Raw genomic sequence first — 144,179 nt, 5'->3', positions numbered from 1 at the left:
TAGCTGACATGGCTTAGTTTAATGCATAATTCTAAGTAGGGTTAATAGGGTGCATCTACTACCCCACAAAAAAGAAAACTATGTAGTAGATGTTAGTTAAATTTTTGAAGGGTGGAAAATTATATATAAAAAAATAAAGTAAAAAAGTTAGCATCCTAGCTGTTACCCAACTAAAGCTAACAGCATTTAAAATTCTGTTTTATCGATGCTTTTGGCAGAGGTCAAACTATAATTATTTTCTAATTTGTTTTCAACTTTACCTTTTTAATAACTTTGAGATTTTATTATAATTTATCTACAAAAAGTTTTAAAATATTTATTCAGAGCTTTGTCTATTTAAAAATGCATTAACCAGAAATATCTATTAAAAGTTGATTTTTTTTATAAAAAACGAAATTAAAACAAACCATTGTAGTTTGTTTCTTGAACTATTCTTCCCAGAGGTTGCACATAACATCTCAGTACTTTTGTAATTTTGATGTGTGTTTATTAAATTCAAGTCGTTGCTAGGAACTGCTGAAGCTACAATACAATTAATCAACAAGGAATGTAGCAGTTTGTGCAATAACCAACAAAAGAGTTCAGTTTCTTTAAACAAGTGGTGTCGAAAACTATTTTTAATGAGTTGTGTTTTGAAAGCAAATATATTTTAAGAGCGTAAATGACTTTGTTTATCCATCTAGCTCTAGAAACAGCTCCAGAACGTTGAGGAATGAAAAAAAATGAATAAGTGTTCTTAAAATGTCGTATACTTTTTTTATTAGAAAAATAAATTTAAATATATTAACAGGTTTTTACCTTTAAAAAAAATATGGTACTCAAAACATAAAAAAGTTCAGATTTTTTTACTATTTCGCAATAATTTAATTTCCAATAGTTTACTGTGCACAGCTTCTTAAAATTTTCAGAACAACTGGTTAAATATACATTCATACCTTAAAGTTAAAAGTTAAAAACTAGTAAGTAAAGACTTAGTCAAACAAAAAAGTTAGTTTTGTTTGTTATAACTACATATAATTATCTACTAAAAATAAAACTGGTCACATAAGTAAATTTAAGCATTGTAATGTTTGGAAACTCTCACACACAATCTAAAAGAAAACATAAGCAAAATTATTTAAAGCCAAAGTCTGGACTTTTACCTGCCGCGACACAAGCTCAAATTTTCTTAACAAAAAGTTTTATAACATTACTTCGATTATCTGACCAAAGCCCTGGGTAGACTAAGACCCTAGTTTCGTTGTCATAAAAACTCGTCAGTGAGCTATAACCAAAAAAGGCTAAAAGTCTTTTGTTCACAAACAGTTCATTTTGATTTAGTATAGTTAGTATCTATTGATCGAAGTGACGTGATTAAAGTTTATTATTAATTCTCACTCAACTGTAAACTAATTACATTTAAAATATTACAAAAAAATTGATTAAATATACTATTTTTTACTTTTTTGTACGTACCAGGGACATAGCTAATGAAGTCAATATTTCTAAATAAATTTATATTTGTTTAAATTGAAACTATAAATTCAAATAAGCTTCACCATATAAAAAAGGCTTTTCAATTTTTCAAGTTTATTTTGACCATTTTCTTAATTATTTGTCAGAAAACAAAATAAATTTAAAGATGCAGATCATACATGGTAAGGGATATACAAACGATGAAAAAAAAGATTTCAAATCAAATATTCGACAGAATATCTTTACGGCAGTAAGATTGTTAAGCTACGCCATGACTAAACTAGGTCAAGTAAATTTTTATTAGAAATTGGTAAAATTATATTAATGGAATATATTTTTTACTTTGATGATCAAAGATACTTCAAGTAAGTAGTAAGCTAGTTTTTTCAAAACAATTAACTTAATTAAAAGCTGTTTAATTTAACTGTTATATCAATTAACGATAAGAAAGTATAAAATTAATAATTGTTTGTAAAGGTTATTTAAAAAAAAAATTGTTATCTTACTATAAAAATAAATAATGAACTTTCCAATATGACCAACACCAATAGTATCGAGATTATTAACGGCGCGAAACATCTAAACTTTGTTGATGATGGCAGAAATAAATACTGGTTAAATCTTTTAAACAATACTAAATAAATACTGATTTAAAAAATTAATGTATTTTTTTAATATTTCCAATTTTATTAAATGTACAACTTCAGTATGTCTGCAAAAATGACAATGCGAATTTTATAAAAGAACGTTGAGCAGTCTTAAAATTTATAAGTATAGAATATAAAAACAAATTATACAGTAATTTCCTTTGTTCTACCAACATATGTTTCTGTGTGTCAACGAATCAACACACTTCAACTGGGTTCTGTAAAAAAATAATTACTGTAATGAGAGAATAGAAGCATAGAATAAAGTATGTGTATAAATGTTTTCATAAGATATTTTCTACAGTTAATAATTATTAATAGGTAAAATACTTAATATTAAATCCGACTGTTATAAAACTATATAATATTTATGATTATTAAGTCTAAAATAAGTAAAGTAAGCTAAATTACACAACAAAACAACAAATTATAATATAAACAAACAACTCACGTTAATGGGAAAGATAACTGATTCAAAATTTTTTGTCGTTAACTAATGAAAAATACATTCATTGCAACTAATAATTACGTCACAATGTAAACGAGGTTATTTAAACTATTTAATTTGTATTGCAAAGATCATTAATTTAGTTTTTATGTAATCTATTTTGAACAAAAATAAAACATTAACCATTTATCTTTCCCATTAACGTGAGTTGTTTGTTTATATTATAATTTGTTGTTTTGTTGTGTAATTTAGCTTACTTTACTTATTTTAGACTTAATAATCATAAATATTATATAGTTTTATAACAGTCGGATTTAATATTAAGTATTTTACCTATTAATAACTATTATCTGTAGAAAATATCTTATGAAAACATGTATACACATAATTTATTCTATGCTTCTATTCTCTCATTACAGTAATTATTTTTTTACAGAACCCAGTTGAAGTGTGTTGATTCGTTGACACACAGAAACATATGTTAGTAGAATAAAGGAAGATTACTGTATAATTTATTTTTATTTATATTCCAGTGAAGTTACTTCACTAGGATCTTTTGTTAGCAAACAATTAAAACTACATTTTGAACAGTTAAGTATAGAAAATAAATTTTATATAGGCCAAAAAAAATTAATTATCTTAAACATCATTAAACATAGGTAAACATTTTACGGTATACTTAAAATGTATAGCCGAGATGAAAACCTAAATACTTATTAAAACTAATTTTAAAGAAATCGAATATGAAAAAGATTCATGCAAGGATTTTGGAAAAAAAATTCTTAATTGTCATAACCATATAAAAAACTTTTCAATGAGCGAATTACTAAACGAAGATATCAATCTACAGTATGCAATAAACGTAAAATTTTTTTGGAAAGATAAAGGTGTACAAAAATGTTACAAGTATGTTTACATTTTTATGATATTTAATTACATTTATAACTTTTGTCGAATTTTTAATGCAAACCTATAGATAGATAAGTATATTTTTTTAGCCACTCATTCACTTTTATATACTCAATTTGTGTATTGTATTTATCCATGTTACGTTTTAACCACTTTTTAGGAAAAAAAGTTTCAAAGATATCAAATAATATCAAGTTTTTACAATATTAAATTGTCTTTGTTTTTATGACGCTCACATTTGCAATAAAACATTTACTTTAAGAAACTTGTATTCTAACAATAAGCTATGTTTATTATCAATTTTTGAAATGTAGAATTTTATAAAAAGTGTTTATTACAATTTAGAAGAAGAAACGAGTTTCATTTATTGGATTCAGCATCTTATTTTTTAAATGATGTAGAGCGAATATTAGAACCTGGATACTTTCCAAATCTTCAAGTAATTTTTTTATCTCAATTAAATATCTTAACTATAATGCAAACAACTAATTTAAAAAATGCTTTGATGTTTAGAAAAACTAATTGTACAATACTTTTCTTTATTGAACTAGCATATGTTTCTCTGTGTTAAACAAGTTAACACAGTTCCACGGAGTTTGTAATTATAAATAGTATTTTAAATTATTTTTTCTGTCTGTATAGTAACTATTTTGCAGCAGAATCATTCAAAATTATCGAATTTACTATAAGTGTGTGGGTAGGTGTCAAATATGTACAAAGGGACACTTTTGAAGGGGTTGAAGTTTTATTTACTTATTTATATTTTTATTAATAATTTATTTTGATTTTTCTTTTACTAAAACTGTTACCCCTAACCCTTACCCTCGGTTCGATAACTGTTTTTTTTTTGTTAACTTATTCTTTCTTGATTTTATTTTATATCTTTTATTACTCTTCGTGCAAAAATGTCCCCGTGCATATATGACCCGTCCCCAAGTAAATAGTATAACAAAGCTAAGTAAATCAAAATTAAATCTATTTATTGATGTAATTTAAATGTTGTTATTTATTTGTGTTTAAGGTTTTTATACAGGTAATAGGTTGCATAAACTTGAGTTTCTATGTATATAAAGACGTAGTTTTACTGTTAAAAGTTTTTTTTAAGTCTATGCACAAGTAGTATATTTTAAATATTGGTTAAAAAAACTTATATAACCTAAACTTAGAACAATTTCGTTCCAAGTGTTCAATTTATTTATGACAATTTTATGAACGGTTTATTTATTTAAAGTAATTACCCGTTAAAATAAGTATTGTGTACTGATGAACAAAACAAAAAACTATCATTACGTAGTTTAATTATTGTACGAATTTAAGTATGAATAAAAAATTAATAAAATTTAATGCATAGTTTTAAAAAATATTTTTTTGTTTATAAAGATCTATTAAAATGCTTTAAAAAAGACTTGTTGTTTTACAAAACAGTATTTAATTCCTTGATAATAGATATTTTAGTTGGTATAGAATTAATGTATTATGAAGCTTTAAAAGATAAAAGTTTTATTTAAATTTTGTGGAATAATATATTCTTAACTGTTTCTGCTTTTCGGTATAAAATCTATAAACTTATTTTATACAGTTTAATTGAAGTTAAACTTAACAAACTAAAATAAAGTTGTGAACAGGACATTTTACATTCTCGCAATCCGACAGCAGGAATTTGTGAATATATTTTTGAAATTGATAAGTTCATATTCGGTATGATTGATGTGGGAGGGCAAAAGTCAGAGAGAAGAAAGTGGATTCATTGCTTTGACAACGTGAACTCTATAATATTCCTTGCTGCTCTATCAGAGTTAGTTAAAAAAAGATTTTTTAAGTTTTAATTGGATAACATTGTTAGATTTATTTACTAATTACAAAAAAAGTTCTACTGAATTAGACTTTTTTATTGCATTAATGCAAAATACGTAGTAAAATTAAGTAATACAAGCAATAAACAAGTAATTATCAGAAAATAATGAGTTTACATTATTTTTGTGCAATTTTAGATTCGAATAATGAAATTATGTTTAGTTTATACTTTTTTTTAAGTATATTATCTATCAATAAAAGTTAATAATTAATAAAAAACTTTACCACACGACCATCAACAACAGTATCCGAGACAACTTACAAACGGTTTCGTCATTATTAATCAGGCAGGCATAGTCGTGAGAAACCGCTGTTGAAATCTAACAAAGTAGACTTAAGTATATATGTTAAAGCTAAAGCGACCGCTTGTTGGTAAAGTCTGAAAAATTGACGTAGCCAAAGTTCACAGCGCAACGTTTAAGGCATTGTCAGCTTATTGTGAGATTTTAGTCTACGCTCGTTTGATCAGTTTTAATCAGTATTTCTTACGGCCGTCATCAACAAAGTTGAGATGTATCGCACCATCGATAATAAATAATAAGAAGAATAATGATAAAAGTTAGTAAGTCGATACTTGTACCTATTATCTTTTTTCTACTTTTGGTTATAGATATGATCAAACAATTCCACAAGACGAAATTGATCAAAATGAAGGTCTTGTAGCTACGAGCAATGGTACTCAACAAAGTAATGTTTCAAACAAAACTTCTAATAAGACGTTATCTTATGACAACATGTCTTCATTACCAAGAAAAAAAGCTATTTCAAAAACAAATTCTCAACAAACAATTAATGTAACAAACCAAAATTCAGGTACGTTATAAATAATTAGCATAAAACGTTATTCAAAATCAAGTAAACTTTTTTTTTCAAATAAAAAAACTCTAACTATGATTGTTAATTTAAAAAATAATAATAACTAGAAAACCTAAGTTTATAAAAAGTTGAGTTTAAATATAGTCTTTATAGCTTTAAATATAGTCCTGGGCATGACGTTAAACTTTTCTGGTGTATGACTCGATAACCGAAAGGTTTTTTGTACACCAGGTCCTCCGACCAAACCTTTTGAGCGTATTTTTTTTAACCGTTCAATAAACAATAAGAAATACAAACAAGTTAAGTGCACAAATTTCCAAGTTTTGTATTGTTTATACTTTAGTTGTCAGATTTTACATCAAAATTATTTTTAATTTCTTTGCTAATAACCCTTTTAGTTCTATAAGAACTTTTGTTAAAAACTATTGTACAGTTTTATGTTCGAAAATTTTTTATAACCATATTTTTGCGTGTTAAATTGAAATATTAAACGTTTTAAGCGCATGAACTTTAAAATAGCGTAAGATAAACTCAAAAAAAGTTTAATACACCATTTAGATTAGGGGTGGGCAACGTAAATAATTGACGGGCCCAATCCAAAAAAAAATTAGTCCTCAGCGGGCCGGAGCATTTTGAGTAATTGATCTACCGGATTCAGTTGGATCCTTTTTTAGATCCGGATCTTTATTCAAAAATATTATCCGGATTCGGCTAAATACTAATTTATAGACAAGGTTTCGTATCCGAATAGCACTAATTTTAAAAAACTTGGATCCGGCTGGATGCTAATTGATCTACTGATGATATAATTTTAAATCAATTTATTAATTACCAAGGTTCTCAAGAATAAAATTTTAAGTTAATTTTTATTAAGTACTCATAATTCTATATTTATTTCAACTCTGGACCGAATTAATACTAGTTAATTTCATAAAAACAATAATTTACTTACTAAAAGTTACTCGAGCCTAAGATTTCAAACTAAAACATTAAATTTTTTTAACTATTCGAAATTATTAATTTTGGTAATCCTTGGCTTGAGGCTACATTAATAATATTATTCAGAAGTTAACTAACATTACAATATTAAACTACTATTTTTTAATTTAAAAACACTTATATAGATTCATTCAAACTTTTGTTAGATTGTAAACTGTTATTACAAACATACACAAATAAATTTCCTAAACAAATCATACTTAAAGTTAACGCGATATTGTTTTGAAATATTGTCATCAGGTGGCCATCATTAAACTTAACCATTTATTTAATCAAAAATTCCTTTATTAAAATATCAATAGCAGAAAAGAGTGCAAACTGTGGCCTCAAGTTGGAATTTCTACTAAAATGTAAAGTTGAGCAGTTTTACTCAAAGTAGGTGACAATGTTATTAAAAACTACTTTTCTTAACATTTATAAGAACAACTTACTATACATCTGGGAAAGACATCAATTTTTTACATGTCATTTTTTATGAAAATCATTATGATAGGTAAGATCATCAAAGTTAGTTCCACAAACAATTTTTTGGATAATTTGAGAAAGAATTAATTCAACTGACTTGAAACAGAACAAGATACTATAACAAAATAGTGTTTTATCACCACAAAATGATAAGCCATTTTAACAAACGTTTTCAGGGTCAAAGTCTTACAGTTTTGTTTAATGAAATAGTTCAAAAACGGTTTTGTACAAGTTTTTTAATAATTAAATTAGCTGGCCGGATTTTATATAAATTTTGAAAATGCTTAGCGGGCCGGATCATTCACTTGCGGGCCGGATCAATGTTGTCCGCGGGCCGGATTCCATTAAAAATAAAAAAAAAGGTTTGGGGGCCGGTCATTTTTACTCTGCGGGCCGGATCCGGCCCGCGGGCCGTACGTTGCCCACCCCTAATTTAGATCATCTTACCACAAGCTTCTTTTAGATCAGGGTTTCCCAAACTCATTTACTAAATCGCCCCCTTTTCAGAAATTTGAAAAATAATCGCCCCCCACGATTTTACAAAGTAGTTTTTCCTTGAGTACAAACTTTTGAGCCAAAAAAGTTGTGTTTGAAATGTAATTTAGTCTGGTATTTCTTATGCAAGAGTTTTTGTGGCTGTTTTCAAAGTAGTTTACAATGCTTGAGAAAATAAGTTACAGTTGTTTTTTTATACGCCCAGTAAAGTGTATTAAAATACTTGATTATTAAAAAGCCTTGTGTAATCTGTAATCAATCCTGTTTAAATATGAATTGTTTTAAAACTAATGAAACTTTTAGGGTAGTGGTGGACAACTTTTGTAACCAGCAATTAATATTTACTAAAAAAATCTTTTCTAGTTTCAACTTGTTAAAAAAATGTAGTTGCGGGCTGCATAATTTAATAAAATAACATTTAAGAAAATCAAACAACTCGATCAAAATTGTAATAAAATAATTTAGTATTATTGTGATCTAGGAAATACTATTGTGAACTGAAAACCAAATTGAAAGTGTATTTTAAAATATTAAGTATCAAAAAAATATTTTTTTTTATTTTGCACAAGTAGTTTTCAAGTTATATAGCGGGTCGAAATTTGAATGTATCTTAACCGTACGTTACCGATCTGAAATCTTAACTGAAACCTGACATTTTAATAATCTCTCATAGAACGAATTTCGGACATTTAGAAATTAATACTAAATAACTTAATTAAGTCGTTAGTTATTAGCTTATAATAATTTACTAGAAGTAGTGAAAAACTAAAAGCTAGTGTTGAACTAATAAAATAAACAACACATTCTAATTGTTAATATATTAAAAATTAAGATAAAACAAAAAACAGTTGTATTAATAGTTTAAAATTCCTTAATATACAGATTTTTTAACAATAATAAATCAAGTTAGAAAATAATATTGAGTTTGAAATCTTTCAAATGAAAAGTTTGAAGTCATTTAAATAAAGACTTCAAATCTATACTCTTTTAAAACCAAAAAAAATTAAATAAAAACTTTAATGGTTATCAAAACTTTTTATTTATACAGATTAAACAAGTAATAACAAAAGTATGTCAAATAAATTTCTTTTAAACAAATACTTTTATTACTACGCTATAAAAACTTTTAGTGTAATATAAAACGACAAATATAAACTACAAAATTAACCAGGTCAAAATAAAACTATTGACAGATTTAAAAAAAAAAACCATTTAATAAATACAGTAGACTTCCGCTCGAAATCGCACTTTGAACAAAATAAAAAAGTGCAAACTCGAAAATTATTACCTTTTTTTTACAAAATGATAAATTTAAATATGTTATATGCAATAACGTTATGAATAAACATAAAATCAACTAAAACATAAAACGAACATTCATTAAAAAAAAATCTATATAAGATATTAAATAATATGTATTTTTGTTTTATTAATACTTAGTTAGTAATAGACTTTATTTAAGTTAAATTTTAGAAAATATAAATTTGCAGTTTTTTTGGGTAAAAAGTGCGAAATCAAGAGGAAGTCTACCGAAATTAATATTAATTAGGAATTATTCAAACATGTTGTAGAATAAATAACTTAATAATTTTTTTATTAAAAAAAGACTTTTTAAACACATTACAAACCAGGTTAAATAAAAATATTTTAAAAGATCAAATAAGATAAATAAAAACTTCAATATAATAATGTCTGCTACTGAAGTCTAATATAATGTTAAGGATGAGGTTCATGACTGCTTGCAATTTTTTTTTCAATCTGATTCTTAATCAGTAAAATAAAGCCTCCTTTACAAATATCTAGATTAGATCTTTTGCTCAAGATGTTGATACTGAACTGAAAGTTTTTTCAACAACATAGCTAGAAGGAAAAACTATAAACAACAATCTAAACTCCTCTCAAATGATTGGATACTTTTGCCTTTTTTTTTTGTTGAGTCCAAAAGATTTCATATCGTTCTTTGGAAATATTTACTTTAAGTTCAAGGTTAGTTTGTAAGTCAGAGAAGGTTTCCTGTAAGTCGTTTACTTCAAAAAGATCTGCCTCGAGAAGATCCATATTTTTATCTATTTGATAGCTTTTTTAATAAAAGGGTTGATCATGCCAATTCGATCATCAGACCACAAGTTTCGGTAGACTGAGACCATTGTACAAGTTTTTCGGTTGTGACTGACTGATGAGTCCTAATAAGGACGAAACCGGTCTCAGTCTACAGAAACTTGTGGTCTGATGATCGAATTGGCATGATCAACCCTTTTGTTAAATTTTAGCTTGTCTCACGGCAAACAAAAGTCCGAACTTCTGTTCTGCAGACTTTCGCCGATGTTTTTTGTTGATAGCTTTTTTGTGTCAAATTAAAATTTTACTATATAATATGTTGAAGTAGTTAAAAATTCCAGAATTTTTAGGTTTTTTTTTGCCTAAATTGTCAAATTCCAGGTTTTCCAGGTTTCTGGGTAAATTGGTAACCCTGTATAGTTTTATTTCTTAGTCTAACTTAGTGACTTTTCAAAAAACAATTGAAAATGTCATGAGGTGATAGTTGATAGTTAATAATAGATAACATAGATTTTTACAAACCATTTATGATCCGAAATAACATATATGTCAGGTTATAAAGTGGTGAGAGGGAATCTGATCGTCTATGATCTATGTAATTGTCAAATAAAAAAACATATAAATGAAAATATGTAATTTACTTAAAAGTAAGAGTCATAAGTACTTGATTTTTTTCTCTATATTTTACATAAAAAAATATTTTTTATTTAAGTGTTATCTCAGGGTCAAATATTTAATAGCAAGCTAAAATTCGTAACATAGCAAGACAAAAAGTAAAAATTTTCTGACAGCCAAAAATTTTTAATCGCCCCCTTTTCGCCCCCTTACTAGTTATCGCCCACCCTTTCGCCCCCTTACTAATTATCGCCCCCCGACTTACTAAAATCGCCCCCAGGGGGGCGATATCGCCCACTTTGGGAAACCCTGTTTTAGATTAAGACTACGATTAGTTTATACTGTCATTGACAAATAAACTACAAAAAAAATTTTACGTTTGTAAATTTGAATTTTATGGTGCGATGATCTAATAGTTAAAGTATAAATTAAGTTTTAGGAAGCTTTTTAAAGTATAAACATTTCGATTTCTTTTTGCTAGTCTAATAACAGATACTAGTTGAATTACAGATCTATGAAATTACTCATAGTTTCTGAAAGCAAAACTATAAAGCATTAAAAATATAGCTGTTATTTAGCAACACGGATAAGAGCGAGTGGTGGAAAATTTCAAAGAAGTGCACGTGGGGATGCGAGAACAAAGTTGCCACCATTTCCAGAAATAGCTCGGCAGACTTCTTCTGACGATTTCTCCGTCAATGTTAATCGGTTTAGTGTTTGTTCTAACTCAATAGCGAATACTTTACAAAACAATTAGTTATATGATTTTTTATTTGTTATAACTACAGTTTTAGTTCTTAAGCTGTTAAACTCAGTTATTAGTCAAAAAAAACTTCAATTTATAGTTGTTAAATATTTCATTTTATTCGAAAATTTATTATTAATATTAGAAATTTTATTCGAAAAAAACTTAAGACAATTTTTTTTGATACAGGATGAAGGAATCATTTTGTTTATTTAAAACATTAGTTCATTCTAAATGGTTTAAAGAAACCTCAGTTATTTTATTTTTGAATAAAACTGACATTCTTAATGAAAAGATTCAATACTCGGATCTTGTGAACTACGATGAAACTTATGAAGGTATTTGAAATGTACTTTGTTGTTTATTATAGTAACAAGCAAACATTTAATTTATTTATCTTGCTTACCTTAATTAGTTTTTGACTATTAAAGGTATTTAAGTATAATATACGTTGCATACTATACATAAGGGTGTGCTTATAAAAAACAAAACTTTCAAACTTTTATTTCAAAAATTTATATGTGAGAAATATTAAAAAATATTAACTGATTTAAAGAAACTTTTACGGAGCCAACAATCAGATTACTGAGATAAAATAAAACAACCGAAAGATGTCCACCTGGCTAACAATTTGTAAACTATGTATCACGAAAAAAAAAATTGAGGCATTATTGAAAGATGAAATGTAAATAGTACATTTAGTGTTTTTTTTTATAATAATGACGTCATAATTGCAGATAACACTTAAAAATATAAAGCAAGTTTAAATCCTTTCAATGTTGTAATGGTTTTAAAACTAAATTCTAACTAAGATCCTTACATTCCAAACACTTAAAAAAAAAAGTGATTTCAGTTATTATTTTAATATTCTTAAAAAAAAAACTTTGAAACAGTTTTTGTAACTAGATTTACATAAAAAAACTCGGAATTTAATACTTAAAAACAAAGAGTTCAAACATAACATTTAGCTTAAAAAGAACTAAAAAATTAAAACACATAAACTTATATAGTAATACTAAAAAAAAAATTGTTGAAATCTATTTATAAAACTAATTAAAACAACTAAAACTGTATAAACTATAACGTAGAATGACTAATTCCTTGTTTTTACTAAGTCTGAGAATACTTTTTTTATGCTTTCAGTTTTTAAAATCTAAAGTGTTGTTTCTATTTGAAAAAATATATTTTTATGGCTATTGTCATTATACATAATGTTTATTGTCAATTTATCGACATATATAGCTTAAATCAGGGGTCGGCAGGTAGTTGGTGTTCGCGGGCCAAATTTCAATTTTCCAAAGTCTTTGCGGCCCACAGTTTTAGTGACATTTGAACAATTTTTTGGTTATAGTCACCACACTAGATGAAGTTTTACTTTTATTCACTTTATTATTTTAAACGACTTTTAACTACACATAGAATGCCTATTCAAACTATAAATATTTATTAGAATATTTACATTGACTAATGTACTTAGTGTTAATAAGCTATGCATTTCTTAAGCACTTAATAAGTTAAATTTAATATTTTTGTTGACTTACTTACAACCTAACTCTTTATAAAAACCTAGCTTAAAAAACACTTATGGGTCACTTTTATACATTTTTTATTTTACTAAGCCTTTTTATATATTTGTAATTTTTTTTGTGCAATCATTGGCAACGGTAAAATAAATTTGAATTAGTTATTCTTTACATTAAAGTAAGTGGTTTTTTATGTTATGATTTATTGTTTTGTTGTATATTTTAGCTTACTTTAATTACATATATTATATAGTTTTATAACAGTCGGATTTAACATTAAGTATTTTACCTATTATTAACTATTAACCTCTAAAAATCTGTAGAAATTATTTTATTCTATTTTAATTTTAGTGAAAACATGTATACACCTATTTTAGCTTCTATTCTTTCATTACAATAGTTATTTTTTTACTGAACCTAGTTGAAGTGTGTTGATTCGTTAACACACAGAAACATATGTTGGTACAATAAAGGAAGTTTACTGTATAAATTGTTTTTGTTTTTAAAAATATTAATTTTTTTAAATAATTTTGTCGTCCTAAATAGTTACACTCATTGAAAAATTCAGTAATTAGTTAATCAAATAAAGTTAATACCTATTTGTAGAAGCTAAAACTAATTCTTTAACATATTTAATTCTCGAATACTTTAATAATTATTATTAGTAATTATTTAGTCTTTAACATGGTTGCCACTTTAAAAGCAAAAATATCTGAGTTATATCAAACCAGCCTAAGTTTATTATAAGTTGAAAAAGCTAAAAAACTTGCTGTTCTAAGCTTAAATACATAATAAAATACCATCATTATAAAACAGTATACAATATGTAAGAAGACAAGAAAAAAATTACATTTAGTAAACTACACTACAATCATAAAAACTATTCTGAGAATTCGAAGATGTGTTCAAAGCGTTTGAAATATAAGTTTCACACACACCGAGATTTTTTAAATGTCTTAAACAGTTTAACCTAGTTTGAGTTTTTCAATTTTTTAAACAAGCCTGTTGTTTGAAAACCCTTTTTTAAATAAAGTTCATAATATAAAAAAATAACGCAGTTTAATATTACTTACTTAATTACTTTCTACTGTTAATACTAAAAGTATAGGTTCGGCACTGTAATTTTATTTTAAAATGTTTTTATAACAAGCGATAAAAAATAACATTCACACACATGCAAGTCAGAGCTCGATAGTTTGTTTGCAAGTAAACTTTTATTCAATATATTAGCGTTTGTTTACAGTCCTCAGCTATTCTCACTGAAGTCTTAGCCAAGCTAGGACTTGAAGAGTATGAAACGTCTAAAAGTCCGCTTTGGTTGAACTACAATAGAAGTTTCTACTTGAGAAACGGTTGTTAAAAAAACAACGAAAGCTGGAAATCAATACCAGACAAATACACACTTGCTTCTGTTTTTTGGCGATTCTTAGAGGAAAATAATTCACTGTAGAAGTGTAAAGCACAAAAACGGTTGTAGCGAACTTCGAAAGCTGGAAAGTGTAATGAATTACATTTGCTTTAGATTTTCGGCGATTCTTACAGGAAAATAATTCACTGTAGAATTGAGCTCGAAAAAACGGCTGTAGCGAACAACGAAAGTAGGAAAGTGCAATGAATTACACTTGCTTTCGTTTCTCATCGGCGTTTATTGAACTCAGAGGACAAACAAATAAGTGCAATGCTGAGCAATAGTCGCTAAAATACAACAAAAGCTGAACGTATATATTCGCTAAAATACAATCTTAAAGACCTTCACAACTAGACCGAAACTAGTTTTGGTAAACGCTTTTCGAGGTTCAGTTTGTTACTAAGTCAAACAATGCGTGATTCCAACAAAAAAAAAGTGAAGTCTGGTTCACAAAGAATCTAAAAAGTGCCTGCTAAAACAAAAGAGCGTTTGCTTTAATTGTAACGAATTGCAACTATGCTTGCCAACATTGTTAGCTAGCCGAAACGAAAGCGATAAAAACGACCCTGCAAATGCAAAGCGCACTCGATTTAAACAAAACGCTGCGACGCTTAACTACGGCGGAAGTTTTAACATTCTACTCAAGAATATTCAAAAACTGCAAAAAAACCGCGCTCGGCTTTATATAGTATTAAGCTAGAGTAAAAAACTCTTTTCTTTTTTTTAAGTCTTTGGGAACAAGCAGGTAATGCTTACAATGTGTCTGTACACACTTATATATTACATGTAGAAACAATTTTGTTAGAGTAATTTGCATAAACTAAACTTATTTAATTTAAGTTTTAAATAAAAAGTAGTTTAAAATATGAGCATCATTTCTAACTTGTGTGCATAGGAAATAATTAAAAGTACAAAAAAAACTTCTAAAATTTCAAAATGAGTCAAAACAAAATTCAAAATAATCTTATTTCTTATTATTATGTTGTTTTAAATGTTTTTGTGCACACTCAAGTATACCATTTAGTAATGAAACATCTCTAAAAGAAACTGAGGTATAAAAAGATTTGAAAATAGTACCTAAGCTGTAAAGAAATAACGTTTTATTTAATTAATGTGCATTACTTCTGTACAAAATGGAAAACATTTGAGCTTAGTTTATTTATTAAATATATAACTTATTTACTACTCCAAGAACTCTTAACACTCTTTTTTCAGATAATTACTTGCTGTTGTAACATAAAAGTTATTATGAAACTGAGAAAAAAACCTGTCAGAATGCTAATCTGTTTTTTTTAATATTTTTAAGATAAAGCAGTAAAGTTTTTTAATTATTTTAAAATGTTATAGAGGGACTTGAAACGAAATTTATCAAATTAAACCAAACTACCGAAAAAAACTTAACTTAAAAAAGATTTTTCCTCAGCGGGCCACATTTAAACGCTCGCGGGCCACAAAATTTTCTTTCGCGGGCCGCATTCCATTCAAAAAAATAACTTGCTCGCGGGCCGCAGATTTATCCTTCGTGGGCCGCAATTGGTCCGCGGGCCGCAGTTTGCCGACCCCTGGCTTAAATGAAGACACACGACAAAAAATAAAACAACTAAAAATAAAAATAAAATACTTAGAGAAGTACAGAAAGTCTGAGAAAAAAATTATTGCTCTCTCTGCACATTACTTAAGCTCAAGTTGTAAGCTAAAGGGTTTCTTTTACAAAAATTGTCCATAAAAAGTGTTATCAATTGCACTAAATTTAAGTTTCATTAAAGCAGAATCTAATTGTATACTTTGAAAGAAATCTTTCCTTTGAACTAACTTTTTTCTACTCTTTACTTGCATTTTTGACAATCGGTTTCTTCAGTTGAAAGTAATGATTACAAAGACATTTGATCTTTTTTGTTTTATTTTAGTAGGCTAGCTATGAGCCGAAATCGGCCATGCATGTTGTACTTAGAAATTTAATTATGAACAGACTACACAACATTTAAAACAAAGACAACGCAGTAATGGAACAAGATAAAAAAAAACAAATAGACAACAAAATAGAAATTTCATTTTGGTTATAATTTATTGTCCGCTTTTGTTTCTTTTAGTGTTGCTTTTTTCTTTCTACCTTTTTTACATGACTTCAGTTCAATGCTTGTACAGAAAAGCAAAGTTTAAGATTGGTCTAATTTTGACATGCTAGAATTCAATAAGACAGATTTATAACCACAAAGGTATATTTCTTTGGAACAAATTCGTACGAACAACTTTAAAAATTCGACGTAAAATGAGAAAGAAAGTGTTTCAATATTGAAAATTAATTAAGTTTGATTATTTTTAGTTCAATAAACTTTGTTTTAGAACAAGGCTGGACAACATATGGTTTACAGGTAAAATCCAGCTTGCTAGTATATTTCTAAAGATAACTATTCGTACAATGTATGAAAAAATGTTAAAACTGAAGTCCGCAGGTACTGTTACTCCAGTGTCTGCATGACCGGTTAACTGATAATACAACAGCAAAAGTTTAATATAAAAAGTTCAATCAAAATTTGTGAGCAAAATACTTATTAAAATTACAAAACTGTATAAAAATTGTGTCAATTAAGCTTTAAAAAGTTATTTTTAGCTCAATACAGGCTCAAAGAGACAATTAGTTTAAAAAGTTATGACTTTTCCGTTAAAATTCAAAATAAATTATATAAATAATAAAAGTCAACTGCTTATCTGATACAAGCTGTAGTTCACTGAGAAGCATATATCTTGAAAAATTAGAAGAAGATTCACAAGTTACACATTGTCATCTGCTCGTTGCTACAGTCAAATTCCAGTATATATACTATTGTTTATTGAACGAAAAAAAAAGGCTCAAATATTTGTTCCTAGGATCTGGTGGACGAAAAAACCTTTCGGTTATCGAGTCATACACCAGTATACTGTTTAATGTTATGTCCAGGACAGGATATACAGAAATTTGGTTGTTATGCAATGCTCATAACAACTCAGTTTTCAAGTTTTAAACAACGTTTTCTCATGCTTTACTTCAAATAAGTGCAAACACTATTTATAAAGCAGGGACAGCCTGCGATTCCCATTACAACCCTTTTTTTTTTGGTTGAACTAAAAACCAATATTCTCAAAAAGTTCTTAGGGGATAGGGGAGGTTAAAAACTTTATTTTTAAGTTAGAAATATTTTTAACATAATTAGATAAGCTACTTGTCACTTTTCACCACTTGTAAAAATTCAAGGTAACTTTTAAGATATAGGCGATCAAAGTTAGAGCGTTCAACAGGTTCTTAATAAGAGGCGGAAACTAAAAACGAAAAAGTAGACTATTTTACTAAACATCCACCTCTTCCTTCAGTTTTTGCTCTAGAACCTTATCAGAGCAGTTTTTGATAAATTTTAAACAACTTGTAGGAAACATGTTTTTTAATTTTTGTGAAAAAAATATTTTAGTAAAAAGTAAATTTTTGTTTTTTTGATCACAATTTTTTTTATGTCTATTTTTTAAAACTTGCTTCCTTCGAATTGTTTGAAATATTAAAAAGAACATTTCCTGAAATTTTGAATTAAATTGCTTTAGAAATGAAAGAGAACATAGATTTTTAGTAAATTTTCAAAAATACGAAGAAAATTGGCCTTGAAAATTTTTAATTTTATACGATTGTAGTGGAATTCTTTTACAAAACTTGTTATATCTCAAAGTAGGCAAAATAAATTGTATTCAAGCTCTTTTACCTATAGAAAATGCTCAATGACACTTTAAGAGTTTCAAACCGAGAATGTTGTGGTGCTTTTTTTTACTCCCAATGCATAAAACTGGAAGTAGCCATGCAATTTAGGAACTGTTTCCGCTATAAAAAAAATAGTTTTTTTTTTAAAGATATACTGTCGTTTTATGAGCTCAGCAATAAAAACTTATAGCTTTTAAAAGAAGAAACCTTATAACTCTACAAAAGTTCTGTTGGTGTGTATTGTGGTATATCTGTTACACTGCTAGATACAGCTAGTCATGCTAAAGAAGCATAGGAAAAACGGCATATAATATTATCAAAGTTTCCTTCAAAAAGGAAGATTGAAAACAAATTTGATTAGTGCTAAAACAAAAATAAAAAGAAAGGAAATGAAAGAGTTTTTTAAGTTTTAGATATTAATGTAACGCTAAATTAAGTAAACATACTCGTTACGATAGGAAAAAATTCATCAGATGTTGATACTATCATTCAAAGTTTTTATAGAAGTATTCTTGAAAAAGTATTCACTAAGTTTTTAGTTTTGATTTAATCTGAAAAATTTAGTCATTAGATTAAAAGTTGTTGTTTGATAGTTTTCAAAACTGAAAAATAATCTGATCAACAGCGTAAAGTGTCTGCCAGACCTAAGATGAAGTCTAAATTACACATATATTTTTTAAGCTCCTACTTCAAAATAAATTTTACGTTTTATTTTATCGTTTTGAGATTCGTATTGAAATATTTATTTATAGACAATTGTTATGTTCATATTTTAACCATAGATGATGCTAACATAAGTTAAAAACATATATTTTTATCTAAAATATTTAAGATATAATAATGTTGTTTTACAGTTTTTTTATTTATAATTCAATTAAACACTTTATAATAGTAAACTGACTAACTTTTATTTTTGTTAAGTTTTCTCGGAATCCACTGCTTTTTTATGAATAATTTTGTACGCTTTAGTAATTTTAAATTTAAGTTCATCTGTTGGTGAAAACTTAAAAAAAAAGAAATGTTTTTCACTTTTATTTTTTACTAATAATTCTTTTAAAGTAAAATTTAAAGATACAAACTTGAGTTTTGAACACAACTTCATTTGGGTAAAAAAGGTGTACACAACAGAAAATGCGTATCTAAAAAGTCAATACTTAAGAGGAAGGTTACTGTACTTAAAAAAGATAATAGAGTAAAAGTCTAAAAATCTTATAAAGTTCTGTGTAGCTCTTACCATCAACTATAAATTTCCAGAAAAAAAAGCAAGGTCTTGAATTTTTAAGAACACACAAGTACTTTCTATTAACAAACAAAAGATCTTAAATAACTTGCACAATCATGGATATATCTTACTTTTAAATCGAAAAACTTATTCTTGCTAAAAGCTGTGACTGAGGGCATCCTAATGCAATAATTTAGTCTCCCGTTAATCTTAACTTAGTGAGGCCGAGCTTCAATGAGCTATTATGGTTTAAAACATTAACCTAAAAAAAATTGTAATGCAAACTTCACTAGTTTTACTATAAATATAATATTTAAAGGAAATAATGTTAAATATTTTTTACACTTTGGGTGTTTTCCACCTTTATGACATCTTAATTTAAAAAAAGTAATAAATACAACAAATGAATTATTGACTTTTACCTTTTAAAAATGGTCTTAAACATAAACCTGCTTAAATAAAAAGTTTTTGTGATGTTTAAAGATATAATTTTCAGTAAGGGATCATTTCAAGTGTTTTCAGAAAACCAAAACCAACACTTGTAAAAATTTCTAACATTTAGCAAATATTCTGCCTAAAACTACTTTAAGATATTACATATATAATAAATTTAATGTGCTAAAAGTTTGAAAGTCACGCTTTTTGTAAGCACCCTTACTATACATGCGACGCTATACATAAATAGCTGTTAAGTATAATGTTATTGTTTTGTGTTAGAAAATTATTCATTTAAAAATAAAAAGATATCACTACTAACTTGAATATAATGATTTGTGTAAGTACATTTTATACATCTTAAAATTGTACACGTTAAAAAAGGAACTTTTGTTTTATGATAAGAATAATATAAGTTTTAGTTAGAATTGTTTAGTTGTTTGTTGATAAAAAGTAAGTATAAATAAAAGTTATAAATATGTTTATATTCAAAAAATATCACACTATTTAAAAAAAGTCTTAACAGTAAGTTTTTAATAAACATTAGGTCCACCAAATGATTCTGAAGCAGCAAAGACCCATATTTTAGAAAAGTATATTAAAGGTTTCAATCAATCTCCTCAGGGTGGTAGGTTGAACAAAAGAACACTGTATAGTCACTTTACTTGTGCAACAGACACAAACAATATTCGCTTTGTTTTTGCTGCTATTAAAGATATTATATTGCAAAACTATCTCGAAAACTACAACTTGATTTGAACAGCACATAAACAAAAAGAGTTGGATTATTAAAATTTTATAGTGCAACTGCATATTTATACTTTTAATACCCTCTCTTACTGAAATTCAATAGTTGTTCGAAAAAAGTAAAGATTCTACAATTTTTTCTTAAAAAAAAAATTAGTATTTTAAATTGATTCAAAAACGAGTGCATGTTATGTTATTAGTTATAATAATTAGGACAATAAATCTTATAGATAATATTTTTTAAAGCTTTTTTATTTTTAGTTGTAGTTAATTTTTATTAAACATTGCATTGTGTATAACGAACTATTCAGCCAAATAAATTCTTTTTTTGTTCAAAAAGACATTTAATATTTTGTATTATAAGTATCAAGTCACAAGTAGTTTACTTTTTATACTATCTTAAAAAGTAAGATGAGTGGTATGCAGGTGGTCTGTCTTTTTTAGATAAGGATTGAACAGCTTGTGATTACTTGACAAATAAAAGTTGGTTGAAAAACTTATAAAAACAACTGTTTCAGTTCTTTGAAAAAAATACACTTAGCAAGAGATTTTTTTTATTCAAACATTTTTAAATCTTCTAAAAAATATTTGTTTATAAAGAAATGTAATAAAATTATGATTTGGAAAACTTAGCAAATAACATAGTTCAGTTATAATAAACAAATACTTTAAAATAAAAAAAAATTAACATTTAGCTCTAATTTAAACTTATTAACATATATTTAAAAAATCTTGTCTTGTGTATTGTTCGTTTTTTTATTCGTTAACATTATTATGTATATTCTTTTTAATAAATGAAAGATCTCTTGCTAAGTGTTTTTGTTTTTAAGAATTTAGACTGTTTTTATTTTCTGCTTTTTAAATTTTTTTATTTGTCCTAAAACGTACATTAATATCATTTTAAAACTTCGTTACTCTAAAGTCTAAAAGATCATTTTAATTAAGTCTATAAAAAATTCTAAATGAAAATGTTTAGTTATAATCAAAATTTTTTATTAATTGTGTTTTAGCATTGTTTTTAAAATAAAAAACACTGTAATTGGATTTTATAATATGAATAAATTATCTACAACCATAAAAAAGTTTAAAAAATGTAGAACAACAAATTTAGTTAAAAATTTATTCTTTTAGCCTATAACTTATCAATACCGATTGAAAACTAATAACCAAAAGTTTCCATTAACAAAATTAAGTCTTAAAATATTATTATTTTTTATCCAATAATTACAAAGTTAAACCTAACCTGTTATTATTTTTGTGGGTATCAACTATATAAGTTGTATAATATATACTTTAAATTAGTTGTAGAAAAAAAATGATTTAAAATATATATCAGCATACTTAAAAATCTAAGCATATTTTGAAAAGCTAAAAACTATTTTAAAGCCTTAATTTTGCATAAAATATGCAGTAGAATTATAAGTAAGTTTTTTCATACTAAGGAAATACAATAATTTAATTTTTTGACTGATGTTAAAATATCAAGATACTTTAATTTACATTGAGATAATTTTAAACTCCTTTAAGTTATTTTGGAAAACTAGGGTTAGTACATAACTTAATAACCTTAATAATACGTACTGAAGAATTGTATAGTTATTATATTGTTTTTTTAAATATTCATCCTCTCATTTTATGAGAATCGTAGTTTATTTCTATCTTAAACTTTTTTTAACTGAATAGAAATTATTATTGTAGTCTTTGAAAGTTACACATTTATGCTAAACTTAGTTTTGAATTAGTATAAATTCTAAATTAACTTTATAAAAACATACTTTAAGTATCTTATGGTAAATCACTTTTTATTTGTACATTAATTATTTTTTAATAAAAAATACACTTAAAGTTTTTTATTAAATAGTAACACAAAACTTATTTAAGTTTCGCTCAAAGAGCTCGTCAGTGCGGTATATAAATTTAGCGTGTTAAATAGTTGAAATGTAACAAAACATAAAGCATATTTGCTATCCTTCAATAACGTAAAGATACTTGGTTCAATAAGTAATATTTTAAAATTCTTTAATAACAATCTAACCTTTAAAGTCTCATTAATTTGCATTGTTAAAAATAAAATTCCTCGCTAGCACATTATAATGCCTTGACATTGTTTTTGGCTTGCGATTGTTTGTATAAGTAGGATTACCAGTACTAAAAAAGTAAGTCTTTTAGTTGTCTGCGCACGCCTTGCGTGCTTAGTTACCGCCTTATATATACTAGAAGCAAATAATCCTTTTCTATAACTAAGGAATAATTAAACAAGAACAAGTCTTAAACACTGGGGTAGAGGGAATTCTTTAGACACGTGTTTCCATCTTACTTGGATATGGAAATTTATAATGAAAAAGCCGTAATTGGAGCCGTGTAGACGGTCTGACACTGTTTTAAGTATCACTCCGTCAGCTACTGCAACAATGATTTCAACTTTATTAGCCTTGCTGTTCCGACGAGCAACTTCTCATTGTGAAATATAAGATAGGCAACAATTAAAATCTTAATTTTATTCCCTTGATTTGTGCTTGGAGAAGTCAATCAAATTTTGTATGATTACTTTTTTACTCAACACAGAGTTGCACAGTTACTGGTTATTAGTCTAATTCTGTTTGGCAAAAGACTGGCGCAAGGGGTCCTATTCTTTAGAATCTTTCATTCCACTGAACGATTATCGTCTGCCTTAAGCAGCCCTCAGCAAGTAAGGTGTTCCACCACAGCTTACCTCCCTCATTGGGTGCATGGGATAGCTGAAAATAATCTGAAATTGACTGACCTGACAAGCTTTGAAAATTCGATTCTGCAACGTCCGTACCATGACTACTAGTACAGACGTTGTAAACATAACTGATGAAAATTTCTTTATCATAGACAACGAATTTCTTCATCCTTAGATTGATACTGCTGCTTTTTAGAAAACACGTCTATTTTTAAAAGCTAAGTTCGATAAAAAAAGTATAGCTATTTTTGTATGGTTGATGAACGTAGAGCGTATGATGGTATGATGTAGGATTTGCTGTCAAGAGTAAAAACGTTTACAGTGTATGGTTGTTGGATCTGATAGTAACAAAGTATCGCGACTCTTTGCTTATACAATTAGAAAGGAACAGAAACTTTTGTTTTTGTATATGCCTATACACTATATTTCGATGAGTAAGAAAACTATACTTTTTATGATAAAATATATCTTACAGCGAGCAGTCTACACGAAAATCACCAGTTTATTAATTTGAGTGATTTTAAGTCATAGGTCAGATCTGATCATAACATATTGGAAAAATACATTCAAACAGTCAATGCCTTCTAGAATTTTGTCATAAGCGAAACCTCTGTGCGACCAGTTGTTTTTTTTAACCAAATCGCAGCATAAAGTGTCCTTGAGACATCCTTATGCTAAAAAATGGTATCAATTAAACCGTATAAAAATAAGATGTTATCGCATAAATGACGTTTTTTTAACTAAGTCTCATCACAGTGCAGAACTTAACAGTGATCACTCGTTGGACTGCTGCGAAATACCTATTCAAAGAAGTTCACGCACAAATAAAATTATTTTGCTCGCAAATTTAAAATAAATATTCTAGCCATGCATGATAGAATAAGGTTTAGAAAATATTCGCTTAGATCAGGGTTTCCCAAACTCATTTACTTAATCGCCCCCTTTTCAGAAATTTGAAAAAAAAATCGCCCCCCACGATTTTACAAAGAAGTTTTTCTCTGGAGTACAAACTTTTTAGCCAAAAAAGTTGTGTTCGAAATGTAATTTAGTGTGGTACTTCTTAAGAACGCACTTTTGGGCTGTGTTCAAAGTAGTTTACAGGGCTTGAGAAATTAATTTACAGTTATTCTCTTTAAAGCAAAGTAAAGTGTATTAAAATACTTAATTATCAAAAAGCCTCGTGTAATCTGTAATCAATCTTGTTTAAATATGAATTGTTTTGAAACTAATGAAACTTTTAGGTCAGTGGTGGACAACTTTTGTAGTCAGCAGTTCATATTTACTAAGAAATATTTTTTAGTTTTAACTCGTTAAAAAAATGTAATTGCGGGCTGCCTAATTTAATAAAATAACATGTAAGAATATTAAAAAACTCGAACAAAATTGTTATAAAATGATTAAGAATTATCGTGGTCTAGAAAAAACTATTGTGAACTGAAAATCAAATTGCAAGCGTATTTCAAAACATTAATTATCAAAAAAATAAATTTATCTGTTTTGCACAGTAGTTTTCAAGATACTTAGCAGTTCGAAATTTGACTGGATCTGAACCGTAAGTTACCCATCTGAAAACTTAACTGAAACCAGGCATTATAATAATCTCTCATATAACGAAATTCGGACATTTAGAAGTTAATACTAAGTAACTTATTTAAGCCGCAAAAAATACTTAAATTATTATATAAAAAGGAATATTCTAAAATTACTATTCCAGAGATTAAAAAACTATAAAAGAATGAACAGTGAATTTACACATAACAAAATAAATATTAAAACATAATTTCTGATCTAGTTTGAGGAAGTTTGACCGACTGGTTGATTATCTCACTTGAAAAGTGGTTTCATCAACATCTTCAGTTAATGCAGTAAAATTATTAATTTTTATGCTAAGATATATTATAATCAAGTTAGTTGTAAAGTTAAAAACTTAATTTTAAACTTTTTAAACTACATGTTTTGTAATAGAATACCATTAAACAGTATTTGACTTGGAATAACCTTTAGGAAACTAAACCTTAGTTTTAACATTTTCTTTTTTTTTAGTTTAAATTCAAAAAAAAATTAAAAGTTTTACAGTTAATTCTGTGAATTTTGTAAAAAAAATAATTCGTTTAAACTGAAGCTATAAATGTTTTCAAGTTTCTTATAAACATACTTGAAAGTACTTTGAAAATACTTAAAAAATGTCTTCTTTATATTTTTTACTTGTAATTAAATTAATTCAAGTAGTTCCTTACACTCTTTTTGAACTTTCGCACGAAAACGGCTCAAAAATCAAAAGCCATCAACAAGTCGGCGAAGGAGACACAGGGATCTGATGTACTATCAGCACGTTGGACGAGGTGGAGAACAGATGAGGAGACCAAGCATGTACGAAGAGCGTGTACGGGAAACAACGGAGTACTATCAGCGAAATTCTAAAAATTCTTTCAGTTTTTTTTTTCATTTTGTAAATTGTTCAAAATTTTTAACTAATTCCGCACGTCATCTACGGATATTAAAGCATTCTAAAAGTAGAGTAATATTTTTTACAAATAACAAGATATAAGTCGACGACAGCCGACGGTCATTTTTCATTTATGCTTCTATATTAGAAGGTTTGAATGTTTTTTACAAATTTAAAACTATTTAAAGACAATATTTTCTTAAAGATAAGTGTAAACTCTAAAATGGCGGGTTTAAGTCGAGAGAATGTAACAGTTTAGCACTGTTTTTCAAATTCAAAAGTGGTGCTCTCTTTTCTGTCTTTTTTCTCAAACTATTCAAACCGCTTAAATTCAGAAAACGCGCTTATTTGAGTTGAGTTAGTTTTTGAGTGTGCTAGCGTTAACATTGCTATAAGTGTTGTGTTCGCATCGTACTTTTTAAGTACGATGTCGACTGTTTTTTGTATGAACTTTTGATATAAAGTAGTTATTTGAACAGTTTTATACTGTATTTGTATCGCAGTTTCTATTCATCGTAATACTGCTTTATATTTCTATAACTCGATTTCTTTATATACAATTAGTTTAAGCACTCTAACCATCTAACTATTTAATTAGGCTAAGCTTAAAAGATAGTCTAAGTTTAATTCGCATTTCATTAAGTCGACTTAGCTAAATAACTTAGCTAAGTCAATTCTATGCAGTTAAATAACATCACCGGTATTATTATAACGCGAGAAGTCAGATAATAACCAGGTTCGCGTAAATAAGTAGTATTAATATAAACATCGGTCGATTGTTAAAAAGCTACTACTAATATGGCTCTTTGAAAAGCACCAGGTAGTGACGGAACACCAGCCAACTTGCTCTGTCATTAAAATTCCTACTTATTACCCCTTCTACATGACGTTTTGACTAGATATTAAAGGGAATTTATGGTGCCACAAGGAATTCGTGTGGTGCTTAGGTCATAATCTTATATAAAAAAACAAGAGTTGTAGGTCGGATTTTAATGGTCAAAGATTAATTTCACTTTTTGGATTGCTGGTAAAGCCTTTGCACATTTAGTTCTCGCTTGAACTCAGAAACTGACTGAAAGCGTATATCCTTAATTGCAATAAATATTAGATTTTAAACGTTCTACAACTAATATAATTTTCTCTGCACGAAAACAGCAAGAAAAATGCAATGAGCAGACTGTGCCTTTGTATACCGCTTGTATTGACTTTAGTAAAGCTTTTTATTTTTTACTAAGGGAAGGACTTTTTGCAATATTTTTAATGATTTTTTGTCCTTAAATTTTTCATATTGGTATTTTCATACAAACATAACAGTAGCTATCTAATATGATAGTAGTGTTTTCTTATTCATTTAAAGTCAAAAGTGAGGTAAAGCAAGACTGCATTTTGCTCCAAAGATTTTTGGAAATTTATTTTTAATGTTGTTAAACCGAGCTTTTTGATCTCCAACTAAATGAGTTTCGGTTTCGATGGTTACTTTTACAACTTTGCACGTCTTAGAGGAAAGGAAAAGATTAAAAAAAATCGTAGTATAATGTTTTTTTTTTGCTGATAATTGACTTCACACTGCCTAAAATCTTAAATAACTACTAAGTAATTTTTTACAGCATATTACCATTATATTACCACATACTTTAGTTCTATCATTAGTCGCGTACTTTATACCTTAAAGGTGGCAATTAAAGTTCTCAATTTAAAAAAAAGGAGAAAGATCAATAATAAATTTTAATAAAAATATTCTATTTGAATAAGATTTTAAACAACTGAAGATCTCGTTTTCAAACGAGTGAAACATTGTTGTGTTATAAAAATTTAAATTTTTTTATCTATCATTAGTCTAATGATTACTTAAGTTTTAAGGCAAGGAACACTTTGTCCTATCACTATTTTATATCAATTTCAGCAACATTTTAAATAAAAAAACTTTGCATACCCTTACTGAAATGTTGTGTCAAATTTTACAAAAAAATCAATAAGTGAGGCGTCAAGCATGTTTGCTCGTTGACTGCAAGAGTTGGAAGAAGCAAAAGCTTAGTACTAGCACAAAGTTTAGTTTTTGTTGTAATCAAAACATCTGTATCCGTGGAGTATGTTTCGATAACCGAAAAGTTTTTTATGTACACCAGGACCTTAGACCTAAGTTTTTGACCGAGTTAAATAAATTAAGCAATAAAGAGTTAGGTGAGAAAAAACCAACACCTTTCACTTACAATGCCTACGTCGTATCCTGAGATATGACTATTATTAAAGCATCATTAACAAAAAAGTGTTAACAATCTAGTTTCACTGCTACGTATTTTACCCTAAACCAAAGTAGGTTTCAATTCGTTGATAATGTAGGTAAGCGACAAGCGAATCCAAAATTTTCTATTGTACAGTGAGCAACTACGACCGTCTAACACTACGTTTTAAGAACGAGTGCAAGCGCGACCTAAAGAGCTGGAATGTCATAAATGGTGAAAAGGAAAAGCTCACTATTAGCCGCGACAAATAGCGAACGTCTATATTAAAAAGACTGGAAAACCCAAAAAAAAAATCATAATGAAAAATAAATTGGTATTAATTGATTTTTTATTTATTATTAATGTGTTTTTTTTTATTCTACACATAATAAAACTTTTGAGCACAACACGAATCGGATAGCTGATTTCGACTAATATCAGACTTCTAATTAATTATTGTTCTATTTATAATATATTTTATTATTAATGTCATAAAGCTTTAAATTAAGGTGTGGTAGTCTTTTATACTTAACATATAATTTTATCTAGAAAAAGTTGTATAGCCGCATTTATTAAAAAAATAGTACTCTCAATAAAAAACTATTTTAAACCAAAAATGTGATAAAACATGCAAAAGTAAAGTGTTAGTAATTAACAAGTGTTATAATGAGAAACTAGCAGGGGTGGTTTGATGCCGTTTTTCTGTAGCCCGTGCTAACCCAGAAAAAAAAAGAGAAAAGGAAGTTTTATTTATCCAATAAAAACATTAATGAAAATAATTTTTCAGATTTAGTTTTACTTCATTGTAAAATTTTAAATGTTAAACATAAAAAAACCAAATGTTAGAAAAATGTGTAAGTAATATAGAAAAGATGTTGTCACTTTTGAGCTGTTAACACCTTAAGATCAATATAACTAAATTTTATTGTTTTTTTTAACAATGGTATTTATCTTGAACAATTTTATGCTGTTTTATCTATTTAAGATACTTTGTTAATATTTATGCTAAAACCAAGAATTTTATCATAAAGCTATTTCAATTTTATTAGTTAGTTTAAAATATCTAAAACCGAATAATTTTAGTCTTAAAGTGTTTTTAAGTTACTATCATAGGAAGGTTTTTGAACGTATTTATATACCATTTGCAACTTAATATTAATAGATTATTCATTTTGTTTTATATTTTATTACACAAAGCTTTTCAAAACTATACGAGTTTCATTCTCAAGTGATAAATTTTAAATGAAGTTAAAAAAATTTTTGGTAAGTGAACAGCTTAAAAAAGTTATTAAGTTATTATTCACTAAATTGTAGTTTTAAAAGGTCTTTATTTTTGGTTTTAATCACATAAGTTATTTTTATTTGAAAATATTAACCTAAACGTAAAAGACGTAAAAACGTAACCGTGGTGTGCGACTTGATAAAAAAATGTTGTTCGTTCACCAAGTCCTAGGACCAAATATTTTGAGCGTTTTTTTTTGTGGTTCAATAAACAATACACAGTTTAAACAATGAGTGATTTAGTAGATAAGGTTGGAAAATTTTAGTTATACGTAAGGGTAGACAAATTTTTGAGTTGGCGGGCAAAATTTACTAGTAGTTTTTTTCACGTGCCGTAGTTAAACATTGTCAAATAAAAATCTTAGTCGACCTTGTATTTAAAAAAAGTTAAACTTAAAAAACTAAATTAGTTGTTTGAAAGCAAAATTATATTTTAATAGTCATTAATAAGCACTGTTCTGTGTAACTTGGTAATCGAAATCAAAGTTAATTTTTTTTTAAATACAGTAACCTCTCTCTTATTTACGCACATTGTGTCCACAGAAAAAGTGCGTAAAGATATGAGAGATCGTAAAGAAACGAGAGGTACCCAAATATACTCACTAAAATGGCTGTTTTTTAATATTGCTTCTAGTTAAAAGCAGACTTGGCACTTTCCTACTTTTAACAATTTGTTTACTTTATTTATAAATATAAAAACAACAGATAAAACTATAGATATATTAAAAAAGGATTTGATTTCTATAAAATAATAATACAAGTAGAAATAATTTTACTATTTTAATAATAAGTAGAAATTATCTTTATCTTTATTTATATGTGACATTTATATTATATTCTACTTAGCAAATTCAATTTATAATTAAGCATTTCTTTACAACTATAAAATGGTGTTTATTAATATATAATGCAAGACTGCTGTATTATTTCTTTGTGTTTTAAACTCTCATTATTTCATTATTAAAAACTGTCAAGTATATTACAGAATTTTGATTTAATCTCTTATTGTTTACAAAATTTTTGATATACTGACTACTGAGGTATAACTAAATGTTTATCAATTAGTCAAGGAACATAAATTTACAAAGTCTAAAGATATAGAGAGTTATTGGTTAGCATTCAAAAACGTATTTTAATTTAAAAATATATATTAAACCTAATTTGTGCAATATTAAAAAAAATAAAAAAAAATATTTTCTGAATTTTATAGAATTCTGAAATGCGTAAATAAACGAGAAAGCGTAACGTCACGACTGCGTAAAGATCCGAGAGGTTACTGTAGATTAATTTTAGTTTCTTCTCACAACATGATTTCAGTTTAAAAAACACCTCGTTTGCTAAAAGGTTTTGTCGATGGGTCGTACTGAGCCTGAAAGCAGTACAAGGTACAATTATAATTAGTAGAGATTTAATTTTGACAATTATTGAAAATATAAAAATGTTCTGGTTGTATTTGTCTATAGAGCTATATTAAAAGGTAAAAACAAGTTGATAATAGGTATTTTATAAGCAGAAAACAAAAGTTAATCTAGAATAAGATGTTTAGTTAAAAAATTAAATATAAAAACTATTATTACAAATTTTAACTTGGAAAAATCAACCTAATACTATGATAAAGAGTTACTTTAAACGTTATCAATATAAGAAGAAAAAACTAAGTTTCAAAGCTCAAAAAATAAAATCTTAAATATATATTCTTATACTGTGAAATTATTATTTGTTTAGATTATAACCGCAAGGTGTCAACAATTTTGTTGCCAGATGCTTTTTTTGTACACTATATTCAATTTTCAATGAAAGCTAATTAAGAATGCACTGCACATTTGAAACTGTTCACCTCAGCATACTAGTATGCACTAGAATGAATTTCTGATCCTCAAAACATTTTTTAATTGGTTATTTTTTTTTAAAAGACATATATATTTTAAGTTGTTTTTATAAGCTGATTTTTGTTAGCTACAATAAATTTTTATAATTCTTGAAAGAATAAATTCATTATTTTTCCTCTAGTAGTTGAGATCTCTTTATTTGTTTTCTTAAAACCAACACATATAGTAAGTTTATATATTTTAAATACTTACAAATTGGTTTGAGACTGATGTTTTTTACAAAATTAAACTATAACAACCAGATTTTGTATAAAAAAGTGTTTATACTTAATAAATTAGTTCACACAACTTTTAAAAATTCTGGTAACCATTTGAATAAACTATCTAATTATTCCCTACCTCACCCCTAGCCTGAGTCAGCTTGAATTAATTTAAAAACCAAAAAAAAAAACAAGTGTGTATTGTGTACAATTATACTAAAAACTTAAAAAGCTAGAAGTACTAACAGTAGTGCTATTGCTATTAACTTATTATCTTTTGATACAATTTGTTTTCTTAAAGAACTAGTTCCCAAGTTATGCAAACTGACAAAAAATTTGCACTGTTAAGTAAAACTTAGCACTCTCAGTTTTATCCTCTTGTAACCAAGATTGGTATTGTTGATTTCCTGGTAATTTTTTCAGAAGTATAAATCCGATTATTTTTTGAATTTTCATTTTAACTTTGTATACTTTAGTATGTTACTAACAATAAAAAATGTATAAACTTTTGTTGTATATAACAATATTTTCTATCTAGTCTAATTATTTATTACAGGGGGTCTACAGCGTTTTTTATTCAAATAGAATAAGATTTTAAACAACTGATGATCTTGTTTTCATACAAATGAAACATTGTAATGTTAATAAAATTAAAAATTTATTATTAATACAAAATGTTAGTAAATTTTACTTTTTAAACAACAAGTATATATTCAAGATTTTAGTATAAAATAACTGTATAAGAATAAATTTAAAATTGCTGCTTCAGTTTATTTTCTATAAAATTTTTTTTTCAATTTCTCAATTTAAAAAATGTTTATGCATTTGATTAAATGTTGTTTAAAAATTTTAATCATTTTTCAAAAATAGTTGTCTTTTAAACTTACAGGAGGTATAAAGTGTTTATATTTTAAAAATGATTTTGATTGTATATTATTTTATAACAAATTAAAAAAAAAAATATTTTAAGTGATGTTAACAGCATAAAGTTTGAAAATAAAAATAAAATAATTGTTTTTTCTAAGAGATTTAATTTAACACTAAATTAAAAAATTAAGATATATTTTTTTTAGTTAATTATTGATATTTTATCTAAGATGTGATAAAGTTTTTTGTAAAAATTAAAGAATTAAATATAACCAAATGTGTTATTTTAAATTATTGTAAAAAAACATTTTTATATTGGTTTCTTACACTAATTTTTCTATTATAATATCATAAAGAATTTTACACAATCCAATTAAATTAATGATGATACAAAATTAAAAATTAACTGTGATATAACAAAAATAAAGCTATAATAAATTTTAAACCTTTATTCAATTTTATTCTGTAAAATACAAGTGATGTTTGCTGGACTTATTTGGACATACAAATTGGATTTGTTACGGCTTCATGAAGAAGAATCTAAAAAAATAAATTAGAAAAAAAATTGCTGCCGAAAAAAACAATTTCAACCCCAAAGATTACATATTCTTTGATTTTTTGACTTAAATTGTTTTAAAGTCACTTAAACACGTCCTAGACTTATAATATACATCTTAAATGAAAGCTTTTAGTTATAGGCATACGTTTTAAGACATTTTAATTGCGTTTGATATATTATAACTTCATATTTACACAAAATATGCAAATTTTGTAAGTAAAATTATACTTTTTTGTATGATATAAAAAGCAATTTTTTCTGCTATTTTTACTTTTAATTTCTTTGATTTTGAATGTAAAATATTTGAAGTCACTTAGCCAGATAGATGTTACTAATGTAATGTCATTTCAATCACATGTTGATATAGATAAATCATTTTCAACTATTAGATGTTATGGTTATTGGTAGCACCTGACTAAAAGTATTTTTTTTTGCAATTTTTTTTTCAGATTCTTCTGAATGAAGCAAAAACACATCCAATCATATGTCATAATATGACTTTACAATATGAAAAAAAATGTGCTGCACTTCCTACCCCTACCTATTTTATAAAATTAGTAGCAATCTTGAATTACAAACACCTTTTATGTCTTTGCTTATATTTTCTATTAAAAAGAATTTTTATAAACTTGTTTATATTTATTACCAAAGTTGATAATTTTATTTTTAATAGTTTTCAATGTAAAAAAAATACTGTTTTATTGTACATAAGAATAACAATTTTTTAATTTGATAATTAAATTATTAAAACTAATGACATTTTTAAGTTCTATGAATGTTTAGGTTTACAATATAAAAGTTTTTTTTTTCAAAATTTTCTTGCTATATTTAACAAACTTGCTTAGTTTGACTCTTTTACTAACAAACATAACTAATATTTTTAAATTTGATCATTTATACAGTTAAAGGTTTCATTTTAATTATCAGGATTGCCTGACATTCATGATAACTCAGGATGTTTTTAATTTTTGGAAAATCTCAGGATGACTGAAGATGTTTTTAGTTTTTTTAAACTTAGGCTATCTTAGGATAGTTTTGTTAAAAGTACAACTTAGGATAATTCTAAAATTTTAAAAATATTTCAGGACTGATTTTTCTAAATTTTGAATTAGATTTAGTTTCAATATTTTTTTTTTATAACCAGTTTTGTTGAAGAAGTTGAATTTCATTAAATTTAAGAAGTTAATTTTTTATTTAAGGTTTTGAAAAAAATAAGGATGAATCAGGTCAGTTTAAGGTCACTTAGGACAGTTTTTTTGAATAAAAGAGTAGCAACTCTAAATTATAATCTACTTTTTTTTAGCTCTTTGAAAATTTGATTACTAAATGATAGATTTTTAAATTTTGTATTGCAGAAAAATGTAGAATGAAAAGATAATTGGCAAGCTCGAAATGAAGTTCAAAATGAATTTAGCGATTTTTTTAATATCTTTGATGAAACTTGGTTTTGGCTTCAGGTTTTTAGTAGAGAAAGTTGATCATGCTTCCAATAAAACTCTTATTAACTTTCCAATTAAAAACACAAGTAGGTACAGTGTTGTTTTGAAGCCCTTAACTAAGAAAAAATCTTTGAATTTAAATGTTTTGTTTCATATTAAAGACGGAAAGTCTGTTGTTTACTCGTTTTATAATGAAACAAAATTGCCAAGAAGAGATTATTTTCTAAGACTTTCAATAACTGATAATCTTGTGGAAGTTACGATAAAAGTTAAACTAAGAGTATCTTTTGTTACCCATTTAGAAAAAGCAAACTACTTGGAAAAGTTTAAAAAAAGTGTGATAACTATTTTTAAAATGAATCAATCAAATATAACATTGTCTGATTTATCTTATAATAGTTTTTTGAATTGGAATGTTCTTGTTTTTCCAAAAAATATTTTCAAGTGTTTAGATGTGAGCAATATAAATAAAGTTTCTTTTTATGAACATCAACTAAGCTTTAGAGGTTGTTTTCTTAATAAAAGTTTATTTCTAAAACCTGAACATGTTAAGTTGATATTAAAGCCTAAAGGAGGTATGAAATATTTTAGTAAAAACATTAAAGTTAACAAAAGGGAGAATTTTACAAGACACAAAAGAAGCACAGAAAAAAATATTTATGGAAAACATAAAAGGTCTCAAGCACAATATTTAAACTTCAAACAGCTAGTTTACAAAACAAGTGTATCTGAAAATAAACCTTCAAAAACATATGTTTTTAGAATTCAAGTTCAATATCAGATAGGAAAGTCTCCATTAAATGTTAGATACACAATGACTGCTTTAAAAAACCGAAAAAGTAATGATATGTTTTCACTCAATCCTAGTACAGGAGTTATAACAACATTAGTTCCATTAGACCGGGAGCTAATGGCTTCTCACACTTTTAATATACTTGCTACATCTAATGATCAGTCTATTGGGCAAGCATCTTCAAAACTTGTTATAAATGTGTTGGATGTAAACGACAATCAGCCTATATTTTCACAGTACCCTTATGTTGAAAGTATTACAGAAAATATACCTATCGGGTCATATGTCCTAAAAGTAAGTTTTAACTAATTATTGTGCTGCACTGAAAAAATAATAAATATTAAATGAAAAACTTAACACTTATTTACTGATTAACTCTTAAAATTAAAAAAAAATCTTCAAAATTTATTTATTAAATTATAGTTTGTAAATTCACACTATTTCAAAAGTTTTTTGTTAACTATGACAAATCTTATTTTTGTTATCTAAAATATTTTTAACTAACCTAAATTTCAAATTAGCAGTTAAAGTTTTAGTTATGTTTTTTACCTTTAAAACTTTTATTAGTATTTTGTACTTCCTTCAGTTTTTATTCTTTAACTTCACTTAAGTTTTTAAGTATTAGTTATTTTTTAATTTATTCATATAATTTTAATCCAAGTTCAATGTCTCACTGACAAAAATGTTAATAAATTAACTGAAAGCATTTTTAATGCATGATAAACTTATGTTCTTGTTTAATGGGTCACTAAGAAATTATAATACTTTTGTTTAGCATTAAATAACTATTTAAATTTTTAAGTTTATGTTTTCATAACACAATGAAAACTATTTCCTGTTATATTTTATTGGTATAAGAATGTTGTATTTCCATAACTTTGGTAGACAAGTATTATAAAGTTAGCTATTTCCTTGCTTAAAACAATGGTTCTTAAAAGTTATTGTATATTTTATGTAGTTACATTAATATTTATTTTGATGCTAGAAATCTTGAAATTTTTTTTTTGTTCAAAGCAAAATTAACGAAGCAAAGTCTTTTTAAAAGATAGTTGACTGTTATTGTTAGCTTAAAAGTTTATGCAATAGTACTATTTTTATAGTATTTTGAATTGTATTCTATTTTCAAAAAATTAAACATTTTACTTGTTTTATATTTTAAATATTTATGTTATACAGGTTCATGCTGATGATCCAGATGAGAATGAAAATGGAGATATTAAGTTTTCTATTTTAAAAGTTCAGCCAAAAAGAAATGTTTTTTCAATAAATGAATTTGGAGAAATTTTCACTAAAGGAAAACTAGATAGAGAAGAGTTTTCCAAATATTTGCTTACTGTTTGTGCTAAAGATGGTGGAAAACCTATTCAATCTAGCACTGTAAATGTTACGATTAAAATAGAAGACCAAAATGATAATACTCCACAATTTACACAAAAGGAATATATTGTAAATGTCAGAGAAAGTGTTCAAAAAAACTTTATAATAGCTAAAGTAATTGCAACTGATCTTGATAAAGGTAAAAACGGACTTGTTGAATACAAAATTACAAGTGGAGATCATAAACATAAGTTTGATATTAATAAAACTACTGGTGAAATTAAGGTTAAGTCACCTTTTGATTTTGAAACAGAGTATAAAGGGTTTGAATTAAGAGTTATGGCTTATGACCAAGGAAAACCTCCAAAGTTTAACACATCAGGAAAAGTTATAGTCCGTATACTTGATGTTAATGACAATGCTCCTAGGTTTGTTGGACCTCCCTATAATGTAACTTTAGCAGAAAATTTTAAATTAAAGACAAAGTTTTTAACAATACAGGCTGTCGATGATGACTTTGGTGAAAGTTCAAAGATTAGGTACACAATTCCAAATGTCAGTGTACATCTTCCCTTTAGAATACCATCTACATCATCTGGTGAAGTCATCCTTGTAAAGAAACTTGACTACGAAAAAGTAAAAAGCTACAAATTTAAAGTTCGTGCTTCTGACAGTGACCCGCGACATAGTAGATATTCTGAAACGTTTGTATATGTAAATGTAAAGGACATTAATGACAATCCCCCAGTTTTTGAAAAACAAGTGTACGAAAAAAGAATTAAAGAAGACTCTTACATTGGTGAAGAAGTTATAAAAGTAAAAGCTATTGACCAAGATTTAAAAGCTTCAAGGAATATTGATTATAAGATTACAGAAGGTAATACAAATGAAGAATTTAATATTTTAAGTATTAGTAATATAGGGACAATTAGACTAGAAAAACTTCTAGATTATAGCCGCCAAAATAGTTACACATTAAAAGTAAGAGCCTCAGATGGAGAGCTATATGGCTTTACAACTATAAAAATAAGTGTTTCAGACACTAATTCTTATCCACCAACTTTTGTTAAGGGATCATTTACAGTTGAAGTTAAAGAAAACATTACAATTGGAAGTGAAATAACTAGAGTTCAAGCAACTGATAATGATAATGGTGAAAATGCAAGAATATCTTACTGCTTTGTAAACAGTAATTGTAAAGTTGAAGATAACTACTGCTGCCCAAATATACAAAAGTGTGTTTTTTAAAGTTTTATATAAAAATAGTATAATTTGACTAAAATAAATAATTTTTTTGTTTGATGCTTATAGCTTGTTTAGGTGTAATACATAACTTTTTTACTCAGTATACTTAGTTTGTGTTTTTATTAGATGTAAAGTTAATAAATTGAAATATTACAGTTCTAAGTTGATAATTAATCTATTTATTTTTAATAAATTATATTATATTAGTTATTAGGAGTACTTATATTTGCTTAATAAATTACTTTTTTTTTCCAGTGAGTTTCAGTTAGATACATTAACCGGAACAATCACAACAAAAGATGCGCTAGATTACGAGTCTTCTACTTTGATAACACTGATTATTAAAGCTCATGACCATGGAGATCCAATTCTTTATGATCTTACTTCAATTGACATATATTTACAAGATGTAAATGATAATGTACCACAATTTGATCACAAAGTCTGGAGAGGTACAGTTCAACTATTAGTTTTTATTCTATTTTAATAAAGTTTTATAGTATGTACAAAAACTACACAAACAAAACAGTATATTGATTTAAAAAAAATTGTTATATGATGTTAAGTTTTTTGTTAGTTTAAGTTGTTTTAGCCGTTTTTGTTTGTAGCTGATTGAATATAGATTATTGTTTTCTATTTTAAAGTATAGATTGTTTGAAAACCATTATATTTTTGTTTTTTTACATGTGGATAGTTGTTAAGAAGCTTGAAAATAACTTACATCTAGTTATTTAATAAGCATTACTAGATATAAACTTTTTTTCTAGTTATTTTATATTACATAAACAAATTGTTTAACTTTATAGATCAATTTTATTCTAAAGATATATTTGAAAAAAATATTATTATCTTTTCATGTGTTCTTATAGATATAACTAGACCTAAAATGAGTTTTTATATCAAGTCTAATGGTATGACAAGTTTGATACTTGAACTTTAAGTTTAAGGCAGAAGAGGGAGAGGTACATCACTTTTTTAAAAATTAGCATAGGTTATTGTTTCACAGCTTAGAGTATTTACTGTAAGATTCTGCTTATAGAAAAAAAATCAATTAACCTTTGAGATATAACAAGTTTTGTGAAAAAAACAACTGTATGGAATAAATATTTTTTTGATAGTCAATTTTCTCAAAAATTTGAAAAATTTATTACAAAACTATCTCCTACTTTATTTTAAAGCAATTTACTTCAAAAATTAAGAAATTGTTGCTTTCAGTGTTACAAAAGATTTTTAGGAAGTCTATTTTGAAAAAATAGGAAAAACACTTTATGACCTAAATATATGATATGCAGCCTGACTTTATGACTAAAATAGAAAACGTTTTGATTTTTTTATACTAGAAAAAATAAAAAACATTAGATAATTTGTTTTCAAAAAGTTCTCCAAAACTTATAAAAGATAATACGAAGAAAGTTTTAAAACTGATGGAGGAGGTATATTTTTAATGAAAGAGTCTATTTTTGTCTTTTTATATAGAGTCTCCCATTAAAAAACTTTTATCTCAAAAGTTACTTTGAATTTTTAAATGGTAAATATTTACTTGTAGATTAGTTTTTGATGTAAAAAATAGGACTGATTTAGTAAAAGTGATTACTCCCCCATGACTTGTAGTATAACATTTTAGATATGAATTTTTTTTATAAAATGTTTTTAGCTGATAAGCAAGTATTTTAATAGTACACATCAAAACACTTTTTATTAAAACATTAATAGTAAAGGTGCTTTTGATCTTGTCTTTTCAACTGCCTTTTCAAAAATTATATAAGTTAAGGCCATGGGGGGTAAGCCATGTCTTATACATGTTGGTCTTATTTTATAGAGTTTTTTCTAAGCTTCAAGATGCTTTTTATCGTTTTAAAACGTTTGAATTATTTTTTGAGATATGACCAGTCAAAGTCGGGCTGCATAGTAGGTTCCTTATGGAAAGGGAAAACTAAAACAGCAAAAAAAGGCTATTTTATTTAAAATCTATCTCCTCCTACATTTTTCAAGCAGTCTTCTTCAAACTTTCACAGTCTAGTCTTTATACAATATCAAAAAAAAAACGTTACTTTGGAACTCAAAAAAAAAAACACTTTTTTTTTTAAATTTTTGTGATAAAATTTTTATTTTTTTAAATTAATGAAATTCATAAGTATCGTTTTTTCCTTTTATCATAAGGAACATTTCCTAAAAATTTGAAGAAGATTGCTTGAAAAATGAAGGAGGAGATAGATTTTTAGTGAACTTTAAAATTTCCGAGAAAGTTGACCCAGAAAAATTTGCAGTCCATACGTTTGTATAAGAAACTTTTTACAAAAAATAAAATATCCCAAAAGTTTAATGATGTTTTTGAATTCTATAAAAACTGGCTTGTAGTTTGTATTTAAAGCTTTCATATAAAAGCCAAAGTTAATTTTTGTAAAAAAAGTGTTTTACCTCCCCCTATCGCCTTAAATTTCAACATAGATAAAATACATGTTTATTAAATACCTATTAGTAAGTTATAAAGTGTTACGTTTCATTTTTTAGTTTTGTAAATTTCTTTAAAAGTTTTGAAACGTTGCTGAAATCAGTACTAAAAAAACCTAACTTAAACTTAACGAACGTTTGTTTCAGATGATTTAAACACTGAAATTAAAAGTTTAACAATAGATATATACCTTTATTTATGGAAGACATATTAAAGCTATTATGTATGACATAGCAAGTACAGTGTTTAATCTATTGTTTTTGCTAATAATAAAATAATAACAGGTAATATATATGAAAATGTGAAAAGATCAAAAGTTATATTACGGGTTCATGCTGATGATGCTGACTCACAACTTAATTCTCAGATAATTTATAAGCTTCAGAATGATATAGAAGGAACTTTTGACATTGATAAAAGAAGTGGCAGCATAAGAGCTATAAAACCGTAAGTTTTCAGACCCAAATGACAATAAAATGGCAATAATAAATCATTCAATTGTTTTGTTATAAGAGTTTTTCTTACCAAATTTAAAATAGTATTTGTTTACTTAATTAGAACACAACTTAATGTTTTAATATTTTATGGCTTAAATTATTTTAATGAAAACAAAGTATTTTATGTTTTATACTAAAATTTATTTAGTTATTCAGATTTATTGGTTATCAGAAGAATATATAATAAATAAAAAAGATAATGAAAATAGTACCTTGTTCTTGGAAACTGCTAGTTAAATATTCATTAAATCTTTCAAATAATTTTTTTATAAATTTATGCTGATTTAAAAAGCTTTTCAACTATATTTATAAATTCAAAAATTAGTAGTGTTTGTTTCTTTGGTTGATCTATAGTTATACTTTTAATTTGAATTTTGATTGATCAGGCTGGACAGAGAAAACATAGACGAGTACAAATTAACAGTGTTGGCTGTTGATAGTGGAACACCAAGATTGACAGCTTCTGCAGTAGTAATTGTAGATGTTTTAGACGTTGATGATAACCCGCCTATCTTTCAAGATGACGATTTGTACTATTCAATAAGAGAAGATGCTGAAATAAACACTTCTATTGCTCTAGTACCTTTTTTTTAAATAATTAACAGTTAAAACTTTAAGCAAACATTTAAGGACATAGGGGGGGGGGGGTCCACCTTGATTTTTATAAGTTGGTCTTATTTTATAGAGTTTTATCTGAGCTATCAGAAGTTTTTAACCGCTTGAAAAAATTCAAAGTATTTTTTGAGATATGAGCGATCAAAGTCGGTGACCTCAATAGGTTCCTAATGGAAGGCGCAAACTAAACATGCAAAAAAAGACCATTTCACTAAAAATCTATCTCCTCCTTCATTTTTTAAGCAATCTTCTTCAAATTTTCACAAAGAGTGTATTATTAAATTTTAAAAAGATTGAATGCAGGAATTTTTTTAGTTTTGAAAATTAAAATTTTTATTAAAAAAATCACCTTTTTTTTTGTTTTTTGATCTAAAATTTTTATTTACTAATATTTTCAAAATTCCAACTTTCAAAGTCTTCTAAATTACAAAAGGAACGTTTCCTGAAATTTTGAGGTCTCTAGCTCAAAAAATGAAGGACAAGATAGATTTTTAGTGATTTTTAAAATTTCCAAGAAAAATGACGTTGAAAAATTTGCGGTTGATACGTTTGTATCGGAAAATTTTTATATAAATTACAATTTATCAAAAGTTAAATAAGATTTTTTAATTCTTTAAAAACTGGCTTGTAGTTTGTACTTTAAACTTTCATATAAGATACAATGTTAATTTTAGTAAAAAAAAAAGTCAAACCCCCCTATGCCCTTAAGGCCACTGGGAATAATCCTTGTTTTTTACAACTTTTTATTGTTTTGTCGAGTATAACCTTAGCTATCAAACTTAATAAACCGCTAAACAAAATTCGAAGTAGTTTTTTAGATTCAAGTCAGTGAGTATTTTATACACAAACTAAAAATGCAAAAAAAATATTCAACTCTAAATATATCTTCTCCTTTCTTTTTAAACTAATCTTCTTTAGTTTTTGTATTAAGTCCATTATTGATATTCAAACCTTTTCAATGCAGGATTTTTTTTAGTTCAATTGTTTTTTACATAACACAACACTTTTTTAAATTTTTATATACAACTTTTATTGTTCAATATTTTTAAAATTATAAAATTCAAAGTGTTTAAAACTTTATAGAAAACAATTTCTGAAATTTTGAGATTTCTATGTCAAAAAATGAAGAAGAAGATATATTTTTAGTGTTTTTTTTTTATTTCTGAAAATATTGACAATGAAAAGTTTGCAGTTCATACGTCTGTATCGGAAACTTTTTGCAAAAATTTCTGTATAGTTAAATAATAATTTTTATACTTAATATACTTAATCTTTCATATAAAAGCCAATGATAATTTTTGTGAATTTATCACTTATCCCACCATGCACTTAGCAATTATAAAAAAACTCTTATGACACATTCTAATCAATATTGAAGGCTTGAGATTATAAACATACTTTTAAATATTTTTCATAAGTTTATTCTAATAAATAAAAGTGAGTTAATAAAAAAGTCATATGTAAATTATCTTTTAAAACTTTTTTGAGTTGTAAGCATAAGTATACGATAATTTAATTATTTACTGTTATATATTTAGAATTTACGTATTTACTATTATTTTTAGATAACCGCCATCGATCCAGACACAACACAGTCAAGCAAAATTTCTTACGAAATAGGCCATGATCCATATGCTCTTTCAAAGTTCGAATTGGGTCGTAGAACTGGTGAACTTGTTCTTAAAGATACACTAGATTACGAAACTCGTAAAAACTATACGTTTACGGTATCAGCTATTTCGGGTGAACTGATTAATCAGGTAAAATACTGTCGTTTTTTATTCAGGTAATATACTAAAATAGCTTACAAAAGTTCAGATTTTTTCAAAATTATCTTAATAGAATTTTTTTAATTTATTTAAATAATAAATTAGTTTACATGAGTCCTGAATTTTGATATATATTACCAAAACTTTAACTTGTTCAAATATTTTATCGCATTTTAGAAAAAATATAATTTTATTTATGTATAAGTTAAGATATTAAAAATCATTTGTAGAGTTGTACAAAGCTTCACTTAAAAACTTTGCCTGAAAATTTATTTTTTGTTATAAAATAAAGTTTTTATTTTTATGTTGTAATAAAAAGGCTTGCCACAAAACCTAGAATCCTGAAAAAATCTGGAATTTGACAATTTAGGCTAAAAAAACCTGGAATTTTGAACAATTTTTACATGTCAAGTAGAGAAATTTTGATTTGACATGAACAATCTATTGTATAGATTAAAACATTTTGTAATCAATTTTGTGAAAATACTGTTTTGTGAAAAAAAAACATTTTAAATAGCTTTACAGTATGTTTTCAATGTTGTTATACTACTTAACACAGTTGTTAACCTTTAACTTAACCTAAACTAAAAATAGACCCAAAAATGTGTACTTTCAAAAACCTGGAAGAAATTCAGAAAACCTGGAACAAATTTTCAAAAATCAGTGGCAACCCTGAATAAAGCTAAGTTTGATTTTTAAACAAAAACTTATGATAAAAGTATGATTTTTTACTTAAGATCTAGTTGTTTCAAGATAAAATTATATTGATTAACTTATAGTTAGAATAGCTAGTTAATTTTATAAATTTTATTTGTAGGTTTTGGTTCATGTTATGGTGCAAGACTGTAACGACAACTTTCCCGTGTTCGAAAACTTTGAAATACATTTTAACAATTATAGGGCTGGAAACGTAAAATCTTTTTATTCTGACATAATAGGAAGGGTGCCAGCTTTTGATCCTGACGAATTTGATGTTTTGACGTATAAGTAAGCTGATATGTATTTTTGTTTTGTATAAAGCTTAACGCTTTAGACAAACATATCTTATACCTATGATAGATTTACTTTAGTTTTTTTAGCTTTATATATAATGTAGTTACTTGTAATTGTTTAAGTAAAATTAAAACTACTTTCGCTATATCTTACTTGAGTCTCCGATTGATTTTGAAAAGGACTGTGTAAAGTTTACTGTTTAGGTTTTTGTCTGGGAACGACGCAAATTTATTGATAATGAACGAGTCGACTGGAGATTTAAAGTTAAACAGCACATTAGATAGTGATCGTCTTTTTGTTGCTGAAATTAAAGTTCTTGTGACAGGTAAGCAAATATTTTATTGATATTGATTTCATATAATTTTATAAAATTTATAAATTTTTTCTTCAAGAACTTCAAACTAGGTCCGTTCTATTGCCTTAAGAGTAAAGCATTTATTGTTGTAACTTTTGCTATTACATTTCTACCATGAAGGACTGACTCATCATTACAATTTTTTAATAAAAAATTATTAAAATCGTTTTGTACATTGCTACTTCACAAAATTTCTTCTGAAATTTTTACTTTATATATAGTTTTTTAATAAATACTTTTTAAATAAAAAATATTGACAAATACATTTTATTGAAGTAGAAAATATTTCAAAACACGGTTTCCAACTACTTCTGTGTTTAACTAAGCTATAGAATATAATATTAACATTTAATTAAAACTTTATAATAGATACGTCATACTAAACTTAAAAATAAAAGTGAAATAAATACTGTTTAGATAAAAATTTGGTAAAATAGTGTAAACAAGACTTTTTAATCATAAGTAAGTTAACAAAAACTAATACTGGTAAAGGACATTACAAAAAAGTTATTACATACAAGTTACAAAATTATATTAACGGAAATAATAATAATAAGAAGGCTATGAAAACGTTCGGAGTAAAATATAATTATCGTAATTTAGTTAGTGTACTTATTTAAAAGATTAAAGATGGTCAATAGAGGTAAATAACCTGCCAAAAGTCCTTCGGCAATTAAATATCACTTACTAAATTACCTGGAATGCTCTAAAAATTATAGTTACAATAAATTTGAAATTTTAACTAAAGGACGTAACATATATCATTCAAGTGTTATAGAATCTGGTTTTATAAAAACCTATAAGCCTAAACATTAAGCCTAAGTATATAAGCCTAAGTATTAAATAATTAAAATTTTAGAACAATTTCACTTAAATTTACTCATGCAATTAAAAAACAGTATTTAAAGTAAACTAAATAAAAAACATAAACAAAATGGTTTATACAAGATAGTATTGTAAACAAACTTTTGATTACGAAGTTTAGGCTTATAGGTTTTTATAAAACCAGATTCTAAAACACTTGAATGATATATGTTACGTCCTTTAGTTAAAATTTTAAATTTATTGTAAATATAATTTTAGGAGCATTCCGGGTAGTTTAGTTAGTGATCTTTAATTGCCGAAGGACTTTTGGTAGGTTAATTACCTCTATTGGCCATCTAGTTTATTAGGAATTTTAATACATGCTGATCCCTTCTCAGATGGAATCTCTGAAAAGTTCTTCTGATGTCACAGTGACACTGAAATTGATAGTTAACATTATTCTTTTCAGGATCAGGAGTAACATCTTTAAATATTCCATTTAAAGGGTTTCTATTGAAATGACTAACTCAAAGATTAACTGCTCCAAATGTACCATTGATTGTGTGTTTTAATTTATTTTCAAAGAAGTTAGCTTCATTACCTAAATAGGGAAGTCTTAAGTACACTGGGTACTCTTTTGGGCCTTGTTTTGTAGGACTAGTGAGTTTTATGATGTCAATTGTTTGCTTGATAATATCCGTTGGGTAACCTTTTGATCTGAATATACTACTAATGTTTTCAATTTTTTTATTTAATTTGTCTTTTGAGCAGATTTTATACGCTCGAAAAACTAAGCATGAAAAAAGATTTACTTTTTGTGAAGTAGAACATAAGGACTTTCATGGGATGTATTGGCTAACAAATGTTTGTATCGTTAATACAGGACCTAAAGGATCCCCCATGGCGACGCCATCAATCTGTCTATAAATAGAATTCTTAAACCTAAATTCAACATTCTTCACAGCTGTATATAACATGCTCTTAAATACTTCTTTGGGGATAATTGGTGGGTTAAGATTTGAGTTGTTAAGTTTTGAATACAAATGTTAATCAAGTGGCATATTGGTAAAAAGGCTTTTGATGTCAAAAGGACACACTTGGTCTGATGAAATGGAGTTATTACAAAGAGTTTCAACAAAATTAAAGGAGTCCTTAACACAAAATTTAGAAAACTAATCAGAAACTGGATTGGAAACAGAAATTAAAAACTTAGCTATGTTATACTGGGCAGAAATTATCATATTTAAAATAGGTCCGCATGGAATACCTTCCTTAAGAGTTTTTGGAAGTCCATATAATTTGGGGCATTGTAAGCCAGTTAGTCTAATGGACTAATTTAAGTTTTGGGAAATGTAACCTTTTATATACCAGCCTCTCAGTGTTTGTTAAAACTATTTTTTAAATTTTAACAGTAGAATCAAATTTATCGATTGGACTAAGTTAATAAAGTTCGATTTGTCATTTAAAGTAATATCCATTTTATTTATGTAATCATATTTATTTGATATTACAAAAGAAGTTCCTTTATCTGCTTTTAATATAAAAATTTGTGAATTAGATTTCAAAGATTTGTAGGCTAAATTACAATTTTCAAACATTCTAAAGTCTGCGCTATTTATTCTACTATTATAAAAAGAATGAGATAAATCATACAATTTTGCATAACAATTTGTCTTTGGAGAACGGTTTGTGGTGTTTGATTGACCTGTGAGTATTTCAAACTCTGAAAAACGCTTTCTTTGTGGTGTTGTTTAAATGGAATTGCAAAATGTAAGCTGTTTTAAATTTAAAGACAAATTAGATAGATATTATGCAAAATTGTATTTTGAATCTTTTTTAGTTAAGAATTTATATAAGCTGTTTGTTATAGCTTATAAGTTATTTATTAAATACTTTGTTTTGTGTATGATGTCATTTTTACTAGGAAATTAAAAAAATTATAAAATATTTCGATTTTTTGACAAATTTTAAATCAGTTAATGCTTGAAAACTTCCAAGAGAAATTAGTAACCTATCTATATTAAGTTAGTAAACTGTTTTTGCTACAAATTGTAAATATTTACTTTGATAAAGTTTGTCAATTATAATTTCATGAAAGTATTAAGTTTTAAGTTTTAAATTTGCAGTAACTTAAATTTTTGATGTAACGTGCTGTAAATTAAAGTTTTTAGTGTGCATTTAGGTAGTTTTATTATTTATAAACCTGAACACGGTGTCGTTATATAAACAAGCAATTAATTTTTATTTAAAATGTCTTTTTTTAATCGAGTAAGCACTTAAATCAAATAACGGTTTTTTGCCACCCATAAAACATGAACAACTCTAAGTAGCCTTTAAAGAATACACTGCATATTAAATAGAAACTGTTTTAGATTCTTTAGTCATTATAATTCAAAAAAAAAAAAAAAAAAAACTTCTGAACAAAACAAAAGTATTCCAAAACTTGGAACTTTAAAATTTTATGTTTTTTTATAATATCAATATATACTAAGCACAATTTTTTTATAAAATCGTTGTTATGTTTAAGTACTGTTCTTGAATATTTTTAGACGGAAAACATGATGTTAGTGCTAAGTGTACATTACGGGTGACTGGAGTTACAGATGACATGCTTAGCCACAGTATCACAGTCCGAGTGTTAAATTCTAACGATTACAAGTTTCTTTCTCCAAAACAGTTGTCTAACTTTACAGCTGGACTTGCGAATATATTTGAAACCGAAGAAAATGTAAGTTAAAAAAATTAATAACTATATAGTAAAAAATAGGAAATACAAGTTCCATAAACAAAATATATTTCAAGCTTTTTTCATCATTTGATCATGTAGCTAACATAAGATAAGATTTTAAAACTTGTATAGTAACAAAATAGTCATAAAACTACCAAAAGAGTAATATATATACAAAAGAAATTAGCCACTATTAGTTGTTTAATTCAAAATTTTAAATTTTATTAACAAAACAATGTTTCACTCGCTTGAACCAAATTAAACGAGATCATCAGTTGAACAAAATATGTAAAAATTTTTACATAAAAATGCAGGAAGACATTAGGCTAAACTTGAAGTAAAAAACTAAAACAAAAAACCAAACAAAACTTAAAGTTTAAAGCTATCAATTTAGAAAAACCATACTATTACCAGGTTAGTTTTTGTTAATTTTTGAAAAATGTAAGCTACTTAATAATATTACAATTTTAAAACTTAAACAAATAAATACATTTAGCAGTCTTGAAAAATTTGTGAACAACAAAAAAAGAAAACAACTCTTGCAATTGAAGCGTTAGACTGAATTTACTGTTTAAAAAAAATAACTTTTGTATTGTGACGTCATTATAAATTATGCTTATAAAATCTAATGGCTTTATGAATTTGAAACTTTGAAATTGGTTTTAATATACATATTAATAATACAAGTTAAAATAGTGATTTGTTTATCAAATGTTCTTAAGTTTTAAAATAAAGCTTTTTTTAAATGTACACATGTACATATTAATTTGTTCCTTTTATTTACATAAGTTCCCCCGTCAGCGTTAGCTATTTCCATCTTCTCATAGATACAGGTCATGCAGATTCTCTTCGGATTCCTTATTTACCCGATGTGATGTAATATTTTCCATTTAATGTTTTAATCAGTATTATTGTATTTAAACTTCCAAACATATTTCGACAGTTCGGTGCCGTTTTACTTGCGGACTTTCATATCTCTAATATGGCCATACCACCTTGTTTTAAAAGGTCCCCCAGTGCTTCCCACGTATTCCTTAATTTCTTCTTTTGTGGTAACCGTAGCTTTACAAATTACGTTCTTTGTTAGACATTTGTTTTTGAGTGGGCATAGGTTTTTGTTTCTGCAATTGCAGAGTGACTCTTTTGTGTGAGTATTTTCAGTTATTTCTATATTATTAAAAGTTTTTACCGTATTAGAGATATGAAAGTCCGCAAGTAAAACGGCACCGAACTGTCGAAATATGTTTGGAAGTTAAAATACAATAATATTTATTACAACGATGGAAAATTTTACATCACATCGGGCAAATAAGGAATCCGCAGAGAATCTGCATGACCTGTATCTATGAGAAGATGGAAATAGCTAATGCTGACGGGGGAACTTTTGTAAATAAAAGGAACAAATGTTAATGTACATGTGTACATTTAAAAAAAGCTTTATTTTAAAACTTGAGAACATTTGATAAACACATCACTATTTTAACTTGTACAAGCAAATATTAAAACCAATTTCAAAGCTTCAAATTCATAAAGCCATTAGTTTTTATAAGCATAATTTATAATGATGTCACAATACAAAAGTTAATTTTTTTAAACAGTAAATTCAGTCTAACACTTTAATTGCAAGAGTTGTTTTCTTTTTTTGTTGTTCACAAGTTTTACAAGCCTGCTAAATGTATTTATTTGTTTGAGTCTTAAAATTGTAATATTATAAAGTAGCTTACATTTTTCAAAAGTTGACATAAACTAACCTGGTAACATTATGGTTTTCCTAAATTGATAGCTTTAAACTTTATGTTTTATTTGGTTTTTTGTTTTAGTTTTTTACTTCAAGTTTAGCCTAATGTTTTCTGGCATGTTTATGTAAAAACTTTTACATATTTTGTTCAACTGATGATCGCGTTTGATTTGGTTTAAGCGAGTGAAACATTGTTTTGTTAATGAAATTAAAAATTTTAATTGATTATTCTCTTTATCATTAATTCGAGAACTTTTATTGTCATCTATAAAGCAAAATTACACACTATTGGTTGATTAATAAATTGTTAAATTTAATTAAAAAGGATTAAATTATAGTATAAAAAAACTGATAAAATGAAAATAACAGGAATTATAAAATATAACTTATTTATAAAAACAATAATCAGTAAAATAAAAAAAAATAAGTTTTGCCAACATAAAATGGCTGTCCTTAATGAAATACAAAGAGTTTCTAGTTTAATTAAATCAAAAATATTTTTACAGTTTTTAACTATCGTCAATATATTTAAGTTAAAACTGTTTGCATAAGTTAACTTATTTACTAAACACTTTTAAAAATACTAACGTTTTGAAGAATTTAGTACTTAAACTAGTATAAATTTTTAATCTCATAAATGACAAAATCTCTTTATTCTTTTGGGTACATGCTCTTTTATCCTTTTTCTTAGATTCTCATGTTTAAAAAGCTGATAAAATAAATTAAATATTTAAACAAATACTATTTTTATTTGTGATGCTTTGATAATTTATCTTAGAAAATCTTTGTCTTCAACGTACAAAACGATACTGACGTCGAAGACAAGGAAATTTTAAACGTAAGCTTTTCAGCTTTGCAACCTTCAAGTCCAGATATATTTTTCACATCAAAGTATCTTCAAGACCAAGTATGATCAACTTCATAGCTTAATAATTTTAATATATTTGTAGAATATAAATAGTTTTTACCTAACACTTAAATTGCTTTAATAGTTTTTCTTTGTTTTACAAAATAGTTTCAATAGTTTCTTTTTTAGCACTTTAATTAATGTGTGACTTGTGTACTAGTTTAAATACTTAAATCAGTTTTTTAGGTCTGTGTATAAATGTGTTGAATTAAGTAATTTTTTTTTATCTAGTTTTTTTTTAATTTCTTTGTTGAAATGTCTATATTTATTACTGAAACATGTTATTTTGTTTATTGCATTTAATGTTTTATATAATTAATTTTGTTAAAATTTGTTATTTATGTAACAATTCATTTTGGCCCAGGTCTATCTTAATCGTACAAAGTTAGCAAGTATGACATCAATGAACGTGTTACCTTTCGATGACAACATTTGTTTGCGTGAGCCTTGTCAAAATTACAAACGTTGTGCATCTATTCTCACTTTCAATAGCTCAGCCTCTTTTATATCTTCTTCTAATATGATATTTCGACCAATATACCCCGTGTATTCATTAAAGTTAGTTTTATAAAATGTAACATTGTTATAAATACCTAAAAAGTCTGATGTTGAACTAAAAAAATATAAATAATTTTATTTGTTAAATTGTCTTATTTTAAATGTATACTTATTGAATTACTGTTATTGTGTAGTTATGAATGTATATTTTTACTTTCGAAAAAATTTGTTCCATAGAATTGGAAACTCAAGAAAAGATACTTAATTGATTCGTTTTAGTTTTTGTAAGCTTTGTTTTACTATTGATAAACAAACAAATTTTCTATTAAATTTGTCATTTTTATTTATTTTAGTTTTGTTTACATAATATAAAAATATGTTATACAATGATTAAAAAACTTTATGAACTGAAAAACTAATTGCTGTTAAAATTGCCTGAGGTCACAGTTTGAAATTATTATCGTTACTACAATTTGGTATACATTAAATTTTTATATCAAACTCGGTAATTGTATAAATTTTACTGATGTTTTATGTTGGTGATTACTTTAATCTAAACTGTTTTATTTATTTCAGCTTTTGCTTAATTTCGACTTTTTTGAATGTAAAAAGAAGAAATTTAGTTTTATTCAAAATTTAAATGAAAAAATTAAAAATACTATAAACTAAAGGTAGTATTTACTTAATATCAAAGTAAATCATTTAAAAATAATTTGAAAATATTAGTTTTTGATGACGTATTTTTTATCTCTATCTTGAAGGAGCTAATTAGAAGTATGAATAGAATATAAGCAAAGTAGATCCACGCAAGCGATAACTGAAAAAAATATTTTAACAATTTAAACATCAGATTATTTTTAACTTTACTGAATAAATAAAATGACTCAAATTTTTTTGTTTTCAAATATATTTCATCAATTGACCATTTCATCAATTAACTGCGACTTTATTATTCTTTTTACTAACGTTTCAGGGTACCCATTGAGTTTGAGAACTGTTTTTATGTTATTTAATTCATTTCTAAAAACTCAGGTGAACATATTTTCTGTGCTCTACTATATAGAGTTTTAATCAGACCAATTTTTCTATGTTTGCCGTAAAAGAATAGAAAATTTAAAGTAATTGTTAGTACAAGTTGGTTTTCTATATGCTTTCGTTTCAAATTGATCATCTTGTTTTACAACCAACACATCCAGAAAAGCTAATTGATTGTTTGCTTCACATTCATTGGTGAATTTGATAGCTTCACGGGCTTCATTTAGCTCTTGAAATAGAAGTTTATTATCCTGTTCACAACTTGTTATTACAAAACAATCGTCGACATATCTCATATACTTAGTATTAGGGTACTTAGTTATAAATTTTGGAATAGCATTGAGTTCAATATATCCCATTAGGATGTTAGCTAAAGTCGGGCCTAAATGATATCCCAAAGCATCTCGATCGGTTTGACAAAATATTGTGTCATTAAAACTAAACTCGACTTCTTTTGTGGCAATTTTCATAAGTTGAACAAAACTTTCTTTCTTAAGCGATTGTTTGTCCATTTTATATAGTTGTTCTGTACTTATTTCTATTATTTTATCTAAGGGTACATTCGTAAATAAACTTTTAAGATCAAAAGATGACATAAAAGTGTTTTCAGAATTTAGATTTCTAATATCCCCTACAAAGGTGAAGGAATCTTTAACTGTGTAACGAGAAAAATTCTGAAGAGCTTAAAATACACCAATAGCACATTTAAATATTTTGCTATCTTATGTTAAGGAGATCTGATCATTGATAAGATTGGTCTGAGTGGAACTTTAGGCTTGTTTTTGGGATACCGTATAACATTGGGAAAAGACTTAATTTACTAGAAGAAAAAAGTCTTATAGTTTACAAGTTTAAATGATACTGTAAAAGCAGTTACATTGGAAAAACTTCCCTTCACCTAAAATAAGAATAGAAGAGCATGTTCCAAAATGTATTATCTTGCACATTAGTGACAAAAAAAAGATAAAAAGAGCGTATCAGTCAAAAATTCGATGAAAAAATCAGCTATAGCTGAACATTTAGTAAACAATATTTGCTGTGGAAGCAATTTTGATACTTAAAAATTTTGTAACATGAGACAATGTTCAAATACTTTTGAACTAATAAGACTATAAGCCATTTTAAATATATTTAAAAAAAACCTAATTTATGTAAAAAGAAAGAATTTTATTACCTTTTAGCCTTATTTAGTTACAAGACATTTCGTTTAGTTTTCAGTTTTACTTATATTGATTTAGCTTGTATGTAATTAATTAATTAGTATATTTTTGTGTAATATATTGTTTATGTTTTATCTTAGTTTATTTTTTTTAATTGTACTTTTCCTGACAAAAATTAATGGAATATATTGGAAAAGAAAGAATTTGAGTCGTTTTATTAATTTATTAAAGTTAAATTTTTTTCTTATCTAACAAGTTCAAAGTACATCTAAAGAACGATTTTGAAAAAGGGTTGATTTATTTTCTATTATAAGTTTTACAATTAACTAAAAATGTAATGTTTACTTTTTTTAAACATTCAAAAGTAAAATATTAAGTATGGTCCACTTTAATTTCTATAAACATTTCCTAAATACAACCAGGTTATAGTAATGTAATCTTCTTTAGGCTTTTTGTAAAAACAGTTGGATAAAAGATTATTTTATAAAGAGTTTAACAACAATTTGTTAAATTAAAACTAGTTTGTTGGCTGTCAAAAAATGATGTATTCTTTAAATAAAATAAATAAAATACAGAACTTAAACATTTTTTAAATTGAAATAAAAGGTAATATGAATGCGTTGCAAAATAAAAAGATTCATAAGTATCATTATATTTTAGTTTCTACTATTATTAGCTATTAATGCACATAATGTGCTGAAAATTTTCCTGACTTTCATAAACATGTAGCATGTTACAGCTATTTATGATATAGAAATTTGAAAAATTTGTGTAAGTAAGTTCTTATAATTAAGTAAAAAATACTAGGCGTTGAAAACAACATTTTTGTTTTAAACTTTATACTTATTTAAAAATCAAGTACAAAAACTAAAAACGATACCATTTCATTTTAAGTTTACAGTTTGTAAAACATATAGTAAATTTTTGTAGATTATAAGCTATAGTATGTTGACTTTAGAGTATTATGCTAAATGTGTTGTTGGTAAAAAGGTAATAATGTTTTGTTCGTATTTATCTTAGCCTGTAAAAATTTAATTCATTTATATTCCAAAAATCTAGTTCTATTTGATTAGTAACAGAGAATACATCTCAGAAGTTTAGGTCTGACGTTAGGCTTTTTAAAACTTTTGCAAAAATGCATTAAGAACTAAAATCGTAACGATTCATTCATTAGACTTAATTAGTAGCTATCATCATAGTTAATTTTAATAGAAAAAAATAATTCAAATTTTCAGCATAACACTTTATTATTTTTTCAAGTATAGCTACTGTTTGTTTAAAACAAAATATAAAACTAAAATAAATCGGATTTTTGTGACAATGTTTCATTAAGTAATAACAGTTTATAAAACTAGTTTCAAATTTTTTATTCAAGGTGCGAATGTCCCATAGGATTCACTAATGAAGCTGAATGCACTGATGAAATCAACATGTGCCATTCAAATCCATGTTTTAATCAAGCTACTTGTAATCCTGTAGAAGGCGGCTATTATTGTATCTGCCCTCCTAACTTTACTGGTGTGTTTGTAAAAATATATTTGTAATATTGATGTTAACTTTTTTATTTAATTTTTCTGGTATGTTTGTTGTTCTAAATATTTTTAACGGTTTGTTTAACTCATTAACTGAAAATTACAATTAACTTAGTTTTTTTATTTTATTTACGAGTTGACATATTTCTAAACTATTGTTTTTTAAATTTGATATACGTAATAAAAGCTAACTGTTAAATATTTTTGAAATATTACTACACGTACCATTTTACAACAATACTATTGGTATTTTCTATTTTATATTTATAAGGGCCTAATAAAATTTTAGTTTAGTTTGATAGTTTTTCAACATTAATTTTTCTATTTTAACATAACCTATTTAAAAATCAATTTAAAACACTAATTTAGGCAAGCAATGTGAAGTGGATGTTAGTAAGAGTTCCTGTAGTTCCCATCCCGGTATCTGTAAAGGGGGTAAATGTGCTGATTTGACCGGTGGTGGGTTCGAGTGTCTTTGCAATATGGTAAAATTAAAAGACGAGTTAACATCTTCGTGTGAGCTAAGAAGTCGACAATTCAAAGCTGGGGACTTTCTTATGTTGCCAGGTATTAGCAATCAGTGGCACTTTGATCTTTTTGTCAGGTTGATTTTAGTTTGTTGTATAAAAAAATATTCTTATTTTTTTGTTTCTGTTTTAAGGTTGGTTTAGGGTTTTTTTTTTATATTCTAATTTTAAATAGTATAACATAAAACAATATTTTTCCGTTTTTAAAGTATTGAGAAACACATGTAGTTCCTTCAAGTTTGATTTTTAATATTTGTTAGTGCTTTAGTTAAGTTGAAGTTTTTTTTAGCTTCTTGCTTAGTTAGTTTAAAGTATAAATATTCAACTAATATTTTTTAACTAACCTAAGGTTGATGTAGGAAGATTTGTATGACAACATAAACACATACATTTTGTATAGGTAAAACACTTACGTTGTTATTAAGTCTAATGAAAATAAAATGCTTTTAATTTTTTTTGTAGTTTCATAAAAACTATTTGTCTAAATAGCTGAACTATATTCTTGCTAATAATACTTTTTTGTATTTTCTACATATTATTAAGTTGAATTTTTGTGTACAACGGTATTTTTTATTGTTACATTGTATTAGGATACTTATTCTCTGCTAACACATTCGGCTCGTCTGATAACACATTGTGCTGGTCAGAAATTATGTTTAGCTCGGGATAGCTTTTTCGAGTATTTTTACTAGTATCAGAAGTCTTTTCACTCGTTTGCGCGCGCGTAGCGTGCATAGTAACTAATAAAGAGAGGCTGATAAAGTTTTAGGCTTCTTGTTTTTATAACTCATAGTTTGCTAAGAGCTAAATCTATCGTTACAGGATTACAACAAATGTACACTAAATAAAGTATTGAATTGTTTTTTATATATTTTTTTAAATTAGACCACATTAGAGTTTGACACGTTAGACCACCCTTTTTAATTTTTATGCATTAATTGACAATTAGATCCGTTGCTCTCTTAAGAATGAAACTTTACCAACTAATATATTTTAGCTTTTTGCAAGTTTTAAAAACTAAAGCCGATAAATTGATATGTATAATCAACTGAACCTCAAATTGTTTATGTTCTTCTCAAGTATTAATTTGTTAAAGCATATTTTATATTTATCAACAGTTTTTCGACATTGCAACCAAACGGTTTGATTTTGTATAACGGACGACTTAATCACAAAAACGACTTTTTAGCACTAGAATTAATAGATGGTCAAATTCGGCTCAGTTTTTCCACCGGTCAACACACTTCAGTTGTAGATCCTACATTAGAACTTCAACTAAATGATGGTCAATGGCATACTATACATATAAAGTATTATAATCAGGTATATATTTTCTAAATGTTTAAAATCTAAATTATCTACCAAACTCTTACGTCTTTGTGTTAAAAGTTTGTAACATAAATATTCTTTTGACACATTTTATTGTCAAATTTTTGTAGATTATATTTCTGGATATAAAGTGTTATAGAATTTAGATGATTTGAATTTATTTATTTTATTTCTAATTTTTTTGATTGTTTTATTACAAACTATGATCTTCTAGTTAGGTCATATTAGTTAAATGAAGAAAACAGAAGGACCACATTTAAATATAAACTATAACTTGAACAGAGACTATGAAAATAAATTGAAAAATTATACATTTTAAAACAAATAGAAATTACATGTAAAGATAACTTTAGAACACTTAAAAATTAAATTATAGGCTTTTATTTGGACAAGAAAAGACAAGAACTTTTACTTTAAAAATCATATTATAAGTTAGTATGTTCTGAAAAAAGTTCAAAAAACCTGCAACTAACTTTAAAATGCTTTATAGTCCACCCTGTATAATTTTTCTAAACTATAAAAAGTTTCTGAGACAAATGAATATAAATCTGACATTTTTAGGTTATATTTAAATGAACAATTTTTGTAGTTAAGTTTGAACTAATATGTATACAACGTTTTTGATTTGAAACTAACTTTGCATGCTTTTGGTTTGTTTTAAAAGCAACAATTAGAGTTTTCAACTTGAATTTAAGGAAATAAAATAATGTTTCAAGCAATTTATTTACAAAACAATGTTTCGCCTTGTAGGATTGTTCAGTTATAATAAAATCTTATTCAAAAAGCATAGCTCATATAGAGTAAAAGAGTTTTTAAATTTGTATAATTAAATTTATAAAACAGTTGATGTTGATAGACATATGATTTGTGTTTATTTTTTCTTAATTTATCAAACTTGTCAATCACAAGTTATCTATTGTTTACTTAAGTTTATTTGTAGATATATTATTTTAGTTTCCTAAACTCACGAACTGAAACTACTTTCTGTTTACTCGTTTTTGATTAAGCAAATACTTTTGGACAATTTTGGAACAGTTCTATTTAATTGTTAACTATAAAAGTCGTTCTAAATCTTTTTTTTTACGAAATAACTTATTTAGGTTAATATTAAATTTATAAACAGTTATAATAACAATAAATTATACAGTATCCTTTCTTTGTTACACTAACACATGTTTCTGTGTGTTAACGGATTAACACACTTCAACGAAGCTCTGTAAAAAAAAATAAATACTGTAAGGAAAGAATAGAAGCTAAGGTAGGTATATACATGTGTCCATTAAAAATAAAAACAATTGCTATAGGTTTTTATAGGTTTAATTGTAGATAATTTAATGATAATAAAACATACATAAAGGTTAAGAAATCTAAAATCGAAGTTGAAGAAATATTTCAGTCTTGATAAAACCATATTATTACAGTAAAACTATAAACTATTTATATAGGTTCATTTAAGCTATACAGTGAATTTTCAATTAAAATAAGTTATGTATTTCTCTATATATAATATCATTTAAATTATTTTTCTATCTATAGTACATAAATAATATAGATAAATAAATATTAGTATATAGTTATTTATTTTGTTACTCAAAACAAAGTTTTAAACTAAAGTCATAAAGTGTAAACACATTAGAAACATTATATTATTAAACTGTTCATTTAAAAGCTGTGAGTTATAGATAAACTGGGATTTAAAATTATGTTTTTTATGCTGTAAAGCATAGATAGACCATCTTTAAAATGAAAATATAACTAGGAAAAAAAAACAAAGAGTACAACAACAAACTTACTTTATGTATTTCACCTAATTGCTATAAAGAAAATGTTAAAACTATGTTTAGTTTAGTAGAAACTAAAAAATTACTTCAAGCGCAAATGGCCTTGTTTTAATAATTGTTCTGTACATGTTTACTTTAGAGTTTAGATAGAGGTTACTTAATGACTTATGAAAACGTAACTCTTTTACCAATACAACCTTTTTGACAGAGAAACCAAGGTGAACTACAATATGGGCTTTTAAGTCACAATGGACCTTCAAACAAAAAAGTGGTTGTTTTAACAGTTGACCCGCATAATTGTGACGTCAGAATGAGTCGACAACTTAATCTTAATTGTACAAAAACAGTTGAGCAGTCTGACATTAAAACGTACGTTGCAATAAAGTTATAGCCTGTTAAAATTTTAGTTCCCACACTAGAGTAATAAGAAACAATGTATAATTTTTGGTATTGTTAAAATCTATAGCAGATCATTCATAACCTGATCATATCTACCCCAATTATTTCTAACCTGAGCATTTCTTATCCGATCATTTCTAACCCTATCACTTCTAACCTGATCATTTCTAACCCGATCATTTCTAACGCGATCACTTCTAACCCGATTATTTCTAATTCGACCATTTGTAACCCGATCATATCTAACCCGATCATTTCAAACCCTATCTAAACCAATCACTTCTAATCCGACCAATTCTAACCATACCATTTCTAACTCAATCAGTATCTTTTTTTAACCTTTAGAATTTTTCAATCAGAATTTATTTTTCAAACAAACTATACTTTACAGAAATGTTCTTTGATTTAATTTAGGTTTTCTGTCATAAACAAAACTTAGTGTTTATATTGTTCTACTTTAAATATACTTTTGTTATTAACTTCATTTCAACTTATTATATACTTTCAATTTATTTTCCTCTCTTTGACTTTTTTCTTTATATCAATCTGCTTAAATCGAACTTTTTTTTTGATTATATAAGATTTACTACACGACAATCATTCTAAAATAAAGATAAGTTAAGGTTTTCTTGTTTAACAATTTTTATCTTGAAATAAATTAACTGACAAATAAAAATATCTTTGTTCAACTTTGTTGAATTATTTTTTTAATGTGCTACGCGAACAACGAACCACAAAAGGGTCTATAAATGTTTTTTTTTAATTTCCGTAACATTAAAAAAAGTTTTATTTAGCAATTTTATTTTCTTTTAAGTTCAAACAAAAACATCGTTGTTTGTTAGTGAACTTAGATTTTCTTAATTTGTTAACTAAGTAAGAAGACCCTAAATAAAGACCAAAACTAAAAAAAAAAACAAAAACGACCAATATCCAAAAAAATATTAAGTTTATATAAAAACAAAAACACTGACTATTGTAGTTAATTCACTGAAAAATATTGAAAAGAAAATTAGTAAAAATTTATATGTAATTTTTGAGATATGCTATGAAGACTAAAAAATGCTAAAATGTCCCACTTTTTCTATGGGTTAATTACCGACCGAATAAATCCGAAATTGAAAAAACTAATTTGTTTTAGCTGTATCATTTAGCTATTAAGTTTTGTAAAAAATATACTTTAAGGACAAAGAAACTGTTGTGTGTAGAAAATTTTAAGTCAAGAAAAATATCTTAAATTTCCGTAATCTTAAAATTAATAAACTGTTTAAAAAATTTACTTTTTTTTGCTTTGTAGGGTTTTTAAAGTAAGCTGTTTTAACTACATTTAAGTTAAATCTTTTTCTCAATTACATAGCTAGAATATTTTTAACGTTAATGTAAAAAGTTTTCTTAAGTTAAACCTTTGCAAATTTAATTGTCGGATACAAAGATCTTCATATTACAGTCTATAAGTTATGTTGTAAGTCTAGTGCAAACGTTGTACAGTTGTTTACTAATCTATTACTACATTAAAGTCAGCTAGTTTCCATTTTCAGCTTTAAAACGTTAAAAACAGCTTAAAGTGTTCTACAACTTGCACAGACCTATTTTGATAATGGAATTAAAACAAACATTAGGCAAACCTGAACATTTTCGTTTATTTATTAAAAAATCCTAATTTTTAGAAATAAGAAATCTTTATAAATAAAACCTTTAGAACAGTTATGTCTTTTAACAAACCGAAAAAGTATGCAATGTCGACCGGCCGCCTACCTTTTTTTTCATTAATAAATATCTGCATAAACCTAGAGCGAAAAAAATCAATGACACTTAAACAGACTTACAACACGTGCGAAGATGATCAAATGTTTTCTAGTTAATCTTTTTTTTTTTAATTAAATCTACACAATATATGAAAAGCATCATCATTTGATTCACTTCATTGTTTTAAGTACAACTAAATTAAAACTTATATTGATATATTTATTTTTTTTAAATTACTTTATGTAAAAGAGTCAAAAAACGTAAGCACAAACGATATAACAAAGAAAAAAACTATATAAAAACAAAAAATACTTATAGTTAAACTAATTAGAATTCCGAGCAACATATTGTAAAAACTCTTTTTTATAAAGTAAATGTAGTTCTAAAAAAAATTATATCAACTTAAATACTAATTCAGATACAAAGATTTTCATACTACAGTCTATAAGCTTTGTTGTAAGTTACAGGTCAAGTCAGGTTAGATAGGGTTAGAAATAATTAGGTTAGATATGATCGGTGAGAAGTGCTCGGGTTAGAAATGATCGGGTTAGAAATGATCGGGTTAGAAATGATCGGGTTAGAAGTGATCGAGTTAGAAATTATCGGGTTAGAAATGATCGCAAGTTAGAAATAATAGTAAACCGTTGAAATCTATTATTATTTTTAATCCATTTATAAATTCATCTATCTATTAAAATTATAAATATTTCATGCGTCTGTGTCGAAAAAAGATAATTTTAAAAAACTACTTTTAAAAATTATACTAAAATAAATTAAATTTTTTAAATGTTAATGACTTATTTAGTATTACTTTAATTTATTAATAGTAGTTTTTTCAAAGAGTCTTTAAAAGTTATTGAGTAATAAGAGTGAAGTAAGTTTACTTCATATTTAATACAAGTTAGTTATTCCAAATAGAGGGATTTCATCAAGAAGATTTAATGCAACTATAACATTGTACCACGAAAATAAAAAGCTCTTTAGATGTCTGTATTCTTGTATGATATTAGAAAGTTTTACTCAGTCGAATCAGTAAAGATACTGTAAAAAAAGCAGGAATTTTATTGATTTTAAATATCAAAACATTTTTTAATATTTTTCTCATGTGTTTAATTTTTTTTTTAACTTAAATAACAATCAAGTAGAACTTAAACTCTCATTTGTTGTATATAAACTATTGTGTTAAACAACTAAGGTAGGTTGTATGTAAATATTTACTTTAGTTTGTTGTTACAACCCTTTAAAAGTAACATTAGGATTGCTAATGCTCGTAAAATGTTTTTAAAGCCCAAATGAATGTCACATAAAAACGTGAGTTAAAGTAAAAATGTTAATTCTAATGTTTGTTCTGTATAAATTTTTCGTAAATTTTTTATGTGTTATTTTGAAATTTAAAGAAACTTTGTTTCAAAATGCTTCATTATTGCAAATTCACTTTTTTTTGGTTGAATACCCGACTGTGTTTTATTATACTTCTAAAGTTTGTATTGTTTTTTTAAACATATTGTAAACCTATCAATTCAAAATATTACACGCTCAATAAAAACGTAAGAATTTATTTAGTTTTTCTTGTTTTTTTAAGATTAAACAATACATTTTAAGACAGAACACGCTTTCAAAAGCACTTATGTTCAAAGTGCAAACCGTTTTTACTATAATGTTTTCGTTCGAAGCGAACGTAATATTATTATTCAATTTCTTAAAACAACTTTCTATGAAACTCTTTTCCACTTATTTTAATTAAAATTGCTCTTTTTTTTGTAAACTAATAACTTTTTTAGTAATTTTGTTATTTACTTATTAACTTAAGAAATCAGTCTGTATTTTAGTGTTTATTACGCATAAACTAAAATAGTTGTAGAAATAAACACTAAAAAAATTTTATTTTTATTATAAAAAACAAAAATCGCTTTTGATAATTTTTGAAAAAGTGATCAAACTCGCTAAAAAAGCTTTGTTTACTGATGGACATTAATTTTAACTTAATACAGCTTTGATTTTGAGCTTACTAGTGATCAATACTATTACAAAACCAAGTGTCATTTAATTAGAAGTTTTTATTAAATAAATAACATAGATTAACTTTACCATTTCCTGAACTTGATAGTAATTAGTTTTGTCAGCTGAATGTTGTTTTGTTTAGCTGCTTGTTTTTTTGTTAAATGATATATAAGCTAATTGCTTTTATTTTAAAGTTTTTTAGTGAGTTGAATTTTAATTTTAAAAAGTATAATTTTTATAACTTTAAAAATGATTATTTTAAGTCCAAAAGTATGTAACAGTATAATATTTTGTTATTATATTAGTATTTTTATGGAAATAACATTCTAGAATACTTTTCAAATCGTTTAAAAAATTATCCAGTAAATAATGAACCATTTTATATTTTGAGTATAAAAAAATCTGTTGAAATATTTTTTTCTTCCTATTTAGCATAAATTCCAGTTCTTAAAATAATGAAAATATATTTTATAGATCGCTGGATTTAACTTCACCTCTAATATTAGGAGGAGTTCCAAATCTTCCCGAACAGTTTCAGGTGAGAAGCAAAAGTTTTATTGGATGTCTCCGAGATTTGATTATTGATGGACAAAGGAGTGATTTGTCCTCCTACATAGCTAATCAAGGTTCGATAGAGGGATGTTCTTCAATGAATGATCATTGTAATAAAAAATGTTCGAACGGTGGTATATGTGTTAACAAGTTTGATGGATTTGAGTGCAGCTGTAAAGACGGTACTTCTGGAGAAAAGTTATTATTACCTTTATACTTACCTACAGCCTTAAAGTTTTTTTACAGAATACTTTCAAAGTTTTTTGGTTAGCTGTAAAATTTTTTTAAAAAGATTTTAAAACTCTGTTTTAAATTATCAATTTTTTTTAGTATATCTAGTATAGACAAGTTAGTTTGACTTTTAAACTTACCTTAAGCGTTAAAATTTTATACAGAATATTTCCAATATTTCTTGATTAGCTGTAAAATTTATTTTAAAAGATTAAAAAAAACTTTTTTTTAAATTTTCAATAAATAATTTTTTTTTAATAGCTTTTCAAATTTTCAATGACGGATCTAGTTGATTTTTAGTACCTGAGCTGAATTACTATTAAATGAATTTTAAACTTTTAAAAACCATATAAGTTGTAAATAAACTAATAGATTTAAAATTTAATACATTTTTTATTAATCAAATATAAATTATAAGTGAATTCAGTTTGTTCAAAGTAATTAAAGAGCATCGATTTATCAATCAATTTAATTAACTATGTTTTTACGCTTTAAGTTCATTCTTTTAAACTGTTGTTATTCTTGCTTGAGTCTTTTTTGTTGGTTTATAGCTTTGCTTAGCTCGTTTGTGCTAAATATTTTTCACCTGTGTTAAAAGGTTTCAAGCATTTTAATTTACTACTTATTGTAAATAACTAGGCATTCTTAAGACTTTGGTTAAATTATAGCTTATATTAAGTGAATGATTATTTTTATTATACGAATAATGACCAAGTATATGATCACAGTTGTGAACGTCGTGGGGTTGTTAAACGACTGTTTGGTCATGGCTATTTCAAGTACAGTTTAATAAGTACTTTGCCCATGTTATTTCTACCGTTCCAATTAAAATCATCATTTAAAACCTTTCAAGATGATGGAACTGTTATGTTTTTTCAAGCAACTACCTTGAACAACATTTACGTTCATACCGAAATAAAAGTAAAGTCGTTTTGTTTGTTATATAAAACTTTTTTATTTCCAAAAATCATAACTCTTAGTGTTTTAATATTATATTTTATGTTAAAAAAGCAAGAGTTTCTGTTTATATAAAATTTTTTAACATACTTAAAGTAATAAAAAGTTACATGTCGTAATGCCGAATTTTCATGAAAGTCATTATACAAATTTAAAATCAAATGTTTATAATCTTTTTTAATATCTATATTTAAAATATTAAACTTATCAGTATAAACTTTTAGTTTTTTATAACTAAAATTTAAGCCTAGTTGATTTATTTTGTCTAATTATTATGCAGCTGTTTTTTCCTTAATGTACAAAATATAACTTTTTTGTCAACTGGTATTTTGTACATTTCAAAAACTATTTTGTTTTAAAGCAAAAGTATTTATTTTATAAAATTATATTTAGCTTTCCCAAGGCAAGTTATGGTATGAGATATATGATGGGACAAAAATTTTTAACATAAAATCGAATAAAATTTTATTAAACAATGGACAATGGCATACTATACATTTTGATTGGCTGAAAAACGATGACTTAATAACTGTAATTATGGACATTGATTATGGAAAAGAAATTGTAAGATTTTTTTTTTTTGCTCGATTAATATTAAGTATTTTAACTATTAAAATTTTAGGTTAGTAAAGTATTTTCATCGGAAAATTGGCTTGGTAAAGTTATTGTGAAAACAATAAGCATCGGTGGCAAGTCCAGTAGAAAAAATTTCGAAACTATTGCCGGCTGTTTTCAAGTCAGTTTGTAGTTATTAATAAATAATATTTTAAAAATATTGGATCTCAATCTCCTTTTTTTAGTTCATAATCTTAATTTACTTAAAAACAGATTTGGTTTATATTTAATTACTGTCTAAATCTAAAACATACATACCAGTTTTAAATAAAAAAGTATTTAAGTTGCTACAGTACGTTTTTTTATAATAAAAAGTAAACTCATTTGAAAAACTTCAGTTAAATAACTATTTTTGTTAAATAAGACAAACTGTATATATTTTAATCTTTTTGGCCAAGTAAAAAACAAAACGGTTTTAGCGATTTTTTCACTAAAACTAAAGTGTCAAGTACACTTAAAAAGCGCTTGGCTATTCTTACATAAAACTCAAGCCTTTACAATGCATCTGGTACTTGCTTCGTATTACTAATTCTTTGTTGATTAAATTAGCACTTGAAACTGTTTTTTTTTTTATTAAAAAAATAAAATTTTAGTGTCAATTTTTTTAACCTAAACATAATTTATTAAAAAATACACCAGTTTATTTTAATAATTGTCTAGTTTTAGTTTAGTGGAAATTTGAAACCTTATAAATTCTATTTTTAAGTTTTAAATTGTGCTTTATTATTTTGTAAAAATTATTAGAAAAAAAACTAGTATTTTGATTTTATTCTTAATATAAAATAAGCACAGTTTGATTAAATTACTGTGTGTTAATGCATTTTGGCATAAAAGTTTGGAATTAAATAGTATATAAATTAACATTTACATTTGTAATCGGTAAAACATGAAAAGTCAAAAGGATTTGTGACAATATTTTTAGTAAACTTTTGAGTTTCAATTTATATTTGATTGATATTGTTTACTACATAACTAGAAATCGGAGAACTACGTGTCATAAAAAATATTTTTTATTTTCAAATACTTTTATTAACTTTGAAATCGTTTTTAATGGTTTTTGTAACGTTCGGTAAAAAACCAGTGTTTATACTACTGTAAGATTATAAAATTTATGATATGTAATTTCTGATTCTACATACTGTAAACCATAATCATATCATATTAGAATTTTTTTTATTAGACTATAAAGTGGAACTCATTTAATGCTATTTTGACACAAAATTTAGAAAAACAAAAGAACAAATAATGTTACGTATTACTTACTAAACACAAAATCATGTACTCGTATGCACGTATTTTTTTAAGTTCAAATCTAAAACGCTGTTTAATACTTAAAAACTTGTGTAGCACCAATTTTTACACAATTATTTTATAAACGGTAGTTTAAAGTTGTTAGTTCAAATGTAGTAATTTTTACATGCAAAATTTTAACTGACTCAATAAATTACTGTTTTTACGCATGAGTTAATGTCATAATGATATAGCTTTTTATCAAAGCAACATGAGCTACACAAAGTGTTGCGCGCGCCGCTTTGTCGTTTAAAATATCTTTTGATGCTGCTATCTCACACTTCAACTTTTATTTGATCGTCCAATAGTAAAATGTTTGTTTTCTAGTTTATGAACACAACGTGCTATTCACTTGTTAGTAAAAAAAAATTTATATGGGCTGAATAGTTTTCCTATAACGTATAACATAATGCTATATAAGTATATTTTAAACGTTTTTTTTAATACAGAACGTGATATTGAAAGTGGACAAAACATATCTTTTCAAGTTGTTAGACAATGTTGTTCCTACTAAGGGTGCTAAGTTTTCATCTAAATGCAGTAGTCATGACACTTGTCCATTACAAAATACTTGCTCGGTGGGGAGTTATTGCGTGTCAACTTGGGCTAATTATTTTTGCAAGTGCAAAAAAGGTTATTCAATCTAATAAAAATTGTTTAAATATAAACATAATTTTTTATTGAAAATCATTTACTTAACAAATTTAATTTTTGCCGCTTATAGAAAAAATATTTAGCGTTTAGAAGATAACTTTTAATTGTATATTTGTTTTATGCATAAGAGTTAAACTTTTTGAACTTTCTATTTTTGTCTGAAGTTTTCTTTACTTTATTTTTTTTTTACTATCTTTATTGTACAGTTTAAAGTGCTAAATACTTTATAACATTTTCTTTTATAAAAAAAAATTCATAGGATACGTTGGATCTAACTGTACTTCAGTCTGTGACTTCAATCCATGTTTTAAAAATTCTGTATGCAAATTAGACAAAGATAAAGTTCATGGGTACAGATGCGAGTGCAAGGCTGGCTACACTGGTGAAAATTGTCAGTTTAAATTATCAGGAAGATGCCCAACAGGTTGGTATGGTCAAGACGGGATGTGTGCCCCTTGCAAGTGTTCTACTTCTAAACATTATGACCTTATATGCCACTCTTTAACCGGTGCCTGTCATTGTAAAGTAAGTATAACTTAAAAAGAAAATGTAAGTTTTTAATTATTGATTCTATATACTGAATAAAAGATAAATTTTCACGCAGAAAAACTTTTACTACAAGTCTGCTACTAACTCTTGTCATCCCTGTGATTGCTACAGTCCTGGTTCATTAAGTAGAAGCTGTAGTAATGAATTAGGAAAGTGTTTTTGCAAAAAAAATGTTTATGGAAACAAATGTGATAACTGCTCGTATGCTTTCGCTGAGGTTTAAAATTTTTAGTTTTTGTGGAATGTAATATTTTTATGTGAATTATTAATTTTTTTTAAACTCTAACTATAAGACCCTTTTTCTTAAAGGACTGTTTTTTATTATGTTTATTTTTAAATAAGTTTCTCTTTAATTACTTTATATATATTTTAATAGCTTAGCTTTCGTTCAGATATATTAAAGTAAAGTTTTCATGTTTTTATTACATTATTGTCCTATCTTAAGCAAAAACTTAAAGAATAAAGTTTCAAAATTTTATCAAAAACTCTTTTTTTAACTTCTTTTTGTTTTAGATTGGAAAAAACGGATGCAAAGTTCTTGATGGAGTAAACATGTGTCCTGAAAACCGGCGTCAGGGTATTGTGTGGTCAAGAACTAGAGTTGGACAAGCTGATTACAGTAGTTGTCCTGAAGATACCGTCGGTAAAGCAATAAGAGAATGTAGGAAAAATGGATGGCTAGAACCAACATTTACAAATTGTACAAACAAAAAATACTCTTCTTTTGAATCGTTTACAACCAGTTATGAGAATAAAAACATATATTTAAGTCAAAAATTGTTAGTTTTACTCACTTCAATTATTATTTTTTTAACAGTGAAAATAGAACGTTTTAGTTGTAAGGTTATTTGATAATTAAGTGTTTTTTTACCTTTTGAGTGATTTTTAAACAATATTTTTACTCTATATTTAGACTTATGTTTAATAATGAATTAAATCTTTATTTACAAAATACTCACTCTTTTTGCACTGGTCTAAAACCATTTATTTGTCCAAAACTTTGAATTTTTTTTTGAAAAATTAAAAACTCTATCACTAATATATGTTTAATATTTTTTTCTTATTCTAATAAATATGTAATAAACATATATTAGTATTCTATAAGTTTTGCTTTTAAATACTATTATATAAATAGTATTGATTTAGTTTTTACTAATAAAAAAAGTATTTGTAAATGTAACATTGAGCGTTTACGTTTCAGTCTTGCAAACTTGGCAATGAAAATCAGAGTGATAACTGAATCAACGCAGAAGTTTTACGCTAACGATATTGAAATTTCTTCAAATCTTATCAGTTTGTTACTGAAACATGAATGCTTGCAGTCTGGTTTCGGTTTAGCAATGGCTCGTGAGACTTCTTTTACAGGTTAATTTTGTAACTGCTCTGCTTTTAAACTGTTTAGGACTTACTTGATCGATGGTCTAATAGTTTTTTCACCTAATTTACAAATATATTAATGAAGTTTAGTTTTAGGGTATATTTATTAAAAAAATTTATCAGAAGTAGTTTATAACAAGTGTATCACAAATAGATTCTTGTAATTTACTTTTTATTTTGTCTTTAAGATTAATACGAACTTTAATTTATAAAAAAAAATACCATATTAAACGTTTTAAAACCTTTTTTCTTTGAATAATAAAAGCTAACCAAAATTACATAACTGATAAACAAATTTTAAATGTTAGTAGTTAAATAAAAACATTAATGAAAAGTTTTGTTATTCATAGTCGAGCTTAAAAAGAAAAATGTTATTAAAAAAAGGAGGTTATTTGTAAAATCAGTTTATTTACATTTATGGTTTTATAGCAGCTACTAGCGGAACTTAATTTTTAATATTTTATATTTAGATATTAAACTTAACATGATTTTTATATCTTAATCAGTTCTCAATAACATTTCTTAAGTTAAATTAATAAAAATTACTCTATAAAAAAGTTTTTCAATAGTTTTAAATTATATTTTAGATTATTGCCGCTATAAAAAAATTAGAAATTTTTGAACGATTATGATTGTTGTAACTTTTACAAAAAAAATTAGTACATATTAAACTTATTTTACTATTCATAACGTTTTTAAAAGTATGTTTGATCTATATTTTATACAAACTAATATTTAAAAAATTACTATTATTAAAAGTTTCAAACCGAGAAAATAGTTATATTTGACTAGTTTGCTGTTTTTATTGCACTTACTTTGAAATAAATGAAGTTTTCGAAAACCATTTGCAATTTTAAATCTCTAAATATTTACAGGGTTCCCACTTCCCTATAAATCTCTATAATTTTCGTAGAAATCCCTAGAAATTTGCAATATTCTGAAAAATCCTATAAATCCCTAGACAAAATTTAAAAATATGTGAAAATCACTATAAATTACGTTTTTTTTTTGGTTGGTGATTGAAATTAGAAAGCCAAAACAGTGACACCGCGTGGTGAAAATAAGTAAAAAAGTATTAATTATTTTTAAATCTAAGTATTTGCAGTCTCCGTACAAACTATGACTCTATGGTACCACCCCTAGCGAATAAAATTTTTTTCATTAATATTAAGTACAATTTATCTGAAGTTTGCTAATTGAACTAAAATTAGAGCTCAAACACCTTCGAACTTTCGTAAAACTCTATAAAGACTGTGCTTATAAACAGTTTATGACATGTTTTACTTTACGTACCTCAAAAATATGATCGTAACGTTTAAAGTCCTTTTTTTTTTTTTGATAGTATCCCTATAAATATGCTATATTTTATGGATTTCCCTAAAAATTTTTGGAAATTTTAGTGGGAACCCTGTATCTAATTTTAAAAAACTTATTTAATATGTAATTCTTTTTAAGTTACATTCAATTTATTTATCAAAAGTAAAACTGCTTAGAATATTTTTTAAAATTTCACTTGATTATGGCTTAGTTTTAGAAGGTAATAAAAGGTAAGGCTATTCAAGCTAAATTAAAAAACTTAAAATAATCTAATGAATTTAAAACAAAGCTATTTTCCATTTGCTGCTACTTGTGTGTTTATTTTTGGCGTATTTGTTCAATTAGCATCGGATCTAATTTTTAAAACTCACATTGAGCACACCTCTTATAAACATTGAAGATATCCTATTCTCAATATTTGAGTTTAACACGGTAAACATTCATACAAATGATCGAAAATAGCTCTAAGCTTTTTTGTCCTTCACAGTTAGCAACTCTTCCAAACATTTGAAGTGATGTCTATGTTTTGTAGGAAATGCTTTGATTTTAAGAGCAGATATTTTTGTATATGACATTTCGTCAAACATTTCTGAACACTTTTATTCAGACACTTAATATTCAGACACTTTTTTGGTGATGTATGCTGGTATTATTAAAAAAAAACACTACTAATTGGTTTTTGTAATTTTAACGAATAATATCATAAAGTTAATCAATTTCAGAGTTGTTGCCAGTATTCGTTTTTTGTTCTTGTTTAAAAGTTAAAATTTTGATTTTATGGCTTTCGAGAAAGTTATTTATTTAAGTTCATATTATTTGCTCTGCATATTAATTTTTAAACAATACTTTTGTAATTTTGAAAAGTTCTTTTTGAAATCGACAAAGCTCATACATAACTCCCATACTTGTGTATTGCATTAGCATTCAGGTTAAACTAAAAGCAAGTGTTCAGAAATGTTCAGAAATATTTGACGAAAATGTCATATACAAGTATACCTGCTCTGTAGACCAGCGCATGTATCACATAGAATAGAAATAGACATGGCATCAAATGTTTTGCTGATTGTAAAGGACAAGACAAGCGTAGTGATATTTTTTATCATTTGCATAAATGTTTACCGTATCAGATATCAAAAATTGAGAATAATTTCAAGGTTCTTAAAAGGTGTGCCTGAGGTAAGGTTTATAGTCTAGAATTGATGCTAATAAAACAAGAAGTATAAAAGTTAAACACACTAGTAGCAGCAAAAAAAAAAAAACTTTTTTGAAAATCAATTAGATAACTTTAGTTTGACTTTTTAACTTTGCTTTTTAACTTTGGTTTGTACAGCTTGCTTTTTATAACCTTGTATAAGTAAGTTTTAAACAGTTTTACTTTTTATTTTAGTTTTGATAAGGAGTTGAATATCAATTCAAAAAGCTTTAGGTACTAATAACATTTCTCAAATGACAAGTGTAGTGTTTTTAAGCTGCAAACAGTTTTTGAATACAACAAAATCCTTTCCGACAATAAAACAACGGAAGTTAATTTTTTATACATTACCAAAGGTGATTTAGTTCGAGCAACATCTGCTATCATTTCAAACAAAACACAACGCTTCTGGAAAATGGAAAATCCGAGCACGGGTTTGTCAGCCCCGTACCTAATTAAGAATTGGCAAAACTATATTAGTACACTCGTTGAAAACGCTGAAAAAGTACATTTAGACAGGGCTAAATATATTTCGTCTGAAAACATTTTGTTTTCATTAGACACATTAGGCAAGAACGACGGTTAGTTTTTGTTTTAACCATTTTAGCAAGTAGCAATAACTATATTTTTTACCTACAACTCAAAATTTTGTTTTTGTTTATTTGTTTACTTTTTTTATAGCATTTAGAGTTTAAGATTTTATTTTAACAAAAACAAAACTTTGTTTAGAATTAACTATAAAGTATTGTCCGTTTGTAAAAACCAAGTAATTGATTTTACCTATAATTAATTTTAGTATTTGCTATTTTTAATGCTTTTTTGCCAATAATAAAGTATCTTTGTATAGATTTTGTATTTTGATAAAAAATTTTTGAATATTACTATAATGATAACACATTTAATGCACTTTATTATTTCCTTTGAAAAATATTTTAAAGTTTACGAAGCTTAAAACTCACGTAAATATTAGCTGCTACGTACACAAATTAAAAGCTTAATGCTTTAATTTATTTGATTAACACGTGTTTACTAATCGTAAATTTTAATAGTTAAAAATTCATAAAAATAAACATGAAGCTAAGTAGCAGCGAAATTTTCTCGATACAGTTTTTTTTTTATTGTAATCTACGTGGTTACACAAATTTAAATTGTAAAACTTAAGTTCAATATTCATATTTCCAGAAAAAATGTTTTCAGTTCCAAACGATATGTTGCTTGGTGGAGTTTATATGAAGCTACCAAACACTTTATTTATTAAAAATAAAACGAAAAAGACTAAAAAAAGAAGTCTGCGTTCTGGTGAACTTTTTTGTAAGATCTTTATATTAATCAACTATTTAAATTTAGAAACATGAACTCCTTAAAACACTGTGTCAATAATTGTTCATATTCTAACTAAATGAGTAAGTATACTCATTAAACTAATAAACTTATATATAAAATACTTACATCTTTTTAAATTTTTTTTTGTGTTACAGCAAATTCAATCGTAGTTGGAATAATGTCGTTTAAAACATTAAAAGACATTTTTCCATTATCATTTGAAGTGAGTCAATCAGTAAGAATACCAAAAAGGTTAAAAAAAAAGTTTTTTTAGATTTACTTCAGATCGTTTTTTAGATGATTTTTTTCTAGAGTTTAAGAATTAATTGCTAAAATAGTATGTTCGTAAAATGGAACTACGTAAAATATATTTTAACTTTAATATAGTTTTTGAACATTTAGGCCAACCGTCAACAGCGAATTGATAAGCTTTGTAGTGAAATATCGAGGAAAATCATTTAAGTATATGAGCGAAGAAGATCGTACATTTGTTAGTAAAGTGTATGACGAAAAGGGATTTATGCGTGAAATACCTCGTAATGATGATCCAATACAAATAAGTTTAAAATTGATAAAACCTGAAAATATAGTTGATCCGTTGTGTGTTATGTGGAATTTTTCAGATAATGTTAGGTAATCATTGTTTTATTAGTTATTTAGTATGTTTTTATGTAGAAGTAAAAATAAATTAAAATTTTATTTTATACATATACTTATGAAACTGGTTTTTACCTTACACAAAGTTAAGGTTTTTCATAAACTTTAACAATTTAGATTTGTTGATAAATTTTATTAGTTATTTCTGCATGAACGTATAACTAAATTTACACTTTGATTGATGATATTTTTGTTTTAGTATGTTGCTTACTATTTATTGAGAATGACTTTTGTAAATACTTTTAAAATTAGAACTTCACTAAATTCGATTGGGGGTTGGTCTCAGGATGGTTGCATTTATTCACATTCAAACAAAACACATGTTATTTGTAACTGCTACATGAATGGTACAATTGCTGTAATTACTGAAAAAGAAATCACTAGGTACATTTTAAACAGTTTTTATCAATTATGTTTAAAGAGTTACACTGTTACTTTATCCATCTTAATACGTTTTGAAAATTAGTATAACTGTTTTTTCTGAAATTTTTTTTTTAATAGCTGTAGTGTTTTTGTTCTTAGTCATTTATTTGTTTTACATCCTTTCTCGATCAATTTTATTAACAGCTTTGACCACGTTCTTATATATTTTAGTTTAATATTGTTAATAAAATTAATTTTATAATATTTTTCATGATAAAAAAGATATGTTTATTAAAGTATTAACAATAATTTACACAGTACTTTTCTTTATCTATGTGATATATAATTCTCTCTTTTAAACAATTATCACAGTTCCACGGAATTCTGTAAAAAAATTATAAAATATAAAGAAGATTAAAATGTGTATTTACTAAAATATAAGCCATAATTAATTGTAGATTAATAATTAATAGTAGATATAGTACATGTTAATCACTAACATTGTAAATGGAGTAAATCAATAAACTTCAATTAATAAATTTAAACTAATAATACTATGAAAGTTGTATGTGGATTGTATAGTACAACTTAAACTGTAGTGCTTATAAAAACTATACGTTTATTATTTTATACATGTAAAATTATTAATTATCATATTTGAAACTATTCAAGTTTGGAGTAGTATGTACAGTACAGTTATAACATTAATAGGAACTAACGTCAAATTGAAACAAAAGTAAAACAAAATAAAATGCAAAATAAACTACACTCACGTTAAAAGTTTCAAAAAGTGAGTAAAAAATTAAAACAGATGATAAGATATTTTTTAATATACATTACGTCACGATATTGTACTCGAAAATATACTAAAAATTATGGACAGACACATATCGTTATATGCTTATAAAATTTGTATTTAAAAACTAGTTAAAAATTTGTAATTAAATCAATCTGAGTGTATAATAATGTATAAATGGTTTATACTTAATTTTAGTGTAAAGCAACGAGGCAACTAAGTGTTAAATATATGACTAAAGTAGAAAAAAAACTTTATGTTAAGCTTTAAAGCGAAAAAAAAATCAGTTAAATGAAGAAAAGTACTGTGAAAATCGTTATTATTATTATTGTATATTCCAACGAACTTGTTTCGTTAGAATCTGTATTAACAAAATTTTAGCAAGTAATTTTGAAAATTTACCATAAAACTAGTTTTTCTAATATTTAAATATGTTGCCAGGGTTGCTAAAAAACCTGGAAACCTAAAACTTGACAATTTAGGCTAAACAACCTGGAATTAAACATGTTAAGTAGTAAAATTTCGATTTGACACAAAAAAAATCTATCATATAGATAAAAAACAGATTTAGACTAGAAATTTAGACTTAGATAGAAATTTTTTATTATAAAACACATTTAAACTAGCTTTAAAGTATCTTTCAATGTTTTTATACTATTTAACACAGTTTCTTACCTTAAACTTAACTTTAAACTAAAAATAGACCTTAAAATGTACCTGGAGAAAATTTTTAAAACCTGGAGAAAATTAGCCCAAAACATTTGGCAACCCTGTAATTAAAGTTTTTTTTCATTTTGTAAAAGTTATTAAGGTTTTGTTTTATGATGTAAACAACAAACAGTGTTTTGAAAAAGTCTTCTGTATCAGCCCCGGTTACAATAGTTATTAGCCTGTCCATCGTCATGTTATTGGTAGTCGTGTTGGCACAAATCTGCTTATCAGCTGTTAGATCTGTCCGTTCTATTGTGAACAGAAATCTTGTTGTTGCTTATTCCTTTGCTAACATACTGTTTCTCGTCGGAATACAGGTTATTATTTATTAAACATATTGTATTTTTTTACTAATAAGTAAACCTAATACATTTGTAAATATAAAACTTTTTATAATTTAATAGTCATTTAACTTAATTTTTTACAAACAACCTAATGTTTATTTTTATCAAAACAAACATATATATTTGGTGTTAACAGAAAGAGAAACATAAATTACTGATCTTTGGCAGCATTTATTAGTATTTTTGACGTTTGAAAATTTTCATCTCCTAAAAAGTTCTCCACAAACCTTGGAAAACGATCCTTAATTATTGTCTAAAAATGACGCGTTATTTGACCGATACAGGTCCTGTCACAAAAACAAGCAAATTTGTTAATTTATGTAAAATAATTTTTTTCACATAGTTTTATATTTGATTCCTTCTCGTCGAGACCTATACAAAGATTACTCTTGGTATTGCATAGCAAGTAGATTATGCGATCGATGTAACTTTTTTCTCCATTAATAGAGTTTACTTCCTCTTGCATATGGTAGCTATAAAACCAAGTTACATTTTTCAGGTCCATAAGGCAAATTTTTATTTTCAGACACACTCTCTGCTTGGAATTTAACTTCTCTTTAAATAAGAAACTCTGGGTATCCATGCATACTACAGGGTATCAAAATAAAAGTTGAAGACTTGAAATTTTATAAATTTTGAAAAAACCTGGAACTTTGAACAAAATTCAATAAAAAACTTTAAAAAACCTGAAATTTCGAACTAATTTTTACATGTAAAGTAACGAAATTTCGATTAGATACAAAAAATCTACCCTTAAGATTTAAAGTTTTTGTATTGTTTAAATATTTTTTCATTAAAAAAACATTTAAAGTAGCTTTACAGTATCTTTTTAATGTTGTTATACTGTTTAGAACAGTTTTGAAACCTAAGTTAAACTTTATACTAAAAATGGACTATAAAACTAGTTTTTTAAAACCTGGAAGAAATTTACAAAAAATATAACTAAACTCTGATACTAATAACTGTTTTTTTGTTTTATTTATCTCTCCTCAGGTAAGTTAGGAGAACAGATCATATGCACTCAGTAGCATAAATTTTTATTAAAATATTTATTTTTTTACTACCAATGGGCTGAAGCTGCAAATACTGGCCAGTTAAATATGTTTTTCAGTTTACCGTAGTCGAAAATCCAATGTATCTTGAATTATAAGGATGTCTAAAAGTTTTAAAATGTTTTTATTTTCCACCTTATAAGTATAGACTATTATTTCGTGTAATATCATTTTCATTTGTTCCGTAGCAGTCTAGTAAAACTTTTATTCTTGGTGGTTAACTATTGTAAATCCAGTTACATATATGTACTGATTCTTATAAATTTCTCGAAAAAACTTAGAAAATAGCTTTTCAACATCAAAAAATGGTGCAAACATTTTTTCATTTGTGCTTCTGATTTTAAGAACAACATTTAAATACGTTTTAACACAATAATTTATTCCACCACAGCGTACAGCGGACTTATATTGGTGCATGGCATCTGCCGTTCTGATTCATTTCTTTGTTTTAAGCAATTTCGCATGGATTGTTGTTGATGTTTTGCATATCTACAGAACGATTACTGAAAGACGTAATGTTAATCACGGACACTCAAGGTTAGATAGTCAACAATATTAACTAATAATATTAATAAACTTTAAACATTCAACAATTTTTTGTATACAGCAATGTAAACTAATAATAAACTTTTTTTTAACAATATTTACCTATCTTATAGATATACTAGGATGTAAATTATATAACAATAAATATTACAGAGTATACTATTTAATTGGGTGGATAATTCCTTCTGTAATAACAGCATTATCTCTTGGACTTGATGCCAAAGGTTTTGGAAATAGCGAATTTTGTTGGATATCTGTTCAAGATTATCTTATTTGGAGTTTTGTTGGTCTGTAAAACTGAATTGATTTTATGTTTGTTTTTGATTTAAATATTCAAGTTCAAAAGTCTAAATTATGGTTGATAAAACTAGTTTTGGTTTTAGCTTAGAAAAACAAAATTATAACTGCAGTATAGAAAAAGAAGAATTCAATAATAAACTGAATTAAAATGTTCTTGTTTATATATCTTTATATCTTAAGTAAAATTTAATAACAAGTTTGCTTCAAATATTCATTTAGTTTTTAAGTCATAACACTTATTACATCACTCAATTTAAAGTTTAAAAGTTGAAAAGTTAGGTTTTACCAAAGGTTTAAGATTATTTAAATTATCAAGGTCAAGTGTCATGTTTATTTACAAGATAGTAAAAATGGTCTGTTTTTCATACAATATTACTACATTGTTATAATTATTTAAAACATAGCTGGTTATTTAGACTACTTATTTCCCAAAATAATAATACATGATGTGAATACAACTTTTCAATTAAGGTTAGAATATTTAGTATAACTATATTTTTAGTTTATAATAAAGTTCTTTATAAACTTTTATTTTGAGTGTATAAAAAAGTTTGAAAGTTAGTTTGCATTTAAAAATTTTACTACTTAATTATTTAGCACATTAAAAACACAGCTTTCATTTAAAAATATTAACATAAAAAGTTCAACTTTTATTCTAAGAGTAAATATAAAGTATTAATTATTATAAATGTCTACTAAGTTTTAACATTTTACTTAACATACAGTGCCAGCTCTATTCTCATTTCTGTGCTACATAATCATCTTTATAAAGTCTGTTGCTTCTTATTTAACTTCAAAGCGGCCTGACATGAATCGTGAAGTCATAAAAGACGATTTCCGTTCAAGTCTCGTTACTGTCGTGATGTCTTACATTACATGGTTTTTCGCCTGTGTCGCCACCAACTTTAACTCATCTTTATATTTCTACTTATATTCTTTTGCAGTGATATCCCTGGTAAGAATATATTTGTTTCGATTTAGTATGATAATGAAATAGTATTTAAATGAAAATAATTTTTTAGAGTGCATCAATATTTGTTCTAAACTTATGGAACAACAAAGAGATGAGAGAAGGTTTCAAAACATATAAGAAAAAAAAGTTAATTAAAAATTCCAGGAATCAGACATTTGAACACCTTTTATCAGTAAGATGTCTTAGTTTATAGTTTTTAAAACTGTATTTTTAATTTTTTTTATATTTAGAACCGAACTCCCGACACCTCGTCAGGAGCTAGCCACATGTTGAAGATTGGTTCAAACCATAATTCAATGGCATTTAACCAAAGATATTACCCCGACAGGCAGCTGGTAAGTTTTACTAAAGATTACCTACTTTTCTTTATTTATTCTCTATTTATTAAGAGTATTATTTAGTTAAGCAAAGTGTTTGAATTTTTTTTTGCTTCCTACGCAATACCAAAGCTAAACTTTTTAAAGTCACCTCACGATGATGACTTGAGCGACGCAGAGAGTTTTTCCTCTCGGAGTAGCATGTCTCTGTCTTCATCTTCAACCTGTACGTCCTCGTCCGAGGCAGAGGAAGAGGAAGTCACTCAGCGGAACACGCTCAGAAATATGCGTAATTGTCGGGTTATTCCCCCTTCCCCGCCACTTACTTCCCAGTCGACGGGAAAACGTAAGAATTTGCGACCCAGGTTCCAAGATGATTTGTTGTCGCCGATTCCTAAAAGTATTTTATTTTGCCCTGTTGTTTGAAAGACTTTTTAAAAGACTGAGTTTGAACAATCTAGTATTGTTTAAACTTGGTTAATTTTTTTTGTTATTGTTAACTATGTAGAAGTCATTTAGATAATTTCACAATTAACTAGTTAATTTATTTTTCGGGATGCATTTTGCATAAATAAAGCAATTCCTAGTTTACAACTTGTTCACAGAAGATCTCTAATTTTAAGATGCGTTGAAGTAATGAAATACTGTTTTTATTTTGCGCATTTTATTTAGAGTAAAGTAAATTATAAGTAGTTTTTTATAGACAAATAAATAAAATTTAGTTTGTTAAAAATAGGTTTTTTAATTAAAAAACAAACATAATTCCCGTTCTTACAGCTCCCGGAATTTCAATCAATGATGAAATTTATAAGCTCACTACAAAACCCGTAATAGCTGTGAGTAATATAAAAGTTCATTCAGAGTAAGTTGTTTTTTACTTATTTAGTTTAAAAAAAAGCTCTTGTATTAAACTCATTAATAAAAATTCTAATTTAAACACATTTTATATTTTTAAAGAGTATGCTTGGTAGTGATTAAAGTTAGTTTTTTCTTGTAAATTCCCATTTTTTAAATACGGTTTTACGACTTAAAATTTTATTTAATTATTAATTCAATATAAGAAATTTAAGCATAGTCTAATTTGATTGCAGATAAAAATAATATTATAATTGTCCTTCAATAATAAACTTTTGAAGACTTTATATGCAATAAACGATATGTATCGATTAAAATTTATGTAAAAAAATATTTTACTTTAAAATAAATAAAGCTTTTTTGTTTTCAAATTAAATTTTTTTTTTTTAAGTATACTTTCGAAATTTTCAGTATGGTGTTTTTAAAAGTTTTCATACATGAGAAAAATAACTCATAAATTTTGACACACCATACGTACGTATATTGTCGCTTGAGAGTACAAAATGTAACAAACATTTATAATTATAGAAAAAATTTAATTTTATTTAAATACTATTTGCAACTTATATTTGTTTAAGAAAAATACTCATTTTCGAGCTATTTATGTTTTTATTTTTCACAATTTTTTCTATAAAAACTGTGTATCCATATCAAGTGATAAACTAAGCTAAAGTTACAATCTGAGTTAAAAATGTCAAGTTTTTTGTTAAGTTATAATGATGAGCAACTGTAAGTTTATAAAAAATCAAAGCGTGCTTAATGTAAATAGGTAATAAGCAAGATTATGTTAATTTGGTGACACGTTCAAAATCCACCCATTCAAATTCGAGAACCGCTTACAGATCGAGGGTAAGGGTTATGGGTAATAGTGATAGTGAAAAATAAGTTAAAAATAAATTTTAAAAATCGGTTGGATTTTGGTAGTATACTGTTAATTTGATTGTGGATTATAATGTTGCTTTTCCATTTTAGTAATACTAAGTGTTGAACTTTCTTTTCTGTTTTCCGACTGTTATTGTTTTTAAAATGTTAAGCTAACTCTGCTTGCATCATTTAAAACTCTAAATTTTCTTACAGTATCAGAGTTCTGAAAGGGTTTTCAATTAAATAGGTGCTCGAGTATTGCATTGTTTTGAAATTTTTACGATAACTTGTTCGAAATACTTGATACGGTGTCTCACCTATATTCAGGGTTACCAAAACTCCTGGAATCCTGGAAAAACCTGGAGTTTGAAAATTTGGACCAAAAAGTTCTGGAAATTTTGAGACACTTTGAAAAAGAAACCTGAGAAAAAACTAGAATTTTAAACAAGAATCACCAATAAACCTGGAATTTTAAGCAATTTTTCCATGTAAAGTAATGAAAATTTGATTAGAAACAAAAAATCTACCATAAAAGTAATTCATTTTGTTATCATAAAACGATTTAAAAAAAAAAACAAGGTTAAAGTAGCTTTACAGTATCTTTTCAAAGTTGTTATACTACTTAAAACAGTTTTTTACCTTAAACTTAATTCAATACTAAAAGTGGACCCAGAAACTTTTACTTTAGAAAACCTTGAAGAAAGTTCTCAAAAATTTTTGGCAACCCTGAATATAACAGATGTCTGACTGAATAAATTAACAATCATAGCATAGTATTCGACCACTTATTTAATAAATTATTTAACCACTTGTTTTCTTTAATAATAATAATTTAAAGTTCAATGCTGTCACACTCTCACGCGGATCTTTTAAGCTAGTTAGACTTTTTTTTAAGAAACTCAGGCTAATTTAATTTTTACTTAAGACTTAAATGAGATTGAGCTCGATCACTTTCTAATTTTTGGTATTTGTTTTAGCTTTTGCCCTAACATTTATAGTTGTTAATTTTTATTGTTGATTTCAATTATTAGCTGGAATTTTCTGCCTTGCGACTAGCACTGCTTTACTATAACATTTAAACTGTTTTGAAGAAAAAATAAAATAGTTTCTTTACTTTAGCTCATAACATTTTGATATATGTTATTTTTGATAAATCTGATTATATATTTATTTTACTTTAATCCGGAGGTCGGCAGGTAGTCGCGGGCCAAACTTCAAACATCAAAATATTTGCGTGCCACAGTCGTAGTTTCAGTTTTTAACCTCTATAGCAGATCCCAAAATACCTAGTCTAATTTTCAAATTTTAGTAAGTTTTACCTAAGAACTTTTTCTTTTGCTCATCATTTTGAACTAGGTGCGGGAGGAGCAGTGGTCAACCTAAAAAAGATTAAAAATTATTATTTTAATGAAAAACTGAAAATTATTATTTTTAAAAACAAACTTTTGTTGTAATTGTAGTAAATTTTTTTACTAAATTATTTTTTTAAAGGATTAAATTTAAGGTGTTTTTTAGTTTCTTGTAAATTTTCCGCATCCCCTAACATACATACTACACGTCGCCACTGCTTCGAACCTCAGAATATCTTGTGTAAGTTAAAAATGTATTTGCGGTAACACTTACATGCTCACGGGCCGCAGGTAGTATCTTTAATGTGCTGTATACCATTTAAATAAAAGCATGCTTTCTGCCCTCACTTTTACCCTTCATGAGCCGCAGCTTGCTGACCCCTTATTTAATCAATGGTATGGTTGTTTATAACTTTTTTTTCAAAACTGACTACTGTTATTTAGAAACTATAAATAAACGCAAAAATTGTTATTTTAACTTTTTGCCCTTTTAATAAATTGAGTGTTTTATAGCCTTGTATAAACTTAGTATGAGCGAGCATATAATTAAAATAATGCTATTTGTGTTTTTTAATTGGATATAATAATATAAAAGTCAAGTAAAAACAACATTTCGGCGGATTCAAATATTTATAGTCTAGTTATTTTTCTGTTAATGTCTTTTTATTAATTTCTAGTTAGTTTTTATAGCTTCAAAGAGTTTCAAACGGTAATTAAATTTACTTTTTTTCAAACTAAATTCCATTAGATTTAAGTTAATTGTACTTAAGTTAAGCAAAAGTTATTTTAGAAATATAATGAGCATTTAGTAAACTAAAATAATTTTTGTGAATTAGTCTATTTTTAATATATTATTTTATGCCTTTTAAAAATATTTGTTATACTATTTTACTTTTATTTGTATATAGGTTGATTCGATAAGTGTTAATTCCATTCATTTTATTAAATAAATTATCTTTGTACATTAAATTAACATTTATTTAACCAATTCAACAGTGAAAGTGACGAAACTTCTTTGTGATGTGAAAAAATAAATTGAAGGAAGAAAAAGTAAAATATCTGAATAAGGAAAGTTTATTGAAGGCTTTGGATCTTTTAGGCTGCGCTAAAGACTGTTGTAGTTATTGATATTTTATCATATTTGCAAAAAATACACAAGTAACTTATTTTTCTGTAAACAAAATTTTTTAATTGCTTATTTTTTATTAGTTATTGAAAGGATATATGGTTGAAAAAGTTCACCTCATTCTAAGTTGTGTTTGTGAATGATGTAACTTGTAATGATTTAAAAGGTTGTCACTTTAAAACTATTAAAATGTTAAATTTATTTTATTAACAAAAATTATGAACGATTATTCACTTAATCAGTGCATTTTTACAGTGGCCAAACAATTAATCAAGTACTTTACTATTTTTTTACGTTTAAGTTTACTCTCAACTGTTTGATAACAGATTCAAAATCATGTTGTTTTGTTGTACGTTTTAATGCATTATTTATATTGATGTAAATTTCATTAGTTAGTAAATTAATGTCGATTGACTGTTGTTGCTAATAAATTTTAGTGTTTTTCCATAACAATAATTTGGGTTACTTTAATTATATCATAGCTTAACTCGGTTTAAGTTAAAACTATTTTAAAAGCATGTAAAAATACTTTTTATATAACTAATACGTAACTATTTTTTATTTAAAATAAAGTTTGATAAAGTTTCATTGAAGATTCTGTTCCAAATGCAACAAAAACTTTTGTAGCTAAGTTAAGAATTATAAACAATTAAAAAATTTGTATATAATGTTATCTTCATATATTAAAGTAACACAAATTCAATATGTTAATCTATAATTACGTTATATATGTAAAAAGTATTCAACTAAAAGTTGTACTAAAATTGTGTATTCGAAATTTAAACAACATTTCAACTTTAAAGTTAACATCAACTTTAAAAACCAAACTTTTACTTTATGGTTGTAATTCTGTAAGTTTTTCTGCATACTTGAATCTTAGTATGAATGGTTTGAAGGTAGTCTGCCTGGTATACTATCAAAATCCACCCGATTTTTTTAAATTTATTTTTCACTATCACTGTTACCCCTAACCCTCGATCGGTAAGTGGTTCTCGATTTGACTGGGTGGATTTTGATCGCGGGTGGATTTTGAACGTGTCCGAGTCTGCCTATTTTATATTAGAAACTGTATATAGGTCAAACTTTAAAAAGTTTTACTAAACAATGGAACACACACTGAAAGACTTGGAAAAAAAATATAGTTAAAACAATTCATGAACATACCGACCAATTTCCTTTAGTAATTAATTTTAAAATTTTCATAAAAAAATCATACCAAAAGAAAAAGCATATAATTTACAATTTTTAAAGTTACCAGTTGGAAATGATTTAGATTTTGTAGAACAATGGTAAATTCAGAAAACTAATTTAAACAATGTGTTCAAATAATAACTCAAAAAATTATAAAGCAATATACAAAGTTTTTGATTTAAGTTCTCTTTTATGGGATTTTTAAATCTTTACTTGCAATTATAATTACAGTAAAGTACCAAATTCAAGTAAGTTTTCTTATTTTTTTAATATATATTAATAAACTATAAATTACAGTGAAATTTTCAACACTTTTACATAATTAAGTAGTATTTTCTAATGAACTTGAACTTTATTTACTATATAAACATATCATAACTAAAAATGTCTTTATTATAATTCTCTAAAAGCAAATAATTGCTAACAGAATTGAAAATTTAAACAGAACTCACTCATTTTCGAAAAAAGTTTATTAATTAATTTCGTTTAGCGCATCCTCAGAATAATATTGCTAAAACTATTAATATCATAGTGTAATTTTAGTTATATACAATAAATTTGAAAAGTCTAGCTAAAAATAGTTACGTCATAAAGTTTAAAAGTCTGTTTAGAATTAGTTTTAAAAATAGAATTGAGTTGTACTAAGCTAATTTGAAGTAATTTATAAGACAAAATTGCTAAAACAAAAACATTTAAAATAGTAAAAATTTTTACCTGAAACTAAGTTAAATAAAAAGCACATTACAAAAACGACAACAATAATACTACTAAGCACGCTATTTATAAAGTTTTAAATTGTAAAAATATCTTGGTTTGCAAATTTTTGGCTCGCGAGTTCTAATAAACATAAATATAAATAGTTAATATAATTAATTAAAATATAGTTAAAATAATAAACAAATATTCTAGAACTGAAAGATAGTAGGTGTTTCTAGCTCGGGATAGAATTTCGAACCTATTATCCAGGTAGTTCTCGGCTTAAACAGGGTTGTTGAGGAGGTGCTGATGAATAGATGACTGTTCACCTTTAGGCTTCACGTCGTCAATAAAAATAAACCTTTTTAGCTTTTTCGTGACATGCTGCTCTCGCCTGACGTGGAAACGTTGAGATGTTCGACCTACGTAGTCATTTCCGCAATGACATTTAAATATGTATACTACATTACTCAAATCATGGGTAGGTGTGGCATCTTTTACAATTCCGTTAAGCGGGCGTATGGTGTTGTACACAACACGTAGCGAAACGCTGTTAAAGGTGGATTTTATAGCTAATGAAGCTTGCTTAGCCAGTCTTATTGAGTTTTCACCCATATAAGGAAAGCGAAGGTAATTTTTTTGTTAAAAACAGTACCAAAACCAAACTATTCAGAATTGAAAATGTTTTGACAAAACGAAAGATTTTAAATATGTTGTTTTATAAGTTGAGACAGCTTTTTTCTATGGACTTTTAACTAATTTTATTGTATGTACTTGAATCTAAAAGTTAAGTATAATACAATGTTATAGAATGAGGTAGAATTTATTCTAGAAAAACAAATTCTAGTATCAAGTTCTTGCAACTTGTACTACTTAAAGTTTCATTATACTTCATTAGTAGCTGTAAATTAACTAAGATAAACCAAGTAGATAAGTATAAGATTATACAAGCAAATTTTTACATAACACAACAATTGGGTAAGTGTTAAAGTATCATTTTTAAACTAAATTTCACGTCTAACTCACAAATAAGGATGTTATAACTTAGGGTTTATACGCGGCAGGCTGAATCAGTTCTTTTACGATAATAGGAAAATATCAATACAAATGCTCAAAAAAACTAATTTCAAACGTTTTTGAATAGGTTATTAAATTGTAGTGATCTTCCGAATCTGTTTTCCAATTTTGTTTTTCAAATCAAGATCCGGTCAGGTCCAGCTAGTTTAAAAATTTTCAATTTGACTAACTACACTTTAAAACTAGCCTTATTCATTTATCATATAGTTGGAAAACGTTTCTAGTTAATGAGCAAGATTCACCAGAAAAGTCTTTTGCAGACCGGAAATATCTAAAAATAAACCTTTGCGAGCCGCGTAACTTAGCCAAATAAAAAAAAATTCTTAAGTGTTGAATTGCAAAATTGAAAATTGTATTAAAATGATAACATTTTAGTATTATTATGTACAAAAACTAAAATTGATTTCTATTTGAAAACCAAACTTACTCAATCAGATACAAAAAGTAACTACAAAGAAAATTCATGCAAGCATTAGACAGATTCCTACTAATAAACTTGACAGAAACCAATTCTTATTAAGTTTTCTACTCTTATATAAATTTCGTTTAACTTTAGATATGTTTTTGAACATAACTAGATGAAGAAATTTTTGATTTTTTGTTGTGCTTTTTTAACTCTGATTTATAATATAAATAATATATATAAACTAATCTGCTCTTCAAAATATAGTTTATACTAAACTTAAAATGCAGTCAACATAAAAAAATTCAAAAATTTTAAGCTAATGGTTTCTTAATAAAGATCCTAGCGAACAAGTTCGCTCGTATATATATTAAAAGCAATTTGCACAGTACTTCTCTTTATTGAACCGAAATATGTTGTAATGGGGTAGCTGTCAAATTTGCACAAGCGTACAAAATTGCACGAGAGCACAAAATTGCACGAAGACACTTTTGCACGAGCAGACAATATTTCACGGAGTCATTTTTGCACAGGTTGAATTTTTTTTTAGTAGTTTTTTTTATTAAGTATATGTTTTTTTAGTTTTTCTTTTTATTACTATCTCTGTTACCCCTAGCCCTTACCCACGGTCGGTATGTTATAGTTTTCTTTTTTGTTAATTAATTTTTTACTTTTTCTTCTTACTATTTTTTTTTACTATCACTGTTACCCCTAACCCTTACCCTAGGTCGGTAGCTTTTGTTTGTTTTTTATAAAAAAATTTATAAGTTATGTTTTTATTTATATTTTTACTATCACTGATACACCTAATCTTTACCCTCGGTCAGTATTTTTTATTTTTTTGTTTTTTTTTTTAATTTATGTTTTTTTTTGTTCGTTTTTTTACCCTCGTGCAAAATTGTAACTCGTGCATAATTTACCCATCGTGCAAATTTGTCTTCGTGCAATTTTAACCCGTTCTCGTTGTAATGACAATTGCAAAATTTGCTTGGTATGTATAGCAGTGTTTACACATTATTTGAAATAACAATTTTTTCCTTGAACTTAATTCGAAACTAAAGATAGACCCAAAAACGTGTAGTTTCAAAAACCTGGAGAAAATTTTCCAAACCCTGAGCTAGTTACAGGTTTGATGATACTATATAGATTCCTGTACTCAGGTTTGCGTAGTTTGTTTTGCTGTGGGTTATAGCGTAGAACAGTTGAGCAAATTCAAATTATTAAATATATTATATTTATTGTATTTTAAATCAGTAACAATTTAAATAGAAAATCTTTTAATACCATTATTTTTGTAAAATGTTATCTATTGTATCTAAACATATTTTATTACTCGTTTGTATCAAACCTTTTGTTGTAAATCATTGCCAGTTGTTCTTTTTTTAGTTTATCATTTAAGTTATTATAAAGGTTTATTACTTTAGTAATTTGTACAATGACATTTCAAAGTTCTAATGAGACCAAAAAGGAACCTAAGAATCAAGAATAAGCGGCTTTTAGGCTTTTAACTATAAGTCCTTCAAACTTAACCGGCCTTTCAGACGCTGGGGCAACAGTTACTGCGGGTTTTAATGTTTCTTTGTGTCAAATAGTGTTGCCAAAAAACCTGGAATAACCTAAAATATGAGAAAATTAAATAAAAAAACTGGAAAATCTAGAATTTTGAACAAAAATTACTAAACAACCTTGAATTTGATTTTTTAACTAGTAAAATAATGAAACTTTGATTAAGTACAAAAAATCCATCTATACTTTTTTTGTATTTTCTATAACTTTACTTATTATGTAAGACAAATAAAAAGTAGTATTACAGTACTTTTTCAATGTTTTTGTTCTATTTAAGACAGTTTTCACCTTAATTTTTTTTTTACTAAAAATAAACAAAAAACTTATACTTCAAAAACCTGCAAGAAATTCAAAAAATCTGAAAAAAGTTTGGCAACCTTGATTAAACGAGTTAACACGTTTTAATGGAGTTATCAGGATCCAAAAAGTAATGTACATATATGTACAGAGATTGTTTAATAAAATATACATATAAAATTATTTTCTTCTTTTCTGTGCATCCTAAAATATTTTTTTTACCCTTAAATAAGTCTAGTCCGACCCTGAAATTTTGTGTATAACTTTCGTCAAAGTAGTGTGCACGGGTGCACAACGTGAAGAACACTGCTTTAGTCAACAGTGCTAGTACGTTTATTGTTTAAAAAGTAACAAGCACCTGTGTTTCAAACCTAGGTTTTTCTAAGCTAATTAATTTAGTTATTTGGTTCTTTTTTAAAATGATAACACTTTTTTTAATTCCTAATTACTAATCAACTAAGTCAAATAAAAGTTAATACTTTTCATACTAAGTAATAAAAAACAATTTATAGTTTTTAATTTCTAGTTTGTTTACTGCAATTGCATGATTAGAATAAAAGTACTAACTAGTATTATAATTTTTACTAAATTCTACAAGACAAATTATACGCACAAATATATTTACAATATTTTTTAGTTTCAAAAAAACAATTTAATATTTTTCTAGTTTCTCCTTCCGAACTTTATTCATCAATCTGATTTATAAGTTAAAATAAGCAATGTCTTATGTTCTTTGAGCAACAATAAGTTATTTTTTGTTTTGTTAAAATACTGAAATAAAAGCTAATAAAAAGTTAAACTAGTGTGATTTAACTTAGTTCGTACGTAGCAAAGCAAACAAAATCTATAAAATTTCAAGAGTATCTTAAATAAACTTTAAAGTTACATGTCTAATGCAAACAATCAATAGAAAATTACCTTCTAAACAATACATCATAAAAATTACTTTTAGATAGGGAAACAAATACTTTTTAATTATAACTATACTTTTTATTTTTTAATTAAAATATATTTTGTTTAGTAATTAGTCTGTTAAATAGATTTATGCAAATTTTATATTTTATTCGCGACCGGTTTCGGTGGCAAGAGATTGCGACCTTTTCAAGCAAAAATAAAATATGAAACTGCAATTAGTCTGTTATAAATAAGCGTATTTTTGTTTCACTTCATACTTAAGAATCTACAGTAGAAGCGTGTCTAGGATTTTTTAAATGAGGTAGCAGAACTATTATTGTTATAGTAGGATAAACGAAAAAAAATTTCGTACACTAGGTTCTTAGACCACAACTTTGAGTGTTTTTTAGAGTTTTTATATTTTTATGTATATTTATAAATTATTTATATTAAAGTTTAGTAATTTTAAAAATAGTACAATGGTTTCAATTAGCTTATTGCTACAATACTCAGATATTTAAAATAGAAATAAAGACTCAAATGTACATTGCTGCAGTTAAAAATTGTACAAAAAAAATTATGACGTAGTTTTTAGATTTTGTTCAAGACGCATATTAAAATAAATATATAACTTTGAAATGATTTATAATACAAAAAAACAACTAATTTTCGTATCGTTTACTAAGTTTCAACGTTTAACACGTCTCATCAGAACGATATAAAGCACATAGCAAAATTTTTAAATAATCACAAAAAACACATTATGACGTTTCATATGAAATTGAATAATTTTCGTTAGCTTATCTTAAAAATAACTTATGTACAAGTTAACTTATTTTTTGCTTTGTTTTTTATTAACTTTTAAATAAGTCATTTTAAAGCCTTTTCAAGCGGACTTAATAAAAAAAGATTAAGTAATTTTTTTTTGTATATATATTATTAAAACACTAAGTTATCAAATACAATTATTTCACTATTCTCTTAAAAATATATAATACATATGTATATATATATATATATATATATATAAAGGTTTATTTAAAGATGCAAAACTCAAAGGACTCGAGTTTCGTGACTATTCACTCATCAGCTTCAAAACAAGTTTAAAATAAAGCACAAAACAAAATCACTAATGAAAGTTTAAAAATTTTTGCATAAATAGATTATGACGTAATTTTGAAACTATCAAAAATCATGCAAAACGGCTTGTGCAAAAACTAATTCACCAATCGACAATAAACTAGCAAAAATTCATATAACTTCAGTGAGTAACTATATATTAGGACAGATAATTGAAAGAGATAAAGGTAAAATTAAGTTGCAATTTGAAATTTAGGTTATTTTAAGATTAAATTAAAACTTGTTAAACTTTAAAAGCGACTTTTTTATATGTCTACAAGACGATACAAACTCGCTTCTTTTGTTTAAACATCTCTTGTCTTTCAGTGCATATACAACGGCTGATGCTTCTTTGAGACACAGCCTACATATTGGGCTATTGCCGTCGGCTATGGCTGTGCTCTTTTTATAAGTTCCCAGGATATTTCGTAGTCAATGCCGCTGCGCTTTAAGCCACAAACATACTTCGAAAGTTCAGTGTCATTTTCATATATGCCACCTTTAAAAGATTTTTTATGATTGGCATACCTGAATCTAAACTGAGTCGAGCAGAAGCCGACATAGAATCTCGTCTCAACGCCAGAGTTAACTGTGGCCTTGTAGACGATGTTCTCTGAACGGCAATTACCCCCTTTCAAATTATATTTACAGCTACCAGCGCAGCCGCATTGACTTTGAATTCCTGAGTTTTGATTTAAAATTTTTTGGTTGTGTGCCTTAATGATATTCTCTAAATTTGCCGTACACGAATAACTTATTCCCATATTATGTTTGTTGAAAATTTTATATATAAAATTCTATATAAATATATAGAATTAAGTTATTTAACTTAATAAATTAAATTTTTCACACTGAGCCTACCTTGAGGGCTTTATTGATAAAAAGGTTTATTTAAAGATGCAAAACTCAAAGGACTCGAGTTTCGTGACTATTCACTCATCAGCTTCAAAACAAGTTTAAAATAAAGCACAAAACAAAATCACTAATGAAAGTAAAAATTTTTTTGCATAAATAGATTATGACGTAATTTTGAAACTATCAAAAATCATGCAAAACGGCTTGTGCAAAAATTAATATACCAACAGACAATAAACTAGCAAAAATTCATATAACTTCAGTGAATAACTATATATTAGGACAGATAATTTAGGTTGTTTAAACAAAAGAAGCGAGTTTGTATCGTCTTGTAGACATATAAAAAAGTCGCTTTTAAAGTTTAACAAGTTTTAATTTCATCTTAAAATAACCTAAATTTCAATTTGCATCTTAATTTTATCTTTATCTCTTTCAATTATCTGTCCTAATATATAGTTATTTACTGAAGTTATATGAATTTTTGCTAGTTTATTGTCTGTTGGTATATTAATTTTTGCACAAGCCGTTTTGCATGAGTTTTGATAGTTTCAAAATTACGTCATAATCTATTTATGCAAAAAATTTTTTACTTTCATTAGTGATTTTGTTATGTGTTTTATTTTAAACTTGTTTTGAAGCTGATGAGTGAATAGTAACGAAACTCGAGTCCTTTGATAACATATATTAAACATATATATATATATATATATTAAAGGTTTTATACAAAGTTCTGATCGATAGTGCTCGACAAATCAAATTGGAGCTTAATATTTATTTATTTAATTATATAAAAACTATAATTCAAACAGCTGTTTCACACATTGAAATGTAAAATTTCATGTGATCTTCAGTGAGTTGTAGTTTATTATAATAGTGAACAGAAATTTCGATTTTAGAATTTTTTATAGTAATTATGACGTAGTAATGGTACAGTTTATTGTACGATTAGTTGAATTTGAAATACGCTGTAAATGTTATTCTATGCTTTTTAGGAAAGTTTAAAAAGGTTATTTTGGAAAAATGTTTTAAGCTATTAGAAAAATCTTTTAGGCTGTTGGGAAAAATGTTATAAAATGCTATAAAATACTCGTGTTTGCCGCTGCGATTTTATTTTGTTTTAATATTTAGTTGGTTTTAATTTTGTTAAAAAAGTATTTTTGATAATGGATGCATTTGTTTTGTCTTTCGCTTTTCTTGTTTAGTGTTACGTTCTTATCTGATTTTTCGATTTCTATTTTTTCTAAGTTACAAAGTTTGCAGCCGAATTTAGTATTGAATTTTAATTTTGTCCTGTTTAATATTTCCCATTTAATTTTGTAGTCTGTATTGTTATCTTTTAAGTTCCATATGTAATTCGCTAGTTCTGTTGTGTGTCTTTTGTTAATATTGTTGAATGATGATTTGTGGTTTCTGTATCTTTGTTTAAAGGTATTTCCTGTCGACCCTATATATTGCTTTGTTGTTTTATTTGATGTTACTGTTGCTTTATAAATTATATTTAACACTAGGCATTCGTTATTTAAAGGGCAAGGTTCTTTACGGCAATTACAAAGTTTATCTTTTATGGTGCTTTTATCGTCTATATTGCTTTTGTTTAATATTTTGTTGTTGTGAGCTATTATTTTACTTCTGAAATTATTTGTGCAACTGTAAGATATTTTGATTGTGTTTCGGTTGAATATTTTATGGAATGGGTGGTTTTCGTCAAATGATGTAGTAATCAGGTTTAAGAATTGTTTGCCTATTTTTGAACTTATATTTAGACTGAATGGTGGGTTGAAATATATTATGTCTCTTTTTCTTTGTTTTTTATTTCTTTCTGGTAAAGTGGTCTTATCGTATTTTAAGGTGTTTTTATAATTGGCCGAATTTAATGCTTTTTGGTATTCATTTTTTACATTGTTGAAGGATTCTTCGTTATTAGATAGTTTTATTAGTCTTCTGTTTATTGTTTCGGGTAGTTGTTTTAGTATTTGTCGGGGGTGGTTGGAGTTGTAGTTTACGTATAAAATTGGTGAGTTTGGTTTGTTGTATGGTTGGTAACTTGAGTTTGATATGTTGAAGGATACATCTAAGAAGTCTGTTTGGAATAATCCGGATTCTATTGTTATTTTAAAGCCGTTTTGTTTGAATAATTTAAATAAATATTTAGCGGTGTTTTCGGCTGATCTCGGTGATTTGCTTCTTATTATCCCTAGCCCGTCATCTCTATATAATCCGAATTCATTATCTATAAAAATCTTACTTTTTTTGATTTCATTTAGTAAAAATAACCCTATTAAATCGCAGATTTCTGCCCCGTTAAATGATCCCATACTTACATTAAATAGTTGGTCTGAATTTGTTTTTTCCCAGGTTTGGCTTTTATGAGTTAAAATTGCTTTACAAGAGTGTATAATTAAATTCATTTCTTTATCTGTTATTGGGTAATATTTTTCATAAGTTTTTATATAATTAAATAAATAAATATATATATATATATATATATATAATTTATTCAAATGGCGATTTTAAAAATTCTGGAACATATGTTTCACAAAGCTTTAATTTTTCATAAAGCTTTGATCATCAGCCAGTTAAATTCAAAATACAAAGCACTGTACTAAACAAAGATACAAAAGTTATGCAAAAAAACAAAAAACAGTATGACGTAATATTGTACATTACAAATATTCAGTACAAAAATCGATCTACCTTCTAACTAATTAAACAACTAAAATTAACGAAAACAACAGTTAATTGACTATAAAATGCTTCAAAATTTGTTGTGTTTTAAAAGAAGCTTTTTTATATGTCGACAAGACGATATAAATTCGCTTCTCTTATTTAAACAACCTTCCTTTTTTAACGCATACATAACGGCTGTTGATTCTTTTAAGCACAGCCTACAAACAGGGTTGTTACCATCTGCTATTGGCTGTGCTCTTTTTATCACCTCCCGAGTTAATTTAAAATCAATGTTTTTGTGCTTAAGGCCGCAAACATACTTCGAAAGCTCAGTTTCATTTTCGTATACACCACCTTTAAAGGATTTTTTATGGTTGGCATACCGAAATCTGAATTGAGTGGAGCATAGGCCGATGTAGAACTTCTTTTCAAGGTCAGAGTTAACTGTTGCCTTGTAAATAATGTTCTCTGACCGGCAATTGCCCCCCTTCAAATTGTATTTACAGCCACCGTATATATAATAATGGTTAATGTATATAAAACATTAACCTTATTTTATATATATATATATATATATAGAAATAACATACACAAAATAAACTTTTGCTTGGTACAGCTGTTTCTGCGTTTAATACGCGTCCTCAGCCAAGTTTTATTCAATGAAAAGCAAACTTGTAAGTACAGCAATAAAATTATACAAAATTAGGTAATACGTAATAATAGATAGTTGATTTTAGACAAAATTATTAACAGAGTTTTTAGATAAATTGCTTTCGATAATGTATGCAGCCAGTTTGTAATTCGTTTCTTTTGTTTAGAGATTGAGATTTTTTAACTTTTAAAATTTCGATTTTTTCCGCATTGCACAATTTACATCCGTTTTTTAAACTGTATTTATTTTTTGTTTTTGTTAATATTTCCCACTGAATTTTAAAATTAACTCCGTTATTTTTTAGTTTCCAAATGTACTGCGATAAAGTTGTCGTATTTTTATGTTTTTTAGTGTTTGAAGCTGTACTTGTGCTTTGTGTAGCGATTCTTGAACGATAGTCCAGTCGATCCTACATAAAACTTGGTCTGGTTATCAGTTATGACTGTCGCTTTAAATATAATATTTTCCATTAGGCAACTTCCATTTACCGGGCATTCTTGTTTTTTGCAGTCACACATTCGCCTCTCTTTGTACTGCGTGTCTAACATCTTTCGATTGTGTGCCATTATAAGTTGTTTCATGTTTGGCATGCAGGAGTAGGACACTTTTAGTGTTTTCCTGTTAAAAACTTTACAATATGGATGGTTTTCAGTAAAGTTATTGTCCACAATCTCTAGGAAGCGCTTCCCAACCCGTGTTGCCACACTTTTGCAGAATGGTGCGTTGAAATATAAAATATTTCTTCTCCTTCTTTTCTTGTTGTTACCCTTCTCGTTTTTGTGGCTATAGGCTAACTCGTGATCGTATCCACTTTCTCTTATAGCTTCCTGGTATTGCTGGGTTGTTTCCTTAAAAATGCTTTGACTGCTAGAAATCTTCTGGAGGCGGTTGTTCACTGCGACCGGTGTATATATGATATATATATTTATATATATATATATAATAAAAAGGTTTATTTAAAGATGTAAAACTCAAAGGACTCGAGTTTCGGGCCTATGCACTCATCAGCTTCAAAACAAGTTTAAAATAAAGCACAAAACAAAATCACGAATGAAAGTTTTACATTGTGCTTTATTTTAAACTTGTTTTGAAGCTGATGAGTGCATAGGCACGAAACTCGAGTCCTTTGAGTTTTACATCTTTAAATAAACCTTTTTATTAATAAAGCCCTCAAGGTGGGCTCAGTGTGAAAAAATTTAATTTATTCAGTTAAATAACTTAATTCTATATATATATATATATAATCTATTTATGCAAAATAAATGTCATAATCTTTTTATGCAAAAATTTTTTAACTTTCATTGGTGATTTTGTTTTGTGCTTTATTTTAAACTTGTTTTGAAGCTGATGAGTGAATAGTCACGAAACTCGAGTCCTTTGAGTTTTGCATCTTTAAATAAACCTTTTTAATAATAAAGCCCTCAAGGTGGGCTCAGTGTGAAAAATTTTATTTATTAAGTTAAATAACTTAATTCTATATATAAATATAAATATATATATATAGAATTAAGTTATTTAGCTTAATAAATTAAATTTTTCACACTGAGCCCACCTTGAGGGCTTTATTATTAAAAAGGTTTATTTAAAGATGCAAAACTCAAAGGACTCGAGTTTCGAGTGTGAAAAATTTAATTTATTAAGTTAAATAACTTAATTCTATAATATATATATAGAGAATTAAGTTATTTAACTTAACAAATTAAACTTTTCACACTGAGCCCACCTTGAGGGCTTTATTATTAAAAAGGTTTATCTAAAGATGCAAAACTCAAAGGACTCGAGTTTCGTGACTATTCACTCATCAGCTTCAAAACAAGTTTAAAATAAAGCACAAAACAAAATCACTAATGAAAGTTTAAAATTTTTTGCATCAATAGATTATGACGTAATTTTGAAACTATCAAAAATCAAGCAAAACGGCTTGTGCAAAAACTAATTCACCAATCGACAATAAACTAGCAAAAATTCATATAACTTCAGTGAGTAACTATATATTAGGACAGATAATTGAAAGAGATAAAGGTAAAATTAAGTTGCAATTTGAAATTTAGGTTATTTTAAGATTAAATTAAAACTTGTTAAACTTTAAAAGCGACTTTTTTATATGTCTACAAGACGATACAAACTCGCTTCTTTTGTATCTCTTTCAATTATCTGTCCTAATATATAGTTACTCACTGAAGTTATATGAATTTTTGCTAGTTTATTGTCGATTGGTGAATTAGTTTTTGCACAAGCCGTTTTGCATGATTTTTGATAGTTTCAAAATTACGTCATAATCTATTTATGCAAAAATTTTTTAACTTTCATTGGTGATTTTGTTTTGTGCTTTATTTTAAACTTGTTTTGAAGCTGATGAGTGAATAGTCACGAAACTCGAGTCCTTTGAGTTTTGCATCTTTAAATAAACCTCTATATATATATATATATATATATATATATATGTGTAGAGTTTTGTATCCCTTCAAATCCCCTTTCAATAAATTCCACGAAAGCTAAACTAGACACAATAAATAAAAGAACAATAATAGGCTCAAAACTAAATCAATGGAAAAACACTGACATCGCTATAAACTGGTTCAATAAACTAGAAATAACCCCTAAAACCCGATTCATAAAATTCGATATCAATATATTTTACCCATCCATAACAAAAACAACTTTAATTAACTCGTTAAAATTTGCTGAAAAATTCACACCAATCACAGACTACGATCAAAAGTTAATACTACATTCCTGCAAGTCTACAATCTTTCACGAAAACAAAACATGGGAAAAAATAAACACCTCTGACCTTTTTAATGTTAGCATAGGATCCTACAATGGAGCCGAAGTGTGCGACATGGTAGGACTTTTCATGCTAAGCGAAATAAAAAAATAATAATATATTCAATGAAGAAGAATTCGGTATATATAGAGACGATGGCCTTGCGGTCATCCAATCTAAATCGCCGAGAATCATAGAAAACACAACAAAAGAATTACACAAAATTTTTAACAAATGGGGTTTTAAAATAACAGTGGATTCAGGCCTAATCAAAACAGACTTTTTAGATATCGAACTAAACTTACCCAACAAAACATACATCCCATTCAGAAAACCAAATTCGGATATCCTTTATGTTAGCAACAAATCAAACCACCCTAATAAAATATTAAAACAATTACCTATAACTATTAACGAAAGACTAAACAATTTATCAAGTAACGAAGAATCATTTAACCGTATAAAACATAGTTATCAATCAGCACTAGAATTCACCAATAACAAAGTCAACTTAACATACCAAAAGGCAAATGAAAAAACAACAAAAAAGCAAAGAAAAAGAAAAATTATTTATTTTAACCCACCTTTTTCCCTAACTGTAGCAACTAAAATAGGCAAAAAATTGGCAAAAAACATGTATTTTAAAAGAACAAAAACCACTAATTAATAACAAAAAATAACAATAAAATAAATCCAAAAACAAGAACAAACAAAGCAAAAATATGTTGACTTGTACATAAGTTGTTTTTAAAATAGGCTAACTAAAATTATTCAATTTTATTTGAAACATCACAATGTGTTTTTTTGTGTGATTTTTTTTAAATTTTGCTTTGTTCTTTATTTCATTCTGAAGACATGCGCTAAGCATTGAAACTAAGTAAACGATTCGAAAAATAGTTGTTTTATTATAATATAAATGTATATATACAATTTATTGAAAAATTACAATTTAAAAGATACTGGTACATATGTTTCATAAGACTAGACGCCTTAATCATCAGCAAGCTTAATTTAAAATCGTAAAGTACCAGTATTTTTTAAATCATACTTTTTCAATAAATTATTTAAAAGCTCTTAAAGTGGGTTCAGTAGAAGGTGTTCAAGTTTGAATAACACCTTATTTTGTATGTATATAGAATTAAGTTATTTAGCTTGATAGATAAAATCTTTCACACTGAGCCCACCTTAAGGGCTTTATTAATAAAAAGGTTTATTTCAAGATGTAAAACTTAAAGGACTCGAGTTTCGTGCTTATGCATTCATCAGCTTCAAAACAAGTTCAAAATAAAGCACAAAACAAAACACACAATTGAAAGTTAAAAATTTAGCATAAGTAGATTATGACGTAATTTTGAAACTATTAAAAATCATGCACAAGCCGTTTTGCATGATTTTTGATAGTTTCAAAACTACGTCATAATCTACTTTTGCTAAATTTTAGTGACACGCCGTTAGCCGGAATAAAGTTTTGACACAAAAACATCTGTGGTATATATATATATATATATATATAGATGTATTATATGTTTTGATTTTTTTAAAATAAATAAAGAGATCTCAACTACTAAAAGAGAAATAATACGTTAACACTAAGTTTCGGTCAAAGACCTCGTCAATGCTTAAATGAAAAATCTATAAAGATATGTAACAGTCATGGAAAATAGTATTTAAATAATTAATTAAAAACAAATTTATACTTAAAAACAAAACGCATTAAATTTTTATCTTAAGATTGAATTTATGGTAAAGTTTAAATTTTAGTTATGTTTCGAAAATAACATAATAATAAAAATAATAATAATATCCCAATTGTGGGCTTTCTTCTTTGTAGTTTTTAAAATCACTGATATGGTTGTACCATCTTTTTTGAAAGTCCCAACCCTTTAGCCCAAATAGTTTTTTTGTTTCGTTTTCTGATCTTTTTCTTGCTTTATATATGAAATTTCGATTAAGCATATTTTATTGAGATAAAATTCATTTTTTGTTCGACAGTTGAAAAGTATTTCATTTTCTTCATCGTTTTTTGTTTTTAAGTGTTTTCGATTATGCTTTTGGATTAATTTCTTAATATTGCTCATGCAGCTATATAAAATTTTACAATTATTTCTATTTATTATTTTGTTTTTAAATTCCGAGATATATCCCTAGATACTGCTAATAACACATTCAAACCATATCAAAAAAAAAACTTAAGTACCAACTATATTAACAATTATTCGAACCATCCGTCCATTATCAAAACGAACCTCCCAAAATGATTGAAAAAAGACTCAACAGACTATCAAAAACCTAGGAAACTTTCAAAGAATCAATAACAAGATAGCAGAATGCTTCAACTTACTTAAATTTCAAACAAAAACTTAAATACTCAAATCAATAAAACAAAAAGAAAACAACACGAACAAGAAAAACAATCTATTTCAACCCACCTTACTGCCGGTCAGTAAGAACCAACATAGATAAAGCGTTTCTGCAACTAATAGATAAACGGGACACGTTCAAAATCCACCCAGTCAAATTCGAGAACCGCTTACTGATCGAGGGTAAGGGTTAGGGGTAACAGTGATTGTGAAAAATAAATAAAAAATAAATAAAAAATATGCAAAAAATATATAAAGTAAATTAATAAATAAAGAAAAAAAATCGGTCGGATTTTGAACGCGGGTGGATTTTAATGGTATACCAGATAAAAATTTTAAAGAAGATCACAAGTTAAACAAAATAATAAATAGAAATAGTTGTAAAACTTCATATAGCTGCATAAGCAAAATTAAGAAATCAATCCAAAAACATAATCGAAAATACTTAAAAACCAAAAACGACGAAGAAAACAAAACACTTTGCAACTTTCGAACAAAAAATAAATGTCTTCTCAATAACAAATGCTTAGTTGAAAATTTCATATATAAAGCAACAGTCAGATCAGAAAAAGAATCAAAAAACTATTTGGGCTCAACGCGTGGTACTTTCAAAAAAAAGATAGTATAACCATATTAGTGATTTTGAAAACTACGAAGAAAACGGCACAGAAATATCGAAATATATCTTGAAAGTTAAAAATAACAACATTGATTATAAAATAGACTGGGAAATAATCCACCATATTGGCAAAGCCAAAAACCCACAGTTATTTGCAGTATTTGCATACTAGAAAAAGTCGCGATTGCCAAAGCCGACAGAAGGGATAACTTAAATAAACGGTACGAACCATTTTATTCCTGCCCGCACTTCAAAAAACTCAACTTCAAAACTTAAGTCTTAAGTTGTTTGTGATATAGGTTTTACGCATACTCTTAAAAAGTTTTTTTTACTATTTTCTTAAAACTAAAAACTTTTATAAAATGCATTCAAGAAAAATTTCAAATTTTCGTAGTTTTTACAAGCATAAAGTTCTTTAAATTTTCGATAGTTACATCACGATTAAAATGAGCTTCATTAAAATGTATCTCAACTTAAAGCTCATTTACTACTATTAACTACATTTTTATTTAAGCTATGTTTATTTTGAAAACTCACTAGAAGAAAAAAGAAGCCTTCATATACGTTTTTATCATTTTTTCTATCATTATAATGGTTTCAAAACTTAACTAAAATTTAAACTTTACCATAAATTCAACCTTAAGATTAAAATTCAATTTGTTTTGTTTTTTAGTAAAAATTGTTTTTATTTAGTTGTTTAAATACTATTTTCAATGACTGTTACATATCTTTTTAGATTTTTATTTAAGCACTGACGAGGTCTTTGACCGAAACCTAGTTTTCATAAAAAAGTCCTGAAAGAATAAATATATAGGTAATGTTTTAATAAAACATCAAGTATTTTACTGGTGCAATTGTTTCTCTGTTTTGCTAGACAGAACAGATCCTCAGTTTTTTTTTTTTGATAATATGATATGCACATGAAATTAATCAAAAAAACTATAAGGATTGTTACGCCACTAAATAAATCATTTTAAAAATAAGACACGCTAAGTTTGCATAAATATTAAAATTATTTCAAATTAAGTTAACTATATCAACTTCACTTGAGCCTTCTTAAATAGCTTTTAAACAATTTATTACAAAATGTGTATTCAAAAAAAAAGAAAGAGTTTAATTGTTTCATATATACTTTGCATATAAGCTTTACCTGTTTAATTTCGAATTAAACATTAGTAAACAAATTAAACAAAAAGACAAAAAAAAAGAAATAATTATGAAATTTTACACAAGACGCATTTCAGTGCAAAAATCTAACTTTGTTCGAAACAAACAACTAAAATTAGAAAACCACAACTAAGTAACTTCGAAATTAAAACTTTTAAAGTTTATTAAACTTTAAGAGAAAGTTTTTTATATGTCGGCAAGAAGATATAAATTTGCTTCTTTTCTTTAAGCAACCCTTTTTTTAAACGCATACACAACGGCAGTTACCTCTTTTAAGTATATCCTCCATACCCGGTTATTATTACCACCTGCTATAGGATGTGCTCTTTCTTTCACCTCCCAATTTATTCTAAAATCAATGTTCCTTCACTTTAGGTCACAAACATACTTTAAAATCTCATCCATATTTTCATACAAACCAGCTAAAAATATCTTTGAGTTTTGCTTTATATAAGTCCTGGACAAGACATTGAACTGTATCTGTATGATAACTAAGTTTTTTTGTACATCAGGTCCTTATAACAATTTTTCTTAGCGCTTTTTTTTTCGCTCAATAAGCAAAATTATATATCAAAATAATTAGCTGAATTTTTAGATGGATCAATTGTTGTAGGCTGTTTAGCGATTAATTTCATTTCATACTTTGTTATATACACTTCAGACTTGTGAATTTTTTTTTACCGTTTTCCTGTAAATGTTTTGCTTATACAGTGAAAATAAGTTGGCAGGTGAAAACTCATGTTGAATAACTAATAAAATATATATAAAAATGTTTGTGTCCTCTATTCTATTTTAAGTATCTACCACCTTAATTTATTCACATATCTAGCATAATTGATTTTTAAAAGATTAGTACGTATTTCACGATAAATTAATTTCACATATTGTTATGTTTTTATAAAAATCGAAAAAATAGCAAGTGAAGTATATGATTTTTAAATAAAGATTAAAACTCAAAAGTGAGCATTAAAAATTGTTATTGTAAACAGATTATTTTATAAACTAAAATGGTTTTTAATATTAAAAACTTCATAAACAATGAATTCACAGACCCAATCAATAAAGATTTTATTGATAGCTTCAATCCTTCAACTACTAAGCTAAATGCTAAAGTTCCTGACAGTGAAGCAGCCGATGTAAACAAGGCTGTTGTCTCAGCAAAATCTGCATTTCAAAAATGGTCTACATCTAGTCCTAAATATCGTGCAAGTATTTTAAACAACATTGCAGACTTGATTGAAGAAAGACTAGACGAGTTCGCTGGTGTAGAAGCACAAGACCAAGGAAAACCAGTGTTACTAGCAAAGAATGTTGATATACCAAGAGCAGTGTACAACTTTAGATTTTTTGCAAGTGCAATTTTACACAGCACAAGTACTTGTACAAAGCTGAACGATATTCCATTTGCTAGTGGAGTCGCTCTTAACTATGTTGATCGAATGCCTGTTGGAGTTGCTGGTCTTATAAGTCCGTGGAATTTACCATTATATCTATTGACATGGAAAATCGCGCCGGCAATTGCATTTGGAAATACATGCGTTGCAAAACCTTCGGAAGTTACAAGTGCGACAGCCTGGTTATTATGCAAAGTCCTAAAAGCATCATCATTACCAGCAGGAGTTGTCAATATTGTTTTTGGATCAGGAAAAAAAGCAGGGGATGCTTTAGTCAAGCACAAAAACGTTCCACTAGTTTCGTTCACTGGTAGTACAACTGTCGGAAAACACATAATAGCATCATCTTCTGAATATTGTAAAAAGTTATCATTAGAATTAGGTGGTAAAAATTCTGCGATTTTATTTGAAGATGTTAACTTAGAAAAAAGTTTACCAATACTCGTTAAGTCAGCTTTTACAAACCAAGGTGAAGTTTGCTTGTGTACTAGTAGAATTTTCGTGCATGAAAATATATTTGACAGTTTTATCTCTCAATATACTAAAAAAGTTCGTGAGTTGAAAGTTGGGGCAGTAGACGATTGTTCTACGAACTGTGGTGCGCTAGTAAGCAAACAGCATTATGATAAAGTAAAGAAGTATATATCAATGGCTCGTGACTCAGGAGCAAAACTATGGTGCGGAGATGGTGTTGATGAATTAGTTTTAGCAAATGATATAAGCATGGGATATTTTATACAACCAACTATAATATCTGGGTTAGATGATAACCATCCATGCATGAAAGAAGAAATTTTTGGTCCAGTTGTTTGCGTTACTCCATTCAAAAACGAAAACGAAGTAAGTATTTTTATCTATAGTTTAAACAATTTCAGTTTAAAAATTGAATAATAATAAATTTCAGATTTAACTACAAAACTATATTTTTACAAGTATAAATATGTAAATATGTTTAGAAATATTACTACAAACGTAAAGTAAAACTTTAATAGTTTGTGTTAATAGATATTAACTATTTTGGCAACGAACGACATGTAAATGTAGTTTGTATATAGCTTTTATGTTTATATCAGTTAGTTTTTTAAAAGTTTTAGCCTTTTAATATCAAAACGATCATAAGAGTCTAGGTTTAAAAACTAGAGCATAAAAACTATCAAGTTTTTTTTATAATTTAATAATTTTAACGTAATAATTTTAACTTTCTTGCTATACAGTAAAATATTTATTGTAAATTATGGATAACCTATACAGTCAAACTCTAATGATTTTTAATTAGTATATTAAGAGTTTAGACAATTAATATTAGCTTATTTTAATGTACTATTTTAGATCGAAAGTACAAACTAGATGTTATTACTAAACTTTTATAAACGGGTGCACGAAAGTTTTAATTCCGACAATTCAATTTCTCTTTTTTGAAGGACCACAACTCAAAAAAAGTATTCTGTATATAAAATAAATAAAAAATAAGTTTGTAGGTCTAAGTAACATCTCCAATGATTTTTTTCATTTTGCAAAATTTCAATTATTATTTTAAGATATGGCTAAAACTATTTTTTAAATGTAGTATTTTCTAATAAATTTTAAATACCTCAAAAATTATTTAACATACTTCAAAAAAGGTAAAATTGGCTTGTAGGTTTTAATAAGACCTACATACGTTTTTTTTATTATTTTTCAAAACATATATGGTTTTTTGAGATATAGTCTCTTAAATATCTTTTAAGAATTTGAATTGTTGGAATTTGAATTGGCGGAAATTTTATTATCATGTAACCTTATATAACTACTAATTAGTAGTATTATACGTGTTAAATATAGGTCAAACTGAAATATAAGTACATAAAGTTTTAAGAGAATTATCGTGTTAAATTTAGAACCCTAACTTGATAAAATAATTTGTATTTAAAATTTTTATACATTTTAATAACATACTCTAAAAACTAAATAGAAAACAAAGCAGCAATTTAGTTAGTTTTAATCAAAAGGTAAAAACTTTTTTTTTCATAAAATTTTACCACATAAACAAAGTTCTAATCGTACCATACTTATTTTTAAAGTTCAAGCGATAACTAATTTTATTGTTCAATAAAATCATATGCTTATTTCAAAATAATTATTTAAGCTTAAAAAACAAAACAAGTTTAGTAACTTATAGTACGCAGTTGATCATAAAACGCTTATTTCTTACAATTTCAAAAGTACATTAAAAAAATTTAAGAATATAAGGTCAACAGAGTTGAAACAATTTATTTGTAACTTTTTTTTTAATGTTGACTAGTATATTACTTCAATATTAAGTTATTTACATATCAGAAAAGTTATAAATATTAATATAGATGTTATATATTGAAAGTTTAGTATAAATTAGTGATAAATTTTTTACGTTTACTTATTTTATAATACTACTTTGGAAACCAAAAATATTACAAAACATCTGCTGTATAAAAATTAATGTAAAATATATTTTGAATAATTAATAATAAATAAAAAACTTTACCACAAGACTATCAAAAACAGCATCGTGTGGTTATTGTGTTCATTAGTTATTGTTGATGGCGCGAAATATCTCAACCTTGATGATGATGGCCAAAATAAATACTGATTTAAAAATTTAAAATATTCTTAACAGATTGTAGTGACTAAAATAAAAAAGCTAAACAAATTTTATAAGTTTAAGAGATTTAAGAAATCAAATATATTTTTAAAAGATAGAAACCATTTTTACCATTTCTTTTTACTTTATTAAAAGTAGGTGTGATCAACGTTTTCAGTCTACGAGCAAAATGTGGAAAAATCTAGTCCTTGACTGGCCAGAGCATTTCAATTTTATTTAATTTACAAAGATTACTCAATTTTCCAATTAATTTTGAAAGAATTATTTTCTTTACTTCAAACCTCCGAATATCTACTTTCAAAACAACCATTACCTACGCCTAACGTGATGGTTTATTGAACGACAAAAAATGCGCTAAAAATATTTTGTCCTAGGACCTGGTATACGAAAAACCTATCAGTTATCGGTAAGACCTTTTTTTGCTCCTCACCAACAACTATGGCTTGCGGGATACAGTTTTCAAACTCCTTATCTAGTATTTAAATTTTAACCACATAACTTTGTAAACATTGACGGGCCGTACGTTGCCTACCCCTACTCTAAAATAAAGATAAAATATTGTTTAAGTTATCTATTACCCAGGTACCTGCTTAAACTGAATACTTTTTACATTGCACATTTTTTGAAATTGTTACTATTAATTTTTGAGATTATAAGCTTATAACTTTTTCTAAGTAATATTTTTGTTGCTAACAAATGTTTTTTATAAGTTTTTCCTGATTTAATACATAACTTAAGTTTATTAGAATTTTTAATTTTTTTTTTAATTTGTTAGTTCATAAACACTAGCTTATTAGTTGTTAGACAAGATGTGTTTCAGAAAAGGGTTATTTCTATATCTTAATTTGACTTTTTTTTTTCTTTTATAAGAATTTTTTATTTGGCTAATATCATATAAAACAACACCTTTAGGTTGTCAGGAGGTCAAATGCAGTTGAATATGGCTTGTGCTCATCTGTTTACACAGAAAATTTGCAAAGAGCTAATCGTGTTGCCAGCCAGTTAGAAGTAGGAACAGTATGGGTTAACTCTTGGCTTATTCGTGATTTACACATGCCTTTTGGAGGAATGAAAATGAGTGGTATTGGTAGAGAAGGTTTATCAGATTCAAGAAGTTTTTTTACCGAAGCTAAAACAGTTTGCATACCTTATTAAAACATTAAACCGTGTTGATGTATAAAAATGTTATTACTTTTATTATATTAAATGCCTTATTTCTTAATTATTGAGCATTAAAAAACAAACTTTAGATACTATATGGTAATATAAAAATTGAAACAACAACAGTTAAAACAGTTATAAAATGTTTAAGGGCCACATCACAATTTAGCAAAAAAAATCTAAGTGAAAAGATAATGACAATAAAAAACATTCTTTTTTTTAAAGTATTATAAATTAAAAATTTTTTTTTATAAAATTAGCCATATTTTATCAAGTTTAAAACTTCTATTAGCCATATCTCAAAAAATTAAATTGGAAATAAATAAAAAGAATATTTCTGTAGACATAGTTAACAATAAAGTAGTTTAAAAAAAAGTTGCAGAACATTTAATAAAACAAATTATTCATAATAACACAGGAATAATACAATTTTTGTTGTAAGAGTATTTATTGTCGTGCACCAATATAATAAAAAATGTTTACATATGTAAAATTTTAGCACAAAAACTAAATATATCTTGTGCAGCGGTTTTAGTATATAAAAAGCGTTCTTCATCAACGTACTTATTTACTGTAGTGAAGATTAAAAACATCGATACAAAATTTTATAGAAATTAGCTTTTACGTTATAGTAAATTAAACACATACTTAACAAAATTCTAAACACAATTTTTCTAATGATTTATCTTGAATAATATATACAACATAAATAAATTTTATGTCTCTATCTTATTAGTATCCTATTTAATAAGTAGAAAAACAATGTTATTACAAAAAACCGTACAGTATTTTTATAAATATATACATATTATAAACTTCAGTTATTCATCAAACTGCATACCAATAAACAGTAATTAAAATGTAAGAAAAATTAGCAAAACTGATATTTAAAATTTACATTTAAGCATTCCATTTAAATTGAAGAAAGATAAGCTAAATTTCAGATTATGACAGTTTATTTCCAACAAAAAAACGCGCTCCCGAGGATAAACTCTTAAATAAATTAGAAAACGATCTTCTCGAGTTAAAAATAATTATGTTAGTATAAAAACTCTTATATCCAAAAAGTTAACAATGACAAAAAGGAAATAAGGGCTACAAAGATTTTTTTATTTTTGCACATAAACTTTACAACTTATATAAAATTAGTCCAGATAAATGAAAAAAAGATTTTAAGAAAACATTACTTACATCTACATAGATAAATCAGAAAATAACTTTACCAAAAAAATATTATTAAAGCAAAAGATATAGTTATAAAAAAAAAAGTTACAAGTTAAAGTTCCTAAACAGTGTTACATTACTTTAAAGGTTGATAAACCACAATTCCTTAACAAACAAAGCTGTAAAATGAATTATTCAGAATAAAACTTATATTAGTAAACTTGCTAAAACAAGTTTAGACAAGATTAACTATAAGGTAAAAAAGGAATTTAAAGCAATTGAAAATTTTATATGAAGTGTTGAACTGGTTCAACAACTTAAAAAATTATCTATTTTAATGTTTACCAAACTCGTTATAATTAGCTTTTACTCAAGCATCTCAGAAACAGTTTATAGTCTATTAAACCACAAAAAAAGACTCTCAAAATATTTGGTTCTGGGACCTGGTGTACAAAGAACCTTTCCGTTATGGAGTCGCACACCACGGATAACTTTTAACGTCTTGTCCAGGACTAGATGTTTCATCTAAAATTAAATTATAATTTCTGTTTTGTTCATGTTTTATAATATAATTTTTAGAAGATATTTTTACTTTTTGTTAGTGTTTAAAGATGAGTTTCACACAGAATACAAACTAGCTTTTGTGTGGTAAGTTACAAGGTACATTTGTTTAAGTATAACAAATTTTAGACTGCTAACTTATTTGCAAGTACTACTTTGTTATGAATCAAATAGGAGATAACTAATATCTAAAAAAAAGGTTAAAGTACAAATATACTGAGAAATTAAGAGCTGTCAAAATTGTTTATAAAACAGTCACAGTTTATTGTGAAAAGTCTGGTATTGGTCTTGAAAATTATTATTGGTTATAAAATGAGTTTCAGAAAGTACAAGAAAATTGACAGTCTATAGCAAAAGGCATAAAAGCGAAATAATAGACTTTTAAAAAACCATGCCTTTTTAGAAATATTGAAATTAAGATATGAAAAAGTTTGAAGACCCTTTTCTATTTCAAGAAGAAAAACATTAAGCAAACTGAGTTGCAGTATCTTAAAAGCATGATAACTGACAGAGAAGCTACTTTACCCATTGGATCAATTTTACTGTGGCTTCAGCAGTTCGTGACAAAGACTTGGGTTTAATAAACACACTTTAAAATTACAAAACTACTGATTTTTTTTGCAACCTCTGCATTAAATGCAATGAATCGTCATATCTTGTATCCTGTTGAAGAACTAGTTCCTCTTGGTTTGTTTGATGATGATACCTCAGCTGATAATGAACGAGTTGTTAATCTGTGCAGCAATTTTTTAACTTCTTCGAGAAATTTAAACATCTTTCAAGAAAAATCTACAAGTTATCAAAGAGGATATGAAAGAAGAGCCATTCCTCAGAGTAAAGCAGAATTCAAGATCCAAATTAGTATAAAAACAATTTAATTATTTTGTTTTACCTTTGTTTTAAGTAAAAATATCAGCTCATAAAAATACTTTTAACTAATATTTTATTCAAAAGAGACAAAACTGTTTTTGTAATTGTTAAAATTGTTTCTAAAAAGCGATTAAATTCTAAATGTTATTGTAAGCGCAAACATTTGACTCTATCCATTAACCTTTAAAATATAACTAAATTTTCGAATTTAATAAATTTAAGTTAAATAACTTTTAAGAAGTTAACTTTTATCTACCTTATTGTTTATTTCTCCACGTTGTAAACTTTTCTATAAAACTTTCATTTTATACTACCGATACCGAGTGCATCGTAGTGTACTGTATACTATATAATAGATTATACTTGTTTTAAGTCATTGTGCATTTACATAACACATTTAACTGCAACATGTTCTTTTTAAGTTTTTTTTTCAAGAAGAAATATAAAAAAATTACTTGGACATTTAAAATTAAAAAATGTATCTTAAAGTCCAATAAAAAAACATTATGAACGTAAAAAAATGAAGAAAAATACTTGTATAAAGTTAAAATTCATAGTTGCTAAAAATATTCGTATCAAAAAGAATTAAAAAGATTTTAGTCATATATAAGAAAAATAAACTGAAAAGAATAATGATTCTGTTAGAGTGGTCAATTAAAAAAGAACATGATAGTAATGAAAAAAGATTAAAAAAAAACTATTAAAAGAGATAGTCTACTGTAACTCAAGATTTATCACAGAATTTAAGCGGTCGCGCTAAAGAAAATTTAATTATATATTTAGTATGTATTCTAAAATTTGAAAAAAATTGTTTTGATATATATTAGATATGACTGATTTCAAAAACTGATGCACTTAAAATTAATTTCAACCAGCAATATTTTAAATATAAGTAAAACTATATTTAGTAATGTCTTAAAATAATATAATTTAGACGTAGTTTGAAGATGTTTTATGATTATTTGAAGCTCAAGAAATGTTTTAAATCAGTTTGAAAAAACAAATATTTAAAATAATAGAATTAAAGCTAAAAATATTTTATCATATACTTTTAACGATGTATGCAAATAATTATTTTTTCTTAATAACTAGTTTCGGTTAAGCAAGCCAACTTTTCTAGATAAAAGAACTGACAACATTACTCAAAAATAACACCGTTATAAACTAGAAGAAATCTTTTAACCATTATATTTTAAATAGTAATCTACCGAATCCAAGATCCAGATCCGTACCCGCCCGAAACCGGGCATTTTTTGCCTGGGTCCGGAACCGGCCGAATTCTAATTTTTTAAAAAGAACTGGAACCTCATTTAATTATATTAAATAATGTTAAAACTCTACAAATACAGTACATTTAAAATTTGGTTACTGAAACTTTAAGAGGCAGCAATAGTTCAACAAAAAATTTTGCTCAACAGTTTATTTAACATAAAGGCTAGTTTATTGTTCTTAGAATCGTCTTCTGCACCCTGTTTCAATCACACGCTTCAACTGATTATTAAAAATTCACTGTTTTCAGAAAATAACATAAGTGTGTTTATGGCTAAAGCCCGTCAAACTGTTGACCATTAACCATTCTTCTACAGTCTACAGCGTGCGAGAAAGTAAAAAAAAATCCAGGTCACTATAGGATCATTAGTGTCAATGCAAAAAGCCTTGCTACTTGTGCAAGATGTTGAAACAATGTGAAACTCAATCTACCTTATACTGAAAAGACTAGAAAAATTAAAAATAAGTGTCCAGAACTACGTGGCTAACAACAAATTTAAACCCAAAAATATTCTTACAGCTGATGAATGTTAGCATCATTAATGAACTGCTCGAACTTTTTTTATATAGTAATGCAGAAGTGTAGTAAAAACAACGCATTGCTGTCAAGTGTAATCCCGCATGCAGCAGTACTAAAAAAATATTTTAATCATAAAGCCACAAGGTCTAGATCAAATTAGTTATACAACCTTGGTAACCCTAGCAGAAAACATAGAAGAGGCTTTCGAAAGAAGGTTTTATACTACTCATAACAGCACACGAACAAACCTTCATGATAACGACTTGTTTTTACTCATAACAGCTGTTTATCTACGGTATCAACTTGAACTTTTCCCTGTTAATCTCAAACAGACGGTTGTAAGGCTACTGAAATCACAAGTTAAAGATCATAGTTGTCATGAGAGTGGTCAAGTTCCTCTAGTACCGCCTGATAAACCTAAATCTCAAATACCTACAAATGATGTTCCCAAAAAAATGTTGTCGTTCTATTTTACATTTAAATCGGAAAAAAGTGCAAACACTCACGAAAGTGAGCAACAAGATTCAGTTGATCAGGAAATTGAGACAGGAATTAAGGCTTTTTTGGCTGAAGAAAACTTATCTGCGAAGCTAAAGTCTTGTCTTGGTGGAATTCAAACAAGAAAAGATACACACGTCTTGCCAGGTTTCAAGAAGGTATATTTCGGCACCACCATCTTCTGTTTATTCTAAAATGGTTATTTAAGCAGCTGGTAATTTGTACGAACAAATGCGGAATCGATTGCTTCCAAAGACCGGCGAAAAACTTTTATTTCCTCATTACAGCTTTAAATAACAAGGATAGGTTTCTTTGTAGCTTAATGGCGTTTATATGAGTAAATTTTATTTACTAATTTACTTACTTTTGTATATGTAAACAGTTGCTAATGAAGTTATTGTAAGTAAAAGTCTAATGTAAAGCTATTCTTTATAAATAAAGTTTGTTGTTTTTTCAACGCATTGTAACATTTATTTTAATTTTGTCTTACGTCATACAAGTACAAAATTCCAAATTAGTCATATAAGTAGCTTGAAATTTTACATTTAAACTGAGATTTCATATAGGTAGATCAGGGGTCGGCAAGAGCATTTCAAAGAGTTAGTATACTTCAAACTAGTTGTTTTTATTGAAAATCTATCTAGCTTTAAACTTTTTTATTGCAAGTCTAAAGCTAGTTTAGGTAATAGCCACAAATTTAACAAAGTTTAAATTCTTTTAAGTCTTCTAGCCAAGTATTTAAGTACTTATGTAATCACAATAACAGTAATGGTAACAATACTTACTAATACTATACACTTTAATTAGCCTTTATGAATTTTAATTTTGAAGTACTTAAGTTAGTTACTTAGGTTAAACTTCTTGTCTCAAAATGTGGCCCTGTTTGAAAAATAAACAGCTTTTCGAAAAGCTTAAACATTAGTTATTAGAGCTAACCTAATTTTTTATAATACAAGTGAATTATTTTTTTATTAATTTTAGTTTTTTATAACAAATACTCAAGTTTTATCAAGTTATTAAACATTAGGTAAGGAGTATATTTAAGTTATAAAACGAAATTAATAAGGACAATTGAATAAATGACCTAAAATTACAATCTAAGCTTGTTTTTTTCGTGCTAGTAGGTGATAATTAAGAAGTTAAATTACTAAATATAAAATTAATATTTAGTTAGACAAATAGTGAGTTCATTAAGACAAAAAATGCAATTTTATATTTTAATAATAAGCCCTATATTATACGCATATATAACTTAGACTCTACTATAAGACTGATTAAGACTAAATAATTTTAATGTCTGACTAAAACTAAAACTGCAGCCCCGAACATGTTTCAAATTCGAAATTTGGCCCCTGTCGCTATCAACGGGTTGTACTTATACACTGTTTGGCCTGATTTATAACGCAACATGCGCTCTAACTTGTATAATAGAAGTCCCCAAGATAACGCTTAAATTATAGTTGACTTAAATAAACTAATATGACTTACTTACTATTTACTAAAGGTTTAATAAATCAGTTACTTATACTAATTTAAACTTAGTTCGAATCTGTGATAATGATTACATTTACAATGAATTTGTGAAACGAAAAGATGATAAAATACTGCACAACATTACACTAATAAATCAAATTATCAATTCTTTTAAAAGACGACAATACTCGAATCAAAGAAACTAAAAACTAAATGTTTAAACCAAACTCAAAAAGTTTTCTAAAATCGAAATCAACTCGACAACAAGATTGAAACCATTAAAACTTAAGTGCAGCGAAAAGCTGCACTGACTTCAGTCTGCTGCAACGGAGTAGAAACTAAAAGTCTAAATTACACGCGATATTCTTAATTTATACTCGCTTGAGAGAAAAGAAGAAAATAAAAAAGAGACAATTACCGCGTAAGCGGCACATTTCCCTTTCTTACCTTCGTACTTTAAGAATTTATTCTTGGTTTTCCGAAAAAAAAAACAATAATTTTTATTCATTAACACTTGTAAGAATGCTTAAAACTCCCTATATAGCAAAATGAACAAAAAACGACCGCCGACTTTTATTTCATTAGTATAAAAAGCATTACTTTACTTTGCAAAATTCTATAAATAAGTTTAAAATACACAAAATTAATAAAAGTATGATATGGTTTTACAATATGACAGACAAATGTAGAAAGTATAAAAAAATTTCTTCGCTACTGGAACTCGCTCCACCCTTGTACATCTCCAAGTCGTTTGACCGGTTTATGCTGATCCGTCTCCTAGCCTCACCTTACCGGTCTGTTGGCGCTACGGAATCCGTCTCCTGGCCTCACCTTACCGGTCTGTTGGCGCTACGGATTCCGTCTCCTAGCCTCACCTTACCGGTCTGTTGGCGCTACGGATTCCGTCTCCTAACCTCACCTTACCGGTCTGTTGGCGTTACGGATTCCGTCTCCTAACCTCACCTTACCGGTCTGTTGGCGCTACGGAATCCGTCTTCTGGCCTCACCTAACGGTCTGTTGGCGCTACGGATTCCGTCTCCTGGCCTCACCTTACTGGTCTGTTGGCGCTACGGATTCCGTCTCCTAGCCTCACCTTACCGGTCTGTTGGCGCTACGGATTCCGTCTCCTGGCCTCACCTTACCGGTCTGTTGGCGCTACAGAATCCTCTGATCCGTCTCTCCGTATATCTCCTCGTACATAAAGCTCGGTCTCCTCGTACCGCTCCTCGCCGATTCGTTTCTCGAGCCGTTCGTGCAATAGTCCAAATAGAATGTACGTAACATTACTTGATTTCAATTTTAAAAACAAGTTAAAACATTTAAAAAAAATTAAATTTACAAACTTATATGCTATTAGTTAGCCACAACATTAGTCAATTAGTTTATTTATATTTCAACTTTAAAGCCTGTTATGTTTCAAAAGAATTGAAAAACATTTGTGGCTCCAATTAATACGAAGTAATTCTCTACAAGATTTAACATAAAAAACATTTCACATTTTACACGAGTTAGTTGACAAAACAAGCAATTACATGCGTCTCAAAAGTTTAAACTTCTTTTCGTAAAAATATAAAGCCAGTGAACTAGTACTGATTTTAAAAACTTTAATATTCTAACAAATTTTAAACATTTTTTTTTATTTTTAGGTTTTAAATACCGGGTAAGACATTAAATAGCTCAAATGACCTCGTTAAAAATGTTTTTTTATAAGTACGGTTAGATTTAAAACAACAAAAAACATGCCAATAAAGTTTGTTACAAGCAATTAACAAGGTCATTGTCAAACACTGTAAATATTACAGTTCAAAGTTTGAACATAACATTGTTGTTAAATATAAAATTAAATTAAGTTTAATAAATTTAAGACATTTCACTTTATTAACCGATTATACACTCGAAAACAAGTTTTAATAACCTCATACAAGTATTTTTACAAGGACGAACGAAAAACAACAATGTTTTTACATGCAGTTTAAAAAGTTTATTGTCCGTTATAGTTCAAATTAAAACGATTGTCTGAAAACAAAAAAATTAAACTTTACAGTTGCTAACTTTTGTAGACGTTTAAAACTCTTTATGTTTTAAGAAGAGTTTTATTATTAGAAGCCTTTAACATTATTCTATTTTAAATGAACATTTCTCTTTAAATAAAATGTTTAAAACGATTAATCGATATTTAATTAATTTATTTGACGAGACGGCGGAACAACTTGAAAACAAGACTTTTATTTCAACTTGCTCGTACAAGATTTAAAATTCAATTTAAAAAAACGATTTAACGATGAATTGCGATAATATCATACACCACCAATACATTTTAGTTCTAACACATGTCGATTAGCCTTTCCCAAACCACTTTAACATAAAATTAAACACAATAAAACTAATTACCATTAGAAAAAAACAACACAAATCTATCACAAACTCGAACTACTTAGTTGTTTTTCCAACTAGAAATTTTAAACTCATTTTTATAAACTTTACAGACCTAATGACTAGTTTAAATAAATGCCATAAAGTTTATCAAATTTATACTATTATTAAATCAGGTTTATTCCACTCTGTCCCCATCTAAAAAACGTAGATATTTTAATGAAGGTATCTGTGTTCAATTCTAGCTATAAATAACTCGACGTCCGGGTCATCATGTCGCTATCACTAGGTTCTACTTATACAATCTTATTGGCCTGATTTATAACGCAACGTGCGCTCTTACTTGTATAATAGAAGTCCCCAAGATAACGCTTAAATTAGAGTTGACTTAAATAAACTAATTCGACTTACTTACTATTTACTAAAGGTTTAAAAAATCAGTTACTTATACTAATTTAAACTTAGTTCGAATCTGTGATAATGACTATATTTACAATGAATTTGCGAAACGAAAAGATGATAAAATACTGCACAACATTACACTAATAAATCAAATTATCAATTCTTTTAAGAGACGACAATACTCGAGTCAAAGAAACTAAAAACTAAATGTTTAAACCAAACTCAAAAAGTTTTCTAAAATCGAAATCAACTCGACAACAAGATTGAAACCATTAAAACTTAAGTGCAGCGAAAAGCTGCACTGACTTCAGTCTGCTGCAACGGAGTAGAAACTAAAAGTCTAAATTACACGCGATATTCTTAATTTATACTCGCTTGAGAGAAAAGAAGAAAATAAAAAAGAGACAATTACCGCGTAAGCGGCACACCCCGAGTACCTCCAGCCTGCCGACCCTTGAGGTAGATTTTTTGTTTTTTTACAACGTTCTTTTTCCTATTGTTCAAATAAAAAATTACAATAACATTTTTTTTAATACTTGTGTTAAACAAAAACTTTTTTACTTGTATTAAACTGGTATTATATAATTAAATTTTAATTGTTTGTTTTCTATTGAAACTACATAAAACTTTAAACATTTTGTATCCGGATCCGGAACCGGCCGGCTCTTATATAGTGGATACGGTAGAGTACTAGTTGTAAGGCTACTGAAATCAGAAGTAAATAATCATAGTTGTCGTAAGACTGGTCAAAGGAGTCAAGTTCCATTAGTACCGCCTAATAAACCATAAGCTTAACTAACTTAAAATTATGTTCCAAACAGTTTTTTGTTATTCTATTCTACATTCAAATCGGAAACAAGTGCAATACTTACAAAAGTGGTCAACAAGATTCAGTTTATCAAGAGAATGAGAAATAAATTTATCTGTTGAAGAAGTTAAAGAAGCTGAAGTCTTGTCTTGATAGAACTCAAACAAGAAAAAATACACACATCTTTTCAGGTCTGCAAGAAGGTATTTTTCGGTACCACCATCCTCTGTTTATTCTAAAAGGGTTATTTTCAGAAGGTTGTAACTTGTTCGAACAAAAGCGAGATCGATTGCTTCTAAAAACTGGCGAAAAACTTTTATATCTTCATAACAACTTGAAAAAAAAAAAAGGTTTCTTTGTAGCTTAATACCGTTGATATGAGTAAATATAGTTCTATAAATTAATTAATTTTATATTTGTAAATATAAACAGTTGCTTAAGAAGCTTCTGTATCTGTTCATCTTATAGTTGGAACTTTTATAAATAAGTTGTATAAATATTTTATATTTCTATAAATATTTCCTAAACAAGACGGTAAAAGGTATCCCTGGTGTGCGACTCGATAACCAAAAGGTTCTTCGCGCACCAAACCTTAGGACAAAATACGTTGAGCAACTTTATTTTTGTAGTTTAATAAACTATAATGAAAGTATAATGCAGAGCTTGACATAATTAAAAAAGATAAAGTTCGTTATTTTAAAAGCATTGTTACATTTAGTTTGTTTTTCCTTTACGTCATACAAAGTTCAAGTTTAGTCGTAAAAGTAGCTTAAAATTTAACATTTAAACTGAGATTTCATATAAGTAGATTTTATTTACAACGTTTTTTTATACTAGTGTTAATTTAAATTACGATACATAGACTATAAATTATTTTGTTTTATTTAACAAAGTATTTGTATTAAACAGTTTTTACTAATTAATGTGTTATAATAATTACATTTTATAAGTTTGTTTTCTATTAAAACTAAAAAAAAACACTTAGGATCCGGAGCCGAATCCGTCTAGTTCCTTATTTAAAAATAAAATCTGAAACCGAATTCGGCCGGATCTTAATTTTAAAAAAGGATCTGGAACCAGACGCGGCCGGATCCTAAATAGTGGGTCCGGAAGATAACTGACTTTAAATCAACTACTTGGTTATTAGTTTAATTCACTTATTTCTAGAATTTAAACTTTAAGTTCTAAGTAAGTTTTACATTTTTAAAAACAATACAATAAAAAATTACATACTTAAAAGAAAGTTTTAACTTATTTAGCAATAAAAAGTCATATTTAAATATAAACTCATATTTCTACAAACACTAAACTTAAATCAAATTAAACTTTAATCTAAGTAAATCGATTCAATTTAAGTTTAGTTTGCTTTAAATATTTTTTAAATATTTTATTTTCTTTAGAGAAATTTCCAAACAACTTTAATTTTTTTTTCATGCAATTGGAATAAAATTGTAGTAATAAAAGTGATTTTTTTCTTGTCAAAAGTCAACTACAAAATCTAGGCGTTTCTGATTAGTTTAAGTTTTACGAATGTTTATTTTAATTTTAATTTATAAACTTTTTTTTTTTTATAAATTTGTTTGTTTTATCTTTTGACAAGGGGTGGTAGGGGTAAGCGTAAGGGTTTAGAGTTAAGTATTTTGGTAAAAGGAGTTAAGAATAGCGGTTTAGTTTAAATGAGTTTAATGCATTGCTGTATTATTACCTAGCCTCATTTGCCTTATATTATTAATAAAAAAAATTCAAAAACCTAACTACTGCAGCCAACGCTTTTTTGCAGTTCAATATTGGATTTTTAATGATAGTGGAAATTTAAGGGTATGTCCCCACGAAAAATCATACTTAAACTCAAATTTAAACAGCTTACAATGCTGATGCAATTATTACTACTGCAGAAGGTAGTTGTTAAATTTGATTTTTAAACCCTGGTTGTAAGTTTTTATAAAGTAAATTTAATTATCAAATCTTTTAAGTACTTTAAAGAATTAACTTTAAATGATATTTAATGCTTACAAAGTTATTGAAAGTGTTAAATAAATAATAAATAAGCATAAATGTTTGTCTATTTTTTAATGATGAAAGAAAATCAGTTCAAAGTTTACCCTTTACAGCAATAGACATTTTCTGGGCAAGATAAAGTGTGTTATATCATATTTTATTTTATCAGTCCCATTAATTTTAACTCTTAACTAATCATACAAAAATTATCTTTAAAATAAATAAAACACCCTTGGTGGCAAACCATTTAGAGAACGCTCACAAGGCTAAAATATCAACAAAAGACAAATACAAAGTATGTGAAAATCATTAAGCTCAAATTCCCAAGCAAGTTTAAATCTGCATTTCAACCAAAAATCATAGCAATAATCCAACCATGTGATGACTCCCATTAGAAGGATCCCACAATCAGTTGTTCTATAGCTTATACTGTTTTTTAATCAAGTTTCAATAAATGTTGTTGATGGAGTATTTACAACAACATAATTTATTTGCGAAAGTAAATAATTTAACATAAGTTTGTTTTGGTCATAACTTATACAACAGCTTTTTTTTTTAAATGTAGACTTTGAACTATAAAAATGCTTAAGTTGAGTATAAGCTCTAAGCTGTTTGTAATTGTATGGTTTCAAATCAAATATGTCTACTAATTTGTATACAAATAAAGTGTTATAAGTTATGGACTACTAAGAAAAATTATTTAAAAGCTAAAGCTATAAGTATGTGTAGCCTTTTTTTTACACTCAATATATATTTTTTTAATTAGAGACATAATTATAGTTTATTGAACGACAAAAATAAAACACCCAAAATGTTTTATCCAAGGACTTGATGCACAATCATATTCAAGTACCAATTAAAGTCTACATTTTCTTAAGATTTTATCTAGTTATCTATATCTGTTTAAAATTGTATTTGTTTTTAACCACACTTTTATATTTCACTGAATTTCACTTACTATACGTTATAAAAGATAAAAAATATTTTTTGTTGTGTATTTTATTATCAAATATTGAATTATTTTTTATTTTTTAAACTGTACAAGCCATTTGTTTAAAACATTGGAACAAATTCAAAAAATATTGTCCTTTAAATAGTTTTTGGTCATAAAAACTATAGATCTTGCTATATTTTAAAAATATTTAGGTTAGTAAGTTTTTAGGTAAAAATAAATAAAGAAGTCATGAGTAAAAAAGATTTAGATACAAAAGTATTATCTTCAGAAGGAGTAGAATCAAATGACCAGGTTATTCTCAAACCTCGCCTTACTTTAATGAATGCTTGTGGTATAATAATTGGTACTATTATTGGATCAGGAATTTTCATTTCTCCTGTTGGTGTTCTTAAACAGTCTGGCTCTGTTGGGTTAAGTCTTATAGTTTGGGCAGTTTGTGGAGTTTTTTCAACAATTGGTGCTCTTTGTTACGGTGAACTTGGTACAACTATAAGAAAATCTGGAGGAGATTATGCATATATTAAAGAGTTCTTTGGCCCATTAGCCGCATTTTTACGACTATGGATTGCACTTGTTATTATTCGTCCTACATCTATAGCAGCCATTGCTTTGACCTTTTCCTATAATTTGTTACAGCCATTTTTTCCTTGTGGAGTATTTCCAGTCCTACCTGCAAGGCTTTTTGCTGTTCTTTGTATTAGTAAGTAATCATTTATTACTTTTAACACTTTTTTGTTTTATAGTCAAGTACTACTAACCTTTTTTAATATACCAATTTTACTTTATTTTGAATTAATATTTTATAAGTATTTTTATACCTTAGACAATGTTTTACTTAGTTAATCAATAAGATAAATAAGGTCTTTGGTTACAATTAAATATCTATTATAATATAATTATCTCTTGAAATAAGCTAAAAGTATAAAATTAATAGTTTTAGCTTGAATCAAGACAATAGTGAATCATTTTCTTTAATAAATTTAGTCTTATTTTCTACATAGGTTACTAAAGATATATGTCACTTTTGACTTAAAAAAAAAAGTTCAAAGTAAATTTTGTGATACAAGTGATCCAATTGGACACTTTATTAGGATTTTGGAAGGTGCAACCTGCAAAAACTGAAATATTTTTTTTTATTAAAACCTACCTCTCTCTAAAGTTTGAGAAATGGTTTTAAACTTTTTTTGTCTAATCTTTATAAAATTTAAATTATTTTGCTGGGAGGAGGATTTTTTGGTCATAAAATTTAATTTAGAAAAGTAATGTTCTGGCAGATTGTTCTAAATCATTTAATTAACTTTTTTTAATTTGAATCCTACTAAAGTACTTGATAATGAATGGGTCTTTAGTAGTATTTTAAGTTCAAAGAAAATTGTAAAACATTGAATTATTTTTTATACACTTGTATCAAAAGCTGTCCCCAAAATGACTATTTCTCAAAAAATATTTTTACTAGTAGAGTTACCATACATTTAAGATAATTTGGCGAGTTTAACAATTTTCAAAATCTCAGGAAAGTGGAGGCTAGTTTAAAACTTTTTCAGATTGTTTGAAAAACTTAATCTTTTTTTGTTGTTTTTGTAAAGCTAAGGCTAGTTAATATTTTTTTAGAAATCTTAGGCTAGTTTTTATAACTTTAGGTTTGGTATTTCCTCTAAAAATTGTGGTTTTTATTAGTAGTTTAAAATAGTTTTGTTATTATGATAATTTTTAAGTATTTAAGCTTTTACAAAAGTAACAATGTTGTACTGCTACTGGCTCTTCAAATCTAATTTTATAAAGGAGAATAAAAATATAAATTAAAGAAAAATTTAATCTATATTTGATATCATTAATTTTTTTTTTATGCAGCTGTTCTCTCTGCTGTGAATTGTTTTAGTGTAAGAGCAGCTACTAGAGTTCAAGATGTTTTTACTGTTTCCAAACTTTTAGCACTTTTACTGATCATCATAATTGGTATTGTACAAATTTTTCAAGGTAAGTTTATCTAAATTTTACTAAAATTATTTAGACTAAGTAATAATTGATGAAACCTGTTTTTTTAGTAGTATTCTAGTTTCAGACAGTTTTTTTAATATATCTATTTTCAATGCTTTTTAATAACCAAATATATATATATATCAATTTAAAGTAGCTTGATTGCTTTTTTAACTTTTTATAATTAAAATATCAGTATCAAAAAGTATCATAATAGAATTATTGTGTTTTAATATTTTTATAGCTGTTTATACTTTAGTAGTCTATTAAACTTTTTTAATACTAAAACTTAAAAAAAATCCTGATTTTAAAAATTATCCTAGATCAGGGTTTCCCAAAGTGGGCCAAGTGGCCCCCTTTGAGGCCACGAACAGCAAAGGGGGGCCATGAGCAGTAAAGGAGCCACAGGGCAGCCATGAGGTCATAGTTTTAAACTATTCTGGAGTTGATGATGAAAAAGCAAAACAAAAAGGTCTTAGGTGTATTTAATGGTAGTTCGAATTTTATTGTTAAAAAAGGCCATAGCTTTTTAATTTCGTCAAAGGGGGCCATTTGAAGAAAAGTTTTGGAAACCCTGTTCTAAAATCAGTAGTTGTTTTTTCAATATTGAGGTAATTAAGTTCATTGAAAGCTTATCAAATATTAACATCATTGATAGGAAAATCCCTTTATTAAACAATTTTTAGATCTGCCTTATGAATGCATTTTGTTGTAAGTTGGATATATGGCAACCGATGCTTCTTGATAGATTTAGCAGCACCAGTTAATTTAATTATCATTTTTTATAACATCTTAAAACCTTTCATTTAAATTTGTAATTTTTATCAATTAAAACTGTAGTTTCCAATGTACGCACATTTCATGAAAATAGTTTCAGTAAAATTCCTTTAGAAATAAGATGTTTAAAATCTGCTTAGTTTCTTTATGATGAAGTACTTTCACACCTTTAAAATAGATTAAATATATACAAAATTAAGCAGTGGATCTGTGTTGCATGAACTGCAGTACAATTTGTAGTTTAAAGCTTCATATTTTCATGTATTATCTGTAATATATTGTACTCAAATTTTATTATGAAAATTACTGTTCTAGGGATTAACATGAAATTTTGTAGTTTGTTAAGAAAAAAAAAGTCTAATGCTATTTTATTATCAGGAAACACCGAGTATTTAAATACGCAAGCTGCTTTTGAAAACACAAGTACTGATATTGGAAAAATTATTTTAGCATTTTACAGTGGATTGTATGCCTATGGCGGATGGTTTGGTTTACCCTACTTTTGTATTAAAATTTACAAAATATTTTTATTTCTTTTAATTTCAGGAACTATTTGAACTTTGTTACTGAAGAATTGAAAAACCCTGCAAAGTTAGTTTGAATTTTTTTTATACTTTTATTTTTTTTTAAAAACTTATAAAGTAGTTTTTCATTAGAGATTTAGAATAAGTTTTGTTATACACTTCTATTGTTTACTAATAGAAAAAAGGTGTTACAATTTTTATCTAAGCTCCCAATAACAAATTTAATTTTACTTGCCTTACTAACAGCGTTTTTCTAAGTCTGTTATAGAGGTTTATGCTGCATTGAATTTGAAATAAATTTAAGCCTTACACATATTTTATACACATGTCAAGTTCTAAATAAATTTGTAAAAACTTGTTTATATTTTAAATAGTATAATTAAAAAGATATTGTGTGAAAATCTAATATGTTTTACAAAATGTTTTGTATGTTATTGCCCATAGTTTAGAAAAAAATAGTTGCAAATTAAAGTTTTAAATTATTTTATATGAAATAGTTTAGAGCATGCTTGTAATATTAATCTTTACTTGAATTTAATATCAAGCGAGCTATCTTTCTTTTTTCTTAAAAGATAATTTTTAATTCATGCATAATTAAATTAAGATAATTAATCAGTCTAAACTATGTTTAATTATTTTTTTGAGTAAATCTAAACAATGGTTACTACAAATAGTTTATGTTCAACTAGTTTATTAAACTAATAAAATACTCTACAAAAGTTATTCTTAGTAAAATTTATCTTACCAAATTAAGTGAGATATGCTTAAAATTTTCAGAACTAGCATTTAAAAACATATTGTTTTTTATATACAAGGATTGCCAAAATACTTAGAATCCTAGAAAAACCTGGAACTTTTTTTTTTACAAAAAACAATATTAGTCATTATATGAAAGCTTAAGTCATATACTATAAGATATTTTCATTGTAAAAAAACTTAATTTTGAGATAAAGTCGGTTGTGTGAAAAGTTTGTGATACTAAGGAAGAAGGATAATTTTTTAATTGCTTATTTTATCAAAATTTTGAAATGATTACAAAAATTATATCTTTTATTTCATTTTTAAATCAACTAATCTTAAACTTTAGGAAATGTTTCTTGCATAGAAAAATCCTATTGTATTGATTTAATATTATCAAAATAATTAAGAATTTTTTGTCCAATTTTAAAAACATTGTTTTTTTAAGAAAAAATATGTTTCTACTCGAAAATTAAAAAATCTCCATATAGGATTGTTTATTATTAAGTAAAAATTAAACTGAGAAAGTTTAAAAATGATTGCTTAAAAACTGTGTTAGTAAATACATTCTAAATGATTATTATTTTTTCCTTAATGGAATAATCTTTTTAAAATAAATTCAGTCCCTCCATTAGGAACTTATTTAACTCTACGACTTTTTAACCTCGAATCACAAAAACTGATTTTATTTTACAAAACAGCTAACTTGAAATATTTTTAAAATAAGATCAGCATGTAACAAAGTATTTGAACCCCATATGACTTAAACAATAGACTCAGAAAATAAAATGAAGTCTAAAAAGTGATAAATATAACGTTTAACTTCTTGTTAAGTAAAAAAAAAACGACTAATAACACTTCTATGTACAGTTATAATTTTTTATTGTTTTATATATACTATGAAAGCGTAGAAGGAGACTAAAAAGTTATTTTGATATATGTTAAACTTATTTTTTTAAGTTATTAATACATGCATAAGCATATGCCACATGATTTTTTTATCAACATAAGTGTAATAAGTTCACTTAAAAATAAAGTTTTTGTTTGTTGTGTATGTTAAAAAATTACCTTAAGTTTAAGTAAAATAAAGTAATTGAGTTTACTTAAACCTACAAATAAATTTACTTACTTTTTCATTTTTTGAAACTTACCTATTTTTTAATAACTATAACAAGTGTTTTTGTATGTTATATAATAAGATATGGTTTTAAGCGGTATAATCAATGCTTAAACAGTTTTTTTAATTCTTATTATTTACCACTTATTTTTTTTATTTGGTTTATATTGTAAATTAATTAACCATAGTTAAGTTAAAATTTATAATTAACAAACAAAAAAAGTATAAATAATTAAAATAAAATTGAAAACACGAATATTTAGTGAGTGATAATGGAAACTTAAATATGTATTACAGCTAAAGGTTTAGTTGTATTGTTAAAAATTACTATATTGATTTTTATTTTTTCAGAAATTTACCTCGATCTATCTTAATTTCGATGCCTTTGGTCTCTTTCATTTATGTAACAACAAATGTAGCCTACTTCACTCTTTTATCTCCAGCTGAATTTCTCGAAACAAACGCTGTTGCTGTCGTAAGTATTTTAAAAGTCAATTTAAAAATGCAATTGATAGGGGGTAATTGTTAAAAGTTGGTATCACTGAGCTATTAAATATACAGTTAGGAGGGTTTTTTTGAAGACATACAAATTAATTTTAATTTATTTACTTTTGTACTAACATTTAGTTATTTCAAGTAGACTTAGAACAAACGTATCTAAATTTACTAAAGTACAAATTTTAGGGCTTTCATGTTTTTATAAATGTGATACTAATATATAATTTTTATAATACATCACTTATTTGATATATTAACTGAATTAATATCTTCTAAACTATTAACAGTTGTTTTAAGTTTTATCAATAAGAAATAAGTAAAATACTTTTATGTAGAAACTAGATTTATAAAAAAATTACTTGAAAAAAAACTGCTTTGTTTTATTTTAAGACTTTTAGATGTTTTTATGGTTTTTATTGTTCTAATTTTAATAAAAACTAATCTAGAAAACTTTTGTTTAAACGTAATAGGAAATATATTTTCAACTTTGCTGTTTTTATTCACAAAAATATTAAAGCATAAAATTTAAAACATTAAAATTTATATCAATATAAACAAATTAAGTCCCTATTGTATGTTTAACAGCTGATTCTCATAACATAATTTATTAAACTAGAGTAGTTTTACTAACTTCGAGATATTAATAATTTTATATACTTTAAAAATTTACTTAAACATAGTCTGTCTCGTTTGGTGATCGTAAACTTTTATACTTTAATTCAACAATGTCAGTCTGAATTTATAATAAACCAAAACCGTTTGAAAATTTTTGTTGCCAAATGTTAGCTTTCATATACTCCATAATTAGGAAATTTATACACAAATCAATAGTTTTTCAAAAGTTTGTTATTATTTACTTTGGGCTTAATTTTAAATAATCATATAATAGTATATTAAATTTACCTTTGAATTAAAAAACAATTGTTGTTAATAAAAAACAAATCTGTTTTAGGGTTATTAGTTTTGAAGTAACACAAAAATTTATTGTCTACCAACTTAAAGTTGAGTTAAAATCATAAATAGTGTTTTTTTTTCAGACTATGGAAAATTGAATAAAAACCAAATAAAATAACAAAATTTTTACAAAATTACACTATAATAAAAAACACAATATTCGTATAATTTAAGTTATGCACATCTCATTGTTTTCATATTTTCGGCTTGCGAGTTTTATTGAATCACAATTTCAGAACCTAGAGATTGTATGTATTTCTTGATCTAAATCAGGGTTTCCCGAAAGTGGACAATATCGCTCCGGGGCGACTTTAGTAAGTCGGGGCAATAACTAGTAAAGGGGTGAAAGAGGGGGGAGGGGGCGGTTTTAAAATTTTGGGTAGTCATAAAATTTTAAAAATTACTCTAGATATTCTTGAATTGCAGATGAAGAGCAAAAAAAAGGCCTTAGGTGTTTTTAAATGGTAATTTTTTGAGTAGTCTTGTTGGATGGGGCAATAGCCTTTTTAATTTCTTTAAAGGGGGCCATTTGAAAAAAAAAAGATTAACAAGTTTGGGAAACCCTGATCTAAATAAAGTTTTAAATCTGCTTTTTATGTATTTATCTGCACAACTAGAAATATTGATGAGATCTTTGTGTTTGGATGACTGTTCCTCTTTAGGCATTGACTCGCCATTAAAAATTAACTTCTAATTAACATCTAGTACATTCTGTTTTAATCTTTTATGAAACCGTGGAGATTTACGACTTACATGTTGTGTCTGCAATGATAATTCAAAACGTTACTTAATCATGGGGAGGTGTAACATCTTTATTGTTTCATTAGGTGTTCAGCTGGTGTTATAGACAAACATAATGAACGTAAAGTCGAGCTTTTAAAGCGTTTCAAACTAAATTACATTTTTATTAATGTTTTTCGATAATAGTTTTAGCCTAATCTATCAAAGATGGTTTAAATTCAAATCAAAATAATATCACATAAACTATATTAAAATTAGTTATTTTTATTAACTATTATTTGTAGTTGTTTGGTGAGAAAGTTTTAGGAGTGATGTCTTGGATTATTCCAGTATTTGTTTCACTGAGTTGCTTTGGTTCTGTAAATGGATCAATTTTCACTTCTTCAAGGTATTTACTTAATTGCAAATATATTGGCTCAAATAATATGTTTATTTTCGTTCAAAATCATAAATTTTAACATTATTGTTAGATGTAAGTAAAGTTATAACAAATTGGGTTTACATTTCTTTTAAAATTAATTTGTGTAAAATTCAAGCCATATCATTAAAACAATAATTTCTAAACCTTAGTTAAACTGTTTTTTTTTTTCAAACTGTAATACTGCTGATACAAAAATGTTTCAGCAGTATTACATCAAAATTTTGTTTAGAATATTTAAAACTTTTATTGTAAATAAAATAGTTTTACGATAAACTAAATAAGCTAGTTCAATTTATCTCGCAGATACAGCAATTATAAAAAATCGTATTTAAGTAATGTTAAAAAGGAACAGTACATAAATTTTTATTTAGTTTGCTGTTTATTCAAAATTAAGAGCACAAATAATTTGTTTTTCAAGTTTTAATCTTCAAGTATAACAAATGTAATCTAACAATATTTTTCAACCATTTTTTTCCACAAACTATGTGATTCATTTTACGACGATTGTTTTTGTTAAGGGGTCGGCAACCTTTTATGAGGAACGGGCAAGATGTACTATAACGAAGTCCAGCCATATAAGAAAAGGTCCTTTGCATATCATTATGTTTGAAATTTTTACTTAAAGATTTTTAAATGTACATTTTAAAAATCAGTTGTGTATGAAAAAATCGTAAATAGGTTGCACTGCACAGTTTACTCTCAAACAAAATACACCACATATTAAAGCTTTTATTATAAAGGATTTAAATTTCTTCTCCTGCATTAGTTGTTTAAAACTAAAAAGCATATAGCTGCCCAGAAATTTTACTTGGTGGACATATTTGCCCCTGGGCCCCATTTTGCCGACCCCCAGTTTACAGTTTTGTTGTATTGAATAATTTTTTTTAATAAGTACTAATATTTTGTAGATTGTTTTTTGTTGGAGCTCGCGAAGGGCAGCTTCCAAATGTGTTAGCTATGATACAAACAGATAAGTTGACACCAGTACCTGCTATTATATTCAATGTATGTTTGCTAAGATACTTGTCAAAAGTTATACATTTACGTTAGGATTTTTTTTTTTGAAAAATAAAGTTTAGTATAACATTATATTCTAGTGTGTTAGTTTAGTTTTCAATACAAATCGGTTATATTTTAAATCCAAAATGTTCTAATAACATTTATTCGTCGAATTACATTAAAAAAATTTTTTTGTTAGAAAGGTGCAAATTACTGTTAAACATAACTTGTAACTTTTATTTGAGATTTTCTATGCATCCTAAAAAATTAAAAATTGTAGAATAATTATAATAGTTTGTTTTTATTTCTTTAAAGTAGTTGTTTGAGACTGAGCTAAGTATACTTATTTGAAACTCAAAAATACAGATATCTAAACAATAAAATCAAAAAAATAATGGCTCTTTTTCAAAGTATGTAAATGAATAAACATATGATAACATAAATTAAGTTTTACTGAGGTTAATTAAGTTTAAATTTTTACAAAACACTAATTGCAAATTTAACTAAAACCGTTAGATCAACTATTACTGTCTTCAGATAAACCTAGACACGTTAGCTTTATTAAAGGTTTTTTTTAGAATACGCAGTTTCAATTTTTTTAAACCCAATAAGCAAACTGTTAATGACAGTGTGTGATGTCCTGTATCTTCTTGTTTGTTGGTGACATTTGGAGCCTTATCACGTTTTTCAGTTTTTTCAATTGGCTTTGTATTGGAGCTGCAATTTTTGGAATGATTTGGTGGAGGTTTAAGTATCCTGAATTAGAGCGCCCTATAAAAGTAAGTGAGCTATATTGAATTAAATGATGTTATTTTAGAAACTTTCAACTTGTAAATAACTTGCAGATAAAAATAAAGTTTTTCTGTTACTTTTTTTGGTTTAGATGTTTTGTAAGTTTTTTGAGGTCATTTAAAACAATCAAGGCTAAATACTTTATTGATATGAAATAGTTTTTTGTAACATAAATAATCTTTTTTTTCATTTATTTTTGCATATAGAACTTTATCTACATTGCATTGTTATTAGGATAATCATGAAAATGTAATATTAAAATAGTTTATAGCTAGTGGTTTACCTGACCCGACCGGATCCAGCCTTTTCCGCTCCGGATCTGGCTGGATCTTAACTTTAAAAAATGGATCCAGTATATCATTAATTGTGGCATATATTATGCGTGTTTGGCATTAAATTCACTAAATTCATTGTAAAACTTATACCAGACATATAGAAGTTTACGGTGAGCAGCAAAAAAAAAAAACTGAAATTTAAACTTGATATTCTGTGAGTTAATGCTAAAGAGCAAAAAGAATTAAAGAGATCTTCAACATGCTTATGGGAGTTTTGAGCTTGGGGTTCACATAATATTTGCTGGATCCGGATTCGGCTTTATCTTGATTTGAAAACGAGATTCGGACTTGGCCGGATCTTGTTTTAAAAAAGGACCTCGATCTGGTAGATCACTATTTAAGCTCAAAAAAATAGCACTTAGAAAATGTTATAAAAACATATTATGTATTTTATCAGTATATTTAAAAATTTTTTGAAGGCTCATCTCAGTTTTTTATAATAAATCAAAATGACCTCAGATGAACACCTTATAAAGTTTAGGCACTTAATATCATAAAAACCTAGTAACATATTTATATTAATTTTATAATTTATAATTCTTTTTTTTAGGTTACATTAAAGTTATATGGAAAATGTTTTAACTTCAAGTGCTTATTTAGCAGATTTTTACTAATTTTTATTACAATCAATACGTTATAAGAACAGAAATCGCCTAAAATTTAAGGGATGTCAAATACAAAAAAATATAACCAATTAAATATTTTAAAATATTTATGATTTTAGATTTATATCTTAAATGTTTTTAAACAAAATCCGTTCAAACTTAACCTGGATTAAATGTATTCACTCAGTTGTGTTTAAGGAGTGAATGCTAATTATGATTTTAGCTCTAAGACTATAAAATATTTTAAAATTTTTACTTTAAGTTTTAACCTGTCAAAAATATAGATTTAAGCGTTTGTTAAAAAGAGATCCTAGCGAAACAAGTTTACTAAAATATATAATAATAAAAAATGATAAAGTATCCTTTTTTTATTACACTACCACATGTTTCTGTGTGTTAACGAATTAACACACTTCAACAGAGCTCTGTAAAAAAATAAATACTGTAAGGAAACAGTAGAAGCTAAAGTAGGTGTATACATGTGTCTATTAAAAATATAAATAATTGCTATAGCAATATCTATAAAATGTATAACAATTTTTTTTTTATTAGACACATGTACACACCTACTATAGCTTCTACTCTTTCCTTACAGTATTTTTTTTTTGCAGAGCTCCGTTGAAGAGAAACATGTGTTAGTGTATTGAAAAAAGGATACTGTATAATTTGTTACTTAAAGTTTTATGAAGTTAAAACAGTTTTAACTTTATCTAAAATAAAAATATGCAGTTGCTTTTTAAGAGTGTAAAGTAAGCTATTTGTCATTTGGTTCTAGAACTAACAAGTTTTTTTTTTTATAAAATAGTGAAACTTTGCAAAAAAAATTTAATATAAAAATGTAGAACTTGGTGCTTATCAAATTCTAGATATAAAATTACTTAAGTTACAATAGTTTAAACTTAATCTAAAACAAATTCTTTTTGAGGTTGTAATTTAGTTCTGAAACAATTCAAACTTTGTATTCATATACTAATTAATGTGAAATACTTTTAAAAAAGTAAGTTATATATTTATTAATTTTTGGAGTAATTTTATAAAGCAGCAAAATTTATATTTGAAAGTTTATTGTTTAGTTTTTGTAGGTTATTGCTTTAGATATTCTTATATTGTTTATCAAGCGTATGGAAAATTGTAGATTATTTTAAGAGTTTTAAAGAAATACACAATAGTTGAAAATAAGTAAAGGCAGGGTTGCTTAAAAACCTTTAAACTGGAAAACGTGGAATTTGACGGTTTAGGCTAAAAAACCTGGAATTTGAGAAATTTAAAAAAACCAGGAAAAACCTGGAATATTTAACAATTTTAACATATTAAATAGTAAAGTTTCGGTTTGGCTTAAAAAATTTATCATATAAATAAAGATAGCTTTAGAGTATCTTTTCTATGTTTCTATACTATTTAACACAGCTTTTTACCTTAAACTAATCTTTAAACCAAAAATAGACCCAAAAATGTCTACTTTTAAAAACCTGGAGAAAATTTTCCAAAAACAATTGGCAACCCTGTAAAGGGTATATTTAAAAAAAATATATTCAAAAACTTCAACTGTAATTTTGTTGTATATACGTACAATTATTATCTGTTAACATAAAGGTTGAATGCGCGGTTATTCTTGATAATACTTCATATTTTTTTTAAAAAGTAAACTTTATTAGCTAGAAATTTAATGTGATTTTTGAGAAGGTTTAAACTTGCTATAAATTTTAAGTTTTTTCTCCTATTATGTAGTCATAATTATAACAAAAAACCTAAAGATAATAATCTAAATTAAATCTTGATCTTCAAGTTTTCCAAAATACCCTTCAATATAAATCTGCCATAAAGTGTAAAAAAAAAGTTATTTTGAGTCTTTTGTTGTGTCTATTGCATATCTGGATTTAAATTAGGTCATGTTTATTTTTACAGAAAACTAAGACGATTCTTCATAAAAAAGTTCAAAATAGCTAATACTTTACACGAGTATTTTTTTTGTAATATTTTCTAAGTGCAAAAGTTTTTTGAGCTCAATGCACCCTAATGAGTATTATTTAGGTGCACGACTATTCAAATTCGAACAATTGAAATTCTTAAAAAAAATTGAAACAGCCACAAATAAAAAATTAATGTATATTTGTCAAATATAAAAAAAAATACATATGTAGGTCATATTAATATCTACAAGCCATTTTTTTATTTTTGTAAAACATTAAATATTTTTTGAGATATGGATTAAATAAAGTAAAAAACATAATTATTTATTATCTGCTTCCTAATTGCATATAACTTTGATTCAATCATTACAAACGTTTAATATATAATATACATGTTACATCGAGTTTCTGTGACTTTTATTGACTTCACCGTTGTTAAGTTTTATTAAATTTTATTGATACACTAACTAATAGTTAATGTTTTATTTTTGTTCGAAATAGATTACAAACATAAAAAATAAATTAACAGACTTTGCAATACAAATTAAATAGTTGAAATAACCTCATTTATATTGTGACGTAATTATTAGATGTAATGAATGTATTTTGTTCATTCGTTAACAACAGTAAAATTTGAATCAGTTATTCTTTCCATTAACGTGATTTGTTGTTTTGTTGTGTATTTTAGTTTACTTTACTTATTTTAGACTTAATAATCTTAAATGTTATATAGTTGTATAACAGTGGGATTTAATATTAAATATTTTACCAATTATTAACTATTATCTGTAAAAAATATTTTATTTTAATGAAAACATGTATACACCCACTTTATTCTATGCTTCTTTTCTTTTATTACAGTAATTATTTTTTTACAGAACCCAGTTGAAGTGTGTTGATTCGTTAACACACAGAAACATATGTTGGTACAATAAAGGAAGATTACTGTACAATTAGTTTTTATTAATTATTTTTAGTAATTTTAAAATATCTTGAACAGTATGTTACGTTTTGAAAAAAAGAAAAAAAATGGCTTGTAGATATTAATAAGATCTACATATGTGTTTTTTATTTTTTTCAAACTTATATTACTTATTGAGATATAATCTTTTAAATATTTTTTTAAGAATTTGAACTGTCGGAAATTGAGTTGTCCGAATTTGAATTGTCATGTAACCGTATTATTTACTTCATATTTTAATTTAAATTGCGTGTTTGTTAAAAACTTCAAAATTAAAAAAAAAATCTTTTGTTTTAGCAATAATCTGAAATTTAAACTGTTTGTTTAGCAAAAACCACTGCTTATTATAAACAAAAACCAAGTAACAAAAAGTAAATAACAAAGAGAAGATCTTGAAACTTTACATGATAAGAAATGATTTTGTAACACACATTATCAAAACATTTGGTTTAATTGTATTCAGATATTATTGACGATTTAAAAGGTGTGATTTTAAAGAATTTTTATCACATTTTTATCTACAAAATATTAACAAATTCAATAAAGTTTGGCTCTCTTTTTTGTTATAAGTTATATAACTTCGAATAACATTTTGCATATTTTTTGTTTGTTTTTTTATAACTTTAAATTATACATATTTTGTTTAACTAAACTAGTTCTGTAGTAGTTTATTTGAAACAATAGCCTATTTTTACTAGTAAATTTAAGATAGTTTAGTTTTAAAAATTACTCGCTGTAAATTCTGATGACATTATTAAAAATTTTGTATTTTGACTGTAATTGACTTTAAAACAGCAATATACGATTTGCTTCATTATTTATCTCCACAACGAAAAAAATATCTTCTTTTTTTTTTTTGCATAAAACATTACTGTGAAATAACTTTTGTTTTCCCGTTATTTTATTTCATAGCTTTTTGTACTTAAATAGTTATAGTACTTTTTAGTTTAGTTATTGTAAAGATTAGAATGCTTGGATGTATTCTAGATTATTTCACCATTAATACAGTGAAAACTTTTAAGTATTTATGCAGAAGTATTTAATATTGTTTGTGTACTTAATTTTAAATAATACCAACACTTATTATACCTCTACTTAATTTAGTAATAAGTAAAACACTAGTAAGTTTTTAAACTAATTGTAACGCAATATAATTTTTCTTCAAATGTTAAACAAATTCTAATTATTTATTAAACCTTATAGTATTTAATTTTAGTGTAAGATTTGTTTTTTAGTTAAATTACTTTTAAATACAGATGCACTTGTCTCTTCCTATAATATTTTTTTTGGCCTCAGCGTTTTTAGTAGTGATGTCCTTCTATGCTGCACCTTATGAAGCGTGTTTGGGAGTAGTTATTGCTGCCACTGGTGTGCCTGTATATTTTGTTGGTGTAAAATACGCTCATAAACAACCGCAATTCGTTGACAAAGGAATGGGTTAGTTTTTAAAAGTTTTTTATTTTTGAAAAATCTATTTTGTTGCTATATCATAAGGATTAAATACAGATATATTTCTTTTATAGATAAATAAATCTAATCTAATTAGTTTTAGAAGACGTTAGTGGCTATATTTATTAAGTTTAAACTAATTTGTTTATGATGATATATTTTTTTAAACTAACATGCTTGTATAAAAAGACCAGGCCAATTTTTAAAAAATAAATTTGATTATGGTTCGGCCACATCTTGATATTTTTTTATATTAAATTTACAAAGCCTATTTTAATACAAAACTGTCTACATTTCATAACCGTACTGAAAATGTATTGATAAAGTACTAAAAAGCTAAAATATTCTAAAACTATAAAAAAAATATATATAAAAGTTATCAATATAAAAGTATGTATAGTTTGATTGCAAACAAATAATAGTTTGTCTAGAAATGTGTAATTAAAATATATATTTAGTATTTTCAAGTATAAAGTTGAGTTTTACTTTATTAATTCAATATCTAAAACTATAATTGAATTTTTAGTTGGTACTTGTTAAAGTTATAATTAGTAATTGACTATGCGAAATACTTATTTTTCTCACACAACTTTACAGTATTAATTACAGCAATATTTCACTTTAATTACTATCGTGAAAGTATTCTGTTGTTAAACATTTTTATTATTTTTCATAGAGAAGACACATAGCCAAAATTTAGATAATTGTAATACAAATAGCAAGTAAAGATTCTTAAATTAATTAAAGTAAATATTTTTTTTTTTCTAATCAAAATAATACAGTGTACAAAAAGTTTACAGCAGACCATAACATTTTTTCGCCACTACTTTTCAGTATTACTATCAGTGTAGTATAAATATTGAACTAAATTAGGGGTGGGCAACGTACGGCATTCGGGCCGGATCTGGCCCGCGGATTGAAAATTACCGGCCTGCGAGCGAAGTGACAGGCCTTCAATGGTCGAAAATTCTTTTAAAGTTTTGTATCATATTTTTACAAAACAAAAGTGTAAGAGATTAAATTTGAAAACATGTTTATTAATGGCTTTTTATTCTAATGTGTGCTAATAAAACACCATTTTGTACTAATATTTTGTGTTGTTCTAAATTAGTTGGAATATCTTTTTGTCAAATTACCCCAATCAAAGTGTTTATTTTAATCTGATGTTTTACATAATTACCTTTGTTAAATCTATTTATAGACATTATATAAACACCTGACATGTCTCAATTTACATCTTAAGTTGTTACACTTAAGATTTTTTTGTAAATTAGAAGGATTCAAAAAAGTGATCAACCGTATCCATGAAATTAGATTCCGGCCGGATCCGAAACTTTTTAAAAATTAGAATGAATCCGACCGTATCCGAATCTCGATTTAAAATTAGTATCCAGTCGGATCCGGATAATATTTGAAATTTAGGATCTGGCCGGATCTAAAGAGTCATTGTCCGGATATTGGATCCGGTAAATAACTAATTCGAAATGCTCCGGCCCGCTAAAGACTAAATTTTTCAGGATCTGACCCGACGATTAAAAACGTTGCCCACCCCTAAACTAAATGGAGATCATAACAAAATTAAGCCTTATAATTAAATAAGGAAAAACGCAAAAACTATTATCTAAAAAACAAAAATCATGTAATTTAATAATTTAAGCAGAAAATACTTATTAAAGATAATTAATTACAATAATTAATGATTCCAAAAACAAATAATCACAAATTTAAAGACGAAAACAAAACAAATAAGTTTTATCTTTTCGTATAAGTCAGGCTTTAGGTAAAGCATATAAACTGCTTATGAACTTTTGTACGTGTATGTAATAGAACCCAGGAAATAGTACGTGGGAAGGACTTGTAATTATTCTGAAATAAGTTGATTATGAGCAGCAAAAATCTTTTTATATATTTTAAAATAATTTATGTTGAACTATCACCATCTGTATGTATTGTAGTTCTGAAGGTATTTTTTTTTATTTAAGAACGTTGACCTAAAAAAATATTATTTTAATTTGAAATACTTAATTACTAGATATATTGTTTGATTTTATTTTATGTATGAGTATGATATGCTAATAAATATCATACAAAACGTTATCAATCAATTTATGAACTTAAATTTATTCAAATATAAATATTAAAAAATATTTATGTTATAACTTACTTATTTTCTATTTTAATATAATGCATAGAAAGCACTAAGTTTTTAAAGCTGCGTTGTTTTCTGGCCTTGGTATATTAGTTGAATGTATTAAAAAAAAAAAAAAAATTCTCATTATTTCCAATATTGTTTGTTTAAGTTTTATTATTTTAATTGAATACATTTTAATTTCTAATTATATTTAATATACTTATAGTTTATAAAAAATGGTATATTTATTTCGGTATAGATAAATAGTAGAAAACTTAACTTTCTAACCTTTTAAAAGTGCTTAAGGTTGAAAAAAATAAAAAGCACTTTTCTTAGTTTGTTTATAAAAAATATTTTAAACATTAAATTGAACTTTTAAGCTGCTTTCAAAACAATTTAAAAAATGACAGAAATGTCTTTTTTAGTTTGATTAATTAAGTCTGTCTTTTATTATAAAGAGGGTTATAGTTTGATATGAAATTTATAAATAATAACAAAAGTCAGTCATTACTTTTAAAGCGTAGGAATAAAAACACCAAACAAAAGATATTTATAAATAAAACAAAAATTGAATAAGTACAATTTGAAGTTCTCAAAGTTATTGCTACCCTTAAAATTAAATGTTGTTTACAACACATAACGTTTATATTCTTCGTATTTTTTGTTTTTTTACGTATGCATAAAAATGATTTTCCACACGAAATTATAGCATAAAGCGGCCTGTGATTTAAATAAAACAAAGGTTTGAGTGCTGTTGAAGAGCGTTTATGTTAGTCACTCTTCAAGTTTGATCACATTAAAACCCACTTGAAAATGCATGTTATTGCTTTATATTAAACACATTGTCACAAGTTTTTAATGTATTCGTTTTATAATAAAAGTTATAAATACTTCGTTCTTTAAAAATCAATCGTACTTTTATGCCTAGTGGACTAAAATCATCATAGTCAACTTTAACTTTTAGTTTAAATATTTAGTTTCAACGTTAAAACCTTAAACTTTTACGTATTCTTGAAAAACTATTTATTATATTATTTTACTTATCATCATGCATACTTAAACATAGTATGTTGCAAGTAAGTTAAGCTGTTAGATACATTAGTTCTGTCTTATATAAATTAGTATTGACTTAGAAATTGTTATTAATTTTTTAAAAACTGTACAACTACAAGCGTAAATATAGTTCTAATCTAGATCAGCTTTAATTTTTTTTTTGCGCTACAACAATATTTTCCGAGCTAAAACGATACAAACTGTTGTTAACAATGTAACAAAGAAACTACAACAAGAATAATCAATATAGATAATTTGATTATACAACGACTAGTTGCCTAATTAAGAAATTAAGTTGAAATGTATTTGTAGATCGGTAGTCAACTGCGCAAACATTAGCAAACTTCTTGAGCATATTTTTTATTAAAATAATTAGTTACTTATATTGAAAACTATAAAAATTTGAAGAATGACATAAACAAACCATACAACATTTCAGATGACATACAGATAAATTTTTATAAAATATTATTGACTTTATTGGTTTAAATTATAGCATTATTTCAGCAATTAAGTTTACGATATGTTTAGTATTTTTGAATCTTAGTAGACTAAATATGTTGTTTTTTTAATTTCTAAACAGGAAATCAAAAAATGAAAACTTTAAAGCAAGAGATACAAAAGTTTTTATAGAATATTTTATGGCATTAGCTAGAATTGTAAAACTAAAGTAGAACTATTTAAAAATAAAAATTTGTATTTAAAATCATATTAAAAAGTTGTAAATAGGAAAACTTAGTATTTAATATAAGAAGTAAAAGGTTTAAAAAAAGAAAACCAAGAGATTTAAAGTCGAATACACTAATTAAATTTAAAACGTTTTACTAACGAGGATAAAACTAATTTAAGTACAATTTTATTTCACTGTTTTTTAGATAACACAAAAATACAAAAAGTCAAATTGTTTTTCATTTACTTATAATTTAATTTCCTGTTTTAGCAATTAGTGCACATTTGTTCTGGACACTGCTAAATAAAAATGGTAAAAGTGTAAAACAACGCATGAACGAAAATTGATCATTGTTTTTAAGTGCACAGTCCTACATGATAAATGTATGAAACAATTTTTTTCATAACTAAATGAAAATATCAATGGTGGTATATAAAAACTATTTCTATCACTTTGTTTATGAATACATGAATAAATATTTTTCTCATATTTTTTAAGTTAAAAAAGAAAATCATGTTGAAGACATCTATGACTTTTACTATGTTAACAAAATGCTTCAATCCAATTTTCAAATAAAAGTTTACAAAACTTGGTATTACCTACACAAATAAGGTTTTGATTAGATGTTAATTTTTGTCTGGTTTTTTATTTTTGTTTATACGTTTGTATACAAGGTGTTTATCTTGAAAGTTTAAGTTATAAAAACTTCTCTATGTTTTCAGTCTAGTCAGTTGTTGTACTAGTTTTTTTCTTATTGAAAAAGGAAGTCGTCTATAGATTTACAATTATAATTCAGAACATAGTTTCTATAACTCGAAAAAAGTTAATAAAAAGCTATTTTTCTGAATAATTTGTTATTTTGTAACATTTTTGTTTTCTTTTTTTTTACTAGATAGTTATAACTGCAAAATACCTCTTAAAAAATTACTAATATATACTTTTCAATTTTGTTTTACTATTAAGATACAGAAAAATTTTCATTAAATTGATTTTAAGATATTTAAAATATTAAGCTGAGCTGTTTTTTATGATGAATGGCATGTTTTATATAAAAAAATTTAAATATAAAACAATAAACTGAGACTTAAAGTTATTTTAAAGTCTAACATTTTCTTATTGTAAGATAAAAATTAAAAGCCAGAACGTTCTCTAAATTGAATATTAAAACAAGTCACTTAATTATCTTTACAAACTTAATTTCGTTTTTTCATATTCTTTCAAATATCTCTGTCACAATAAGACAGAATATGTTTGATTTCTAGAAATGTTAAAAGTTATCGATTTTAATATTCACACTACACATACATCGATTCGTTGACATCATGGTTTTGTAGTTTTTTTATTTTCATAAAGCAGCTAGGTAGAAGATAATTTGTTTTTGAAGAGATTGATTGGTTTGTGTTTGTCTTAATAAATAGATTATTTTAAAATAAAAATAATGTATATATATTTAATAATTTACATTTTGATTTTTTTCTTAATACATCTAATATAATTTCGTTAAACGTGTCTTCTATATTTATATTATAAAAACATTTGCTTCTTATTCATATGTTATTTTAAGTAGAATCGATAAAAATATTTGAAGCTTAAAACTAAAAACTTTTTCAAAGAAAAATAGTTAAACGTATGTTTTTTGTTTATATACCTAAAATGTATGTGTTTTTTAACTCAAGTAAGTTATATAAAGTTACTATGAAATTTTTGCCAACAATTTCTGCATCATCAGGGTTCTTACGCGTCATGCTTTTTTTTAGGAAAAATGCTTTAAACTTCAAATGCTTAAAAATTTGATTTTCTTTGAGTAAATTGTAAGTTGTGAATTTTTTTAAATAAGCATTTGGTTTTTGTTGCTTTAACTTTACTAAAATTAATTCAACATTGGCAAATTGTCAGTATAAATGCTTGAAAGCTTCTAAATTTATAAAAGAAGTTTTATAAATATTTTGTTTTGAGCAGAGTTTTTATCACTTATTTTTTGGAAAAAGTGGCAAAATGTCAGTTTTTGTCAGTTCAAATTCCTAAAAATTTTCCTAAGTTTCAAAAATAAATTTGAGAATAATTTTGATTTTGTCTTTAATAGATTATTTTAAGATTTAAACTTATTTCAAAATAAATATTTAGTTTTTGAAGGCAAAATATCAGTACTTGTCAGTACAGATGCTTTAAAATTTCTCACTTTCTATGAAATTTAGGATTTTTTTTTGTTTTTAGTACATTGTTAAAATATTAAGTTTTTCTAAAAAAAAGATTTGTAGATTGTAAGCAAAATGTCTGTATTACTATCTGTTAAATAAGTCTGTAGCATAGCAGTTACAAAACAATACAAGTTCCGAAAACTGAATCTTTCCAAGGTAATCTTCAGGGGCCGTATCTTTTTGATTAATTTGAGTTTGAAAAATAAAAAAATATACTCGAAGTTTCTATTAATAATAAGCTACTCAACTACAACTTATCTAATAGGTTATATTGTTTTGCCTGGTTATAAGACCAGCTGGGCGCCGACAAACAATGGTTACGGCAGGGTTTTCCAATTTCATTTTCATAAACGCTTCCTCTACAGATTTTTTTTTTTATTTTCTTATTTTCTAGAAATCTCCCCTATAATTACCAATTAGTTGATTATCTTTTTTTCTCCTTGACTAATTAGCACAGACTCCCTGATAGCCTAACTCGCCCGCAAGGGTGCTTATAAATACGGCGATCTTTGATTTTACAGCTAATGTTTTTTATTAAACTTGGACAATTTCACAAAAGTACCCTGTGCAAAACTTTTAATTATTTGAAGAAACTTCACCTTAAAACCATTCGATTTTCTGAATACCAACCCAATGCAAACTGTATGGTACAAAAACTCTATCTGGTTTGCACTTCTTGATTTTTTTTTAGTCTAGAAATTCAAGAAAACTTAATAAAAAGTGATAAAAATTACACAAAATCAAGAATTACCTCCATAAAACTATCTTTAAATAATATAAAATTGTGCACAATGTGTTTCCGTGATAATTGGCCCCATGTAAAAATAAATTCCAGCTAAAAGTTCTAAGGTCTAATTTTTTTTGACCCGTACAGTTTGCTTTGGGGTGGCTTTTAGAAAATCGAATGCTGCCAAGGTGTTTTTTCAAATCATCTAAACTTTTGTACAGGGTGTTTTTGTGGTGTTTCCAAGTGTAAAATATTTTGAGCCGTAAACTTAAAGGTCGCCGTATTTATAAGTACCCTATAGGGAATAAATTACCCACTTAGGAAAATTTCAGTCTAAATTAAGAAATGCCAGGCTTAGTTTGAAAAAATTTGCGCGCAAACCCTGTAAGTTATTATACAAACTTATAGTCTAAAGGACTTTTATACTAAAATCGTATTGTTTATGTAATGCAACAAATTATAAAAAAGTTGCAAACTTTTGTTTAATTATTATAAAATACATTTTTTTTATGAATAGTTATTTTTTAAATTTACTTCGAACTATGGAGAGTAGATTGGTGAAAAAAAATTATACTGCTAATCTTTTATTAATTAAAATATATAAACTTATATTACTTAAGCTAGTAAACATAGTAAATATAAAACTGATTAAAAGACACCAAGTTTTAAACTCTGTTTAATGTGTTGTCAACAACAGTTTGTATGGTTGTTGAATGTGTTTTAGTTAAAACTTGTGTAACCCCTCATTACCAAATTAAAGAATTCTGCCTACTCAATTGATAACTTGAGTTTATTTGCTAGTAGTTCTTATTATACAAACTTTTATGATTTTTCCTTATATTAATATGTATTAGAAAAAATTCTGGTAATAAGGTTTTTTTATTAAATTTACTGAAATAAATTAATTCATAGTTTTTTAATTTAAAGCTTGTATTAACTTTGCTTTTTTATTGCACGACATAGTAGTAAAAGATAAAGTTACGCTTTTTATAATGTTTAATAAAAATATATTTTACAGACAAACTGACGGTACTAATACAAAAGATTTTTGTTGTCGTAACTCAAGATATGGACAAGCTTGAATAAATTTTAGAAAATTATTATACTTTCTGCTTTTCCTCTTATTTAATTTAGCTGTAGTAATTGTTATAAATTTTATTCAAATTTAATTTGATCTATATATATCATTAGTATTAAGAGATGTTTTGTGTAATTATTTAATGTATGGTAGCTATCATGACAATTTTGTAAATATTGTTGCTAGTTTATTTTTTTAATGTACTTAGTAATTTAGCTATTGTGGATACGTAGATTTTTCCTTGCCTTATTTGGAAAATAAGGTATGTGTTTAATTATTAGTTTTCTTTGTTTTACAATTATTATTAGTTATATAAAAAATTTGCATCATTTGCTGGTGTCTGAAGATAGAATTTTCTTAATTTTTTACTTCTATCAAGTAGCAAACAAAATGATTTGACTTGGTCTTAACATACGTCTGATTTTAATTCAAAATTTAAGATTTCAGTTTTTTATTGACTACACATTAGTAATCAAAACTTAATTATTTTGCCATTAACTTTCTGTTTTTATTTCTGCTATAGTGGTAATTCAACTATATTTTTTAATCAGTTCAAAAAGGAGTTAACAAAATGAATTTATAATTTTTAAACCAATAAACGTACAAAGTTTAGTTAGATAAAATAGTTTTAAACAAACTGAATATTTAAACAATAAATCAAATTTAAAACTATAGTACTTTGTTTCATGGCTTTTGATTATGAATTATCTAATAAAGTTTTGATTAAAAATTAAGTTTTTATAAAAAGTAATTTATTTCGAAATCTACTGATTTATTGTTACTGGATTAGTGTTTAGTTTGTTAAATATATTATCTTACTTATTTATCTTTTTTAATAACTATATAAAAAAATTAATTCAATAAACAATCAACAAAAACTTTATTTCAAACTCATAATTATTGCTTGAAGCACATTCAAAAACTTCATCAGCAAGCAAGTAAAATTTTAGCTAAAATAATACAAGGATACTGTATAATTTATTTTTATTATATATTCCAGTGAACTTGTTTCGCTAAGATCTTTTGTTAACAAACGCTTAGATTTATATTTTGAATAGCTATAAGAGCATAATTTTGTATACAGTGAAGTTATGAAACATATTTTGACGTAGCTATCAAAAATAAATTTTAAATTTGTTTAAATTAAAAAAATAAGTGTATAGTTTGAATACCGTATTTTATATCTAAAGACCTCAAAATTACTAAAAAAATTTTGAGTATGAAAGTTATATAAAAGAACCCAAAAAAGTCACAAAGAACGGTTGACATAATAGGACGATTTGAGAAACTAAAGCATTATTACTGGAGTTATTTTATAAAAAAAAATTATAGTTTAAGTTTTATGAAAGTTTATTATTATTTCAATTTTCAAATAGTTTTAACTTATGTCAGAAACGGTGTTAAAAGTTTTATATATTATATGAAATAGAAATACTTCGGTTTTTAAGTATATTATAAAAGATTTATAAACCGTTTTTACTTTAATTGTTTTGGAAAGTTAACATGTTTTAAAACTACAGATCATTAAATGCTAAACACCGAAAGCTTTTTCATAGAAGTTTAATGTGTTTTATAAGGGACAAATTGAAGTTAAACTGTTACAATTTGAAAATATTCCTTTCTTTTTGAAATATGTCTTTAGTATATGGCTTTATGTTTTTCTTAGCTTAAGTTGTAAATGAGTGTTTTTTTTCATGTACTAATTTTTTGTCCATACAGTTAAAATAATTTAAAAGTTTTGAATACTTTAAGTATAAGTTTTAATCTAAAACATCTGTACCTGAAATATAGAATTCATCGATTTAAGCTATTAGTTTACTAACTTCCTAAATGTATACTTTTGAAGTCAACTAGAAAAAAATTTGTTAAAGAGCTTTTTACATTTTCTGATTTTTATTTTCTTTGAAGATTTTTTTTTATGTTTAACAATAGGCTTGATTTCATCAAAACCATGGGTCAGCAACCTTTTAAAGTTGTAGTAATTGAAAAAAACTTTAAAACCAAAAACGTTATGTAATAAGCAAAAATGAAGCTCTATAATTATTAATTATCAATTTTTAAAATAAAAATTTAAAAATAAACAGGGTTTCTAAAAACCTAGAATTTAATGATTTAGCTAAAATAAATTCAAAAACTTATGAAAAAATCCTTGAATTTCGAACAAAAATCACTAAAAACAAAAAGCCTTGAATTAAAAAAAAGTTTCTTCATGTAAAGTAATCAAAGTTTCGGTTAGATACTTAAATATATCATACAAAATAAAATATCATTAAAAAAAAAATTCTAAGTACCTTTACAGTATCTTTTCAATGTTGTTGTACTATTTAAGACAATTTTTTTTACCTTAAGTTTATCTTTTTAATAAAAATAGACCAAAATAAAAACCTGGAAGAAATGTAATATTAAATTAAGCCGTATCTAAGGTCAAAA

General features: G+C 26.1%; 4 protein-coding genes across 7 annotated transcripts in view; all 4 read left to right on the top strand.

Moving 5' to 3' along the window:
* Nucleotides 1-21,006, top strand: part of LOC145829292 (guanine nucleotide-binding protein subunit alpha-14-like) — a 25,612-nt gene extending 4,606 nt beyond the window's left edge. The window contains exons 2-9 of the mRNA XM_082937051.1: nt 1,622-1,739; nt 3,285-3,456; nt 3,805-3,898; nt 5,085-5,254; nt 5,924-6,126; nt 11,340-11,469; nt 11,696-11,844; nt 20,363-21,006. Of these exons, the coding sequence (XP_082793177.1) occupies nt 1,622-1,739; nt 3,285-3,456; nt 3,805-3,898; nt 5,085-5,254; nt 5,924-6,126; nt 11,340-11,469; nt 11,696-11,844; nt 20,363-20,574 (1,248 nt within the window). The 3' untranslated portion in view covers nt 20,575-21,006. The remainder of the gene's footprint in view (nt 1-1,621; nt 1,740-3,284; nt 3,457-3,804; nt 3,899-5,084; nt 5,255-5,923; nt 6,127-11,339; nt 11,470-11,695; nt 11,845-20,362) is intronic.
* A 13,087-nt stretch (nt 21,007-34,093) lies between these two features.
* Nucleotides 34,094-83,147, top strand: LOC145849812 (cadherin EGF LAG seven-pass G-type receptor 2-like). 4 transcript variants are annotated; one of them, XM_082954878.1, is made up of 38 exons: nt 34,094-35,259; nt 36,142-37,517; nt 37,783-37,979; nt 40,264-40,426; nt 40,863-41,055; nt 42,657-42,851; nt 43,678-43,847; nt 44,057-44,178; nt 47,562-47,740; nt 50,257-50,385; nt 50,750-50,943; nt 54,454-54,596; nt 54,980-55,214; nt 56,256-56,460; nt 58,456-58,616; nt 62,865-63,140; nt 63,902-64,094; nt 64,524-64,694; nt 64,753-64,866; nt 66,485-66,668; nt 66,949-67,214; nt 67,294-67,455; nt 67,752-68,017; nt 68,440-68,603; nt 71,481-71,705; nt 72,307-72,423; nt 72,603-72,699; nt 72,850-73,080; nt 73,357-73,488; nt 75,105-75,291; nt 76,762-76,907; nt 77,070-77,203; nt 77,942-78,171; nt 78,239-78,361; nt 78,420-78,524; nt 78,654-78,906; nt 79,284-79,368; nt 82,571-83,147. In XM_082954878.1, the coding sequence occupies exons 1-38, from the start codon at nt 34,126-34,128 to the stop codon at nt 82,593-82,595; spliced, it is 8,682 nt and encodes a 2,893-aa protein (XP_082811004.1). In that variant the 5' UTR covers nt 34,094-34,125; the 3' UTR covers nt 82,596-83,147. The 4 variants fall into 4 exon arrangements, with proteins under 4 accessions (XP_082811004.1, XP_082811003.1, XP_082811005.1 ...); XM_082954877.1 differs by having other exon boundaries at nt 72,307-72,435; XM_082954879.1 differs by lacking the exons at nt 78,239-78,361; nt 78,420-78,524; nt 78,654-78,906; nt 79,284-79,368; nt 82,571-83,147 and having other exon boundaries at nt 72,307-72,435; nt 77,070-77,228; nt 77,942-78,042.
* Nucleotides 83,148-102,023: 18,876 nt separating this feature from the next.
* LOC145849797 (2-aminomuconic semialdehyde dehydrogenase-like) lies at nt 102,024-106,541 on the top strand. The gene is made up of 2 exons (XM_082954855.1): nt 102,024-103,264; nt 105,954-106,541. Exons 1-2 carry the CDS (start codon nt 102,038-102,040, stop codon nt 106,194-106,196), a joined length of 1,470 nt encoding a protein of 489 aa, XP_082810981.1. The 5' UTR covers nt 102,024-102,037; the 3' UTR covers nt 106,197-106,541.
* Nucleotides 106,542-119,289: 12,748 nt separating this feature from the next.
* Nucleotides 119,290-142,369, top strand: LOC145829276 (large neutral amino acids transporter small subunit 1-like). Its single transcript, XM_082937027.1, has 10 exons — nt 119,290-119,794; nt 120,946-121,071; nt 122,227-122,332; nt 122,395-122,439; nt 124,579-124,702; nt 126,705-126,808; nt 127,750-127,846; nt 128,470-128,619; nt 133,700-133,880; nt 141,690-142,369. The coding sequence occupies exons 1-10, from the start codon at nt 119,323-119,325 to the stop codon at nt 141,755-141,757; spliced, it is 1,473 nt and encodes a 490-aa protein (XP_082793153.1). The 5' UTR covers nt 119,290-119,322; the 3' UTR covers nt 141,758-142,369.
* The last annotated feature ends 1,810 nt before the right edge of the window (nt 142,370-144,179 follow it).

This window comes from Thalia democratica, chromosome 2 (genome assembly GCF_965202585.1).
Source record: "Thalia democratica chromosome 2, ktThaDemo2.hap1.1, whole genome shotgun sequence".
NCBI lineage: Eukaryota > Metazoa > Chordata > Thaliacea > Salpida > Salpidae > Thalia > Thalia democratica.
This window is presented reverse-complemented; position numbering and strand designations above follow the sequence as displayed.

Excerpts from the sequence above, each read along its gene's own strand:
- LOC145829276 (XM_082937027.1), top strand. The coding sequence starts at position 119,323 with ATGAGTAAAAAAGATTTAGATACAAAAGTATTATCTTCAGAAGGAGTA. Across the intron at positions 122,440-124,578 it reads GAATTGAAAAACCCTGCAAA|AAATTTACCTCGATCTATCT; the intron begins GTTAGTTTGAAT and ends TTATTTTTTCAG. Across the intron at positions 127,847-128,469 it reads TACCTGCTATTATATTCAAT|TGTGTGATGTCCTGTATCTT; the intron begins GTATGTTTGCTA and ends TGTTAATGACAG.
- LOC145849797 (XM_082954855.1), top strand. The coding sequence starts at position 102,038 with ATGGTTTTTAATATTAAAAACTTCATAAACAATGAATTCACAGACCCA. Across the intron at positions 103,265-105,953 it reads CATTCAAAAACGAAAACGAA|GTTGTCAGGAGGTCAAATGC; the intron begins GTAAGTATTTTT and ends CAACACCTTTAG.
- LOC145849812 (XM_082954877.1), top strand. The coding sequence starts at position 34,126 with ATGAAGTTCAAAATGAATTTAGCGATTTTTTTAATATCTTTGATGAAA. Across the intron at positions 71,706-72,306 it reads CACATTAGGCAAGAACGACG|AAAAAATGTTTTCAGTTCCA; the intron begins GTTAGTTTTTGT and ends TCATATTTCCAG. Across the intron at positions 75,292-76,761 it reads TGTTTCTCGTCGGAATACAG|CGTACAGCGGACTTATATTG; the intron begins GTTATTATTTAT and ends ATTCCACCACAG.